Source organism: Fusarium phalaenopsidis, assembly GCF_050370095.1.
Source record: "Fusarium phalaenopsidis strain FUZ10S chromosome Unknown contig_32296, whole genome shotgun sequence".
Classification (NCBI taxonomy): Eukaryota; Fungi; Ascomycota; class Sordariomycetes; order Hypocreales; family Nectriaceae; genus Fusarium; species Fusarium phalaenopsidis.
In genome coordinates, this window is record NW_028145408.1 from 167,700 (window position 1) to 286,208 (window position 118,509).

The window sequence follows — 118,509 nt, forward strand, 5'->3', positions numbered from 1 at the left end:
TATAGGTACCTAAGTATAAGGTTATATTACTTATTTAATATAATATTAAATAAAATACCTTAGTTTTTTCCTTTAATAAAAACTTTAAGGTAATTAATCTTATTATTAATAATATTATTATTATAATTAAAAGGGGTTCCTTCTAGGTTAATAACTAAGTAAGGCATCTATTTATACCTCTATAGTAGCTTAAGTCTATTTATTATTATTAGGTTAAAGTAATTCTACTTAGCTCTGCTATTTATTAAAGCGTTTAACTATTCTCCTTTAACTTATACTTTTAGTTCTAGGCATTATTACCTATATACTCCGATAGTAAAGTAAAGGGCCTTCTAGGGTAATATATTCCCTTATTTATCCACTTATCGCCTTATATTAGATAAGGTATCTAGTTTTTTAATATTACTAAAGCGTAGTTTATATAATTAAATTTATACTCGCTATTTATATAGGCATTATAGTTATATATATTATCCTAGCTATATAGCTAGTCTTAGTATTACTATTCTTATTTAGCTCTAGGGTCTTTTTTATTTTCCTAGCTAATTATCTTTTATTAGTCCTCGATCTTATAAGTAATTTATTTCTTTTCCTAAGTAGCATAGTAGAGTTTTAAAAAATATTATATATTTATAATATTAATAGATTTATATTAATATATTACTTTATACCCTTTTATTTTATACTATAAGTAGGGTTTATTATTTAGTTAATATAGTAATAAGATAGGGAAGTAATCTTATTTTTATTTTTCCTCTTAGTAGGTTTTATACTAATAGTATTAGCATAATATCTAAGAGATATTAATATACTCTTAGTATATTAAGTATATCCTTATATTATCTTATAAATTAAAAGGTATTTTTAAATATTAAGGGTTTTTAGCTAATTCTTAATAATAAGCTTAAATATAAATTTCTTACTTATTTAATATTTTTATATATTCTTATATAATCTAGATATACCTTTCCCTTAGGCTATTTTAATATTTATTATTATTTTTATTATATAATTAGGGGTAGTCTTCTTCCTTTTATAGTTTTTTATTACTCTTCTAGGGCTTCTTAGAGCGCTCTTAGCATAGTTCTCTCTATAGTTTTTAGGCCTTATACTTAAACTTAGTTTAATTAATATTATTATTACTTATCTTAGTAATCTAATTATTATATAATAATCTACTATATTAGTCTATTTTTTATTATTTATAGATTTTATTATATTTTTATAATGCCTTAATCTAGTATTAAGGGCATAGGGTATAGTTATACCGCGCGGGGTTATCTTATTAGTAGTCCCTTTAGTAGACTATAGCGGGCACTAGTAGTTATTCCTTCTCTTTATATCCCATAATCCATTTCTTATAGTTAAATCCTTCTATAGCGGCTTCTTAGAAGTCAGTTTATCCATTTAAGGTTTATTATGCTAGGGGGGATATTATAGGTTCTTTGATTTTAGGCTCAGCGCGTCTAATCACGGCGATAATACGCTATAGCATTAGGTTACCTAGTTGCTATCTTTTCTTATTAGGCTCTAAGAGTAGTTTCTATCTTATATATTTTATAATATATAAGCGGTTAGTTTTTTAGGGTTTAATTAGTTTATAGAGTTATTCCTTTGTGATATTATTAATTATATAATTACCTTTTACTTATTTTTCTAAGAGGTATACTTAGCTATATAGCATATCTAGCTTATTTAGTTAGATGCCGGTTTTATTATATCCTTATTAAGCTATTCTAAGTATTTTAATAATATAGATAGCTATCTAGGGTTTAATATCTGCCTAGGTGGATCTTACTTATTTCTTACTTTCTAGGAGGGGCTATTATAGCTTTAGTTAATAGTGCCCTTTCTTTATATCTCGCTACTTCCTTCGGCATTTATTAGCCTTATGGCCCTTCTTATAGCAGTAATAATATTTAATATCCTTACTATCTCTCTAGGCTACTCTAAGTTCTATAGGTCCCACGTGGGTTTTATAAGAGGTATTACCCCTAGTTTATTCTCACTTTTAAGATTAATTAGCATTATTCTTATTACCTTAAATTTATCCTTTATTAGATTTCTTTATATATTATTTAAACTATTAGTTATTAATCTTAATAGTTATATTAATATAATCTTAGAGGTTATTAGGTTTTTTTATTTTATAAAGCTTATCCTTAATCTTATCCTTAAGTCCTTTATAGAAAGTAATCTAAAGGGCATTTATTCCCTAATTAAGAAATAAGGTAATTTATATAAACTCGGCTATATAGGTTAAGGCGGCCTTTATTTATTATAAGTTCTTAAGTTTCTATATAGCTTATTATTTTTTATTAATAATTTTAAAGTTATATTTAATTATTTCTTTAAAGTTTTTATATTTAGCGAAAAAGAGTTATATTTCCTTAGTGGGTTTATTTTTAAGAAAGTTATATAGCTTAGGTTTAAACTAAGTAAGTGTATTACCTATAAGGTATCTACTAGTATATAAGACCTTGCTTTTAGCGCTAGCTATCCTAGTAGGAAAGTACTATTAGTATGCTCTAAGGGATATAAAAAACATCTTAATATATATAGCCTATCTATTAAATAGTTCTAGGTCCTTGGGTTTAATAATCTTACTAATATCTTTATAGGTAATACTAGCGGCGGTATACTTAAATATTAGGTTACTAAGATTATAAACCTGCTATTATACTAGGTTATTTTACTGAGTTTAGAGCATAGTAAGTTAATTAATCTGGTTTTATTATTTATTAATTATCTACTAGTATTACTATTATTACTATTCCATAGCTTAGCAGAAACATTCTTATATATTATTTATTAATACCTTTATACTAGCTAATTATTTCTAAGTAATCCTAGCGTTATTATATGCGCTATCTAAGAGGTTATTATATTAGATACTTAGGTAGTTATACTTATTTCTAAGTTTATAAACCTTATCCTTATATAAGGCCAGGACAATATATTCTTTGCTATTATTATTAGTATCTATTAGGATATTAAGTTCCTCTAGTTTAATCGCGGGCTATCCCTATTAAGGGGTAATAAGTAGCTTACTACGAGGGGTAAAAGGAAATCTAATATTAAGTGCTATAGTAATAATATTACTTAGAGTATATAATATATTACTAAATAAGAGCTATTAATATATAATAATTATATATTTTCTAAGAGATAAGCTAGTTATACTAGGTTTATATTAGTAGGGAGTACTAGGCATAATCTAAGCAATAAGTTATAAGTTACATCTAATAATATACTTAAAGGTATTAAATATAACTAAGTTATATTAATAGCTAAGGTAGCTTATATATAAGAAAGTATAATAAGTATATTCTATATACTTAGTCTAGCTTATGATTTGTAAGTTAAGGCTCACAGTGAGTCGTAATCTAGATCGTGAGTCCTATCTCGAGGCTCACGGTATGTACCGTTGGCGGCGTGAGTCGCAGGGTAATCGGCGGTTATGGTGGGCCACACGTGACCCCGGCGGTTGTTATAACTGGTGCCGTGATACTTTAGTATTAATTACCTAGAGAATTATAACTTATTCTTAGTTCTTAGGCTAAATTAATTTTAAGTTTTTATATCTTTTTATACTTATAATAATTATTTTATTTATAATTATACTTATTATAAAGCTAATCTTATTAAAGTTATAAATATTAATAAAAGTAATATTATATTTTATAATTATATTTATTATAAATATAAACTAATTATAAATAATAATTAAATCTTTATATTTAATCTTTTAATAATTATATTTATAAAAGAAATATATCTTAAGGTTTAAATATTACTTAATAAAGTTAAAAGCCTATTACTTATTAATAAGTAATATATTATAATTAATAAGTAATTAATTTATTATTTCTTTAATACTATATAGTCACGAGGGAAAGCCTCGCGAATCTAGGTCAAAGATAAATTAAACTATAATCTCTTCCTCTAGATTAGATAGCTTATATAATTTAGGGATCTAATTAACTCGAGATTAAATGCTATTCCATCGGCGACGGAGCCTTTGCTCCTTGATCTTATAGATTATTGCAGCACGTCGAATACTTAGTTTCAGGTCATTTTAAAGGGCAAGAAGGGCAAGAAGCGTTCTTGCCTCTATATTTGATTGTGGCATCCTAAATGGTTGAGAATCAATTAATTAGATAAAAGGAGGAGAAGTTGAGGGATTTTTGCGCCGCATGCTTGTCTGCGCCGCATGCTTATCATATACGTTATACTTATTATATACGTTATGTTTGGGCATAGCTATTTAAGCTTATATTGTTAGGGTTAAAATCCTTAATATAATAAGCTAGATATAAAACCAGATGTATAGCCTTAAAGTATGGGCTACATTTTATATCTAGTCGTATGAACCTCGTGGTGATATGTGATACTTTGTTATTCAGAGTCGCAAGGTGGGAGATAAGAAGCTCGGCTCCGAGGCAAACAAGCTATGCCAGATTAGACAAGGCCAGGTCGGTCTTTCGGCCCCCAGTTGAATGCCGAGAGTTGTCCCTCAACTGGGCACCTCCGAATTCTCGGTCCTCCTCGATCCAGTGATGCTCTTGTGTCCGCAATAGCAATGAACCCAGAAAGCTCCACTTCGAAGAGACAGCAACGCAAAGCGTGCGACACGTGCCGTCGTCGAAAGGTTCGGTGCGACATACCTGCCAATGCCTCTGAGCCTTGTTCAGGGTGTGTCGCAAAGCGGGTATTGAATGCCGGTAAGTCTTGCGGGACCTTTGGACTTTGGACTTGAGTGCGAGCTCAGCTTCATGGCCAAGAGCAGACCCGAGATCAAAGCTGATCATTGACTGTAGCTACACCACAGAGTGGGCGAGGCCCCGGCGTCAGGCCGCTCGATTCAGACAGTCAGCTCGCATCGATCAACCACTGGACTGGAGCCTTCGGCCCTCCTCCACACAAGGTCCATCTGAGGGGACGTTTACGCAAGCTGTTCGCGGCGTGAAGAAGCCTCAGGATCGGTGCCGCTTAGAGACGGGACGGATCCTATCTGGAACTGGCACGAATCCGCGGTAAGGGCTGCTTGAGCGCTGTGGGCTGGGTGAACATAGGATAGCTGTGCAGTATCGTCATCCTCGGAGTGGCCTCGCCGATTTTTTCAAGCACGGGATCGACGCAGGCGTCTGGTCTATATTTGATTCCTATGACAGCTTCCGCATCGCCTATATCGGCACGAGCGTGTCAAACCTCCACCATCTTGTTGATCTTCACCGATCCTCTCGGACGCTTCCACTTTCGCCGGCAGTAGAATCAAGATCAGCATTTATCCAAGACCATGGAGATAGCACTGCTGGGGCAGCATCCACGGAGCTCGACCTTGACACACGCGCCAACACGCTGCTTCATTATCCTAACCCTCAAATCCGACCACTGAAGCCATGGAAACCGACGCCTGACATGTGGTGCTTCTCTTCCAGTCAAAATCTCGCCGACGAAGTCTCTTTGTTTCCCACCCCAGAAGTCAGAGATGCCCTTGTGGCCGCCTACTTTCAACACATTCATCCGCTTTTGCCAATAATCTCCATGCCAGAATTCTTAGCCACTTATCGTAACCCAGCAAAGCCTCCGCCTCTACTACTATTCCAAGCCCTACTCATGGCTGGAGCGCACGCCTGCGAACACCCATTGATCGTCAATGACAGGCATGCCATCAAGAGTATGCTGTTTCGCCGGGCTAGCCTCCTCTATCATGCACGTCATGAATCAAATCGACTTCATCTAATGCAAGCTGCTATCCTATTCACCTGGCATATCGGCGATGGAGATACCATATCAGGCGGGCCGTGGTATTGGTCCGGCCTTGCTGTACGTCTTGGCTGTGGGCTAGGAACTCATCGTCACAGTCCTGCTCTTCCGCCGCTGGAAAAGTCTCAATATAAAAGGTGCTGGTGGCCGGCCTTCATTCTAGAAGTACTGGCATCCCTCAAAAATAGACAGCCATGCACCATCCGGGCTAAGGATATTAACCAGAGAGCACTTAAAGAGGAAGACATGGTAGACACGCAGGGTGGCTCATCGGTACCATTGAGCACCCAGGAGAGAAGTCCTGCAAATCTTGATATACCTCTTGTTATGAGTCTGACGAACCCGGATTACCTCAACCAAATGGTTGAGCTCGCGTACATCGGGCTCCAAATCTTGGAAGCGAATGCACCAGCAACGAAATGGACCGTCGATCTCGATAGCATCAACAGGCAACTTGGACGCTGGGCTCTGCGCGTGGGCGTATCGCCAACTGGAAGAGCCGATGATGCTGCTGCAAAATGCCACCGTATCCACTACAACCTCATGTTGTTTCACCTATACCGTCAGTTCGACAATGCAGACAGCCGGACTGTGCGCTCTACTGCAGCCCAGGAAATTGTCAGTTCACTAGAAAGGCTTTCTGACCTCGGGAGCCTCTGCCAGTGTCAATTCACGGGGGTGAGCGCAGCGACAGCGGCGGGGATGCATCTCGTGAGTGAGGTTCGTACTGCTACAGAAGCAGGCAACTTCCTGGTTGTGGTGCACGCTCTTGATAAGCTTTCAAGACTGGTTGAGTGCGCCAAGCTCCTAGCCAAATATTGGCCCAACGCCGACGCGATATACAGCGTGTTCCATGACCTGCACCAAAAGTTTGAAGGTTATGCTAGAGACGGCGGCCAGGGTGACCAAGCCACTTTACCAGATTCCCAGCCCGACTGGAACCTTTTGCTAAGCGGAGCTCAAATTCCACCTCTTGACGAGGCATTAATGGGTCAGGACTGGTTGAACATGCCAACATGGTCAGGGTTGGCTTGACTCACCTGTCAACCCTCCAGAATGGCATACGGGTGTACGTGCAGAGGATGCAATGCAGAGCACAATTTGAACGAGGGTGCAGGTGAACAATCGAGCTGTTCTGTACACTACACATAAACATCTGGTACCATGTTATTCGGTTCCATAAGCCGAGTTTTGTCGCAAGTCTTGCTGCCGGGTTAAGCTCAAGCCGACTCTTTGATCCTCTTCGAGCAAACAGAGATTCTTTGTTCAAGTTCGGACTGCGCAACCAGAAGGAAGCTTGTCTTCTCGTTTTACCAGAAATGACATGAGCCAAATGCAAGACTATTCCTTTAACTTTATGTCACCCAAATGGGGATCAAGGTAACCCAGTATGTATTGCAGCAAAGAAGAAGAAAAAGCTACACTACATGCTCTTGATATTTCCATTTACTTTTATAGCCGGCTCTCTCTGTCTCGCTTCAAGTCGTGCAAAACCTCAGCTGCAGCCCGCTCACCACTCTGAATGGCACCCTCCATGTACCCTTTCCACTCAGACGCAGTTTCTGTCCCGGCAAAATGCAGATTGCCGCAAGGCTCCCGAAGTGCATTACCACCGAGAGTATCGAGAACGCCAGGCGTCAGGGAAGCACAAGGACAACCCCATCCTGAGTACTCATCCAGGGTCCATTCGTACGTTACCATTTCCACAAAATCGCGAGAGGCTTCTGTCTCGGAGCCATATAACTTCCCTATTTGCTGGATGAGGGCCTGTTCACGGTCCTTGGTCGGTAAAGCTGCCCAAACTCGGCCCTGTTCGGAACTCATGATACAGGTGAGGATGTACTTTTTGTCAGGAAGGCTAGACGAGTCACGAATGACTGACGCAGGTCCCGAAAAGGAGTGGGCCAGGCCGCAGAAGCCTTTATGGGCCCAGAATGGCTCGCGAAACACCATCATTGCCTTGGTGTAGTACCCGTACGTGCTGGAGTTTGCCCATGCTTGCTTAGAGGGAGGCAACTCGGGGCTGAAGTGGATGGTCTTGAGGATGGGGCTGGGAACCGTCGTGATGACCTTGCGTGCCTCGATTATCGTGTCATGGCTTGCAACGTTTACCCCATTCCCGTTGTTGGTCTGTGTTACATGAGTCACCGGACTGGGCAGACGAACAACACCTTGCGGGAGCGCATCTGCCAGCCCGTTGGCCATGAGTTGCATGCCCTGGCGAACGCGCAGATATTGGGCACCACCCTTGCGATCAGACCTTATCTGCAGGAGCCCACCGCCGGACTTGCAATAGCTAAGGAAGAATAGGGCCGAGATGTCGCTCGGATCCTGACCCAGCATTGCTCGAGTCCATACAGCAGCCGTAGCCAGACTGGCAGGGGTGGCACCGCGAGAAAGCAGGTACGCCTCAAACGTGAGTGAGTCCCAAATATCATTCCGTGGCCTAGCCTTGTCAAGAGTCTGGCAGTCTGCCTCGACCGTGTCGCGGATCCGAATGACATCGCGAGCACTCGCCTCGTCAAACTGTGTGTTGGGAGCACAAGTCAGTAAAACAGCTTTACAATCTCGTGTGAACGGCGCACCGCATCATCCAGAGCCATGATTGTAATCGACATACCTGAGGAATATCTCCGTAATCGAATGTCGAGCATTGTCCATCCTTGTCCTCCAAGACGCAATTCCCGTTGGTGTTCTGCTCTAGAATCTCAGCACCAAATCGCTTTGCCAGCGCATAGACCTTGCTTTGATTCGTATCGTTGATCCATGCAGCGCCCACATCAATGGTTCCCGAGCCGCACTTGTCCGACAGCGGTTGACTCCAGGTTTTGCCCCCGACGCGGTCTCGCGCTTCTAGAACAACGACAGTCAAGCCCGCACTATGGAGCTCCGAGGCTGCGGTTAGGCCGGCTAGCCCTGCTCCTATGATGACTACATCTACCCGCTGTTGTGGGGGCCCTGCCACGTGTTGTTGCTGGATCGAAGATTTTGGGTTACGGGCAACGACGGCGTCGATCTCGAAAAGCCATTCCGGGCTAGCCAGGGCGGGAACACGGATGAGAGTGATAGCTGGGCGATGGCCGCTTAGGAATCGCTTGATATGCTTGGTATGCTTGCGCTGAGAAGGGTCGTAATTGACGATGAGAACTGTGAGCTTGACAATATCGTGAACCTCAGCCCCCGCTGAGATCAAGATCTTACGCAGGTTGAAGAGGGCCAGGTGGATCTGAGACTCGTAGTCTTGCGGCACTCGACCGTCTTTGTTGCTGCCCACCTGACCTGACACGTGGATGATTTGCGCACCGTCTGGGGAGACTGTTGCTGGAGCATAGTATGCGTTTCCAGTACTGGCCAGGCCGACCGTCTCAATGCGGGCCATGTTGGTAGAGAGTATCGGTATTTGGTTCGAGACTTGGGTACCAAAGAGACGAGCGTGAATGAATGTTGTGCAGCTTGTCGATCAGGGTCGTGGAATACGAGCTGATACTTAATAAATTCTAAACAAGTACCGCCATGGGTGCTCGATATCTAGCCAGAGTCCCTCATGATTCTAATCATAGCAACCAGCAATTGCTTATCCACCCATACCTATGCCAGCTGTGCCGGGCCGTTGTGGATACTACTTCTCGGCACCGAAGGTGGGGCCCCTCAGAGCCCTCGGCAACTCCATTTGTTCGGGGTCGTGCGTCTCCGAAGGCGAGATTTGCCAAAGATGGGCATCGCTTCTGATACACTCGGGTAATCGAGCAGGTAAGCGGGAGTCTGGGCCTTCAGCTGCGGAGCAAATCGGCTCGGCAAGGCCCGATGTTTCGTAGTTTACGCAGTCGGTTGAGCTCTGTCTGAGTGGACTGGGTGTGCCATAATGATCAAGTCAGTGTGAGACTGAGCCTTCTGTTGCTTCGTTATCACGCATAAAAACCATGCATCTGGCTAAACACTCTAGCCCCTGGTGTCGCAATCGTTTATCTTGGCCGCCTTGCCAGTTTTGATCGGAGACGCATCCACGGCTGCTTTTGTTCTTTGTGCATCTTTACGAACACAAGATGGGAGAGAAGTCCTTCAACTAACGGCTTAACAATGCTCAGTTGTTGGTCGGGAGCAAATTTATTGACAATGAATGGCTTCCATCACTATCTCGCAACACTTTCGATGTTTTTGGTACAACCTCTGTCATCACCAGATGCTTCCTGAGCGTCGAGAATCTATCAAAAGTGCTAACCTTGGTTGATGATCATAGACCCTGCCACCGGTTTCAAGCTCGGCTCATGTCCCGAGTCTACCCCAGACGATGCCCTCAAAGCAATCGCCGCCGCCGCCGCCGCTTTTCCTGATTGGCGATCTCGTTCAGGACGCGAAAGATCACGGATTCTGCGCCGCTGGTATGAACTTATACTCGAAAATAAAGAGGATTTGGCAACTCTGATAATCTCCGAGAATGGGAAAGCTCGCCCTGATGCTCTCGGAGAGGTTTTGTTCGCCGCCGGATTTGTCGAGTGGTTCTCCGAAGAAGCTGCCCGCGTTTACGGAGACATAATCCCCCATAGCTCCAATACCTTCCAGGTATCTGTAACCAAGGAGCCGGTCGGCGTTTGCGGGCTGATGACTCCGTAGGTACTGCTTCTAAAGTATAGGAGCTGCCCCCTTTGGTGTTTTGCTACCGCTGCTTAGCAGACGCTTGACTGGTGATGTGGCTGACATTGTATTCAAGATGGAATTTCCCAGCCGGCATGGTCACTCGCAAGATAGCCCCTGCCCTAGCAGCTGGATTTACCGTCGTTCTCAAGTCCCCTGGAGAAACTCCCTTCTCGGCCAATGCCCTAGCAGTCTTGTCCCAGCAGGCTGGCGTTCCTAAAGGCGTGATCAATATTGTGACTGCGCTGGATAACACACCACAGGTGGGCCAGACACTCTGCTCTTCCGATGTCATTCGTAAAATATCCTTCACAGGATCGACGCGAGTTGGGAGACTTCTCATGTCACAATCTAGCAGCACGATCAAGAAGCTGAGTCTCGAACTTGGTGGAAATGCCCCCTTCATTATCTTCAAGGATGCAGATCTGGACCTGGCGCTGAGAGAGGCTCCCAATGCCAAGTTCAAAAGCAGTGGGCAGACTTGTGTTTGTGCAAACCGCATTTACGTGCAGACAGACATTGTTGAAAACTTCACGCATCGCTTTGTTGAGGCCGTCAAAACCTTCAAACTGGGATCTGGTCATCAAGATGACACCACACATGGGCCGCTCATATCATCCTCGGCTGTAGAAAAGGTGGCAGCGCTGGTCGACAATTCATTGACTCAAGGCGCAAAGGTCCTTATTGGTGGCAAGACACGCCCCGATCTCGGTAGGCTTGACAGTATCCCCTCCTAGAATGAGTGGTACTGACTAGGTATGCCCTCAGGGCCTAGCTACTATGAGCCCACCATCTTGACGGATGTGCGTACCGATATGAGAATCACCCAGGAAGAGATATTTGGTCCCGTGGCGACAATCATTCCTTTCGTAACCGAAAATGAGGTCATCAACAACGCCAACGCCTGTAACGTGGGCCTTGCTTCATACGTCTTCACGGAGAACTTGAATCGCGCACGTCGAGTATCCGGCTTGCTCGAAACCGGCATGGTTGCCATAAATTCAGGATCTGTATCGGATTCTGCAATCCCGTACGTATAGGCCTTTGCGTTTGACTTTCCCAAGTTGCTTCAAGTTAAGATGCTGATTCGGCATTGCAGGTTTGGAGGAATCAAGCAATCTGGGCTTGGTCGAGAAGGGAGTAAATATGGCCTCGATGATTATTTGCAGCTCAAGACAATCATCACAGGCAATACCCAGATCCAACATAGGGCTCATATTTGATCCTGTACCAAGTTTCTGTCTTGTAGAGCAGTGGAATCTCAGAACGCTTCTTAAATCATTCGACTTCCGTTTGGAGTTTGGATCATGTGCCTGAATCAATTTTGGGTGTGTCATCGGTGATGCGGTGCTAACGTCCTTCAGCACTCGCTCTAAGGCAGCTGCAGGCCTAGCCTCGCAGCAGGAAGATGATCAAGGTAACCATAGACTGGGTTAAATCATAGGCCAAAGATTGCTTGATGGTGTGGGCGAAAGTCAAATTTTTTACGTCAATGTTAGCACAATGATAGATGACAATTACGGGCTCTGTCCGGCTGCGAACCAAATAAATGCAACATGGTGAATCGTCTTTCGTGCACAGAACATACGAGATCATCGGTTCTAATGCAGCGAGTTTTTGTCTACTAAAACTACCTTCTGTCGAACACCCGTCAAAGATACTATATATAGGAAATATGTTACTCATAGATTACACGCAGGCGCATTACCGCTGACTGCAAGCGAGTATAGGTTCCGAGAGGCTTGATAGAGGAATGCGTTTCCGGCTGTACTGGCGGAGAGGATAATGGCGCCGGTAATGATGCTACCCAAGATAGGAATGCCGGCGTTCTTGACTGCAATAACGAATGGGGAGCTCGCGACCCCTGATTCTTGTAACATAGGATCATTGTAAGGACAGCTGATGCCAATGGTAACCATCAGAGGAATAAAAAGGAACACTAGACGCCAAAAGAACCGTCTTGAAGCTCTAGGAAGGTTGAACCGCGGAGATTGCATTTCGCCGGCCGTAACAATTAGATACTCAGGGTTCAGCACAAAGGCGAAGGACGCCAACGCGAGACAACGCAATAGTGCAAGAAAGAGACCCAAGTCTCCCTCCTTGATGTACGGTCGCGTTGCCCCCGGATTGTTCCAGTACTTGAATCCCAAGAGCTCATGGTTAGGGCCACCACCGAAACACAAAACAATGGACAGAATGACGAGTCCGACGATCAAAAGCAATTTAGTCCCTGCTGCCCAGAACTCGACTTCGCCAAACCACTGAACAGGCAGAAAGTTGAGTGAGACAATGATGACAAGCAGAATAGTCATCCAGACGGCCGGGTTGACACTGGGATCCCAATACTCGACAAGGAGAGCAACGGCAGTCAGCTCATACGGGACAAGAATCCCAAGAGAGTACCAATAAAGGTACCCCAATGCGAAGCCCAAGCTGCTGGAGATATATTTGTGGGCATAATAGCCCATTGTTCCTCCTGGAACCGGCAGATAGCTTGCTATTTCGGCTATGCCTGTCATGACCCCGTAGGTCACGAGACATAGGACTGAATATGCGACCAAGAGGAAGCAGGGTCCTCCAGTTCGAAGGACAAGTCCAGTTGCGATGAAAAGGGCTGTGCCGATTGAGCCTCCCAGAGCTATCATCTGAGAGTGGCACGGCTTGAATCCACGATGAGTCTGTTCGTTTCTAATCGGAAGGGTCGTTCCTATTTCGAGGCTTCTGCTGTCACTGGCTTGAGCGTGCGGTTCGCCGTCTTTATCTGACGTGATGGGAGCGACGTCCCGGTCGATGGTCCCAACGCCGGAAGGACTCATGTTGCTGTGTGCTTTGATCCCAAGAGACAGGTGACAAGAAATCCAGAGAAGGCAATGATGGAGGTAAAATGGCTAAATGAGGACTGGCTTGGATTGGTAAGAAGTGGACGTGTCACTCTGAGCCTTTATAAATACAACTACTTGCTGATACCTGTCCTGCCACTAAGTTCCTATCCCTGAATGACAGGGGCTACGAGATAAGACGACCCTGTGACCTGGAGATATCTCGATTTCCCCGCAAAAGATAAGTCTGGGGAAACGATGCTAGCTCGAGGAGATGCATGCGAGCTTCGGCTCCGAAACAGTCACCGACCGTTCCAGGCCGACGCGGTAGGCTCTGTACGGTGTTTCTTCACATTTACGATTGGCAGCCAATTGGTTTTTAGCGTAAGAAGCTCTGATAGTTGATATCGGTCGGCCACCCACCTCAGGTAGTCACTAAAAGCATCCTCGGGGCCAGAGTAGTCGGCTTTGGTGTCGGGCTCGGAGGTGGGTCTCGGTGGCTGGAGACGTGTGGTGATTCAACTTTGGTCATTGGGTCATGTCCTGTGCGGGTGGACTTCTCGGCACACTCCTCGGTGCCGAAGTTGATCGGCTCCAATCATGGAAGGCATACAACGTTACTACTGGATTTAGGAACTGTGAGTGTGGGGACCGCACAATTTGTCTTCGGGTTTGGATCCCTTTTGGCAATCATCAGAATAAATGCAGAGTCAATCGAATTGGTTCATCTAGATTGTATATGAATAGGCCAGCCTCCAGCACGTCCCACACGATTGGCACTCAAATAGCATCAGTCCTAAGGAATCTCGTTGCTATCCCACGATCTGAACTACTCGCACAAGTTACTCGGGCTTGTATTTTGAAATGGCTGATAAACTCAACCACACCGCTCTCGCGTCGCAGACGCTCTTCAACGTCAAAGGCTTGCTTGCCCTAGTGACAGGAGGTGGTTCTGGTATGGGGCATTCCCGAGCTTCCTCCCCTAGTACGTATGTTCTAATACACATAGGGCTTGGTTTGATGATGGCAAAAGGGCTTGCCAGAAACGGAGCTGCCAAAGTCTATATCGCAGGTAGACGCCTCGAAATCTTGCAGGAAGCTGCAGCTGTAATAGGTCCTCAAGCAGTACCCATTCAATGCGATGTCACGTCCAAGGAAAGCATACAGGGAATGGTCGAGTTGATCAAGAAGGATACCGGGTATCTCAATCTGCTGATATGCAACGCCGGGACACTAGGCCCTCAAGTCGCAACTCCTACGCCCGAAACAACACTAAAAAACTGGGCCGCGCAAAACCTCAGCCATGACGTTCAGTCCTACACAGATACATTTACGATCAATGTCACGGCTGTCTGGTACACGGCTATGGCCTGCCTAACGCTCTTAGATGCGGGCAATCGAAAAGGCAACTTGCAGCAATCATCGCAAATTATTACCACAACCTCAATTGCGGGCTTCAACAAGAAAGCACCGAGCGGATGGGCTTATGGCCAGTCTAAGGCAGCAGCAGTATTGGCCACTAAACAGCTGGCTGTGACACTCCCTCAATGGAACATCCGGTAGGTAATCTTTCAACCCTGGAGATTCAAGATATGCACTGACAAACTCTAAGGGCAAATGGAATCGCACCTGGTTGTAAGTTAACATTTTCATACTATTACGGCATCATTTCACAATTCCAGCTTTTCTCAGCACTCATTTTCTAATACATCGTTTAGTATTCCCAAGTGCTATGTCGGTTAACACTGTCAAACCGTACAAGAACGACGCAGATGACAGCCTGGCAATTCCTCAAAATATTGTACCCTTGCAACGGATGGGCGAAGAACAAGAAATCGCCGGTACAATTCTTTACCTAGCATCGCAAGCTGGTGCATATACAAATAGGGCAATCCTGGTAGTAGATGGAGGGCGACTTGGTAATTTCCCTAGTACTCTATAAGCTATAAGGAGAACAGGCGTTTATAAATTATAATTGTGCAGTAAGAGTGGAATTCTCTTTGCTGGTTTTTCTGCCATTGGCTTTGTCTTTTCCTAGATCGAGATTCCGGAGACCAAGGGCATTGCCCATGCACGGATCGATGCCTTGTTTCACCCTATAGCACTGGTCCGAAAGTTCAAGGTTATGTCACAGGAAAGACAAAATTATTTTAAACCCCCTCATACCTAGGTAGGTACCCGGGGTTTTCCCGCTGGGCGGTTACATACACGTGACCACCCCTAGACCTATGTGCAGGGTCCAATCCGACAACTTCATCCTTTTAACCTCAGACCCGAAATGCCATGAGCTCAACATCATTCCCAACCTCTCAGTACTTCCCCCCCCGCCGCCGCGTCTGGCAGGCCTGCACAAACTGCCGCGCCCGGAAGACGCGATGCGACGCCGCCAAGCCAAAGTGCAGCCTGTGCGTGACGCAGAACGTAGCCTGCGTGTACAGGGACTCGCAGCAGCCAAAGATCGAGGCCAACACGCTGATCCTCCTCGAGAGGATACAGCTGCTCGAGGATCGCATCTTTGCGACGCCAGGGTTTGGCGGCGGGCAAGATGATAATGTGACACATCAGCCGCCTGGAGCAGGGTGGCAGGGCGGTGGTGGGAATGATGCGCCAGAGATGGAGCCGCAGGATTTTCAGATCTTGATCCCGCTGTCACACACGGCTTGTGCGAATCACGTGTTTAATTGGCCTGTTGTACGGCAGCTGCTCTCGGATATCGCCCCGACGAGGACCTCTCACAGGAATGTTCTTTCGACTGAAGCGACTGACATCTTCTTCCAGCGGAAGCCTGACCAGGAACCGAAGCTGTTTCCTCCGGAGTCGTGGAGAATATCTGGGTTTGGGGATTCCTTCGAGACGTATCGACGCATGTTGGACTCGTACTTTGCAGAGGTCAATGTGTTCTTCCCGCTCTTGTCGCATGATGAAATGCTGGATGTGCTGCATCGGGTCTCTGGCTCTGAAGGACGTGATGAAGAAGGTGGTCATTCCGTGTCGTCTGCTGGTTACTGTCTTTTGCTGCTTGTGCTTTGCTTGGGTGATTTCGCTCCACGGAAACGACCGTTCCGATCACCTAAAACTAGGGAGGAAGGCCAAGATACTCCGGCAGAATTTCCCCATGTTCAGCTGTGGCAGAAGGCGCAGCTGTTAATGGGGCACATCTCCTCGGATCTGACGCTCGAGGCGACGCAGTGTGCCATGCTTGCTAGGTGAGAGGTTATTCATCTAGACATCAAGAGGTGCTGACATGTGTAGTATATACATGGGAGCAAGAGGTCAAGTGTCGGACTCGTTTCACTGGGCGCATGCTACGGCTGTGAAATGTGAGGCTTTGGCGAAGAGGTACGCTCGAACTGGTCGGCTTGATGATGTTACTCACCCCTCTAGGACTCTCATCGGCTCAAAGGAAAACGACGTCTTTTCCGAAGCATTCCGTCGGCTGTACTGGGTAGCCTTCATCTTCGAGGGTGACTTTGTCTCCGAAATATCCATCACTCTGCCCTCAGGTATTGCCCGCTACGAGGACCTCGTCCCGTACCCTATCCAAGGCGCTCCACGTGGTAAATCTGCCGAGACTGCCACCCCCAGACCGGAGTCCACGTCGCTAGATCCCGCAGAGGAGCTGGTCGCCTTTCAGATCAGCACTAACGCCGCCATCCGGCGGTTCCTCAACCACGTCAACAGCGTCGTCTACGACAGCAAGGACCACTTCCGCATGACGCGGACAAACTACGCCAACTGGCTCCTCCGCACGACCAACGACCTCTGGTCTTACCACAGCACCATCTACCGCAACCTCCCGGACGTTCTGCTTAGTCGCGCGGAGGAGCAGCAGCAGCCGGAGGAGGAGGCATCACCGGGGACGTCGAGGCGCCTGGGCAACCACGCGTGGAATATTGTCCGGCTTCAGGGGCGGTACTACGCCGGGCAGTACATTGTCCACAGGCCGTTTATCGAGTACGTCTTGCTCAATGTGGGTCACTTTCACACGCACCCGTGCAAGGAGGCCATACTGGAGAGGTGCAGGATGTGCCTTGAGGGGTGCAAGGGCTTTATCGGCGTGTTTGATGCGAATCCTGTTAATAGGATAACGTGTCTATTTGCAAGCGGCATGGTGTAAGTTGACACTCCCCTTGACGAAGTAGTTGTTGTTCTGAATGTTGTGTTAGTACCTTTACGATGGTCATGATACTGCGAATTGCGACATTTTGCGATGTGTTGAGGGAGATTTTGCCGGGGGATATCGAGGAGACAATTCAGGTGGGGAAGAGGAACCTCAGAAAGTTTGGGGTTAGCGTTGGGGAGTTTGGCTGGCATTTGGAGGTGCTGGAAAAGTTGGATGCAGCGTGCAGGGAGAGGATGGCTGCTCGATAGTGGGAAGAGCTCCGCTGAGAAGGATGTATTCCAAGTTGCACTGGTGGGACCGAGGTAACTGCTATCGACTTGTTGGCGATGCTATGATGGTGTTGAGCAGCATTCATGGAACATCAATAACAGACATATATGAAGATGGCTTCACTATCTCTGCTCACAAAGCTCAACTATAGAGTTGCTTGAGTCCATACTATCATATCTCTCGATATCTTGCATGGGACTGCATCACCTGCATTGCCACTAGACCTTGCGCTCGACATTCTCATCCTGCTCCACGACACCATCATTCTTTAGGTCAGTTACCCGGACATCCGCAACCTCACCATCAAAGATAACGGCAATTTCCTCAAGAGCCTTGCCCTTTGTCTCGAGGAACCACCCATAGGCGATGAAACTCTCCACGGCGAGGATGGCAACATAGACAAGGTAATACTTCCAGCCAATGTCGTCAAGGCCAATCGGCTACAAATGTCAACTTAACTCAACAATTAAAGATGCAAGACAATGGGACTCACGTTGACGTATTGGTTCACAAAGACAGCGCACTTTGTAGAAAACACATATGTAGCCATCCCCTTGGCGCGGATCGAATACGGCAGAACCTCAACAGAGTAGGCGACCGGCAGCGGCGAAAACGCAATGCAGTAGAACATCTGGAAGACAAAGATGAGAGCCATGACTGCTATGCCCGCCGCTTTGGCGCCCGTCTTGTCAAACTCGGCAGATGCGATTGTCCAGGCCGTAAAGACCGTGAGCATGCCGAGGGTTGACGCACGGAAGAGAGGGCGGCGGCCCACACGCTCGACGAAGAAGGCGGTTGTAAGGGCGAGGGCAAAGTTCCAGACGTTGATGAGGCCGTTGACGAGAGCCTGAATGTTTTTGTTTGTGATGCCAACCGTATCCATGACGCGGGAGAGGTCTGGTGCCATTAGACGGTGTTTGAGGGGGAGATACGCGGCACTTACAGTAGGCGATGAGGCCGTTGCCTGACCATTGGCTCATGAAGCCCATGCAGAGGACGAGGAACATGCGGTATCGGTTGCCGCTGGTGCTGACCATGGACTTCCAGGTTGTTGCACCGGAGACTAGGACAGTGTTAGTAGACAGCTATCCACGGCGCTTAGACAACTCACGCTTCTCGTTGTCAATTGCAGCGCGGATCTCTTCGTATTCACATCGGACAAGCTCGGTTTCGTTACCGTCTCCATGGTATTGCTTTAGGGCGGCGAGGGCTTCGTCATCGCGGTCCTTGGACATGAGCCATCGAGGGGATTCAGGCAGGAACCAGATGGTAGACAACTGGATCAAGCTAGGTGCCATCTGCAGGAGCGAAGGAAGTCTCCAAGACCAGGTGCTGGGGATTCGACGCGTGCCAAATGTGATCCAAGCTGCTGCGATGCTGCCGAGGAACCAACTGTAGGGATTAGCAATGTTACTTCCACAAATTGAGTGAGTCCTACCAAGTATTGCAGATGGCCGTTACAGTGACGCGATCCTTGGGGTGAGAAAGCTCAGAGACGAGACTGGGTGCAGAAGTAGTCGCAAAAGATAGCCCGAATCCTAGGATGAACCTGCTCACAACAAACATGGCAAAGTTGACGCTCTCGCACTGGAGGACCGCCCCGATGATCATGATGATGCTGCCGACGGTGATTCCCCAGCGGCGGCCAAACCTGTCGGCGACGTAGGGGGCGATGGGGGTGGAGCAGATGGATCCGAGGGACATGATGGAGCTCATGAGGCCGAGCTGGGCGCCTCGTGGGTTGTCGAAGAAGTCGTCCCAGTAGGAGACCGTCTGGAGAGAATTCATCATGCTACCATCGTATCTAATTGAAGTGGAATATTAGCAATCATGATGATGATGATGATGATGATGATGATGATGATGAGGTGATGTGTTGATATTGTGTTTTTTTTCTCTTTTCGATATAGTTGAAGCTCAGCCCTTGATGGGATAACTGAGCCACAAGACCGATGGTGATGAGGAGAACGTACCCGCTGGTTGCGTAGGAGACGACGGCTGCTGGAAAGAGGAGAAAGTAGAGCCGTCGACGGGCTGCGGAGTGATACCATGGTGGTGCATCCCCTGCGAGCTGGGCCATGCGAGAGGGCTCGTACGAGTCCTTGGCTGGGGCATCGCCGCCTTGCTTGCATGCTTTGCGGGCTGCTTGGTCCTGCCGGGGGGCTGGGAGGCGTTGACGGAGGGCATTCATGTTGGGGAGAGAAGAGGTGATGTCGAGTGCTTGAGGGATGTTGGTTCAAGTGGCATCTACAGCTTCTTTATATCAGGGCATCAAAGGACCCGACGCCACTAGACTCGCGCGGCTAATGTAATTGAGTTTCTTCTACCCAGAAAAAAGGATCAGAGACCACGAGATGGAGACGGCATTTAGGCGAGTTGGTGTTGAGAGACCGGGGTGATTTCCCCCACAGGCATCAACAAGAACGGAGAAGTCCTAGAGGGCTCCCCATGGGGATATGGCAAGGTTTTTCGTGTCAGGATACCTAGTTGAGTCAGTGGTCATGACTAGTGAAGCCGGTGGCATGGGTGGGAGTGGGAGTTTGACATGGAGATCCCCCCACAGGAGGAATCCTCGGGTCAGGCCAATGGCGTTGCTTCGGGGGAGCTAAATCGCAAGCCCGAAGGGTCTCCACTTTTGACCCTCCATTAGCTCCGCCGTAGCGTCGGGGATGGTTTTCTAGTTTCGGTGGGCAATGGCATCACTTGGGCCATTGGACGACGCGGCGGATGATGAGCAGGCCGAGGATGAGCTGAGTGGCGCTGGTCAGACGAGGTGTTTTTCTGCCGATGGCGAGGATTGGTGAGAGAACAGGTGGTTTCTTAGCGGGACTAATATGCAGGGGTGTTTGTAAGTTGGTCAGGAGATGTTATGTTATGCCGACGTACAGCCAAGATCCCAACATTTACACGTTCATCATGTCTCAACTCCCCATTCAGCGGGGACGCTAGAGAATGAACCATTTAGCCTATTATCGCATGGAGTATGTCATGGCAGTATAGGATGATCGACCGAATGTTCTCCGAACAGGGTCGGAGGATGCGCGATTCACATGGAGACGACCGAGATAACAGGTGGGTATTTAGGGGCTCTGCTCTCCCTGGGCACTCCTCTCTGGCCAAAACACTTTTTTGTAATTTCTCTTCATTATCTGTTGGAGTCAAAATGGCTACCGGAATGCTGAGAACGTCAGGCACCAGCATCGTCGATGCAGGTGGCAAGCCCGTCCTCCTCCGAGGCGTAAGTCCTACAGCACCATACATCAGCTCAAACTGACACTTTAAGACCACTCTCGGCGGCTGGATGATGATGGAGAACTTCATCAATGGCTTCCCCGGCCGTGAGTGCCAGATCCGCGCAGCCCTCCTCAAGGTACTCGGCCGCGAAAAGTACGACTTCTTCTTCGACAAGTTCCTCGAGTACTTCTTCACTGAAAAGGACGGCGAGTTCCTCTCGTCGCTGGGCTTCAACTGCCTTCGCCTATCGTTCAACTACCACCACTTTGAGGACGACATGAATCCCTTTGTCATCAAGGAGGAGGGTTTCAAGCATCTTGACAGGGCGATTGAGATTGTAAGTTTCCAAGGGTGTTTATTGACTGAGCTAACCCCTGCGACTTCTAGTGCACAAAGTACAAGATCTACGCCATATTAGACCTCCACTCAGCGCCCGGCGGCCAGAACCAGGACTGGCACTCTGACAACCCGACTGGCTACGCGGCATTCTGGGACCACAAACACTTCCAGGATAGGGTCGTCCACCTGTGGGAGGTTATTGCCAGTCGGTACAGGGGCAATCCCTGGATCGCAGGATACAACCTGTTGAATGAGCCGGCTGACGAGCAGTGGACGCGGCTGCTCTCGTTTTATGACAGGATAGTACCTGCTGTGAGGGCAGTTGACCCTGATCACATCCTGTTTCTGGAGGGAAACACTTTCAGCATGGACTTTTCGGGTTTCACAGACGTGTTTCCGAATTCCGTGTACGCGATCCACGATTACTGTGGTTTCGGGTTCCCCAATAGGATCGGTAGGTATCAGGGCCTGAAGGAGCAGGATGAGTACATCCGGAAGATGTACGATAGAAAGGCGGCCTTTATGAAGGAGCATGGAGTCCCAGTATGGAACGGTAAGATAGAGTTCCTGATTATGAGACTGCTGCTGATGAACCAGGCGAGTTTGGCCCCATCTACGAGCGGGAGGAGTACAATCCCGACTATAAAGTCCAGAACGACGAGCGGTTCAACATGTTAGACAAGCAGATGGCCATCTACACGGCCGAAAGCATCGGTAAGCCTCCATCAACTCTAATCCCACCAATGACTTACACATTTAGCATGGAGCATCTGGTGCTACAAGGACATCAACGTCATGGGCCTTGCATACGTCTCCCCCTCGTCCCCGTGGCTCAAGCTCCTCTCCCCCATCATCCGCAAGAAGCGCGACCTCGCCGTCGACTCGTGGGCCTACGACGACGCGCACCTCCAAGAGGGCCTCTTCGACCCCCTACACAAGTGGTTCGAGGACAATGTCTCCGCGAAGCATGGCAAGAAGTACCCCTGGCAGTGGCGCATGCACATGCACGTTTTCCGCGGCATCCGCGGCATCACCATGGCCGAGTACATGATCCCGGAGTGGGCAGAGTACTTTAGGGGCAAGACATTTGAGGAGCTGGATGAGCTGGCGGCCAGCTGGAAGATCGAGAACTGTGTGCAGAGGGCGAGGCTGAATGAGCTGCTGAGTCTGTATGCGCCGATGGAGGCAGGGGATCCTCGCCTGGAGGGAAAGGTCATACAACCCAAGGAGGTCAAGGAGGAGGCTGTTGAGGCGAAAGAGAGTGTTTCGGGGGTTGGGGTGTTTGAGCTGGCACCGGAGGAGAAGAGGCCTGCGGTCACGGTGCAGATGGTGAAGCAGGCTGCTTGAGGGAATATATCATGAATGGTCATTCAATTGATGGGAACGAGAGTTGACGAGAAGTGGATAAAGGGAATGCGATGAATAAGTTGTGTTTTTATCTCCTCCTGGTATTAGAGTAATGGTACCTTACGTTATTGGGCTTTGATACCGTCATGTATTAATGACTGTTGTGGCTGATGGCTTCTTGTCACCATTGCAGGTAGTAGGTAATATTACCTTGACCAGGTCCCGTATGATGGAAAAGCTGGAAAGTAATTTTCACTCTTGTGCTGAAAACCTTTGTTTCCGTTTCTGCATGTTGTCAATGAGGGGTTGAGAGAATCTTGTTTGCAAGTACGCCCCCAACCTAAATGCGCTCGGGTCAGTCCACGCGACCGGTTCCCACCCTCCGAATATTGAGTTTCCCTATCATCTTGTCGTTAAGCCCACTGAATACGTGAATGATGAAACGCGTGCATCATCGGACAGCAAGTTGAAGCTGTCGGTGTCGGTCTAGATCGATTCAGGCAGGATTCATGGCAGTATATCAGCACGTCGTTCCTCCCACGTGGTCGGAAAGATCATGCCAAGTATTCCTCACTGCCAGGTAGTTTTCATATCACATTTTACCTATCAGCTCAAACAGTGGAGCGACTTGCGCCCCGAGCCAGTGACAACATGACCAGCAGGGAGCTCTTAGTGGTGATTCTGAACCACACGAACGAGGAGCTCGATCTCGAACCAGACTCCCCAAGTCTCCAGCACGGTCATTGGATGGACACGCAGGATTCACGACCGCCAGCACAAATCTTAGCAGGCGAGAGTGGTATGTTGCGCTGCAAGTCCAGCCACGTGGGCGCCGGAGTCAGCGGCTCAGTCACGTACCGAGTCATCGGCTACGAAGAGAGCTACAAGGTGACGTTTCTCTGGAACGTGCCGTATGTTGGACAGAACAAGTTTGACTCCCTCTGCGCGGCCGAGGGCTTCGCGGTCAGGATGCTGGGCGGGCGGGGGAACCAGGCTGTTGCGGTCTTTGTGTTTGGTAAGTGTGCCGTCAGGGCGGAAACGTGATCTAACAGCCTCTACCTAGAACCAGCGCAGAGCCAGATATCAGATGATAATGTGACAGCCGCTGTCATCAAGGGTCCTGTCGAGTGTGCCGAGGCACCATTGGGTGGTTTCCATTAGGTCAATATCACAAGGTTCTCGGATCCCAGGATCAGGGAAATACTCTCCAAAGCAAAGCAAGTGTCAGTGATGAACGATCCTACATTACTGGGTCACAGTCGCAGTCAATTCTCTCCAAGCGCCAACCTTAAAAACACTTCTCTGCCTCCCCTAGTGGGGGACAAAATACACGAGACTGAATTGGCTGTGCCCTCACCTCTCTGAGTCTTATGTTTTATGTCCCCCGCTGGCTCCCATTTTGTGTTGTCCCTTGAGGGTGCACGAACCCACAAGAGCCACAAAAACTATAATGGGAACAGGCCTATTGGGATAGAGAGATGTTCCCTAGGTCAACCAGATTGAGAGCAAGCCGTTGTGGCTCAAGCCACCGCTGTGGAACTAGAAACCTTGACTCCAAGCGCGCACAAGCCGACGATGTCACCATGACCCAAGAGAGAGTGCGATGCAGTAAAGATCTCAAACTGACCTTCGTGTTATTGATACTTAAATCTGTCAATTCTCCCATTGTCGACAGCTTGAATTAAATAAAACGAAAAGCGCTGAACAAGACTGCATCGGACCTTGATCAACAACCCACAATGCTTGTGTACGGTGGGCCAATCTTCCTGGCGAGTCTGCTGGTCTGGTTTCCGGGTAGGTGAATGCTCCACAACAAACCGAGCCCCGGCTGAAGCTTTGGGACAGTGACACATGCCTACTTGCCATTTATTGAGCCAAGAGCTGTTCCAGACGCCCCAGACGGCTACGCACCTAGCCAAGTCTCATGCCCTTCGAGACGGCCAGTCATCCGCAATGCTACAGCACTGTCAGCCAACGAAACAGCATGGCTACAGCTCCGTGGTAACAACACTATTTCGGCGCTGAAAGATGTCCTTGATAGAGCCGAAATCGGTGGCATCGACATTGACGCCTATATAAACGGTCTCGTAGATGATGGCGATGACTTGCCGCGAATTGGCATCGCCATCTCCGGTGGTGGTTATCGGGCCATGATGAACGGGGCCGGTGCCATCGCCGCGTTCGACAACCGGTCCACAAGCTCCACGGACAAGGGACAACTCGGTGGAATTCTCCAAGCTGCCACCTACCTTAGTGGACTGTCCGGAGGTAGTTGGGTTGTTGGAAGCCTCTATGTGCAGAACTTCACCACGGTCGAGTCCATCATCTTTGCACAGAGCGGTTTTCTTGACAGCCTTTGGCAGTTTGATGAGTCCATCATTGAAGGTTTGTTGTCCACAAGTCAGCCTAGGTGGTGTTTACTCACATCGGTAAATCTAGGGCCAGCAAACATATCCGTAACGCGGTACTATCGCGAGCTGTATGATGATGTAAAGAGCAAGGAGGATGCAGGGTACAACATAACCATAACCGATTACTGGGGAAGAGCTTTGTCGTACCAACTCGTCAATGCCACTGATGGAGGGCCTGGTATGGTTGTCAGTCACCATCAGAACAGCAGCTAACAATGTCTAGCATACACTTTCTCGTCAATTGCAAATGACACCGAGTTCACTGAGGCGAAAGCGCCTATGCCACTCATTGTTGCAGTGGAGCGGACGTCAGGCCAGCTTCAAATAGCTGACAACTCTACCATCGTGGAGTTCAACCCATGGGAAATGGGGTCCTATGATCCATCACTTGGCGCTTTTGCCCCTCTCAAGTACATCGGATCTGACTTTGAGAACGGCACAATCAGACGTAATGGAGATTGCGTTGCCGGGGTGGATAACGCCGGGTTCGTCATGGGTACCTCCTCGTCACTGTTCAACCAGGCATTTCTGCAGATCGCCAAAGTCGAGAATGCTCCGGACTTCTTGATCAGGGCTCTCAACAATACGTTGGCAGATGTTGGAGAAGACAACCGGGACATTGCTAGCTGGCCCAACCCGTTCTACAAGTACAATCCCACAAACAACTCCAACGCCGATAGCACCGTCCTCACCCTCGTAGACGGTGGCGAGGACCTCCAAAACATTCCCTTGCATCCATTGCTCTTATCGGAGCGCCAAGTTGACGTCATATTCGCCGTCGATGGTTCAGCCGACACAACAACCCACTGGCCAAACGGCACGGCACTCGTGGCAACGTACCAGAGGTCATCAGGCGGCGTTTCGACTCAGAACGACGAGTTTCCCAAAGTCCCAGATCAGAACACTTTTATCAACCTCGGCTTGAACAAGCGCCCGACATTTTTCGGCTGCAATACAGGCACAGACTCGTCACCAGGGCCACTAATAGTCTATCTACCCAATGCGCCGTACACCTACCAATCCAACTTCTCTACCTTTGATCTTGAATACAGTGACACGGAGCGGAACGAGATTATACGGAACGGATATAACGTCGCGACCATGGGGAATAGTACAGTCGACTCGAACTGGCCCGCCTGCGTAGGCTGCGCGATATTGGCTCGCAGCCTGGCGCGCACCAAGACCGATATGCCCTCCAAGTGCGTCGATTGCTTTTCGCGGTATTGTTGGAACGGCACGATGAATTCGACCAGGCCGAGCACGTACGAGCCGGAGCAAATTGTCGAAAGCGGAGCGCGCCGCCTGGAGCCGTACTTGGCCATGATGGGAACTGCGGCCTTGATAATGTTTATGGCGTTTTGATTTGACCTGATTGAATGGTATATCAACGAAACAAGCACTGGCAACTAGCACAGCCGTTGCTTTATTGATGAAGACCGAAGTGATTCATATTGGACTATTCTGTTGGAAATCTCGTACCGATAGCTAATCTACAAGCTCTTCTTGCTCTTCCTTCTACCCTTAGTCCCTTGACTTACCCCATGCTTTACTGCTGAAGCGTGACGGATGGCTTCAAGGAGTGTGCTAGCCATGTCTTGTCCGCTCAGACCAGGAGACACGTTTTGTTGTATCTGAGCAGATTTAGTTCTCTCCAATGTTGGGGTTGAGGCACCTATGTGACTTTCAGTAACATCTCAGAGGCTGGGATGAGAACTTTTATCTACAAAACGTGAGCCAAGATTCTGAGTCACTACTACGTTTTATCAAGGTTCGAGACCATTATCTCAGCTTCTACCTAGCGCAACCTCACTAAAATTGTGCTTGAGGAAATTACCGCCTGTGATGGGAGCTTCGCTCGATGACAAGTCTTCCCACCAGCCCAACTCGCCCGACTCTCAGCTCCGTTACCTCTCAATCTCACTCAGAAAAACAGCTATAGCCATGCTGCACAAAGAACCCAGCTCTGCTCAAGCTAGGATTCCACAGACACTCGTCAAGTGTGGCTGAACAAACTTGGGCGTAACCAGTGAAAATGAGTGTCCAACGATGATCCCTATTGGATGTCTGGATGGGTAAGGCCGCACGCGCTCTTGGATCTAGCAGCGAAAGTGACTCAAGGACCGACTTGATGGGTGGGCAAGCAGGGAATGCCGAAAAACAATGGAAACCCCTTCAAGACATTTCAGCTGTCACTCTCTTCGCCTTAACCACTACCTTTGCAGCTCACCTCAAGTCATTGTGGATTGGAAATGTTCTATATAAAGCGAGTTTTGGATGTCATGGATTTTTTTTCTATTTTCTTTTGTACAATTTCTTTTACTCTCAGAGCTACTCATAGGTTAGGTCGCTCATCTCGTGATCACCCGCAAAGACCCCTTCATGGATGTCTTTATCTGGAAGGAGAAACACTGGGTCGAGAAAGTTAAAGATTCCCACAGCGATAATCATAAGACAAGCATCCAAGCCGATGAAATAACCTTCATGGGTAATCAAATATCCCTCCCAACCCTGCGCGAGCTCAACTGTACGGTAAATGCTTCTGATGAAAATCATGCCCAGGGAAACACAGACTGCCACCAGCAGCCAGGCATATGTCACTGGCAGACTGTTGGGTGGTTCTAGTCCAGCCTTACCATATGAAAGGTAGGTTTTCTTTATGAACACCCTTCTCATGAAGTCTAGAACCAAGCCGGTAAAGACAATCATGGCTGCCATCTGGAACACAATACCGGCAACCTATTGAACAACATATCTGTTAGCTTTGTAGCTCAACACCAGTCGAGCTAGATCTCATAGTGATAAAAACCACTCACCATTATGTTAGTTCCCGTTTCCGTGTCCCCGTTGATCTTGTCAGCTTCGGTAGAAGCTAACGCTCCACCGATAGCCTGGATAACAAGCGCGACGATGTCAGCTGTCAGAAAGACAATAGCATACATTTTCGGCCCCAGAAGCGAAGAGCTGCGGCCCAGTCTGTTTATAAGAGTGCCAAGGATGACATAGAGCCCTGCTGTGAAGAAGGTTGGCGCGATAATGAGCGTCGTAATCTGCATGAGAAATGCATCGCCGTTATATGGGCATTTGCTCGACCAAGTACGGCCAGCCCAGCCTATCAACTCAGCTGCAAGAGGTCGGTCAGCAAACGAACGGGCTGAGAATAATGTTGTGTTCTTCATACTCATAGCCCCAAGAGCGAAAGTCAGCGAGGTCCATCTTCGCACCCTTGCAAACTGAAAAACATGGGCGGAAGTGCTGAGCAGGAAGAGGATGCAGAATGCAATTCCGGCGCCAAAGGTGGGAACATAGCCGTAAGACGTGTCGTATCCCGCAATCAGATCATGGCAGCCTGTCTTGAGGACGTCCGCTTGTTGCTGGGTGAGCTGCATAGATCTTCCTGTTGTGGTGGCCATGTTTCAGAGGTGAGGTTCAAGCTCTAAGCTCAGCGCGTGTGATCAAAGTAGAGGAACAAGCTCAAAACTGAAGCAGGCGTTTGACAAAATATATGGAGCACATCTGTCAGGCGTTTAACAACTCGTCCGAATTTCCGGGTCAAGTTGTCCATGCCCGTGGGCCGCAGTGGAGCTAAAGTTGGAGTTGAGGCTCATGGCGGCTGACGATTGGAGGAAGCCACCGAAAAGTTAGTGCGGCTGGCTGGTTGCGACAACATTGCCGGAGTTGTTTCCACTTCCGAAAACGCCGCCTTGAGTTTTGACCTCGCAGGCTGACGCGTTCAAGTAAACGCATCATCCGGACATCCCGGTTCACGCCTCAACTTTTGATGCCCTGGAAAACCAGCGCACGCAAAACATTTAGTAAACATTGAGGGAAAGCATGGTTGTGATAAGACATCGAGTAGTGAACTGCTGAGTGGTACCATTGATTGCATCATATCTCGTAAATCTGACATGTGAGAAGCGAAGCGGCATTTCCAAGAGAGCGACATGATATTGCTTCTGGGTGATAAGATGCGATCTTCTGGCTCAGTTAACCCATCAAGGGCCGGGCTTCAACTATAACAAAGAACACATTGTCAACACATCATAGCATCATGGTGATAAGATGCATTCACGAAAAGATCAGGATCACGCGTACTTCTTGAACATTTCTAAATTTAGGCATAGCCTCGTGTGGCGGCGGCCCTGGCTTCCGGCTTTTTCGCATGAGTGCTTACATAGTAGCGGTGGATCTTGAAGGATCGCGAAGGTTGTTGGGTCTTGGCGATCTTAGATTACGGTTCAGGCGGCATCCCTCCGTGATTGGGGGAACTTGATCGGTGCAAGATTTCGTGACGAGACCGTGGTCATAATGCACGACTCATATATCCCGCTTACTCACGAACCGGGGTCCCGCGGACTGCCGAACTGACGTCCGCGGGTTACCGAACCGACGTCCGCGGGTTGCCGAACCGGGACTCGTATACAATGGTTTCAAAGTTGCGACAATCTGGTATAGACGCTGATCTTACTGATTGGGAGTACAAAGGGCATCTTCGTCAATTGATGCCGCATTTCCTAGGCCAGCTCAGTAAGAAAAAGTGACATTCTAGCAGTGATTCTGTAGACATAAGGCTGGCAACGGTTATTAAATGCTTTATTTTAGCTTATAGGAATCTAAAATCTAGAACTTGAATTAAAAGGAAGAGGGCGGGCCAACGTAGTAATCAAACAGACGAAGAAGTGCCTGGGTCAGGCTCCCCCTGCATTGGGATCAAGGGGGACTGTGACGTGCGCTGGCGGCGTCGAAAGCGGACCAGCCTCCAAAGCCGGGTTGTTTCGCCCTCAGCCCTCCGAACCAAGAACCACTGAGCGGTCATCATAACCACAGCGCTATTCCAGATGAAGACGACTATCATGCCCAGTGAGAATGACCATTGCATCGATAGCTGGACGGCGCAAAGGCCCATGAAGGCGAGATCGTCAAACCCATCAGATAAAGCAAATCCCGAAATGATGAGGATTATTTGACAGATAGCCATGTCGAAGTAATGGATGTTCTGACGCCACCAAGTTCCGCGTGCAGTCCGGCTCATCTGTGAGTTGAAGTAGAGTTGGATGTAATGTATGGTGATGATGAAAAATGCCAGCACGCTGGTAACAATGCCAATGATCTGTTTCGTGACGAGTTAGCTATTTGCCTTTGATTTGACAAGGGAAACAAGAAACACACGCCATGTTCAGTCCTAAAATGATCAGATGTGCCCATGGCTAATATTCCGGTGGTAAGGCCAGCAATCAGGAGCGGGCAAAAGCCAAATCCTTGCAGTATTGTTTCCCATCTCTTGACTTTATGCTTGGCGACTGGATTGTTGATGAGATCGCATAGAACGGTAACAGACTGGAGCAACAGGATAATTGGATACACTAGGAAAAAACCAGCGGCCATCGTAAAAACTGCCATACTTGTTAACTCTAGACAACTCAACTATTGATCCTTCTTTTCAAGACTCACTGTGCGCAAAAGTGAGCCACATGTACATCGACTTATGTATTCCATTAACGATGAAGTGCCGGGTTAAAAGCTCGATGGAGTAATCATTGCCGAAGCTGGATATGTTGTAAAGACCACTTTCAATCGTCGGGTTCCATCCTGGAGACTCTGAGATGTTGGCTCGAAGCATCTCGTACAAACCCTTGGTCCCAGCTTGGTGCCAGCAAGTTTCCCGATGGTGGAGGGCATCGATTTCATGCTTAAGAAAGCCTTCCACGTAATCCCTACTGAGGACATCACCCATATCCTGCAGCAGTGACTCCCATGATGAGTTCATTGATTGACTCATATCCAGGCGTGTTGGCAAAGCTTTTTCGTGTATGTTGATACAGGTGCTTGCTTCGGCGGAACTCGATGGGTGAAGTGTAGGTGGCAAGGTACAGGCTCTGCTTTCGCCTGTGATCCAAGGCGTCTGTGGCGCCAGGGGTCAGTGTATGGCGATATTGGTGGCGAGCAATGGTCTGCGAGATAGTACAAGAAAAAAAAAAGTGATGTCAACGAACTAACGAAAACGCATGATCTAGGTAAAAAGAGGATTTAAGGAGCTCTTTGGTTTTTGCACAGCCCTAAAATCTCTCGAATCTTTACCTTCACAGTGCGTCACACAGCTGAAACCGCCGAGACCCCGACCTGCAGAAGTTCCTGAAAGTTCACTACCGACAGGGGTGGGCGCAAGGCAGCCCCTGGCCATTTAAAGCCACGGAGTCGGCGTTTAAGCGTTTGCAACTGCCGAACTCACAAAACCACATTACGTACATCAGCGGTGGGGAAGCAGGATATTGGGTGTCCGCAGGACATCGGACGTCCGCAGGAGGCGATCTCATCCTGGCTGACGAATGCCATCGCGCGCAGAGCATGTTCACCATGCTGTATCAGCTACCAAATAAAAGACGTGTTCCTGGCATACCCCATAGCTGTTCAAACTTCTCATCTCTCTTCTTCTTCTTACCAGTCGAAGCACTAGCGACGAACTCATCCGGGGTAGCCTTCACCATGACAAGCGAATTCGGGCCAATCCCGCAGCCTCCCCGGCTCCCCTTGCTGGGAAATCTTAGCGATGTTAGCTGGGTTAAAGATCCCAATCTAGCCCTAAAGGATCTGAGGTTAACCACAGTAAAAGACTCCGGAGGCCTTCCCGGCGGCCACCAGGCTTTTGGCCTAGGGTGTGTTAGTCTGATGTAGTATCAGGTCCCATTTCTTGTCAGTACCGGGCTGTCTAACCACTAGCATCAAAGATGCGGAAGAATGCGAACCAGAAGGTCTCCGTTAAGGGATTGACCAGAATGAACTCCCGCGACCTTGTTCTCTTCCAATCAATCCTTGAAAACCATAGTTGGCCCCCTGGAAATAGCTCGCCCCTCGAGATTGTGGTATCGTCGATGGCAAAATCGCTGGGATAAAAACATCTCTGGCACAACTTTGTGACAATGACATTTAAGTGGCAGCCATGTCCCTCGTCTTCTAAATGTTGGCCATCATATAAAACTCCTTTATTAATAAGTTTAATGATTTCTATACTAAAATAATAATACTCGCTTAGTCTTAGACGCACTATGAGCTGATCAAGAATGGAATATTCCTATATGATATTGTAATTAAACGGGAAAACACTACTATTTACATAAACCCCTTGTAGATCATCTTGGCTTAATGTAAACGCATCTTCAAAGCTGCCTGCGTCACTATCCATCAGACTCTTTTGGATATTGTCATCGGCCAAGGGATGGAGAAGATGAGTGGTAACATATATGCTTGCCTCCGAGAGTGCTGGAGGCTGAGAGCCAGATAGGGTAGCATCACAGATACTAGGATCAAGGAGTTCCCAAAGCATGCCCGATGGAACCGTTATCTTGGTTGCCTTGCCTGGCACGTCTTTTTGTTTGTCTGCGACAAACAATTTCAGCTCTCTGAGGCCATCGAGCTATGATCACCATCAGCACCAATGTTGAATAGCAGGTTGGTCATGGGCCCTATCTGACACTGTCGATGAGACGAAAACGAGTCGTCCTCTTCAGAACATACCTTTCGAGAAATATATGGCCATGTAAATGATAACCGCTGGAGGAACATCTCGCATTTGTCCAAGTCCTCAACCGCTTTGCGGGAAACCTTGATATCTTTGGCGAACTGGTACAGTCACGGTATTGTGGCTATAGCTGCAACTATCGACCCGAGTAGGGGGTTGTAGATCTCAAAAGACGCATCTTTAAACATATCCACAAGCCAAACGACCCATCCTGTGTGTAGTAACGCTTGGTCGATCACCTGCTGAAGAAATAGCCGGGATTGGTAAACACCTTTCTTGCGCCGCAAGGCAACTAGGTGGATGAATGGGTGATTCATTAGTGCAAGCGAGGCATGCAGGGTCATATGCATTGTCAACCATGGATGCCAATACTCAAGATAGCTGCATATCTCGTCTGATGATCTCCTGGACGGGAAGAGGTTTCTTAGCAAATGCTTGTGATGCAGTTGGGCCTCGTACTCGTATAGTAAGACGTTCAGTCTTGAGAATGTCGAGCCCGGCAACCAGGGAGTTTCAACTTCACCCAGCCACGTTTTGTGCAACAGAGAGGCGACCTTTCCCCATACACTAATCATCTCGACACAGTACGTGTTGATGCCCAAATCTTCGGTCGTTCCATCTGAAATATCGAGGTCCGGTGCATCGAGTCGGTCGTTGTCGTGTGGGATCGGCAATGGCGGCTCGACACTTGGTGAGTGTTGGCTGGACTTGTCCATTTCCGGGGCCTTCGGTATATTTGGAAATAATATAGTCTCAAGCATGTAAACGCTCCAAAAACATCGGACATCGAGTTCGTTCGCCAACGAAGAACCGTGCCGCTGAGGTCTGCGGAGACTATCGAGCCTGGCAGCGGCACCGGTAGTCATGCAAGCTCGTGAAGTGTCACCAGCTCAAGGTTAGAGCGTGAATAACAGATCAAAAACGCCGAATTGAATTCACATACCTGCAATGTTCCTCAAAGTCAATAGACATAATGACTGGATCACCTCTAGTCTCGGGGCCCCGTCAAATGCGAGACGCATGGTAGCATCTGCTGCCAGCCGATTATAAAAGCTAGCAGCCTCTACCTCCTCGCCGTGGTAGAACTCGTGGCTGGATAACTTCAGCATAAGCGCCAAGAAACTATGCAGGAGGAACTGAGGAAGAATGGCCATTCTTTCCCGGAGGTCGTCGGGGTTGAATAGTGGCAAAGGTTGAAGGTGAAGAGTAGTTTTGGAAATTTGCACGAAATTATTTAGTGCCTCTGGCGGGGGATCATAGCTGGTGGAATTATTAGCATTGCCATTTTAACAAATATCGTGTTGTTTCTTGAATGACTTTACCTGGTTTGGTAAACTTGTCACAAGTCCGGGTGGCATCCGATACTTGGACCACTGCCTCTGGCGAGTCAGTGACGAGAGCAAGTTGGGAATTGCCAACAGCGAGTGCCTGGTCAGGTTCTCCGGGTGTATTGTTGTCAGACAATGGGCTCATAGAGATTAGGCGTTTTTTATGTAGAAGGCGACCCTGTTCCGAAATAGCTGCAACCTACCGCAACAGACCAAAGATATCACTAAGCTGATCTTCCAGCATTTGGATACGATCTTTGGTAGACAGCCTGGAAATTCCATCAGCTCACATTTTACATAGCTTGTTCATAGACCAACTGACTTTTTTGTTACACCGTTTGAAGTCCCTTGTCGCGTCGATCGTGCCCTCGAGAGATAGACACATGAAAGGCCAAGTCGTTGACAAAATGAGCAAGTTGGCTTTTCCCCTGTGCATTTCGACTTTTTACGGCTACATAGACAGATAGTATACATGTACATCCCTTTACTTTGAAACGAGGGGCGCGTGGTGACTTACCGACATGGCTCACAGGCTTCTCGAGTTCGTGTCATTCCGTGATCCATGGAACATGTGCAAGCAGGGATTCCGGGGAGAAACACTGAAAAAAAGCTCCGCATTTGGCTAGGTCAATCATCAACGAAAGGCTTATTTTGCCACAATGTGCAGACAAAACGCGGTCATAAGATCCACATCAGGCCAGGTTGAGTACCTGTTACCATTGCACTTTTACTTGACTACAGTATATATTACTGTAAAGGGATATATTAGTGATAGTAGTAAGTACTTAGGTAGCTATCGTTACCTATAGTAATCGTTAGGACCCTTTTTTTTTTTTTTTTTTTTTTTTTTTTTTTTTTTTGCTATTTTATCACCCAATTTCGTTTATATTTCATACCCATCCTTGAATTCCAAATCAGCACCTAGACGAAGATTATCAACATGCTTCTAAGAGAAGCTCGTACTAATGTAGCGGTTATACATTAGTTTGCACAACCAGTTACGTAGTCGAGTTTGATTTGACACCCATTTCCAAAATCCACAAAGCCACATGCTTTACATCCACGGTTGCGGATCTCGTCGTAGAATTGCTTCAGGACGCCTCCTTTGGCTGTACAGCCATTGCCCTTCACAAATATACCAGCAGCACCAACGCTGAGCGTCTTCGAAGCACAGACACCACTATCCTTACTAAAAATAGAAATATTAGTTTTCAACACCTAAACCAACTCATAAGGCTGGTATTTCAAGCTACTTACCCGCCAGCACGGTATGTGTACTCGTCACTGATTTTCTGCCAGGCCGACTGAAAAGCTGGTATCAAATCGTTGTGACACTGTGAGCTTCCTTTGCACGAATAAGTATCGGCGGCAGCGAAGCCCACTGTTGAAAGAGCGAGGACTAGCTTAGAAAGCTGCATGTCGAGATATTAAGTAGCCGAATTATTGAGTTTAATGGTATCGTAAGCTAAGATGATTTGTGTAATAAAGCTGGATGATCCGTCTTAACTCTGGCACAAGCGGGCATATTTATATATATTTATTATAGGCGCATCCTATCTAAAGAGATTTCATAAGCGTTCCACTATTCGGCGATTACCTTGGGTAATCATATAGTTCGGAGGTAAATACCCGAATAGAGTTCTGCGAAAGGCCATAATAAGCGGCGAAATAAAAAAAAATACGAGGTTAGCATGGATTCAGCATCTGAGTTCACTGCAACCTCGTAATTTATTTCAACTGTATGCACGCGTGGTGGGCACGTCCCGACACTGAATGGTTCGTAGTACGGCGCGTTAAATTCTGACCTCTTGCTCTGTCAGGCCACGTGCAGACAACCTAGGCTTATAAAAGATCCTAGATGCTTACGGCTATTCAAAGCACAGTAATCATACAAGTCTGCATCTACTATAAGCGAACCCGTAACCATACAGGGAGGCGCATCACACACACCATTCCGGATCTAGTTACAGAAGAGTATAGAAATATAAGCGGAGGTTCTAATCAGAGGTTCCAAGGTTACAGTGAATCCAAGTCAACCTCGTATTTTTTATTTCAGCGGTATGCACGCGTGGTGGGCACGTACAGATGAATGGTTCGTAGTACGGCGAGCTAAATTCTGACCTCTTGCTGTGTCAGGCCATGTGCAGACAACCTAGGCTTACAAAAGATCCTAGATGCTTACGGCTATTCAAAGCATAGTAACCACACAAGTCTATATCGACTAAAAGACTTCGAACACCCATTAAGTTGCCAAGGCAAGAGACTTAACGGCTGAATATCTAGCCCGAAGGGTATGTCGCAGGTACTGATGGGCCATGAGGATCAAATGAGCGCTTAGTTTTCTATCTAAAGGAGTGACGAGAGTCGGTCTCTTATACCTGCGTTCAGTCTGCCGATCTCATAGGCAGCAGGCTGTTGCCTGATGCTAGTTGTGGTGTAACGTTCACGCTGACCGTGAAGCTATTTACGATGGTAGTGATCCTTGCCCTTAATAGGGTAAATATCGTATATCTGCAATTCAACTCTCCTAGGAGGACCCCCTAGAACCCTCCTTCTCTTGCGGCGGGTGACCAGCTGTTAAACCGCTTCAAACCTGTCGCAAAGAAGTTGACTGATAGTCAGGGTTCACTCTCACGCTTCCTGACAGGCCCAATCTAACTATATGCCGTATATCGAGTTCCCCTTTCCCTGTAGCTTACATGAAAACGCCATTTAGTCCATGTACCGTGGTGGATACGGCGGATCGATCAGCTGTTGAGCCTGACGGCGCTGTTGGTCAGCAAGGCGCATCTTCATCCCTGCCTTATAGTCAGCCACAAACGCAGTACGTAGGAAACGCACGCGTATAAACCGTCCGGGGGCTTGTGGTTATAGAGGCTCTGACGATCGAAAGGCGCCTAAAGGAGTAGGCCTTGCACCGAGGTAACTCGTGGGACAGCAACATAACTAATACCGGCCTGGAAGTCGCGTGTAGCGAGGTCAGTAACTATCTGATCCTTCGTTAGGCTCTGGCATTTGTGAACAGTGATGGCAAATGCCACGATCAGGGTAAACTGCGTGCGAGCGCAGGTCTCGTTGCCTACTAGGAAATCACGCGTGACTGGAAGGATGGGTATGATTTTCCTGCCCTCGTTAGTTGTTAGATACGGCGGTCTGTCGTAGCTATCGAAATCCACCATAATAACGGCCGGAGGGTCTTCCCATGGTTTGGCGCCTTCATTCCAGGCGATATCGTATACAGTACCCTGGGCGCCATTCACTAGGCCAGCTGGCTGCCATAAATTAGTTGTGAGCATTACCCTGGCGCCCTTAGCAACAGGAAACTTGTTAGATAGGTTGCCAGCATGGTCGCTTGGCGCCTGCCCCGCGCCGTTGCCCTGGTTCTTTGCCTCCACCTGTATTGCCGGGGCGTTGAGGTGCATTATATGCTCGTAATTGTATTGGTTAACGCGGGCTTTCATAGAATACACCCGCATAGGGGCCCTGAATCTGTCAACCTCGCTCTGCGTTAGCTTGGCCTGTGCCCGATTATTAAGGAGGTCCCAGGACGGTATAGATAACTTAACTTCACGCAGTTCTTGCAGCGCCTAACGGAACCGGGCCTGATCAGCGCCAGTCTGTCGTTGTACCATGGCCAGAAAGAAGGTGCGGTCAAATAACCGGTAGGCCGCCTGTCCTCTCCTTTCCAGCGAAGACAGGCTGGTGCTAGTCGAATACAGGGGCTTTTACCGGACAGGTGGTAACTAGATGAAATCGCCCACAAGCAAGACGCTCACACCACCAAAGAACTCGAGGCTACGCTGTGGAAAGGCCTGCCGCAGGCGGGAATCGATCCGCGCCAGCTGCTTAAGCCCTAGCATGCTCTTTTCATCAATAACAAGGTATATGACGTGCCGTAGGCGGGACTAAAGGGCGGCTACGTCGGCTAGGGGAAGGTCAGTAAAGGCCCCACCTTTTGGGAGATATAGCAAGGAATGTATGGTGCTGCCTTATATTTGGTTACTCGCAATGCCTATTATCGCTACGCGGCAAATAGGGCTAGGATTCGGTAGGGCAGCCGCCTAAAGATGGGAGGAAAGCACCTTAATAAGGAAGTACTTACCTATGCCACTACTACCATCAACGTAGAGGAGGATTTAAGCAGCATTTTGCGCCTAGAAGTGGCCCATAAAGGTATTACATACGAGCCGTTATTATGGGTTAAGCTAGTCACGCTAGTGAGGGCCAAGAACCTCCATATCGTTGGCTATAGGGTAGCTAGCGATAATATCTTTCCAATAGCTATCTCTAAATTCCGGATGAGTACCCATATGCCGTGTCTAGTCGTAATTCACGTCGATATCGCGGCGGCTAAGTAGGTTAAGACCTTCCTAGGTAAGGGGGTTATTAGGAAAAAGGGCGGCGAGGTAGATCCAGTCTTCGTCATTAAATTCCTTATCCACAAGCAGAGTCTCATACGATCTTATAGCTTAATTAACCCATTAAGGGCCAGGCTTCAACTATAACTATAAAGATATTAGTACTATAGCTATAGCTATAGCTAAGATATGTCTAATAAAAAAAGAAAAAATAATATTAATAAAGTAAGGAAGTTAGTTATAAAAGATAGGGAGGGGATTAAAGCTTTTCAGATATTAAGTTATAGGGGTAACTTAAGCTATAAGAAAGAAAAGAGGTTTTAGTTATAAAAATAGAAAGGTTTAGGTTATAAAGGAAGAGTACAAGAAAAAATATACTAGTTAGAGCTTAAATATAATATCTCAGCAAATTACTAAACTTTAACTAAAATATATCATCTTTAAACATAATAGGCCGGTTTACTAAGCCCTTTTATCATAGGGTGTGAAGTTCAGACTTACCACAGGTGCTCTCTAACTTACGGAGTTATCATTGCATTTACTTCGGCAGGAATAAAATCTTTACCCTGCTTAGGTGCGAGAAAAGGGCAAGATCTTAAATTAGACAGGAAGCATAACATTTCATTGTGACGACCTTCGATCACTTCCAACCGTAACATGTCTCCGATCTTTCCTACTGCCAGGTGTCATACTCTACCGCACCGCCAAGTCGAGTGATACCACATTGAACTACAACTTCCACGAAATTTCCATACAAAAAGCCCACCAAAAGATGGGGATTAACCCACCCTATTCAGACTACCAATTTCATCCCTGAGTTCTCTCTGTAGCTTCATAACCATGTTTAAACAACTGGAACATGGCGCGCAAGTCTTGAATAATTGCATCCGGTCGCTCCCAGGCAGCAAAGTGGCCACCCCTTCCATGTTCGACTTCGTACACTATTGGACCAAGAGTCTGATTCCACAACTTGGGCAACAGCACCAGATCGTTTGAAAACCGAGAAATGCCCAGTGGTACATCTACGTACTCTGCGGCTGCGGCGAACGCTGGTGGTTTGCCATGTTCCATGGCGTAGTATACGTTGCTCGTTGCTTCTGGACCGGGCGTTGAGAAGTAATAAATGCTAACCCAGGTAAGAATCTCTTCATCGCTCCATGGGTATTCGTCACTCCACTCGCGAATCTTTTCATAGATCCATGCCAGGAGACCAACAGGACTGTCCCTCAGCGAGTAGCCGATGGTGAAGGGTTTTGTGGATTGCAGTTTATAGTATCCACTGTCCTCACAATAGAAGTCTCCAGTACGCTCCAGGCCCTTTTTCTCGGTCTCTGTGAGCTGGGTTGCCGAGGCCTTTGCATGCAGCTTCGGATGGGTGTCTTTTGTCGGCTCTCTGGGTACGGGCGTGTTTGTATGACAAGCCATGCATCGTGAAGGACCGTACAGTCTGGCCATGTATCTCATGACCAGACATCCAACATCTCCAGCTTGAATGACTAACGTAACGTTAACATAAGGTTATTGGTGCGTTTACCAAGCAGACTTACCATAACGATCGTACCCGAGCTTTTGCATAAGCTTGTCATAAACCTCTGCATGATGTTCAAACTCAAAACCCTTCTACAAACGTATCTTGTTAGTCCTATTCGACTGTCAAGACTCAGGTACGTACCTTGCTTGGCGAGGAGAACCCAAAGTCGATCAGACTTGGCGCAACAACATGAAATGCCTGATCGTCATGTGATTTGCCCTGCACCAGAAGATTAATGATCTTTGACACCTCGTAAAAGCTGCCGGGCCAGCCATGCAGGAAGAGGAGCGGGATGGCATGCGCCTGGCTACTCTCCTTGTGCACAAAGTGGACTTCAAACGTCCCAAGGTCAGCTGTTTCGATCGGGACGATAAACTGAGGCAATCGGTTGAGATGTGCTTCAACTTGGCGCCAGTCGAAGCCTGACTGCCACACCCTTGCCAGTCGCTCAATCTCGTTGACCGGAGGTCCGAGCTTCCACGAGGTAAATGTTGGATCATGGTTCTGACTGGGAAAGTCTGTCAAGGCAAGTTTCTGGTTGAGCCGATCAATCCTGAAGTCGGGCACATGAATCTTGTAAGGCTTGATGTCTGACATGGTGGGTGACGGTAGATCAAAGTGAAGATAAGTGAAGATATGTATCAAGATGATGCGTGGGCAAGTTGGAGATGAATGTAAGAGTAGACTGAACAAGAAGGAAGGGTAGTCTCAGCTTTATATATTCGTTCCAGACCTCCACATTACAGGTTTTCCTCGGCCTCGCCCTATGAACGTCAATATCACTTTGATGCCATGGCGATAACATGGTCAAAGTCCCATCCAATCAACAACATGGACGCCGACAGTCAGCTAGCCCAGATTCGGCATAGGATACGCTAGGGCCAATCATCTCGTCCGATTTGGGACCCACCGTGAGATCTCCCCTCCGTAAGCATCAACTTGGAGCCACGGGGATTTTGATCATGCATGCCCTGCCTCTTCCTACAATTTCTCAACGCGAATTAAACTGTTTGAGGTGCTTTTGGGTTTATTGAAAAACAGGTACTTTGACCAAAACCCCGCTTCTACGGATCAACCGAGGCATCCTGACATGCCCATGCAAGGGATGGTCATACATCCCAAGAGGCGGCAAGGCGCGCGAGGGGTCCCCAAAGTCAGGACTGGATGCAAAACGTGCAAGTATGTTCATCATGGGCATATCTCAGACCAATAAAAGAACAGGCGTTGACCATTTCACAGAATTAGGCATAAAAAGTGTGATGAAGCAAGGCCGGCTTGTTCCCCGTGCGTAAGCACTGGTCGGCGTTGCGACTTTTCCACGTCGTCACATCGACATCCTTCTCAACCAGCGTCCTTAGTCTTCATAGTCGAATCTATGGCTACTCCGCCTCCTTTGATTTCCCCTGTATACGGAAACCCCATCAGAGAAGAGTTACTCTCGGCGCAGCTCGGCGTGCCTGGTCACCTAAGGCACCTTGACAGAAACGAGGCGATCATATTTGACTACTTTCGCTCTATCTGCGCTCAAGAGTTCTCACTATACTTCCAGTCATCCATCTGGGAGAGATTCGTCCTTTACGCAGCCCACGCAGAAGCATGGGCGTTTCACGCTGCCTTAGCTATAAGCGTACTGAGCAGACAGAGTTACGCCCCATCGCACAACAACACTACTTTACAAGCCGATTTTCCTGTTCTTCACTACAACCAAGCTATACGGGCATTGAACCAGCGCTTGGATACAACAGTCGAAAGTGCTGAACTTGCAGTCTTGGGGAGTGTTTTGTTCATCAACCTAGAATTCCTACGAGCTCATACCCTAGAGCATGAATCAAGTAAAGTAAACTCGCCGAGTCTAGTAAGTATTCACCTCCATGGAGGGCTTGCAGTCTTGAGGAATCTCGGAGACATTCGAGGTGGCTGCCTGTCTCTAAACGCGCAGCATCTAAAAGTCGCCCTTGAGGAATTGCACTATCAAGTCGAACAGTTCAAGGTCTATCGACAACAATGACGAGGAACTAGTTTCATTATCAATAATTGAAACCATTTCATGGCGCGCATTTACTTTCACTGGGGGGTCTTTATCTCAATCCGCCTGGCTGTCATCATGTAGGACTTGGAACTGGCTCGCACCTCTCAGGAACTCCATTGCCGATTGTTGAACAACAATCCTTCTTAGCCTCCGTCGTTGGTAAAGAGACAGATAAGGCGCGTTTTTCAATCGACAAAGAAGAACAATGAAACAGAAGAAGTCACTTAGTTCTATTATATACCTACCCTCTTACTCTAAAGCTACTTCTTAATAACAAGGGAGCGAATTCCTACACAATCTCATGGTCACACTTAAACCCCTGTAACCCTTGACCATAGTATCACCATGAAAGATCCCCAATAGTTATTTTATCTAGTAAAGCTAGATTCTTGAGTGTCCCTAGAAGCATTTGCGGTGAACAATAGACGGGCCAGCTTCGTCGTATTCTTGCTTGGTAATCCACATCTGCTGAAAGGTTGAGAGAGAAGCAAGAATAGAGCCTCCAATCCACACCGAGTACTTCCTTTCAGGAGGCGCAACAATCTTGACTTTCATCGACGAAGGGGCAACACCAACGATCTCCTTGCTCATCCGGTCGGCAATACCTGGGTACATGGTTGTACCTCCAGACTAAATGATCGCACATGAGGTCAGAAAGCTGTGGCCGTACGGGGAATATTGGGATCAAACCATGATAATGTTCCCATAGAGGTCTTTCCGTATATCAACGTCGCTCTTCATTATGGCGTTGAAAACCGTCACATGAATGCCACCTGTTTCTAGGCCAATAACGCCAGGCTGGAAGAGGGCTTCAGGAGCACGGAAGCGCTCATTTCCGATTGTGAGTACCTGCCCATCTGGCAGCTCATAAGTCTTTTCTAGGGCCGAGCTTTGAGACGCCGCCTCGAGCTCTTGGTCAAAATTCAGGGCCACATAACAAAGCTTCTCCTTGATATCGCGAACAATCTCGCGCTCGGCAGTGGTGGAAAACGAATAGCCCCTCTCTGTTAGTAGCTTCATGAGATAATCGGTCAAGTCGCGTCCCGCCATATCGATACGGGAGATGGCATGCGGGATCGCGAACCCTTCGTATATTGGTACGACATGACTAACGCCGTCGCCGGAATCAAGAACAATGCCAGTTGTGCGGCCTGATGCGTATAGAGATAGGACGGCCTGAATAGAAACATAAAACGCTGGAGAATTGAATGTTTCAAAGAAGTGTCATCTTCTCTCTGTTTGACTTAGGGTTGATTGGGGCTTCAGTTAGGAGGGCAGGATGCTCCTCGGGAGCCACGCGAAGCTCATTATAAAAGGTATGATGCTAAACCTTTTCCATATCGTCCCAGTTGGTAACGATGCCGTGTTCAATTGGGTACTTAAGCGTAAGGATGCCTCGCTTTGACTCTGCTTCGTCGCCGACGTAGGAGTCTTTCTGACCCATCCCGATCATGATTCTAAACAAAGTTAGCCACGTTAACCCAAGAAACAAGACGCAGCAATCTCCAAGATCTGGTCATCTCGGTACGAGTTCACAGTCTCTGACCATGTGTCGGTGGGGCAGACTCGTCCTTACCCGTGGTGACGCGGGCGACCAACGATGGATGCTAGGCGGACGTTAACGGTATCTTTCAAGAAGGTAGCGGCTCAAGGATTCAACCTACGGAAAACAGCGCGAGGTGCATCATCACCCGCGAAGCCTGCTTTGCACATGCCTGACCTAAGAATCGATGTTTAGTTTCTGAGATTTAAGCCGCCCAGCTGTAACCCGCCAACGTACCCATTGTCGAGGACGAGAGCGGCGAGGTCTTCTGAAAGTCTGGTAAGTAAGGTTTATAGGAGGATAAACATGGTACAAGGCTATCACTTACCGTTCATTGCGGAAAAGCTTCGATGCAACCCAAGTTGGGGGAGTTGTGTGAGACAGGGCGTTATGGACAAAAAGTTCGGGGTTTGGAGTGGACTGGACTGGGTAATGAGAACACATCCTACAAACAGGCTACTCTTATGATACGGTCATTCTTTCCCAGCCCCTGCCCTTGCCGTATCACAGGAGGAAGGGATATGGGAAGCGAATGAATCCTCTCCACATCTCGGCACAACGGAGGCCGCGGATCCGTGACACCGCCCAAGCGCTGCAGACTAGGAGCCTCTGGACGCGCGTTGTTGGCACTATCGGCACTTGATTGTTGGTAATCTGTGGTCATAACGCATACAAAAGCAGCAGTACTAGTATAAATGAACCCATTTCCGAGACTGCCTAGACTAACGTGCTCATCAGAGCAAGTCGTGCCGGTGATTTGTCTCTAGAGTTGTAAGGCCACAGGTGTGTACAGGTTCATTTCAAGACCACATGATGTTTTCTACACCGGGCCCAGCTGGAGATCGATCGTTCTCGATTTCAATGCTGGGGTTGTTGAATGCCTGTATTAAGTGGTGGCTCAACTACTACTTCTGCGCTTCATCCACAACTCCCATGTCATCGTTGGTCCAGTTACCTAGGAGAGCCGAGAAGTTGTAAGACTCGTAGTTCGAAAGCTGTTCCAGCATGCCCTCTCCAAAAATCCCCTCAAAGGTCTCCAGTCTAGATTGAGGACCTGAGTTGGGGTCATTGGAGAGTTGCAGCCCTCCCTCTGGGTTTTCCAACCTTGTATCATTCATTACCAAGGCCCGGCCGAGGCGAGCGAACGTGGAACAGACCTTGAACAGGTCTTGGCAGCTGTTTGACACGATAGAAATCTTTTCCAAAACCGCCACAACGTCGTCTAGCAGGCAGAGATCCTCCAAGCTATCGGCCGCAATGGCGTGGAGGAAAACGCCAATGAACGGGTTTAACGATGACTGATGAAGAACCCTAACGAGCGTGTCAGAAAAGAGAATCAGAGAAGGTGAAACAAGGGAACCAACCAGCTTGCATATTCACCCTCTGATACCAGTCCAGGGCTGTCGGCTGTTTGATAACTAGAGAAGCATGCAAGGTGGCATCGCAAACCAGCTCGGGCTGCCTGAAGACACGCTTGACTAACGCCAGCTTCTTCCTCTGTAGTCGGTGCTTTAATCAGGATCAAGGTCATTGTGGAATAGTACATGATGTCCCAGCTCTTTTGTGAAAGCTCAAACACTTGAGGTTGTTTCATCTGAGTTGAGTCAATCTGCATCAGGTCAGCATAGCTTTACCACACCTGTTATGACTAGACATAGTTTGCAGCTCACCTCGCAGAGCTCGGCATACCAGGATTGCAACTCGGCCGAAAACAGCTTGATCGTTTCAGCTTGTTGAACCGGCTGAGCATTTCGTGCTGCGGCCGAGTAAAGCTGGTCATAAACTCGGCCCTGGAGCTTGGCAAATTTGATGGCCATGATCAAGAGTTGGTCCCAAGGTCTGACATCAGAGTCTGGAGAGCTTCTAGGGTTCCAAGCATCCACTTCGAAGTCTTGGAGATACGAGGGGCGGCCCTGGAGGAGGGAAATATTTTTGTCAACAGTGTAGATATACCAGAACACACGACGCATTTGATCGGCTCTACGAGATTGGTACTTCCCATATGTCGTTTCCTGGCAATAGCCGAGCATTCGACAATGGCTCGCTGCGGCTGCCAGGAGTGTACAGCATAAAAATGGCTTTCCTTCTTCTTGAGCTTTTGCAATCTAAGTGAAGTTTGGCGTGAGAACTTGACTGAGATGATCCGGTGCTCGCTACTCACCCCTAAGGCCAAGCTGAGTACATTGTCAAAGCAAGGGGTAGCCAGAGTTTGGTATGTCTGAATCCCTTGGTTGAAATTCTTCTCGCAGGTGGATACATGTGCTTTCAGGTCGTACTCTTGGCCAAGAGGGTTTTCTAGGAAAATGAATTCTTTGAGCAAACAATACAAAATCCCGTACATTGCCGTAGCTTGACCAAGGGAAAGAGGTGATGTAGCGTAATATGCTTGTCGACAGAGAGTCTCGAGTAAGGATGGATCACTTATGATGAATGAGCAAAGAAAAATCGGTCGGTTGACTGCAGTTGTTAGTAAAACAGGTGCGTCATGAGCCACGCATGATTCCCATGCCTTCCTGGCCCAGTGTGAATAGAGAGATAGTGTGCATCTTACCCCGTATTTGGTGAAGAATGGAGACGACCAGCCCTGATGGAAGAAGGTCCATTACTGGTTGGTTGTTAGATGTGGCACTTCCAGAAAATTGATAATCCTCTGCTGAAGCACGCAAGTCTGAGGGCTGCAGAAGATTGCTTAATTGCCTAGTTAGGCAATCCATGTTGTGTTGAGTGTGGACGCCACTAGCAACAACCTTTGACTGAGAGAGATCGCTAGCCTGGACAGCTTGATTGCGAAAGGATGAGCTGCCCTCATATACATGAGTGTCGTCTACCACGAATGGTCCGTGTTGGTCGTTTCTAGTGGGTGTATTGGAAGATGGATTCCCCAAGTCAGGCGTGGTGTTGGTATTGTTCAGCTGGGTTTGAGCTGTAAAGAGACGATCATGCAGGTACTTGACGCGCTCCTCCCTAGTGATCTGTCAGTCAGTAGGTTCATCCAGGTGATTAGTACGTCATACAACTGGGCTATTCTGTCCCGTTTAGGACCGCTGTCTGTTCTAGAATTGACAACTTGGCATGCAAGACCGGCGGTGCGGCAATTTGAACAAGGGTTTGAACGATCACAACGAATCTAAACCAGGTTCAGTCAAGGCCACGTGTGATGATAAGGACCATCATTATACCTTGCGTATCCTACATGCCTCGCACTGGGAGTTATTAGCTCTAATCCTTTCTTGGCACGTGGGTAACTTCCTACCGCTCGGGAAACCTGTGCGAGCCGCCTTCGGCGCTGCTGGAGCGTTTCTTCGGCATCCATCGTCAATTTCTGGGAGGCTCTCGCTGATCTCGTTCGATGCCGGTTGCAAGAATCGCAAATGTCTGAGGGGTTGCTAACAGACGCGTTCGGAATTTAGGTGACGCGGAGCCGCGAGCCCGCGGGCCCGAGGGTCCGCGCCCCCGGAAAAGCCGGTCTCTTGGCACGTATCAGTCTCACGCGTCGCGTCAAACGCCCGGGCTGATGGGTCCATTTTTCGGTGACACAGCACGGTCACCCAAGGACCCGCGGCAACGCGGAAGAGACGTGCTTGATGAGTGAAGAGGACCCATCAGGTTCCAGGGGGTCTCCTAGTCGCATGGAGCTACGGAAACTTTCAAAAGGTGGTATCGATTAAAAGAGATTGAGCCACATGAAGTGTTAAGCTGTGCCACAAGCTATTTATATAGTATCACCAATCGTTCTGTCGATATTCATCCTCTAATATTTTTCTGTGAGCGATAGCATTGAAAGTTTTCACGCGTTATAGCTTCTATCTGAACGATTCTAAAACGGATCTGGCTCGAGTATCTAACCTCGAGCAAACTCATTAAGGTCATTGATAGTCCCGAATCGAGCACAAAACTTCTAGAACAACAACAATTATTTTTATTTGTTTCCAAACGAAAAATCATGTCGGCAAGTACTACACTACCCCATTTCCAGCAGCGTTCCCTCTGACACGTAGATGGCAACAGATCCCTTCAGGGTAACTATTCCTTGTTTGGCCCACTCTTGTCCCCCACTCTTTTTGACAACCCCAGTGTAAAAATCCAGGACGAGTGTATCGCTGTGGTTAACGAACTCCGGTCCCGAAGAGACGCAGACAAGCCTCGCTTCGTCATCTTCAAAATTTCAGATGATGGACGCGATGTTGTCGTGGAGGAAGTCTCACCAGAGGTGGACTATGAGCTTTTTCTGACGAGACTATCATCTGCCGCGGATCGCAAGGGGAAGCCCGCCCCACGTTACGCTGCCTACGATGTCGAATATGACCTTGGTGACGAAGGCAAAAGGTGAGGAAAATTTGCCTATACGCATCCATCATGCTAATCGTTCAGAGTCTCAACTGTTTTCATCGCCTGGGTTCCTGCTGGCGCATCGATCAAGGTTGGTTCTCTACTTGGTATATTTACCACTCACCACTAATAGAACGTCAAGTCTCGCATGCTCTACGCAAGCACTCAGGAACAACTGCACAAAGCTCTCAACATCGGAGTATCAGTCCACGCTGACGATCTGGATGATATTGAATGGCATAGTGTCGTCAAGCGAGTTAGCCGAGGTAGGGCATAGCGTTGGAAGTTTCATTTCCCATCATAATACCAATGCTTGTATTACTTCTATGCTTACCATGTCTTCAACTTGCTTTTGGCGGAGGAACTAGAAAGTCCCATATTATGAAAAGCTCATTCGCGATCTTCTATACATAGTTGATTTATCGTTTGAATGAGGCTTTCTGAGTTTTGTAGCGTGCTCATGACAGCCAACTTCCTCATCATGCCTTATTCTACAATACAATGGAATACTTTTCTACCGGACCTCATGGCCCTGACATTGCCTTTCAGCTGCTTCATATTAAATTTGAATACTAACAACAAAAATTCTTAACATTCAATATTAAGGACTAGACCTTAAGGTCGGGCACAAAGAAAAGAGAACATTAAGCAGTTGTGAATCAAGCTAGGGCACCCCAGCGCCTCTTAATCTCCGAGCTGTCCTGCAAATAAATAAATCTTTCCCCTTTGACAAATACGCGACTCTGTTGTCACAGTTTCCGCAATATTGTTCGACATTAAAACACCATTTTGCAGTGTAGGGAACAGCAACCCCAGGGCCGGTAGCAACGAGTAGGAAGGCGGCCTGGATACTAATCATGCCATTTAGTCGGTGAACTCACCACCTGTAGAACTAGCTTACTGTGTTAGGTTTGAGGGCTTCTTTTTTATTGCAGTTCTTGCTCGGCTTTTGCAAAAGGGGCAATCAATCCAGTCAGGTTGGTCTCCAAGCAGATGCAACGGCGTCACAGCCCTGGTGGATGGTTCTAGTGATGTTGAAACCTCAAGGCCAGCACATGCTGCAACGGCCTGCTTTGGCAGCTCATGCGTGTATGTGCATGCCAGTTCCGGTAGGTTGAATCCAGTGACTGCATTCTCCAATACCGCCGGCTCTGGGTCATTTGATGGAACCACTTCAGGAAAGCACTCGTAATCGATTTTTCTCTCGCCTGGTTGATAAACAGGGGTCTCCGGTCGTGACAATGGGGTGTCGGTCGGCGTAGAAACCGCGGTCGTCGATACGGACATGGTGAGGCCCGAAGAGTCTGTCAACGGCGAAATAGCGTCGTCATGCCCAGACCTTGGCATGCAAGAGCTACAACGTTGAGGCAGCGTCAGTTGCCTCGAGGCAGTTACACAGTTGCATGACCGGGAGGTATTTCCAAACGTACCTATTGCCCATCTTGGACCACCGTTTCTTAGGTTGAGATGAGCGAAGAGGTCAAGATCACCAAGAGAACTTGAAGAAACTCATTTCTTGGGGTGGCTGAGCTACATTGACAATGCCCTCGTTCCCGTATTTATCAAAGCCAACAGCGGGCCACCAAGCCTATCCCACCCGATTTGCCAACTAAGCTCGGCCTCTAGGTGGTCAGTCTGGTCCGTTCGAGGTCTTTACCTCATTGAGGCGTGGCTTGTCATTGGGCGAAATCTCTCGAACCGATAACGAGAACGAGAACGAGACAGGGGGTTCTTGGTCCTTGCGTGCTCCTCAACGCTATGAGGAAGGCAGAACCCCAAGGTCCTGTCTGCACTTTGCCCCAAGGCTTTCAACAGTGCTGTCTTCTCACTCTTCTCCCACAGATTTACGCTTGGATCCTTACACCAAAGACTCAGAGGCATTGGGTTTCTGGCTCCGGCAGCAGTACATATGCGACTTCCGTGAATCGAACCAACGCTGTGGCCTGCCGTTCTAGTTCTGATACAGCAGTTAGGGGGAAATAGAGTGTCCCGAAATAGTATTGAATGAGAGGAGCAAAATTGGGAATAGAGGCCATGGGGAACGAGAACGACTGCGAGAACGAGAACCAGGGAAACTGGGACTTGGTTTCTCTCCAGTGCTCTACAAGGCGGTGTTGTGACAGGGTCAGAGGAGAGTTAGGCTTCCTCGGTAGTTCCCACCATGAATAGCTCTATCGAAAACTTTACTCGCGATGAAACCGAGAACGAACAGCTGGGGATCATTTTGAGGCTATGTCCTAAGCCGCCCTGAGTCAAGTCAAGCCAGCCCACGGCGTGGTCGCCAATGCTAGGGAGCCTGGACAAAACAGAGAGGCTGTGTTGGCCCAGATTTTGGTTCATAAGCTTCTGGGATTCTCTTTACAAGTTATCGAATTCCTCATTCAATACCAGCCTGTCACTTCCATCGAGTAAAATGCGTCAAACGTCTCTTCTTTGTGTTCTCTCTCTTGCTTCGGCAGCCTTGGCGGCTAGACCTTTCCTCAACGAACCCGACACGATGCATGTTGACTGGATATCTCCTCGTGTACGCCTATCGGGTTTCGAGCTAACAAAAGCAGGATTGACGAGTCCTTCGAGACCTTCCCCATCGCCAACGGGAGCCTGCCAGACCTCTCTCGAATCCTTGGCCTTCCGGACTTTGACTGGGCCGCGAGACAGTCGATGAACAACTCTGCATACACCCGATACCGCCACGGCTCGGGCGGTGAATGGTCTTACAGGAACAACCTGGAGGTGTTCGAGCGTTACCGATTCCGGCCTCGAGTCATGGTTGATGTGACTGACATCGAGTCTTCTATGGAGTTTGTCTTCTCTGTCCTAAAAAGAAGCCGAGGAAAGGATGCTAAATACAGCCCAGGACTACTATCCTTGGTCATAAGTTTTCTGCACCCTTCTTTATCAGCCCATGCGCCACTGCAGGTCTTGCTCATGCTGAGGGCGAGATCGGACTGCTCAAGGCGGCAGCGGAGCAGAATATTCTCTACATCGTGCGTTTCTGATAGCCTGCATCAATACAGGAGGGGGCACTGACCGAAAACAGCCCTCCTTTGCCGCGAGTGTACCTTTGGAGAAGATTGCTGCTGCCAGGCTCCGTAATGACCAGATTCTTTTTCAACAGGCATGCAACCCCAAGCTTCTTTGACAATCAGTGTGCTAATAACCCAAGAGATTTACATATCGAACAACAAAACCGCAAATATTCTTCTTTTCCGACGCGTCGAGAAAATGGGAGCGAAGGCCATGGTTCTGACTGTGGATTCGGCTGGGGATCGCACACGGCATCGTGCCCTTCGATTTGAGGAGAACGCGAACCAGACTCGCTCCGCAAGTTACATCCCAATGACTTGGACCATCTACAGAGACCTGAAGAAACTCACAAAGCTTCCTATTATCCCCAAAGGTATCCAGACGGTTGAAGATGCGGTACAGGCCGTTGAGGCTGATGCCCCAGCTATTTTCCTGTCTAACCATGGAGGTCGTGCTCTTGATGGCTCTCCTTCTGCTTTCGAGGTAGCATTAGAGATACATAAGAAAGCGCCCCAGGTTTTCAAGAATATCGAGGTTTATGCCGACGGCGGTGTTCGCTATGGGACCGATGTTCTTAAGCTTCTTGCACTTGGTGTTCGGGCTGTTGGCCTCGGCCGGCCATTTATGTACGCCAATCTTTACGGCACAGAAGGAGTTTCTCGTGCAGCCACGCTCCTGAAAAAGGAGATCACGGCTTCTGCTGCTTCTCTTGGAGTTGCAGACTTGAAGAAGATAAACTCGAGCTTTGTGAGTTGCGGCCCATGGGTTATAACGATTTCGATCTGCTAACAGGTTTGAAGTTGGAACTGTCGCCAAACGGATGGTACAGCTAGGCCGCTTACGAGAGGGATGACCTTAGGGGGAAGCGGGGAGTGATCATGCCCTTTGTTGGTCTCTTGAATCTGGGCCGGACTACGGGATTTTCTTTTTGTGTTCTCTCTTGGGTCATTTTGTTTCTCTACCATTTTTCTTTCACCACCATGTGTCTTCTTCACGGAGCACAATCATAGATTACAGTACCTTTTGAAGATGTCAATCAATCAACCTATCATCCTACAAATTGGCGTAATCAATATATTATGGTATCACTCTTTTAACTGGCACCACCGTTCTCATACTTGGAACCACGGTTCTGTCTGCTCAAAATTCTTCCATCTATACCAGTACCACAATTTTGCCCAAGGCCTTATTCTCTTCCAAAAACCTGTGTGCGTCTACGATATCATCCAAACTGAAAGTCTGGCCAATTCGCAACTCCAGCTTTCCATCTTTCATCTTCCGCGCCAGATCGCCCAAAGGTGTCTCCATGAACTCCTTTTGTCCACCACTGTAAGCAGTAAGATAGACTCCCGAGGGAATAGCTTCCATCGGGTTCCAGTTATTCAACGCCCACTTGTTGCCCACTATGCCAGACATGCAGACAATGCCACCTTCCTTCGCGCACTGCATCGAGTCGTCCAAGGTCAAAGTTCCAACTAGTTCCAACACCCTATCAGCTCCTCCAGGCCAGATCTTCAACACCTCTTCTGCAATTCTTCCTGTGTCGACCACCATCTCTCCTACACCATGCCGTTTCATGAGGTCAGCGACATCCCTGCTGGTCCTTCGCGTCGTAGCCATGACCGTTGCCCCGTGTTCGGCAGCGAGTGAAGCAGCGGCAAGACCCACGCTCGTTGTCCCTCCACGGATAAGGAGCTTATCGCTTTTGTTCAGCTTGAGTGCTTTAAATAGCGATCCCCACGCGGTTTGTAACATCTCTGGTAATGCACCGAGGGTGTTCCAGCCGAGCCCGTCAGCTACGTCCCGCGGGATGGCCTGCACGTTAGCCGCTGACACACAGGTATACTCTGCATATCCACCATCAAAAGCGCGGCCTAGACCTCCCATGGCGGTTGCAACAATCTCGCCCTCCTGAAACTCTCCACCTGGTGCTGCCGCGACTGTCCCGACAGCCTCAATTCCTAGGACACGGGGAAACTGTACGCTGGGAGAGTGGCCCTGGCGAGTAAAGAGCTCGGAGCGGTTGAGTCCAAAGGCCCGGACCCGGATCAGGACCTGGCCCGGGTTTGCCACCGGGGTTGGGATGTCTTCTAGCCGGAGGACTTCGGGGCCGCCGGGAGCGTGAATAACGGCTGCTTTCATGGTAGATGGAAAATTGAGGGGCGTTGCAGCTCGAATTGGCAGTCTCGTATTGTTAATACTTCTTTGACATGGGCTGTTGATAAAGAGTAACAGCAGCTCCTGGCAGGAGGTTGATGTGATAACGACCAAAACCCTCGGGCGGGGATTTTATGAAGCTTATTTGTAATCAATGCTCTTCATCATCGCTTACAAGCGTATATATAATCATTGGTAATCAGATGCCTCACGCATGTCACTGTACGTGAGTCCAATATTGGGTTTTAATGCCGTCATGGATAGATAATTGTGTCTTTCGCTGGTGTGGCTCATGACCTCTTTTAGAGTGATTGTTGATAATAACAATCAAGTACCTATCTAGTTACTATAGCTTACGTACCTACCTATTAGGGTAATGACAATCTGGGGAACGCGGTAATATCTCGCTTGATATGCGTGGTTTAACTGAGCCAGCCTTCAAAGGGAGTGGGCCTATCCTGATAGAGGGTGAGACCCCTTTTCCCTTAAACCAACAGCTTCTCACATTGTGGCCTGGATGGGGGACGAATTGGAGTATCTACGCGAGTTATACACGCGTAACTCCAGTTACCCAGTTTGCCATTCCAAGGCCATGCTGAGATTAAACCAAGCGCAAACTGTGCCGACGATATCTTAAGGAGCAAAGCCAAGCTTTCTACGTTTCACATTGCCAAGGCAGCTGCAGACCGAACCCGCTTCATTCGTAAGTTGGCCTGTCAAACCCTGAACTGCCGGCTGCGGGAAACTTGTCGATCTCTGAACCCCTTGTCAGTTGTTCGGCAAGAGCAGGGGGTGTATCTCATTCGGAGCAACATATCCGGGCGAGAAGGTTACAAGCTCGATGTGCCATTACGGCGTAGTCGAATCCTTCCAATGAAAGGAGGAATGATAACAGGCGGGGAAGCAACTGGATGGCCATCTGGCCAAACTGTCGGCGTGTAGAAACAATCCGGGTCCGGATCCGATGCGCTGGCCGGATGGACCAACAAACATGCATATCTGTGTCGTTTTGATGTTGAAAAGGGGAGTCTGGCCCAAACAAAAAGATGTAGGGATGTTAATGTGATTTTCTCAGTGCATCCGTTCAATCCCCCTGACTTCATCCTGCCACAGCTCGGCCAGAAGTAACAATGACGACGATCACCCCAGAGCCCCTGCTTAAGCAGCCCGCGTTCACTCCGACGCGCAAGATGCGCGTCGTGTGCATTGGCGCAGGCTTTGGCGGTCTGATGATAGCTCACAAGGTCCAACACGAACTAAAGCTCGAGGACGAGATCGACTTGACCATTTATGACAGGAACGCGGACATTGGCGGAACCTGGTTCGAAAACACGTATCCTGGTGCAGCATGATAAGCATTGCCTGCCTTAATAGCCGAAAGAGCTGCACTGACGAAGAATGTTGGCAGCGACGTTCCTTCTCGTATGAGATTAACAGAGCGGCCATTGACGAACCCAAGGCGAACTGACCTGTTTCAGATTCCTACATCTTTCCATTTGAAGGCAATCCAGACTGGTCCAAGTTCTACGTGGACCAGATGGAGATTCAAGCCTACATAAAGCATACTGCGGAGAAGTACGACCTGGATAAGCATGTCCAATTGAACACAACTATCCGGGAGACTATATGGGATGAGGGATCTGCCAAATGGAAGATCAAGCTCGAGCAGGCCGGGGAGCTGAAAGAGAACGAGGCCGATTTCCTTATCAACGCCTCAGGCTTTCTCAAGTACGCACTGCCTCTGTATCTGTCTGGGATCTGCTGACTGGGGGATAGCAAATGGAAATGGCCGGACATCAAGGGACTGCACAACTTCAAAGGCAAGCTTTTGCATAGCGCGCGATGGTATGTTGACAACCCGAGTCTGGAGAAGACGTGACTAACTCACTACCTCAGGGACAACTCTTACCAATGGGAAGGGAAGAAAGTGGTAGTGATAGGGAATGGAGCTTCTGGAATCCAGCTCGTCGCAACGATGCAACCCAAAGTCGAGAAGCTGGTCAACTACATGCGACAACCAACCTGGATCTCGGTCAACTTCCTAGGAGACAAGACCCCAGAAGGCGTCAACTTTACATACTCGGAGGAACAGAAGAGAACTTGGCGAGAAGACCCAAAGGCCCATTACCTCTACAGAAAGGATCTGGAGCAATCGTATGTGTCTTGACTCTATGTGTACCGCACGACGCTGACAAGACGATAGGCTGAATGGCTTCTTTTTCGCCATGTGTCTGGATCACCCCGCGCAGGCCATCTTTCGGGGCTACTGCAAAGACCATATGCACGCGTCATTAGTCAATGCACCAGACCTCGAGAAGCGAATTCTCCCAAGCTTCAAAGCGGGATGTCGCCGTATCACTCCAGGCGACGGTTACCTCGAAGCCCTTCAACAGCCAAACTGTCGCGACTGCTGGGACACCATTGAACGCATCACAGAGAAGGGTATCAAGACAGCTGCTGGCGAGGAGGAGTTCGACTTGATCGTCTGCGCCACGGGCTTTGATAGCTCTCGGCGGCCGCAGTGGGAGTTAGTTGGCCGTGACGGCGCGACCCTGGAGGAGATGTGGAAGGATGACCCAGAAGCCTTCTTTGCAACCCAGGTCGAGAACTTTCCCAACTACGGCATGATCAATGGACCAAATCCTGCCGTCTCGCATGGCTCGGTTCTCCAACAGATGTCCTGGGCCGGTGACTACCTACTCCGCTGGATCATGAGGATGAACCGATACGATATCAAGTAAGACACCTTCTTCTATGAGAGACTGTTCATTACTAACCAAGTGCACTTGTAGGACTCTTGCTGTCAAGAAGGAGGCCGTTGAGGACTACAACCAGTACGCACAAGAGTTCCTCAAGCTCACCGTGTGGTCTGGCGAGTGCCGCACACTATACAAGAATGGTCGCAGCGTGGGAAAGGTGACGGGTCTGTATCCTGGTTCACTGGTGCACTATCAGAGAGCCCTCGAGGAGATCGGCGGAGAGCATTTTGACATCACTTGGCGGTCCAAGAACCGCTTCCGGTGTCTCGGCAACGGGACAGCTGAGACTGATAAGGATGGTGTTGGGGATCTGGCACCGTATTTCAGCAAGTACTCGCCAGTCTCGAAGTAGGATGTTAGTAGTGGGTTCACTTGGGAGACATAACTGGAGATTATCTACCGTCTCTTCAAAGAATCATAGGTCCAGCATCCATTCAGTAGCACAGTCCCCTTAGTCCAGCTAAACACGCTTGCCCACCCCAATCATAGCTTCACTACCTCCAGCACTACCCGTAGCAAACTACCAAATCCTTCCCCGGAAGCAGCCCAGGGCGCTAACCTACTCAAAGAAGCCACACTCTTTCTTAAACTCCGAGAGCCAATTTGGATTATCAGCTGGAGTTTGATTCCACATATCGTCGCTATTGTTGGGATGTCAACAAGTGTCAAAATCGGTCCGAGTAGTATTGTCGGTTCACATACCTATCGTACATAATCCAGCGCGCTTGGAACTGAAGCTCTTCATCCGTTGGAATATGCTGATTCGGATTCAACGGAGACATGACGCTTGCGACAAAACGTGACAGATCCCTTGTCAAACCTCTATACATATTGCCGTCGTTGAGCGATATCACTCTTTGTTCTTGCGCTCTCACATTAGCCCTATCCGGAAGTTGGGTAGTTCTGATTGGGTTTGTAGTGGCGTCGTTCCCCGGTGTGTCTTGTGCCATGCCCAAGGTTCGAATATCCGTAAGATCTGGCAGGTGCCCAGAATTGATGCCGAGATCATTACTGGTGCTAGGGGAGCATAGGCTAGCTTTGACCATAGGCAGCCCCATGCGAAGGCGAAATGGGGTCAGCCAAGTCGTTGAGCGAAAGACCAGCCCAATCAATAAGTTTGTGAACATGGGTGAAGCACTGGGTATGTGATTGATGATGGAACACGCCTCTCGCTGAAGTTCATCATCACTTATCTCCAGGTTCAACATCTGTAACATATCGACGTATTGCTGTAGAGAACCCTCAAGTGTGCAGTCCTCAAATATATTACTTTTGCCATGAATTCTCAGGTCAGTAAATCGAGACCTAGCAGCACTTTTCATTGGCCTCATCTGTGCCTCCTTGGCGATGTCTTCGGTCCCCATCAAAACATCGCGTAACCAGGATGAGGCATTGGATTGGGCATGCTGATGCAGCATTTCAGCCCCGAAGATGATAGAGCAGGCTTCCAAATGTAGAAGCCTTTCGGGAGGCACGCATTGATTGATGTCGACATAGTTTGAGAAGAAATAATCCAGCTCCAACTGGAGTAAGTCAAACGCATTGGTAGAACTGTATGGTGCTCCCTGCTGTGTCGTAAATGGCAGTGGTGAGTTTCGCTCGTATTCTATGAGATCTTGCGTCTGCGTTAGCAACACCAGTCTCGGACATGAGTTAAAGGAAGAATATGACACACATGGAGGCATCGAGTTCTCCACCATCTCAAGGGTGGCTGAGTCAAATCCCCAATTCCCACTCCAATCGGCCATGGTCTTTCCTTCTCGAAAGTGTTCCGCTAAGTGGTCCACTCGTTCAGTCCACGTAGCCATGCTGATGTCACAGAATCCGCATCGTGATTGTACATTATCGCACTCTAGCTTCCACCCTTCCATGGGCCATTTCATGAACTGAGAGCCGTGGACGAGTCGCAGGTGCTGCCTCAAGTGATCCTTTCGATAGAACACTCGCTCTTCTCTATCTCGCTCACGGCAGAAATCGTAGTTGTGGGTCTCGGAATGAACACTCTCTGGGTTGAGAAGACAGCAGAATACACATGTAGCTTCTGACTGTTGGTTGAGAGTAGACGGTCCAGATGGCGAACACTCCCATTGTTCGAGGGATAGGTGCAATGACTTCTCATGTCGTTGCCAAGTATGTTTCGTCTTGAACGTTTCCGTGCAAAACGTACATTGGAAACGATGACAGACTTGGGACAGATTTCTCCCGCCGCTGTCCTTGGGAGCTCGCCTTCGTTTCTTGATCAATCTCCTGATCGGCCCAGGACGCCGGATTGATCCATCCGATGTTTGAGAATAGACAGATGCATGGGAGCTCTGACTGGATCCCGAAGTCTCTCCGCTATTAACAGAGGCAGCGATTGAGGATGACGCATGTCTAGACCTGAATGGAGAAGCGATCGATGTATCGGATATTGCGCGTGCGATATCGGCAAAGGTAGAAGGCTCCTCTTCAGGTGGCGAGTTCTCCCATCTCTCGAGCGGGGTTTGTTGCTCAACAAAAGGGGTAGATGGACGGCGAGGAGGTATATCTCGAGGACCAGTGCCTGAAGATTCTGACGCGAGATTCGATGTAGCTGCCCGGCCAAGCTTCTTCCTGCGGCGGGCATTGGAAAACCAGGTCAAGATCTGTTGCTTACTCAAGCCAGACTCTCTCTCGAGCATTTCGACATCCCTAACCGTAGGATAGGGGTGGTGAGTGTGAGCTGCTAGCCACTTGTTTAAAATGCGCCCTTGTGTTAGCGAAAATCTTTTTGCAGCCTGGAAAGTCGTTGGTTCATTGGGCTGCTGTTGTTGCCTTTGGGGCTTGGCAGAGGTTCCCATGGCGTAATTTCCTCGTGAGGTAATATCCGCAGGGCAACGGTCCTCGTCCGGATTCTGTTCAGGATAACTAGAGCGTCCAGCCTCGTCAAGCCACGTCGCAGAACTCAATGCCAAGGGGTCAATAGTGGCGCTTGGGAAATGTTGCAATAAACAAAAGTCGGGCTCGGCTTGACATGGAGGCGACAGGGATTGAGAGCATGGTTCAGTTGCTGGTTGATTGAGGTTGAGGTCGACATCTGTACGCGTTGGGTGAAGCTGGTGACCGGTTTTATCTGTAATATATGCCTCAGAGCTGTCAAACGGCGACATATCGGGTTCTTGCCAGCGATGTTCCAGATGGTTGTGTCAATACAGAGAAAGAGGAAGTGGAACGAAAGCGTGATGTGAGTTAAGAACTTGAATGCGTCACGTCCCACTTTTTTCTTGTCCAGTTCAGCCCTTCACAGGAGCTAGTCTAGTCTGACCACCAATTAGATAGTCTCATCTCATGCTCCGTAATCTGATGCACGTTAGTCCAACGAATTGGCAATAACTTGTGATTCACTTTGTTGGTCCAACATATCAGGCTAATTTCTTACTTGCTCTTTTGTTTCTTTTCTTGCTTATTCTGTTTTCAAGTAAATCCAGTCGAGATTCTTTAATGGCAGCTTCGTAGACGTCGCTCCGGTTGAGGGCTGGCTTTCACCAACGGGGCCACACTGAGAATGAGAAATCCTGGCTGGCGGAAGAGATGAGAGTCAAAATGTTCAGTATCACTATTTGTGTGCCAGATCCTCGTGTTAATGTTATCCTACCTATGGAAGATAGGAGTTCCTGCAATGAAACTGGTGTAGGTGGGTCTTGTCGCTCATAGGGTTCTCGTCATTTGTAGGGTGCGAGTTAGGTCCGTCTAGCCTGTTGCCCTGGGATGGCACTCGACCTCTTGTGACTTTTAAAGAGTTGGAAGGTCCTTAGATTTCTCCTGGGTCATTCCTAACAAGCTCAATATCTTGGCATTCATCAATTAGCCCGTCATGTCATATCACTTCATTCACGTCGACCGTTCCGCTACAGATCTTTCTTCTGTTGCCGACAAGTACAGGGCCTTGCGTCTTGAAGCACTCCAGCAATCACCAACATCCTTTTCTTCAACTTGGGACATCGAATCGCGCTTCTCCAATGATACTTGGGTTTCCCGGCTTCGGAACTCGGACAAGGAAACCTTTGCATGCGTTTATCAAGAGGGACAGACCTCAGTATGGGTCGCTCAAGTAAGCCTACGCGGGCCGCTCTCAGTCGAGGATTTTTCACTCTCACCTCAGTCTGGCCAACCACGGCCCTTAGATGACATGGAAGACGAGAAGTGGCAGATGCTCAGCCTGTACACCTCAATCAACCACAGGGGGAAAGGCCTCGGTGCTAAGCTCAGTCGAGAAGCCTTCCATTTCATTCAACATCGACTTGGAAACGAGTTGGGGAGTGCTACAGTACGCATCATGGTGAAGCCTGAGAACACCGTGACTGTTGGCTTGTATCAGCGACTGGGGTTTGCCAAGACGGGATTATGCACTTTGGAAGAGGCCTTGAGGGCAAATGGTGATGCTGCCTTGATCCCAGCAGGAGAGTTGGAGGAAAAGTACACCACAAGATCAGGAATCATCATGGTTTTACGACTGAGAAAAAACAAGGATATTAAGTCCAAGTCTTAGCTCTCTGCAGGCATGTATTTATAGGCTCTTTACGCTTCTCTAGTTCATGCAAAGATTCGTTTACCCAGTTTTATAGTTAGTAAGAATTAGAATGCATTACGAGGCATGTTGGGAACAGGTTAATAACCTTTTCTCGAGGCTGCCTAGGTACCTCGTCAATAGCTATGGAAATGAGACAGCACTTGAGGCTTAGTGAAGCACCATATCAAGTCAATCCAGGTGGATAATCAAAAGGTCCGCCCGACGATGAGTGTCTCGTATACCAAGCCCTCGAAGACAGACTGCTTCACGACCGCACCAAACCTAATGAATCGTCAATGATGCCAAATCCCGGATTCCACAAGGTCACTTACCCATGGCATTTCACAGCCTTCTTCAACCTCTCAGCAAGTATCCCCAAGCTTCGCGCATTAAGCCCGCCAAAGTTTGGCCGACACCGGATATTGTTCCATGCCTGAATTGGTGTCATCTCACCCTCATCAGACAGGTCTGGCGCGAGGCTCAACAGCCGTTCCAGCATGGTTGTCGGTGTATTTCCAAAATTCGGAGACGCGAGCGGAGTGCATCTATTTGTAGGCGATGGGTAGTCACAGGCTGCCATGAGCTGGGCAGAGGCTGTCAGAGCATGGTTCCCAGGCTCGTGCGGCTTCTTGACGTCGCCGTGGAGATGACCCAGACAGGGTTCCTCGATCCTTTTCCGAGCATTAGTACCACTCCTCCCACAAAATGTCAGACTTACTTTAGTACAAACTCCATGCCCACGATGATCTGGTCCACTTCACTCACGCAAGAGTTATTTGCAAGTCCCCCTCCAATATTAAACAGGATTGGGCCCCGTTGGCCTTCAGTTGGGTTGTAGAAGTCACCGAATGACTCCGGCGAGATGAGTTGCGGAGACGGAATGATATCCACCGCTTGGCTGCCGCAATCTCCCAGATAAATGGGAGAGACACTCGTTGACAATCCCGTCGCTGTGGATGGGCTTGCGTATTCGTCGAGGGCATTCCCGCTAGCCTTGGATTTCATCTCGGCAGGGACATTGACGCCCAGTTGAGATAGTTGATGAAGGGCATTTTGGAGATTTTCCCGCAGCTGCTCGCACTCGCGCATCAATTCCACCTCTTTCGACCGGGAGTTGGCAAGCTCCTCCTCAAGTGTTCTTGTGTACTTGTCCTTGCGGCTACGGTAGGATCTGGGGGTCGGGTCACTACACACGGTCTTCAACGGTCCATCGAGATGAGATTATCTTACTGTTGGGCCCGCCGCAGCTGGGCCCGTCTCTTCTCCACAGGATTCTCCTTTGGCTCTGCTCTCGTCAGCGGTTCACAACACGAACACGACTAGCAGGGGGGGCCAAGACTAACCCCCAGGATTGAACATGCGGAAGATGCTGTTACTCATCGTGACCTAACGCAGATGCACGGACAAAGGGATAAATGGCTGCACAAGAGCAAGAAAAGATGACCGATGAAGGTCAAGAAGTGCGAGTCTGGCTGCTTCACGGTTCACTTCTGGCCCATGATTAGTCAAGGTGTCATTGCAGCTTCAAATACGCGCGCATCGGCCAATGAAACAAAGATCCCCTGATTTCCCCACGCGACCTGACACGCCCTGGTGGAAACGGTGGTAATCAAAATTTCCATTTTGGGATGGCGCGTGTTTTGATCGAGGCGCTCTAGGGTAGATAGCCCCTTCACCTTTCTAAGCTGGGCGATGTCAGTGACACGGCAGGAATACCGTTGGCACTCCGCCAAGGGTTTATGCAAGGATTCTGGATGGGTAAATGACTGGTAATTAATGTATTTGGTTGAGAATCAGGCCTGAAGCAAAACCGCTAAAGCTTGCATTACATCTTGGCAATCTGCGAGTTCCACTTGCTCCCCATGCATTGTTGACCCTCCTGCAAACCAAGTGAGGCCATCTCGGGGATAGGTATTTTTAGCTCTACAACTTCAGCGCCTATCCTCGTTGCCCTCGCTGACCCGGCCTTCTGAAACCCTTACCACGTCCTCTTCCTTTCCCAAACCTCACTGGCTTAGAACTTGCCGCCGGGGCCTGGCTGGTTGGAGAGCCATTCTGCTGACCCTCAGAGGCAGATGCACCGCCACCGCCACCGCCACCGCCCTGACCATCTACAACCTCAAATTTGGTACAGTCATCCTGAGCGCCTCGCTGAGCAACTGGCATCGTCACGGGCTGGTGGTTCTGCGCTGCAATCATGGTGCACACGCGATACACACCTGCGGGCAACCCGCCCTCGACTACAGCCTGGAGCAGTCCCTGTCCGTTGCCATCATCGTCGATACCCTTGAAGAAGACGAAGCGACTTGGGTCGGGGGGCACAGTCGACTTGAGAGAGCCAATATCCTGAATAGTGACGTGACAGTGGCCGATGATGTCTCCATTTTGGTCGAGATCTTGCGGAGCGGTATAATAGTTGGTAGTGGGGTTGACAAAGTTACCCGCACGCAGATGCGACGTTTGCACTTGGACGTTGAATGTGGTGCCGGATGTAAGTGCTTCACCGGGCTGGGGGCTGGTGATCATGGCCGAGATCATGTTGGATGTTGCAGGGATCCGACCCATGGGAATGGGGTTGCATGAGCCGGACTTTACCTGCACGCCATTGGTGATTTGTTGGCCTTTACAGAAGTTGATAAAGTTGTTTGCATCTCTGGATTCGGAGGGTTAGAATCTTGCTCAAAGATATCTCATGGCCGTTGACTCACGTTGCGGAAGGCGCCTGGCCCGGCTTGATGCCCTCAGTCCCCGGCTCTTGTCCTGTCTTGGCGCTGGCGGACTGGATCAGATTAGGGTCTAAACAGCTTTGTTGTCCCTGTCTGGCGTGAAGCCTCGAGGCCTGCTCGAGTGTACTGTGGTAGCTGGCATGTGCCGTGGCCGCAACCAGTGAGGCAAAGGAGAGAAAGGTGAAGGCAAAATGGCAAAACATTGTGAGCAATTGGCTGAAAGAATGATAAGAAGAGAAAGTTAACCCCAGCTCAACTCGGGCAATGATGGTTCAGTGATGAAATCGTCTATCGCGAAGCTGGACAGTTTATATAGACACCAGCTCTGACCTGCAAGTCAACAGAATTTCCCTGTTGGTACTTCATTTCTCCAAGTTCAACTCAGTGTCTCATCAATCGCTAGCTGCCCCGAATGTCAAGTACGCCGTCTGGCTTGGTTATCCCAAAAGGATAGCTTGGCTGCCGCAGATGTGCCCCAAGACGAAAGTGAAACGAGCTTGTCTGCCGGTTTCCGGACGAGACGAGGTTCTTATATTCAGAGCTCGTTTGGGGGGTTTTCGCTACGTCACAGGATCTGCGACTGGCATGACCCCTGTCTAGGGGAGCGTCAGGCATTGACAGGTTGGGGCTTGCCGGATTGGGGAATTCTGATATTCTCATCGCTTTGGGGGCTGAAAATGGAGGGGTAGAGGGCTGATCTTCGAAACACCCCTGAAACTTGGCCTCAGCTAGCGCCGGCTGGGGCACCAAATAGGTATTCCAGTTGGCTCAGCGTGTCAGATTGCCCTGTCCTGTTTGCCCTGGGAGACTGGATGAACGGCACGCTCAAGCCGCTTCAGGTTAGAGGGAGGGTCGCATTACAGTCACCTGGCACGTTGGCAGCGTCTTTCTCTCTTCCGAAAGAGGCAATTTGGATTACCTCAACCTGAGGGTTTAGATCTTTGGTTGATGCACCAAGCCAGCGGCTCCAGATGCAGTCGTCTTCATGAAGGAAATAGTATATAAGATGAGTGTATTCAGCGTCTTCAGAGAGAGTCTGCAATACAACCGCCAAGTACTTCACAAGCTTTCATCCTTCGCAGCAGGCCTGCACTCGTCGGAACGACCTTTTTCTTGTCCACTGTCTCTCCCTGAACAACTTCAAAGCCACCATACAAAATGGTTCCGTCAATTCGACTTTATTCTTTGCTTTCAGCGTTCCTTTGGTTGGCACAAGAAACCAGCAGCCATCCAACCTGCAGCCCCGGCATGGGCCGTGCTGCCGCGATGGGCAAGGCCATATACTTGCTCACCAACGATGAGGCCAACGGGGTCGTTGCGCTCCCCATTGGGAATGATGGCACTCTTTCCAAGGGTAGAGTTACCATGACAGGAGGCGCTGGCTCTGTGGCTGTTGACGCTGACGGCAAGCCCGCAACTCCCGATGCACTGATTAGCCAGTCAGCCCTAACCATTGCTGGCAATGTAAGTCCAGGGGAACCCTCCAAAATGCATGCGTATGAACCTTGCTGATTTTGCTGCTGTAGCACATATTCGCCGTCAACGCTGGCTCAAACACGCTCACTATGCTAGCTATCTCGCGTTCCGATCCAACAAGACTCTCAGTAGTCGGCGAACCAGTCAAGGTCCCCGGCGAGTTCCCCAACACTGTTGCTGCTTCAGCCAAGAACAACATAGTGTGCGTGGGCTCAACTGGTGCCAAGGCTGGTGTTTCTTGCAGCAACTTCTCGAGGAAGGGCTTGACTGCCATGGACGAGCTACGACCGTTCGACCTTGGACAGACAACACCACCTGTTGGGCCTACAAACACGGTCTCCCAAGTTCTCTTCTCTGAAGACGAGTCCATGTTATTCACCATGGTCAAGGGTGACCCGGCTGTGAACAAGACGGGTTTCATGTCCGTATTTACCGTCCAGGAGTGCGATGGAGCCGCCGCAGTCGTCTCTAAAGACGAAACCCGCAGCTCACCCCAAGGGACAGCCGTACTGTTTGGCTCGCAGGTAATCCCAGGCACATCCAACGTGTTTGCCACAGACGCGGCGTTCGGGGCGGCGATCTTGAGCGTCGATCCTGCCAACTGCAAAGCAACAACTGTGGCCACTGGAGAGGTTGAAGGCCAGAAGGCGACTTGCTGGGTAGCCATCTCCCCTGCAACAAAGACAGCATTTGTGACAGATGTTGGTCGCAACCGGCTTGTTGAGATGAGCGTTGAGGACGCAAGCATCTTGTCTTCACTGGATTTATCCTGCAACGGCGACCCGGGACTCATCGACCTAGCGGCGGCCGGTAGCTTTATCTACGCCTTGTCACCCGGGAATGGCACCACTAAGGCGGCAGTTAGTGTGGTTGATGTGTCGAGCGGCTCAGGCTCAGCAAAGATGATCCAGCATTTTGAGCTGGCAGGAATGGCGGGTAAGACTGCAATGGGAATGAAGGTCCTGTCGTAATTAACGAGCCTCCGAGATAGCCACTCGAGTTGGGCACCGAATACGAACGGTTGAACGGCGCAGGGCCATGTCTCTAGTCTATGGATGGGGCTTTTGGGGTTGTAGATGTAGAAAATGTAGTAAAGAATCCGTCTTTGTCTTGACATTAGGCCAATCCCTTCCTGTGTTTGCCATCTTCGACCTTAACCTGAGCAATGCTAGGTTCCGGCGTGGTGTTGGATGCTTGGATGCTTTGCAAACCGTCTTTTGCCCATTATTCCCATCCGAGACTCAGGTCGCCAATAATCTTCTGGCTCGCCGTCGGCCACACTTTGCAAATGACAATGTAAGTCACGAAGGACGTACAGAAGGACATAATCCAGCCGAGATAATAAAGTCGATCGGCCCCAACGGGGACAGAGCCGCCACCCAGGGACGAGGAGAATCCGGGTAAAGGAAGGGCAATACTAGTAAGATAAGCGACCGCCACATTTCCCTTCGTCAACACGAAGTCAGTCATTGGGTCATCTAGAATAAGAGATACAAATACAGGTCGTCATCTCGTATAAGGAGTTCGTAATCTCTCTAGCATTGAGCCCGATAGACCAGCTTCAACCCTTAGCTGAGCTCTAGGGTATACTGGGCGCGTTCATGGGCCTAGGCCTCAAACTAGTCATGGTGTGGGGTACAGTGAAGCTATATTGGTTCCCCAACTCTAACCCTAGATTATTGGAGATATTTGTGCCTGGTGCTGGTGATAAAGTCCGATACGCATGCCAGCAGTGCTGATAAGGGAGATACTCGTCCCAGAGGTTCTGATAAGGGAGATACGTACCCCAGCAGCTCCGATAAGGCAGATACGCATCCCAGCTCAATCAGATACTGTCGATAGGAGTTACACGACACCTCAATTATCGCTGCCAAGGAGCCGATACAGCAAGACCAGCCGACATATCACTATCTGCGAGGTAACATCACTGCCGACTCGTTGTTCGTAGCAGCGCCATCATACGATGCACTGGAGAAGCGCCAGATTGTGACCAATAACTAAATCGGATTATGTATGATTAGTTGAACTTTTCCCATGATAAAGAGTCTGTAGGTCTTGGGCAGCACATGACCACCCCGCAAAAACACCTCTCCCCGCAAAAACATCGTCACTGTCGACCATCGAAGATCCTACACGCAGGACACCATGGTTGTAGGCTCACCGGCGAAGGTCAAGGCCATTCATCTGGGAGAGGATGAACGGATGGCCAAGAAGTTCAACCCGGAGACGCTTGCCAAGGCGCTCAGTGGCATGCACGAAGATGGCGTGGTTGTCTTGAAGAACGTCATCCCCGTGGAGGAGATCGACAAGATCAATGCTTGGATATGTGAGGACGCTGAGCGAAGGCTCAAAGACCCAAGCCAAAAATACAACCACGGAGTCAAGTGTACGTCAAGCGTCTTTGAACGTTTCCCCGCCAGTCTGAAAGTAGAGAGCTAACGCTGAGAACAGCCAACTTTCTCCAACGGCCTCCCATTACAGATGAGAAATACTTGACTGAGGACGTCTACTTTAACCCTTTCATCCTGCAGCTTGCTAATGCGTATGTGCCTCCGTAACAGAATTGTCCCCGTCCCTTTTGGGCGACCTGAAAAACTGACCAATCGATTCTACAGCCATCTTGGTCCTCGTCCAGTGTGGAACTGGCTCACATGCAACAACGCCCTCGCCGGCACAGGAGGCAAGCGGCAGCCGGTGCACAAGGACAGTTCATTTGAGCACCCGCTTTTCCCTTACTACTTCATTGCCAACATTCCGCTGTGTGACTTCAAGATTGAAAACGGCGCCACCGAAGTCTGGCCCGGATCACACCTGCATACCACCACTCGTGACCAGAAGCCGGCCCTGACGGAAGAAGATATCAAGACGTATCCTATGTCCCACATTGGCGGGTTCCTTCCTCCCGTCACAGATGAAGCCGTTGAGCAGCGCAGAAAGGTAAGCCCGCCGACTCAGGCAATTTGCTCGAAGGGCGATGTCATGATTCGGGATATCCGTCTCTGGCACGCCGGAATGCCTAACAACAGTGATGACCACCGCGCTATGATCGGATTGGGATACCAGGTTCGTTTCTCTTCCAGTGTCCTAAATCGGTACTTCCAGCCCTCCATAAGAGACTAATGAGACGTGAAATGCAGAGCCCCTACCACCCCAACTATACTCTTCAGACCCATCTGCCGCTCTCGCAGAGGAAGTTCTTTTTGGGAGGTGGCTCGGACAAACTGGAAGTCCGTGCTCAGTGGTATGCAGACGAAGATCTAATGGAGACTGAAGAAGACACCGTCTTCTACACGGAGGCTGACTACTGTGTGGGAAAGACAGACCTTTTTATCTAACTGGTGTACTGTTATCTGTCGGCTGGTGATAAATTAAAAGAATACTATATATTTATCTATGTAGAGACTGGCATTAATAGCTCCGGCTTGCCTGACAGTACTGGCACGTACGGCCATCTGGCAATGACCGTCTTCTGTTCCGTATAAAAGCTCACGCCCGGTCAACCATAGAACATATGACCGCCGCCACCGGCAACACTCTTATTTCCTATGAAGTAGAACATAGGCAGCGATACTAGGATTGGTGTATTAATGCCAACCTAACCAGCGTCGATATTGCGTCTAAAACGCTTTGCAGCACTGCCCGAACCAGTGAAGATTACCATACCATTGTTGTATTCATTCTTATTAATAAGGGCAATAGCGTCGTCCAAGTTATCAACACTAACCACCACCAACACTGGTCCAAAGATCTCTTCCTCATAACACTCCATCGAAGGATTCACTCCAGAAGTCACCGTCGGACCAACCCAGTTTCCATTAGGATATTTGGGAGGGACGTATCTGCGACCGTCAAGGACCACTTTGGCGCCATCCTTTTCGGCCCTATCGATCATGGCCAGTATGTGCTCCTTGCTCTAAGGTGCAATAACGGGACCTAAATCAGCGCCCGATTCAAATCCGCCGTCGGCGCGAATCTTTCGTGCTCTCTCGATCAAGTCGGGAATCCAGTCAATAGTCTCTCCAACAATAACCAAGACACTCAGGGCCATACAACGCTATCCAGCTACCCCAAAGGCTACGCCGATAACCAAATCGATAAAGAAGTCTTCAGAGGCATCCAGCAAGACCACTACGTGGTTCTTAGCGCCAAGATTTGCTGATAGCCTTAATCTCCGGCTTATTAAGTAAGAAGTTAACGGTATTATAAGCCCCAAGCACCATATTCACTACGCCGTCAGGAAACCCGGCCCTCTTAGTCAGTTCCATAAGGATTACGCAAGCTCCGGGATCTCTCCAAAGCCTTAGTAATCAGCGAGTTTCCAGTAATGACTACGATTGGGAGAGACCACAGGGGTATCATTACGGGAAAGTCTTTTCAGATCATCAGGAATAAGTAACATAAAATAGGAGAAATGTGCATGTGAACTTACTAAATGGGCAGATAGCAGTGACAACACCTAGAGGCTCCCGGTATGATCAGGTCTCCATACCCTTAGCAACCTCTAGCACCTCGCCTTTTATATACTCAAGTCCATCATAGGCAGCTTCAGCCACCTACAGACCACGCAGGATATCGCCTTTTGCATCCAAAAAGGTTTCCCCTTGCTCTAGAGTAATAATTAAGGCGAGGCAATCCATATTCTCCTTAATCAGACCAACAAATCAGATAAAACAATATGGGTGTTTTTCTAATCTCGGTGGTCTTTATCTCTAGTATCTCCACTCCAAGGTCTCTCTCTATCTTTCACGTTTGCTATCGCTGTCTTATCATATCATAGCCCAATTCTACCGGCACAAATGCAGCTATGTGAACAACATAGAAATCCTTCGTCGCTGTTAGACGCTTTACCTAATCGTTATCGCTTCTTCCCCGGTCCATCCGAATTTGCCATATTCACCAGACTTATCTCATCGCTATCACTATACTGCACCGTATAACTCTTCTGGAAGACAATTCCAGACCCCTCGGCCCCCTGCTCCGAGTTCGGACGGTCAGTAGTAACGGTACCGACAGTTCGTCCTTGCTGAGTTCCCGCCGTCTTGGAGCGAACACCGCTTCCGTACTGATAGTAATGATTGCCCTTGCTGCGTTGTGTCGTGCCAGCAAGGACAGGGAACAATTTGACGAGGACCATGCGGATTGTCGGGAGACAGGCGCACATGATACCAACGCAGATCTCGATGGTAGACCAGACGGAGACGTCATAGAATTCCCACGTCTTGTTGGGTGATGTGCCGAATACCACGAGCGACTGGAGTCGGAGAATACTAACGACCGTAACCCTAAGAACCTTTTAGCACCAGGAATCACGTTTTTCATGAGTCGGGCTTAATTACAGTGTACCAACACAAAACATGAGCGCAACGCCAGCCTTTTTCTTCCAGTGAAGCTTCAAACTGCGCAACTGCCACAGCGGAATAGCAAGAATCCATAAGTCTAGAGCAATGCTCATAGATGCATTCGACCACGAAATCGCATTCGCATCAGCGCAGCTGCCTTCATGCAGTCCATCCCACTGTTTCCAGAAGTACGGTATAGGTTTGCACTGGAAGATAGCCGTGAAGATAAACGCGACGCCCCATACGCTGGTGAAGATGAAAGTGGCCCAGAGCAGGCGCTGGACTTCGCGGGCGGGGAAGATGCGCATGTAGAAAGCGATGATGGATAGCTTGACGAGCGTTGTCTGCAGGAAGTATAGCCATGCCATGATGTAGAAGAACGAGAGGACTTGAGTGATCTCAGTGGCAGTGAGAGTCCAGATATCCTTTCCAAGACCATTGGCCGTGGTTCCGTATTTTGTGATGACACCGCTGGGAATGCAGGCAACCATGGTTGCTAGGACAAACCAATCGTCGATGCCGAGGTCGACGCTCGTGATGAAGATCTTGTAGCAGAACCGGATCACGACGAAGGCTCCGGCGAGAGCCGCCATGACGTTGGAGAGGACGACGTATTCTTGCGATCGGTCACGGACTGGGGCGCCGCAGTTGGTCAAGCTGGAGTTTCGTGTCGCTGACAAGGCTCATGTTAGCACCTGTTCGTCGACTGGCAGATAATATGACTGGCTGCACTTGAATAACATACTTAAAGACTCAGGTATCGTGCACTTCATCGTGACACAGGCTGTGACATTCTGCTGGAAGACTTCGTTCGTGCAAATGCATGTCTGATTCTTGGGGGCGCATAAGCCTCCTGCAAAAGCGCTGAAGATACATCCTGCCTGGATTCAAGCTGTCAATGACCTTTGTACGTCAAAAGCTGGCCCGATTACTACTCACTGCACAATGCGGATAACCAGGTAAGCTTGGAGATGATAAGCCCTCCGCCTGGACTGGTGACAATACCGCCAGGAGGAAGAAACCAAAAATCAAGATCAGACGACGCGAAGGATTCATGGCTGTGGTACCGACTTGGGCCTTGTTCTGGGCATGCGACGATCACCCATCAAGAACGAACCAACGCCGGGACGCACGGAGACTTTGTAAACCTTCCATTTCCCAGCAGACGTGGCTAAACTGCAACCTCAGTCGTTCTTGGCGTCTCGTCTCTTAAGGATGGGACTAAGAGGGTGGAAGCGCAAGCGGCCTAAGACATGCAGACTTGTCTGATGCTGCAACACTTTCCAGTCTCCACTGAGACACATAGCGTTTCATCCATTTGATGTAGCATCCGTCGGTAATCAAGAACGGTTCCTTTCCGCAGTCCGAGCACTCTCTCAGAGCACATGTTAGCTGCTCAGGCTAAACCAAGAATCGAGTCTTGCCCCTTGGCTTGGCAAGTCACCAGACCGATTGGTCACCACCTGCACCGCCATGAACGGTTCTTAGTGCCTTGGCAGGTATGTCACCGCTTCGGGAGGGAGCTGCTGGAGAACCGTTAGTCAAATGTCTCATAAGCTTAAAAGCTAATATTCAACGGTTCTTTATCCACCGACGGCCGAGTCATGAACACTGGGGCTCATGGCCGAAAAAAGACAAAGGCCCGATATCAGCTACTTTCACTCTAATGCTATTCGCTTGGCCTCCTGATGGTCCGTGAAGAAATCTGCCTTCTCCCAAGATCCCCTAAATCGAGACCAATCTGCTCCTTAAACCTGCAGGGAAAAAGTGCGCGGTTTGTGGATATGATTTGAGGGATTGCCACCGGGATGTAGTAGAATGGGTCTTTCAGGGGTAAAATACAACCCTGAAGCCCGCTATATCGGGAACAGTCCGGACTCCGAGCCCCGCATTAGGAAGCTCAAGCCCCAAATGCCTATAATTGACGGTGCGTAAGAGCTCGACGAGTAACCATTTATGGGAAGTTGTCCGTTGACTCTTAGACAACGGCCATGAACCAACAAAATGCACCCTTTCGGAGCATATGTTGCCTTCTGGAAGATCCTCCGAACACCAAGCTGCGCCACGAGCCTCGGCGTCATGAAAAGGAGCAGATGAAGGGCCACAGCAAAGCTAGGAGATTCTTAAATGTGGGTAAGAGCGCCGCCGATATTGACTTTCCTCAACCAAGCCGTCTTCATTTGTTCCAAAGGTTCCAGTCAACATGAAGGTTTCATTACTCTTGACGGCAGTCCTCACGGCTGCTCAATCGGCGTCGGCTACCTACAGCAAATGCCGCTGCTTGCCAGGAGACTCATGCTGGCCCTCTAAGAAGTCGTGGGATTCATTGAACTCTACGGTTGGTGGGCAATTGGTCGCAACTAAGCCCATTGGCTCACCATGCCATGATCCCACATACGATGAGGCGGCCTGCGCGAAGCTCCAAGCGCAATGGAAGAACCCCTTGACTCAGTACGGACTACCACCCCATTCCCCATACACACTGGCATTGTTCTAACCAGAACCAGTATTCCTTCTTCGTCTTCGATCATGCAGACATATTTCGCCAATCAGAGCTGCGACCCTTTCACGGACCGAGCGGTACCTTGCACACTCGGCAACTACGTCAGCTATGCTGTTGATGTTAAGAAGACCGCCGATGTTGCCGCTGCGTTGAGGTTCGCCAAGGACAACAACATCCGGGTCGTCGTTCGCAACACTGGCCATGAGTGAGCCACCCTACCTACTGTTGACGCTTCCTCGACATAATTACTGACTTGTCAACTCAGCTTCCTCGGACGTTCCACTGGCGCTGGCGCACTCGCTATCTGGACTCAATCTCTCAAGTCCATCGAGTTCAGCGAGTGGTCTGATGATTACTACAAAGGCCCCGCCGTTACTATCGGCGCCGGCGTCGTCGGGTACGAAGTTCTGGAGGCCGCCCACGCAAAGGGTTTTACCGTTGTAAGCGGTGAATGCGCAACGGTCGGCCTTGCTGGCGGCTTTACCCAAGGAGGTGGTCATTCCGCTTTGAGCACTGAGTTCGGTCTTGGTGCTGATCAGACTCTTTCTTTCACTGTCGTCACTGCCGATGGACGCACAGTCGTTGCATCGCCTAGCAAGAATGCTGATCTTTACTGGGCGCTCGCGGGAGGCGGCGGTGGTACCTTTGGAGTTGTTGTCAGTATGACTGTTCGTGCCCACAAGTCCCAGGACGTTGGCGGAGCGGCTTTCCAGCTTCTTGCACCGACGACTACGACTGAGAAGTTCCAGGCTGTGGTCAAGAAGTTCTACGAGCTGCTCCCGGAGATGACAGACAAGGGCGCCATGGTGGTCTTCTACAATAACCAGCAGATGCTAGTCGTGAAGCCTCTGACTGTGTGGAATTCGACTGCTGCTTACGTTCGGGACGTTGTCCTTGCACCCTTCACAGAGGCTGTCAAGGAGATCGGCGTCACCTTGCCCGTTGCTTATAGTGAGCTCGCATACCGGGATCACTATGACCGCTACATGGGTCCCCTTCCCCAAGGAGGCGTTGAAGTCGCCCGTTACCAGTTCGGCGGACGTCTCATCCCCCGCTCCGTCCTCGAAAACAACAATGAAGGATTCCAAGATGTCATCAACAAGCTCACCTCCAACGGCGTCCTCGCCGTCGGCAGTGTCGCCAAATACACCAAGGCTAAGGGCTCACCCGCCAACTCCGTACATCCCGCTTGGAGGAGTGCGGTGATGCAGCTCCAGCTTATCACGGATTGGGATTACACCAAGCCGTGGGAGGATATGGAGGCTGCTCAAAAGAGGATGACGGAGGAGTTCATGCCGCTGATTGAGGCTGTTACTCCTGGAAGTGGATCGTATATGAATGAGGCGGATTTCCGTCAGCCGAATTGGCAGAAGACGTTCTTTGGTGACAATTATGCCAAGCTGTTGAGTATCAAGAGGAAGTGGGACCCTAGTAACCTCTTCTACGTTCTTAAGGGTGTTGGTAGCGAGGCGTGGAACGTCGCCGAGAGTGGCAAGATGTGCCGGGCGTGAGCGGAGAGCAGTAAATGCATCATGAAAATACCTTACGTATAAATAATCTTAATTGGCGTACATGTATAGCGAGCTATGAAGGTCAAGGTTCCCAACGTAGTAAACTGTAACCTGATTGGTTTATGTTGGCAGTTGTAACCTGGCGTAGCGTACTGTGTTGAGATCCATTGTTTAACGGATCAATGGCTATTCCGATCCATTGGTGTGTGCCGAGGCCTGGATCGATACAAAGGTTTCTCCGTTGGAGAATCTCGAACTGGTCAGAGACTCAAAGCCATTCGGATTTCCGACTCTTTGATACCACAAGGATGCCCACATGTTAGTCATACAAAAAGGTCTACGAAGGCAGAACATGTGGTCTTACTTTGAGCTCACCAACATCACCAACTCCGGACAACTATTGCCTGTCTCCGGGTAATGTGGTTAGATCTTGAGTCGCATGGAGGCACAGCGGTAGGATGGCGATCCGGCAAGTAAGCGTAGTGACATTTTGATGGGTCTTTGAATTGATCGATTACTTTGGAACAAATGTTACTATGTCTAACTACCTTACAACACACATGGCAAGCATAGTTTAACGAAGCGCTTTATATCACATGGATCCATAACAATAGCATCTGCATAAATAGAATTGAGTTGATACTCTCACGAGTTTAGGATTCACTGCTTGCTTCGATAATCACCATGATCGACTCTGTCTGTGAGGACGGGCATGACATGGTTATCGCGGGGCTTATCGGGCTAGGAATTTATCTGAGCAAGGTGAGAGTCTTTGCCCCGTATCAAAATCGCCCTCCAAATGCTGGGTTATCGCTACCTCTGATTGGAGATAAGGGCCAGGCTGAACCCACGCCTGCCCAATACCTAGTAAAGATAAACCTTGTAGGACCCTTGTCTGCCTAATACGGTATTGGAGCTATGCCTTTATTGGCTATTGATCCAGCCAATGTTGGAACAGTTCATTTAGAAGCGACCTGGAAGCATACGAAACTCACCACTCCCTGAACCTAGACGGAGAAAAACGACAGACGACGACAAGGAAGAAGGAAGTGAAGATGACCATACTCAATGGCAACGATCCAAGCTCGCAGGGTAACTTGAAGTTACTCCCTCAGGGAAACAGTCTCCTGAGCTCTATGACTGCCATCCGAAGCTCTGAGACAGGCAACGCCCCATTCATCGACGCATTTGAGAAGGTCGCGAGGCAACTGATTGTATCAGGTATGAGACTACGTTCTTGAACCTCCAAACTTCGATAGCTTTGCTCACTGAAACGTCGTCACTATGCGCAGCTCTTGACTTCGTGCCGACAGAGCCCTTCAAAGTGGTCACTCCAACTGGACGGGCATACAATGGCCATGTGCAGAGAAGACTAGTTTGTGGCGTGAGCATTCTCAGGGCAGGAGCATCGTTCGAAGGTTCCTTGAGAGACACGTACCGGTGAGTTTCCTCACAGTCTTTGTGTTTGCAAATGTCGCAGATCGACCAACAAACAGGGATGAACAGGGGTCCTTTAAGCTTCGGTACAATCCTCATCCAACGAGATGAGACAACTTGTCTCCCCACACATATCTACTCCAAGCTTCCCCGGAGCATCGCATCCAGCAGTAAGCCACCATACCGCCACCAAGCTGCACGCAACCCTTATGATCTAACTAAAGCTTTTCCCCAGCCGTTTTAATATTGGAGCCGATGCTCGCGACGGGCGGTTCGGCTTCCAAAGCGATTGAAGTTCTCAAAGAGAACGGTGTCGCCGAGAAAGACATTGTGTTTGTTAATCTGATTGCCTCAAGAGCTGGCCTTGAGGCCGTCATGAATCGATTCCCTGAACTCTTGTTCGTGACGGCAGCTATAGATGAGGACATGACGCCCAGTCGGTACGTCAAGCTTCTTGCTCGACGAGTCACCCTTCGATTTCGACACTAACGGGTCTTTAGTCACATCGTCCCTGGTCTGGGCGACTTTGGAGACCGATACTATGGGACAACATAGAGGGGACTATGGCTTGTTGCTCAAGTGGAGTGGGGAGTGGCTGAGTTGCTTGACGCCGGCGGCGAGTCTTATCCGGAATGGGACCCTGAACCCGCAGACGAGGCCGAGAATAGCGAAGCGTGGCCACCATGGAGATAAGGAGGTCCCTGTTCAGATAAGAGATTTATTCGTGAGATAGATGTCTTATCTTTCGTTTTCCCATCTTTCCATTCAATTTAGTCCCTCAATTCTGGGCGCCGATCTTACTCCGGTCAAGTTGCACGTGAATCCTCCCCCATCTTGTCGGAATTTTTGCCCACTCCTCCCCAGACCCTCGTGAAAGAAACCCTAGATAGTGGAATCCCCAGAATATACACACATTCGATGCGGCAGCAATTCGATCCTCTATGATGGAAAACTACCAGCCATTATCGCCGTCAGCATCAGTTGATTTGACGAGACGGTCGTCTTCTACTGAAGGGAACCATGCTAGAAAGCGACCTAGGAATCATGTACGTAACCCACCAGTTCCTTTCGCAACCGCCTGCACTATGCTTGAGGGGGCAGGCGAAAGCTTTTGCTTCCTTCCCCCATGGCTGCCCTCAGAAGTCCCAAGAGGAGCAAGTCCTAGTTCAGCACTGCCAACCCCAGCCATTGTAAGGCTATGGGCCTGTCCGGGACCTGAGGCTAAGAAGTGCTGAACAGTCTCATACAATGGAGTCACGGTTTGAAGATCCTGGTCAATTTGATACAACACTAGTGCCAAGCGTCACATATAACTTTGTGGGGAATGAATTCGTTTTATCCAAAACTAAAACCTGGACTAAGGTCCATGATCCGGTATGCTTTTATATCCTCAGCTACTTCATAGGTAGCTTGATGCCATCGGCCTCGTCATTGACCTGTACTGATCAGTCGTCTCAAACCTTCATCACAAGGGTACCAGACTCTACCCCGGTCGAGGTCCAGCATGCTGTCGCCGAAGCCTCAAATGCGCAGCATGCATGGGCAGAAGTACCATTGGCGAAGCGACGCAGTCTAATGTTGAATCTCCTCACGGTGATCTATCAACACTCAGCAAAAATCGTATGTGCTACTTCTCCTGCCTTGCCCCTGCCGTGCAAGGGATAGTTCCTTTAATCTCAGAGTCAGCTAACACATCGGCACTTGAGAGGCACACGCTATGCGTCGAAGTTGGCAAGACCCTGGCCGATGCCGATGCCGAATTTAAACGAGGCGTCGATGCATTGGAGACGGCGTGCACGACTATCAATGATGGCGTTGGCATTCATTTTCAGCACAATGCAGCTGAGATACACACCATGACGCAGCCTCTGGTACGTCCCTGCTTCCGATAACTACTACGTCTCGTCTTCAGGTGTTGACCCTTTCACTTCAAGGGTGTTTGCGTCGCCATCTGCCCATTTAACTTTCCCTTCCTGATCCCCCTCTGGTCTGTGCCGTACGCCATCCTGGCCGGGAATACCGTGGTTCTCAAACCCTCGGAGCAGACACCTTCTGCGCCTCAAATCTTGGCAGAGTGCTTCCTCCGTGCGGGGTTCCCCCCGGGGGTGTTCAACATGGTCTACGGCGGAGCCGGTGTGGTGAACTCGCTGCTCTCCCAGCAGGCCGTTCGAGCCATCAACTTCGTTGGCTCAGAAGTCGCTGGAGAACGTATATATGAGCATGCCACTGCCACTAGGAAGCGCATACAGGCAGAGTGCAGCGCTAAAAACCACGGTGTCGTGCTGGGAGATGCATCAAAGACGAAGACCCTCTACGCCATCGCGGGGAGCGCTTTTGGAGCGGCCGGACAGCGATGTATGGCGTTGAGTGTTATCATTCTCGTGGGAGAAACGAGAGAATGGCTCGATGATCTAATCAGCCTGGCAGAATCGTTGGCCGTCGGATGTGGACTCGACCCTGTCGTGGACATGGGCCCGCTCATCTCGCCAGCATCGAAGAACAGGGTGAAGAAGGTGATTGCCAACGCCGAGAAAGAAGGGGCCAAGATTGCCCTTGATGGTAGAAAGCGAGTGGTTGCCGATTACCCCGACGGGAACTTTTTGGGCCCGACAATCTTGACCAACGTCAAACCGTACATGTCTTGCTACCAGGAGGAGATCTTTGGGCCAGTGCTGTGCTGCATTGAGATTGACACGCTGGAAGAAGCCATTGAGCTCATAAACGCAAACAGGTGTAAGTTTCTTCAGTCCTTGGTATGAACAACTCCAAAGCAAAGTGGACTGACGTGCCGGATGCAGACGGCAATGGTTGTACCATCTTTACGAACAGCCCGGCCAGCGCCCAAGTCTTCCAGCGGTCTGTAAATGTTGGTCAAGTCGGCGTTAATGTGCCGATCTTAGGTGAGCCTCTCTTCTCTGACCCTCAAGAAAGCAAATACTCACAATGTCTGGCATTCAGCTCCGTCCGGTCCTATACTGCGGACGGGAAATAAAGATTCTTTCTTAGGAGGTACGGACGGATGTCCAACATTGCCCGACATGCTCGATGTTTTTTGAAGACTAACCGTTGTCTCGTGCCAGACCAAAATCCACATGGGCGGACTCCGTGGCAGTTTTATACTACAACAAAAACAATCACATCTCTGTGGCATTAAGCATGGGCTATGGGTAAAGGAGCTAGTAAATGCAGCAGCATGAATAGTAGCGAATCAAACTTTCTGAAATGTCTTTGCTCACAACATACAAACACGCGTAATTTATTGAGATGGACTGTTCCCAGTTCCAAATAGACTGTCTCCAATATCTCCGAGTCCTGGCTTGACGTAGCCCTTGCTGTCCAACTCCTCGTCGACCGCACCCACAAAGAAGCGAGTGTTCTCGGGCCAGACATTGGCGGCCTTTTCGAGACCCGGCCTGCTAGCCAAAAGGGACAGGAAAGAAATGCTTTCGACACCCCATTCCCTACGTCTACAGTTAGATCATATTTCTTGTCGATCCCGAGAAGTTTGGGTTTCTCCCCCCTCATCAACATGGATCACTTGTGTATTCGGGAGAACACGCGGGGCAAACTTACCTGAGGATCGAGATGGCAGCCCCAGCCGTGCCACCGGTAGCCACCAAAGGATCCAGGACGTATGCGTGCTTGATGTTGGAATCTTTGAGCGGTAGCTTGTTGTAGTACTCAACAGGCTGTAGGGTGTGGCGCTCTCGGAACAAGCCGATATGATGGATCACCATGTCGGTGTCCTCGGGGAGACAGTCGACAAATGGCTCCATCATGGCAAGACCGGATCGTAAAATGACAATGACGGCGATTTTCTCATCTGGAGACGGTGCCTCTTTGACTGCATCCTTGGTCAGGATCCTGGTGAGCTCGCCCACTAGAGCTCGAACTGTCGCGGGCCGCTTCACGCCTTGCCGAAGCTTGCTCAAGACCGGGCCGTAAGCAGGGTCCGAGACGAGGAAGGAATTCGGTGCCATGGTGAGTGTACGTGGGTACGATCGGCTGCGAGTCGAATGGCAAGAAGATAAGTATTGTTGGTAAGGGAGAAAAAAAGAAGATATATGGTTGCTTTAGCGACCTGACGATGCGAGGAGGATCGAACTGGCGAGGTCATATGGGGGGGTCCCAAAGCCTCGAAGGATGCCTCCGTTTTCGCTCTGCGAGCGACCATTTACGGCACGAAGCATGGCTGCGATCATCGGTGCTGATGTTGAGTATCTGCCAGCGAAGTTTATCTAATCGGCTCTGGTCTCAGTCATTGAAGCTACCACGGGCGACTGAGATACGAAATCTTGGGGAATCTTGATAAGCATGGGAGCTCTTATTAGCGCCTGATGGCCGGCACTGAGAAGACGGAGAAGGGATAAGGATAAGGATAAGGCCTGATAACTTGACACCAGAGAAAAAAACTCCACAGGCCGCTATCGTCTCCACATTGATGTCCTACCCAGGGTACCTGAGCATGACGGGCCAACAGCCTTATCCATGGCTCCTTAGGGAAAAGCATCCTTCGCTGGAGTGGCCTTGTCTGAGGGCTTCCAGCGTTGCCGACTCAATCGTGAGCTACATGCTGCCCCACGCCCCGTTTGTATGATGAAAATGAAATTCATCATGATTTCCAACATCAAGACCAGTCTCGTCCCGCTCCATTTGTACCAACCCCCCAACTGCCTGCCCAAGATTGTAGAGTACTCGGTAGAACCAAGCCAGGACATCGACAACTTGGCCCATCATGACGTCTGCTGCTGTAGACCCTGCCATTCAGCATCTGCTCAGCCTTCAAGCGGTGCGGGAGCGATCGCAGCTCGTGTTTCGCGCGGCCCAGGAGGGGTTGCTGCGGAGCTTCCAGTATGATGCTCAACGCATGCCGCATGTCGCCGATTTCGTGATTGGAGTCATCAAGGTGAGCCTTCACTCCTCATCCCCGACTTGCCCATACCAGCGAAAACCAAACCAAGCATTACCTCCCACAAGCGCTGCTTTCGTTCCTGACTCTGTGACAGCGCGATTTCGGACCCGATCGATTTACTGAAATTCCTCCTCATGGCCGATGGCAACATTTAGAGGTTGGCGGTGTTCCGCGATTGGCTCAATGCCTGGATACCTGGACTTCTCAAGGTTGCGACAAGTTGGAGCTGACCCGGCGCTTGGTCGACCTATTCTTCGTGTCTGTATTGCTAGACGCCGGCGCGGGAGATGTCTGGAAGTTCAAGGAACCAGGTACCAACCAGGTTTACAACAGAAGTGAAGGCATTGGCGTCGCATCCCTGTACATGTTCAAGTCTGGTGTGTTTAGCAGCGACGGTACAGATTGTGTAGTTGATGGTAAGCACACCTCTTCTCCTCCTTGTTTGTTGGGTCCTGTGGAGTATCCTAACATCAAATATTTCATGTCGTTTAGGCAAAGGGCTAGTCGATCTGTCGGGGAAGGCGTTCGAAGAACATTTCCAGATCTCGGTCGAGAATCCTCTTATCGGCGTCTCATCACGTGTAGAGCTCATGCGCAGTGTCGGCCGATCACTGCTTGCACAGCCTGACATGGCTGGCTCAACTGGCAGACCTGGTAACATTGTTGGTGAGCACTGAACTCATTGCCAAGGAGCAAAGCTGGCAGGGTTTGTCACGGGCTAATTCTAGGACCCAGATTACTTGATAAAAGCTTCAAAGGCGCCCCATACTCTCGACTACGAGCTTCTTTGGTCTACTCTACAGCGCATTCTCCTGCCCGCGTGGCCGAAGAATCGCACCACTGTCGCTGGAACCTCCCTGGGTGATGCATGGCCACTTCGGGTCCTGTCTGACAGGTCCAAAGAGACAGGACTTGGCGCAGATATAGCCGCGATACAGCCATTCCATAAACTCACACAATGGCTTGGATATTCTCTCACGGTCCCCTTCACTCGTGTCTTGGGCTTCAAGATCCCCAACCTTCATCTCGGCACCGGACTTCCTGAATATCGAAACGGGGGTCTATTTGTCGACTTGGGTGTCCTGAAGTTGAAACCAGAGGCTCTTAGGGAAGGGAGAAAACTGTCTGGCCAGGAACTGCCCATGTTTAACGCCACCAGCGACACCATTGTCGAATGGCGAGCCATGACCGTGGCCCTCCTCGATGAACTTCACAAGTTGGTGGCGCTCGAGTTTGAGAAGAGCGGTTCTGCTCTGAACATGGCACAGATGTTGGAGGCAGGGACGTGGAAAGGGGGCCGGGAGATAGCTTCAAAACTCCGCCCTGCGACAAAGTCTAGCCCAATTCTCATAGACGGCGATGGGACCCTGTTCTAGGCGAACTAAAAAGGAAGTTTGCCTAGACCAGCAATGGTTCATTCATGTTTGTAAATATCTTTAAACAACGCTCACCGTCTACGAATTCTTGGTTACAGCATTGAACAATCAGATTACACTCGTTGTACATGTGTCTGCCTGGATGTACGCTTAATGGGAAGTCAGGGAGCGGAAGGCAAAGTCTGTGTTCAACCTAAAACTCACCTTGACACGCAGCTTTTCTGTACAGCAATCTCCTTCAAGATATGGTCATAATGGCTAGACATCCGTGCAAAGTTCATGTATCCAGCTGCAAGACATGAGTTCTAGATCGTACAGAGAAGCATTCGAAGTCACTTGAGTGCCATAGGGTTTCAAGCCCCACTACGTAAGATCCACCCCTTGCGGAGAGTTGCCTAGCGCTTGATGTTCCTGTTATCTTTCTCTGCATTCTTATCTCAAAATGCCATATCAGATAGAGTCAGCTGGGCCTTATCTCGCCACATTATCTCCCCACACATGGATATCTATCGTATAGAGTAGCATAGGTTATACTTTAGTGCCAATCGATCAGAGCAAAGCAATCACAGCGATCTCACCATGCCCACGTGATGCTTTCGCTACCTTTAGGCGATTGATTGCCCCCATAAGGTTTGGGGAGGGATCTTATCGTCGCGTTTTGGGACATCCTATCTGGACTCATTGCTTGATTATCCACGTGAAGATTACAGAAGCGGCACACGATAGCGGTGTTGACGAAGTCTCACTCACGGGAAGCATGCTTTCGGGAAACTAAGCAAGTAAATCTCTGTAGATGTCGAACTGCGAATTCCTATAAACAGAAATCCACTGAGCGACGACTTGCTTAAAACGTTGGCAACATGGGAAGCCTGAACACAACGTGCCTTGACGACTTTGTTAATCCTCGGCCAGCTAAACGTTTGCAGACCCTCAATATGTCAATCAACGGCGAGATGAAGAACGGTGCATCGACCAATGGCACTGCTGCGCAACACGATGGCAAGGGCTACTCGCAACGTATCATCGTATGTGCCTCCATTCCGTTCCCAAGCTCGCATCTCCCCTTGAGAAATCATCATTACAGGATAAAGTGACTGACGACCCCGCAAAGTTGACCACCTATCCTGGCCAAAGCGTTGTCGATCCGGTTGACCTCACCTGGGGCGATGCTGACCCCAAGAAGCGAGGGCCGGTGCTCGTCTCCCGGAGCGGCAAGACTCTGACGAGACGCAACGCCATCGGAGCCCACGGCGGCAGCTACAGCATCTACAATGCGCTCGCCATCGCCGCGGGCGATCTTCCCCGCGACTTCCGTCCGAGCTTCGAGAACACGCAGCCTACCTTCGATTTCCCGCAACAACCCGCGTGGTCCGATCCGACCAAGATCGTCTCCATGGATCCTTTCGGTCATGATATCGTCAAGAACTTCCAGGACCATCTGGCCGATGGACTGGACGTGCGACCCACGATTGCCATCACCCGCGCTCACATGCGAGTCGGAGAGATCACAGACGCTATCAAGGAGGGACGTCTTCCCGTGGACGGCAACATTGTCGTCAGCGAGGATGGTGACGTGCGCGTCACAAAGTGCGCCGTGGAGCCTGTGTGGTATCTTCCAGGTGTTGCATCTCGGTTCGGTATCGACGAGGGAACATTGCGCCGGGCGTTGTTCGAGCACACCGGCGGCAGTTATCCCGAGTTGGTGACGAGGCCAGACATCAAGGTATTCCTCCCGCCTATTGGAGGCCTCACAGTATACATCTTCGGTCCCCCAGAAAAGGTGTCAGATGTCAGCTGCAGACTAGCTCTTCGCATCCATGACGAATGCAACGGCTCGGACGTTTTCCAGTCGGATATCTGCACCTGTCGACCATATCTGACCTTCGGCATTGAGGAGGCCATCAAGGAGGCCCAGAATGGCGGCTCCGGTATTGTCATTTACTTCCGTAAAGAAGGTCGCGCTCTGGGTGAGGTTGTCAAGTACCTTGTTTACAACGCCCGGAAGCGAGGCGGAGATACGGCTGATAAGTATTTTGCCCGTACCGAGAACATTGCCGGTGTTCGCGATGTAAGAGCAACCAACCCCTTGGGCTAGTGTTACTGTTGAGCTGACATGATGGACGCTGTAGATGAGATTCCAAGCCCTGATGCCTGATATCCTGCATTGGCTTGGTGTGAAGAAGATCGACCGCATGCTCTCCATGTCCAACATGAAGCATGACGCGATCGTGGAGCAGGGCATTCCCATCCTCGAGAGAATCCCCATCCCAGACAGTGCGTTGCTCCCTAGCTGCCCTAACCCATCTCATCCCATTCACGCACTACATTGTGCCTCAGATCCCATGGCTAACATGAAAGCAGGCTTGATTCCAGCCGATTCCCGGGTAGAGATCGATGCCAAAATCAACGCTGGCTATTTTACAGCAGGGAAGAAGTACGATGAAGAGGAGCTGAAACAGGTCAAGGGTCGTGGATGGCAGGGCTGGGAAGATATCGCACACTAATAATCTGCGAGAAGAGGGTTCGAGAGGGGCGGGGGTTGCGATGAGCTCACCGAAGTGAGGGCTACTGGGGCCAATAGCTCTTTGATTTATCTGTTTGCATGGATTCCCACCTATTCTACATTCAGGAACAGGGGTAAAAAAAGGAAGAAAAAAAAAATTAAAAAATAAAAATAAAAATAAAAATTAATAAAAAACAACTTAATATTAAAATATAATATAAATTTTATATTATTTTAATTTATTATATACTATATAACGTACATAATAAGCATGCGTCGCATGCAAGTATATATCGCACTTTTCCCTCTTATACTTAACTTTTCATTTAATTAATTAATTCTTTAACTATTAAATATATTAGACCTAAACACTAAGGCTAAAACTCTTCTTGCTCTTTAAGCACTTCAGAATAACCTAAAACTAAGCATTTAATGCGCTATAAACCTCTATAGGATCTCCGAGCATAGGCTACATCGCCGGCAGAATGGCATTTAATCGCGATATGATTAGATCCCTTAATCGCGTCGACTATCTAATCTTAAGGAATAAATCATTATTTAGTTCATTCTCGACCTAGACTTACGAGGATTTCCCCCCTGACTGCGTGGTATAAAAGAAATAGCTAATTAATTACTTACTAACCGCGACGCGCTATTAATCGGCATGTATTAGGCTTTAAACTTTATCAAGTGATATCTAGACCTTAAGACGCGTTTTTTTTATAAATATAACTACTAGAGAGCTAAGTGCAAAGATCTAGCTATTATCTATAACTAGTTTATGCTTATAGCAAATATAATCGCGAAGTATAATATCTAATTAGATAATATCTATAATATTAATAAGACTAGCTTTATAATAGGTATAATTTAGAGCGGAATAGTTATTATAGGCATAGATAGGCATAGAAAGCTAAAATCGGTATAGCCTAGAAACCGAGAATAGATTATAGTTGTAACGGTGCACCTTAGCCGTCACGCCACAGGGCAAAAGATTGGGCTATAATCGCTATTGTAGCAATCATAGTGGTGCTTCAGCTGCCTATATAGAGGCTTACAGCGCCGTTACGGGTAACCAAGCCGTAACAATAGTTATCTAGGCAATTAATGCGGATGGCTAAGCGATCCCGCTGTTTATTATCAGTGTATGTCACGACCATGATATGGGCCAGGCGGGGAAGCATGGCAGAAAACACTCTGACTAAGCAGGACCGAGAAAGCCGAACATCGCTCCTATCGGTCCTGGGACCGAACGTCGAAAGCGTCGGTCCTACCGATGGACTAAACCTAGAGAACGCCGGTCTAAAAGATCAATCACAAGTATATAAAACACGCTCATTGCACTTTCTTATATACTAGCTACCCCAGCTATTAATATAACTTGGTTACACTTAATACCTTTAAGTATATTACTAGATATAACTTATAACCTATTGCTTAGACTACGCCTAGCACTCTCTGCTAATATAAACCCTACACGACTAGTTTATCCCTTGGGAAACATATAATCGTCACACGTTGATAGCTCTTATTTAGTAGTATACTACATACTTTGAGCAATATTATTACTATGGCACCTAATACTGGATCTCCTTCTACCCCTCGCAGTAAGCTGCCTATTACCCCCCAATAGGGATAGCCTGCGACCAAACCAGAGGAACCTAATATCCCAATGGATACTAATGACGACGGCGAAGAATATATCGTCCCAGCCTCATACGAGGACGAGGTCCGCAAACTCAGAAATAAGTATAACTACCTAAGCATCTAGTATAATAACCTCCTAGATGGCGCACGCAATAACGCCAGGATCACTTAAGAATAATTAGCCAGCATAGAGGCATCTATGAACGATATATAGGAATGCTTCCGCTAAGCCATGGAATAATAATAGCAGCAATACCAGCAGATAATTAACAAATAATAAAACCAGATCAACTAACTCACTACGCTCTAAGCTTAGTAAAATAACCTAGCATAATAGTAGGTCTATAATCTCGGTAACCTAATATTTAAATATACTACCGCTAATACTACCTATAAAGATATTAGCGAGATTATTAAACCCAAAGACCTAGAACCATTTAATAGATAGGCCACATATATTAGGACGTTCCTTATATCTCTTAGAGCGTATTAATAATACTTTCCTACTAGGATAGCTAGTGCTAAAAGTAAGGTCCTATATACTAGTAGATACCTCATAGGTAATATACTTACTTAGTTTAAGCCTAAGCTACGCGACTTTCTTAGGAATAAACCCACCGAAGAAATATAACTCTTTTTCGCTAAATATAAAAACTTTAAAAAAGTAATTAGATATAACTTTAGAACTATTAATAAAGAATAATAAGCTATATAGAAACTTAAGAACCTATAATAAATAAAGGCCGCCTTAACCTATATAGCCGAGTTTATATAAATTACCTTATTTCTTAATTAAGAAATAAATACCTTTTAGATTACTTTCTATAAAAGACTTAAGGATAAGGTCAAGGACGAGCTCTATAAAGTAGAAAAACCTAATAACCTCTAGGACTATATTAATATAACTATTAAGATTAATAACTAATAGTTTAAATGATAAATAGAGAAATCTAATAAAGGATAAATTTAGGGCAATAAGAATAATGCTAATTAATCTCAAAGGCGAGAATAAATTAGGGGCAATACCTCCTATAGAACCCACGCGGGACCTATGGAACTTAGAGCAGCCTAGAGAGATAGCAAGGACATTGAATGCTATTACTGCCATAAGAAGGGCCATAGGGCCAATGAATGCCAAAGGAAGCAGCGAGACATAGAGGAAGGGCGCTATTAACCAAAGCCATGACAGCCCCTCCCAGAAGGTAAGAAATAGGTAAGATCCACCCGGGCAGATACTAAACCCCAGATGGCCATCCGCACCATTAGAATACTCGAAATAGCTCGATAAGGATATAATAAAACCGGCATTTAACTAGATGAGCTAGATATGCTATATAGCTAAGTATACCTCTCAGAAGAATAAGCGGAAGGCAACTATATGATTAATAATATCACGAAGGAATAACTCTATAAACTAATTAAACCCTAAAAAACCAACCGCTTATATATTATAGAACACATGGGATAGAAACCACTCCTAGAGCCTAATAAGGAAAGATAATAACTAGGCAACCTAATGCCATAGCGTACTATCGCCGTGACTAGACGCGCCGAACCCTAAACCAAAGAACCCACGACATCCCCTTTAGCATAATAACCCTTAAACAAATAAGCTAACTTCTAAGAAGCCGCTATAAAGGGATTTAACTATAAGAAATAGATTATAAGATATAAAGAGAAGGAATAACTTCTAGTGCCCGCTATAGTCCACCGAAGGGACTACCGATAAGATGACCCCACGCGGTATAACTATACCCTATGCCCTTAATACTAGATTAAGGCATCACGGGAATATAATAAAATCCGCGAATAATAAAAAATAGATTAATATAATAAACTACCACGTAATAATTAGATTATTAAAACAAATAGTAATAATATTAATTAAACTAAGTTTAAGCATAAGGCTCGAAAACTATAAAAAGAACTATGCTAAGAGCGCTCTAGGAAGCCCTAGAAGAGTAATAAAAAACTTTAAGAGAAAGATTACCCCTAACTATATAATAAAAATAATAATAAGTACTAAAATAGCCTAAGGGAAAGGTATATCTAGACCGCATAAGAATATATAGAAATATTAAATAAGCGAGAAATCTATATTTAAGCCTACTATTAGGAATTAGCTAAAAACCCTTAATATCTAGAAATACCTTTTAATCCACGGGACGACATAAGGATATACCTAATATACTAAGAGCATACTAATATCTCTTAGATATTATGCTAATATTATTAGTATAAAACCTATTAAGAAGAGAAATAAGAATAAGATTACTTCCCTATCTTATTACTCTATTAACTAAATAATAAACCCTATCTATAATATAAAATAAAAAGGTATAAAATAATATATTAGTATAAATCTATTAGTATCGCAAATATATAATATTCTTTAAAACTCTATTACGCCACTCAGGAGAAGAAATAAATTACTTATAAGATTAAGGACTAGTAGAAGATAATTAGCTAAGAAAATAAAAAAGACCCTAGAGCTAAATAAGAATAGTAATACTAGGACTAGCTATATAGCCAGGACAACACATATAACTATGACGCCTATATAAATAGCGAGTATAAATTTAATTATATAAACTACGCTCTAGTAATATTAAAAAACTAGATACCCTATCTAATATAAGGCGACGGGTAAATAAATAAGGGAATATATTACCCCAGAAGGCCCTTTACTCTACTACTAGAATATATAGGCGATAATGCCTAGAATTAAAAGTATAAGTTAAAGGAAAATAATTAAATACTTTAATAAATAGTAAAGCTAAGCAGAATTACTTCAATCTAATAATAGCGAATAGGCTTAGGCTACTATAGAGATATAAATAGATGCCTTACTTAGTTATTAACCTAGAAAGAACCCCTTTTAACTATAATAATAGTATTATTAATAGCGAGATTAATTACCTTAAAGTTTTTATTAAAAGAAAAAACTAAGGCATTTTATTTAATATTATACTAAATAAGTAATATAATCTTATACTTAGGTACCTATAGTTATAATAATTTAACCTATATTTTAATTAGAAGACTAGCTAAGTGCTCTCTTTTAATAATAAGGCACCTTCTATAGTAAATAATAACTTAGAATACGACGCGAGATCTTAAACTTCTACTAAAGGAATTAAAGAAGTTAGGCAGAGGCAAATATAAGATACCTCTCTACCTATAGGGATAAGATATAAATATCAAAAGAGACAAAAATAATAGCAATAAAAGATAATTATATAAGTTATATAATAGTTTTATAAACTTAAAAAGGACCTAGCTCTATAAAAGAAACTATAGGATAACCTAGAAGAAAAAGAGCGACTTAAGAATATCTTATAGTAATATTATATCTATAAGAAACTCTTCGCGAAAGAACTTAAAATAGGCCTACCTAAGTATATATACTATAACCTAGAAATTAAGTTTATTAATAAAAAGCAACCCAGCTTTAATAAACTCTACCTACTTAATAAAGTATAACTATTAGTATTAAAGAAATATATTAAAGATATAATATAGAAAGGATATATTAGGGAAAGTAAGTTATTTATTAAATACCTTATTATATTTATTTTAAAGAAAAACAAAAAGCTCTAGCTTTATATTAACTTTAGGATGCTTAATGCTATTACGGTTAAGGATTATATACCACTACTTCTTATTAGTGAATTAAAGGATTAGCTTTTTAGTATAAAGTATTTTATAGCACTTAACCTCAAAGGAGCCTATAACCTTATTTAGATTAAGGAAGGATATAAATAGAAAACCGCTTTTTATACTAAGTATAGACTATTTAAGTACCTTGTTATGCCCTTTAGACTTATTAATATACCTACTATATTTTAATAAATAATTAATAATATACTATAAGAATATCTAGATATATTTATTATATATTACCTAGATAATATCCTTATCTTCTTTAAAATAAAGGAAGAATATATAAAATATATCCATAAGGTACTATAAATACTATAAGACGCTAAGTTATTAGTAAAACCCGAGAAAAGCAAATTCTATGCCTTAGAAATAAAATTCCTCGGGTATATTATCTCTTATAATAAGATATAAATAAACCCTAAGAAGGTCTTAGCAGTTAAGAAATAAAAAGAATTAATAAACGTTAAGGAAATATAGGCCTTTCTTAGATTCACTAATTACTACTATAAATTCCTTAAAGCCTTTAGATAGATAGCTATACTATTAATAGAACTTATAAAGAAGGATAAGACCTTTATATTTAGGAATAAAGCTAAGGATGCCTTCGATAAAATCAAGGAACTTATCCTAAGTGAATTAGTGCTTAAGATATTTAACCTATCTTAACTAATTAAACTTAAAACCGACGCCTTAGACTTCGCCCTAGGCGCATAGATTAGGCAACGGGACGACAAAGGACTCCTATACCTAATCACATTCTACTCCCATAAGCTATATAAAGCGGAACTAAACTACCCTATCTACGATAAAGAATTCCTCGTAATCATTAATGCCTTTAAAGAATTTAGGCACTATCTCCTAGGAAGCTAATACTAGATTAAGGTATATATAGACCATAAGAATATTACCTACTTCGCGAAAACATAAGAACTCAGCGGATAATAACTCTAATATATTAAATACCTCTTAGAATTTAATTATATTATTATCTATATTAAAGAAATAAAAAATAGCAAAGCTAATGCTATTAATTAATGCCCCGACCTAGATATAAGAAGAACTAAGATAAAAAAACAACTCTTATAATTTATATAGGAAAGATACCTTATATAATAAATTATTATAATAACCTATATAGTAAAATAAGGCAATTTATTACTTATAGAAATCCTAGAATATAATAAATACCTCTTAGATAATAAGAAAATAAATAAATAATAAGTACTATAAGAATTATAATATAACCTTATACGCGAAATATATAAATACCTACTATATAAATATTAAGGAATTAATAAAACCCTAAAATAAGTTAAAATAATATTTATTTTTCCTAATATAAAAAAAATTATTTTAACTATTACTAACTAATATAACCTCTACGCGAAAACTAAGGCATAACGCTATAAACTATATAAAAAACTATAACTACTCCTAGTTATATAATAACTATAAAACTTAATTACTATAGATTTTATTATTAAACTACCCCTATTAGAAGAACTAGCTACTAGAAACTTTTATAATAGCGTTCTTATTATTATAGATAGACTTATAAAATTCTCTTATTTTATACCTTATAGAGAAGTAATAATAGCTAAAGAATTCACCTATCTCTTCTATTTCTATATTACTAAAACACATAGACTGCCACTCGAGATCATCATAGATCAAGGACTACTATTTGCATCAAAATTCTAGCAGAGCCTCATAGGATACTTAGGAATTAATCATAAACTCTCCACTATATACCACAAGGAGATAGATAGATAAATAGAATATATAAATTAAATACTAGAATAATACCTCTAATGCTATATTAACTATAAATAAAATAACTAGGTTAAAAAGCTACTAGCCGCCTAGCTAGCCTATAATATAATAACTAATAAAAGCACTAAGGTTATATTAGTATATGCTAATTTTAGATTCATACTAGATATTTACTAATAATCCTAAGACGCTATTATTAACCCTAAGGCGATCCTTATTAGCGACTAACTATAAAACCTATATAAAGAAATAAAAATAAAACTTAAATTTATTAGAAATAAAATAATAATATATACTAATAAGAAAAGAATTAAGGGACTAATCCTCTTAGAGGGAGATATAATCTACCTCGTAATAAAAAATATTAAAATAAAATAATAAAATAAAAAACTTAATTATAAATATATTAGATTATATAAGATTAAGCAGAAAATTTTAAAATATAACTATAAACTAGATTTATTACCTAAGGTTAAGCTCTATTTAATCTTTTATATTTTATTACTTAAGTTAATATAAGATACTATCTAAGTAAAAATAAATAAAAAACCAGATATAAAAATTAATAGACTAAAAGAATATATTATAAAAGCTATCCTTAATATAAATAAAATTAATAGCAAAATAATATATTTTATTAAATAAAAAGACTACCCCGACTTAGAAAACACATAAGAACCCCTAGAATACCTTATTAGTATATAATGCCTTCTAAAAGACTTCTACTAATAATACTAAGCATAGGCTCATTAAGACTAATAGCGTTCTAATTAATTAAGTTAATGGCCCTAAAAGAATGCGCCTCTATAATAGCGGATGACTCCTCACGGAGCTTGCCTAATTCCTCTAAGGCACATAAGCCGCGCTTAAAAGCCTTATTACTACGCGCTTTAAGTAACCTCTTCTACTTCTAAATGCGGGTAAGCTTAGCCATCGCCTCCTCTAAAGCAGCCTCTGCTTTAGCCTCCTTACCTTCTAGGCATTTGCGCTCTTAGATATTTTTCGCAACTATAAAAAGATTAGCTAAACCGCTATAGAAAAGCACTAATACCCACTCACGGAAGGAAGCCATACTAGCCCCATTATATATAACCTTCGCATTAATATAATTAGAGCAATAATTAGAATAATTAAAAACTACCTTATAAGATAGGCCCTAGCAGAAATAATAAGTATAAGGTATAATTTTAGAACTAAAAGCCTTAATATAAGCAGAAAGACCTTACGCTTTAGAAAGCTTTCATAAAGAAGTACGCTTAGAAACCCGGCCTAATATCATATTAGTAAAAGGGAATTTTTATAAGTCAGAGTTACCCACCGATAATACTTAGCCACTAAAACTAGTCCTAAGGATAAGACCAATAGGGAGGGAACCTCATATCATGACTATGATATAGGCCAGGCGGGGAAGCATAGTAGAAAATACTCTAACTAAGTAAGACCGAGAAAGCTAAATATCACTCCTATTAGTCCTAGGACTAAACGTCGAAAGCATTGGTCCTACTAATAGACTAAACCCAGAGAACGCCAGTCTAAAAGATCAATCACAAGTATATAAAACACGCTTATTATACTTTCTTATATACTAGCTACCCCAGCTATTAATATAACTTAGTTACACTCAATACCTTTAAGCATATTACCAGACGTGACTTATAACCTATTGCTTAGACTACGCCTAGCACTCTCTGCCAACATAAACCCTGCACGACCGGTTTATCCCTTGGGAAACACACGATCGTCACAGTGTAGGCTAATATTACCTCGCTAACTAGTACCGAGAAAGTAACCTCCTAGGCGATTAGGCTATTGCGATGACCTAAAATGGCTAGACTGATAATAAGACCGGGCTTAAGTGGCTTAAGCACTTTGATCGGTGCATAGTTAAGCGATTAAATAGTTACTATCGTCTTTTAATCCTTAATAGCTATAAAAGTCACTACTCTATTAAATTTAAGAGATATTACGAGGAGAATAAGATTATTAGGCTTTATATACTACCTTATTTATCTTATCTACTTTAGCCACTTAATATTAGGTGCTTTAGCGTGCTTAAGAATGCTTATAGTTAAGAAATAGAGCTTCTAATTAGATGCTTTATAACCTATGTTTCGAAGACTGAGTTCTTTCTAGCCTTCTACGCCGCATTTTAGGCCACTATGATAGAAAAAAATATTAAGTTAGCCTTTAGAGAAGCCAGGCTTATTCCTCTTAACCCAGAAAGTATAGTCTCAAAGCTTAATATATAGCTATAGACTTTAATGCTGCCTAAGGAGGTAGCTAAACCGTTGACCCCTTAGGTTTTAAAGACCCTAAAGACTATGCTTAAGGCTTAATCTTAGTTAAAATATCTTAAGAGACGAGTTAGAAGGCATAAAAGTAGCTCCCTAGAGTTAATTCTAGAAGCTATATAGTCTTCTTTTAAAAGAATAAAAATAATTATGCATAAGGTTGCCTTATTAAAGGCTAGGGTTAAAGACCTAGAATAGGCAAATGAGATACTAAGCTGGCGCTAGAGGGCAAAAAGGACCTGACTATAGAAAAGAGGGGTAATAATAATAAAGGAAGGAAGGTAAGTAATTAATTAAATGGATATTAATGCGTAGGTAGTGGCTAAATCGTCGAGGAGTAATAGTTAAGGGAGGTTAGCGCGACCGGGAGTTTGGCATTATAGTATCTATAATAAGCCTAGTTATAATGCAAGAATATATTAGGTAGTAATTAAGATATCTAGGGAAGAGTATAGCGAGTAATTTTAATTAATAAAATAGTTTATGGTATTTTTATTGCGATTTCTATCTTAAAGGTATAAGAAAAGTGCGACGCATACTTGCATGCGACGCATACTTATCATGTACGTTACTATTTTTTAGGCTCTCCTTTTCTATACACTGCTTCTGTCGGAAAGTAGGGCTCTGCCTTGATTGTCTGTATTGTGTTGCCCCTGTAGCTAATTGACTCAGGGGCTGCCATAAGAGGCAATTCTAAGTTCCGAGGCTTCGCCGAGGTTTCGTCGACGATGTGCCGGATCTGACTAATCTCGTGTACACAGTCTTATCCAACAGCTTCCTTTTTAGATCTTATTAGCGTCTTAAACTAAGAAGACTACCGTAGGATCTCGAGAAATTCGGACACTCTAGCGTGCCTTGGCGAGCGGGACTGGGTGGCCGATCACGCCACCCGCGAAATTTAGCCGGCGGCTTGATTCAACTTCCACACATGAGCTTGAAGCCATCGCGAAGGCGTCAATGACCTATTCTATGACTTTCAATAGCGAAGATGGCTTCTTTTGATAAGCCGATGAAGCTATATAGACTTCTGAAGCTGCTAAATCTAGTCATCTAGCGGGATAACCTCTATGACGTCTTGAACCTGAGATATCTGCGAGTCATAACTTTCCTCTCGTCGAGCTGATCTTTCTGAATTATTATGATCTTGGAGTCGTTAGATAAGGTCAGCCTTCTTCCCCGAGACTTTGAGCCCTCTTTCCTTTAGTATTTCCCTCAACTTAGCCATAACCTCCTCATGATATCTTGTTATTATCATCAGCTCACTGTCGTCGGCGGAGATGAGTTCCTGATCGTCGAAGAAGGGGTCCACCGGGTCTTCGTCCTTGATGATGACTTCCTCCGTATTTTCCCAACCCGTGAAATCGATCTGATCTGGTGAGATATCTTTGATGCTGATGAAGCAGTCTTCGGATCTATCTGGCCGCACACTTATCCCGCAGTTTAGGAATGCCTTTTTCACTAAGTCCGGGTTGGAGTTAAGACGCTGAAGAGCAGCGGCGACGACGTGTGTAACTATAACCCTTTTATTACCCATAGTCCACTGATAATCCAGTCCATTCTCCCTCTCTATATGCTCTATATACTCGTCAGTTGCCTCCTGAAGCCACCGCTTAAAAGGACTGTCGATAGCCGTGTCAAGAGGTTGCAAAAGAGCTATATAACCTCCTGGGATAAGCGCCAAAGTGATATTATATGCCTTTAATTCCTCCTTAATAGAGGGCGTCTTATGGAATGCTGCGGCATCTATGACCAAGAGAAAGTCATCGCTATCCTTTGAGCAAAGTGGCGAGAGCTCTTCCTTAATCTAGCGTGAGAAAAGGTCCTCGCTATTATATGCCGTCTTATTATATTGCACGGTGGTATTAGGCGAGTATAAGTGCGCTTCCTTTTCGAAGAGTTGACCACCTTCCTTGGTCGGAACGCTATGGAAAATGAGTTTTGGCTTTAGTCTGTGGATGCTGTCTGCGAAGATATATAAAACTAATGTTGCTTGCCTCTTATTCCAGCCAGAACGGTCTGTTTTGCCGGCCATAGTTCTGGCACCTTGTATCTCCCACGTATATCCGTCAAGAAACTCAAAAGGAATTAGGGTCTCATCGAGGTTAAGTATTAGCTACTTCGGGAACCGGCGTTTTGGCGAGTTTAGAATCCTCGCGATGTTTCGAGATTGACCTCTTTTTTGAGAGACGCGTCTGATGAATCGTAAGAAGTTATTCACAACGTTGATATAGTCTTCTGGCCGCTTCGAAGACTGTTTTGTTACTCGACGCTTTATAATGTTGTGACGCCGTAGGAAACCCCGCCACCAACCGTAGGAGAATGAGAAGGGCCACGGCACATCCGGATATAGCTCCCTGAAGGCCAACCGTGCCTTGAGGCGAAACCAAGCGGTTGTGACGATCTGTTGCTTCTCTCGGCGCTCCAAGAAGAGGTTATATAACTTCTCTTCTAGGTCGGGCCACTGTGAAGCGTAGCGGCGCTGTTGATTTGATATATGAGACTCACGGAATTCGTTCTAGTCAGCAATCGTGCTCTTGGGGATCTTAAAGTGTTTCTCGGCATCGCGAAGAGATGGTGGCTTCCACTCGCCGAGGCGTTGAACACGATGGTGAATTAACTATATGATAACCTCCTCCTTCTTCTTATCTGAGTATAACCTCTCTTGACGATGAATTGCGGTGCTCGCAGTAAATTTCCGGTCTTTATATGGCTTCTTCCTCGGTCCCGGCTTCTTCTTTGGCGTTGCAGATGAAGCCCACGTACGGGGATTAGTCTTAATATCGCGAAGGGCAGGCATCGTACCAAAAAAAGCGTTGGCGATAACTTTACATAAGAATTCTTTAATTGATGATGAAAAAAGAGATATTCCCTTAACCTCGACATCTTGATCTTGTGATATTACCCCGCCCGGGATGACTTCCGCATACTAATTGTATGTGGAAGTGATCATCGGAAAAGTGGAACGCTAAGGGCCTTAGTCCGGCGCTAGAGTGTCCGAATTTCTCGAGATCCTACGGTATATCTTCTCTATACTTGAATCTGGCTGTGACGGTAGAAATAAGTAAATAATTGATATTTTGTATAAAGGGCGACCTCTGGAAAAAGATGTATTTCTTAATCACTTATATCGCTCCAAACTAAACTAGAAATATCAGTCACATACTGCTTTGCTGCCAGCGACTCGGTGACGACAAGCACCATCGCCTATAGCCTTGCAATCCGCCATTCTCTATAGCGCCACGACTCTACACATCGACCGAGAAGCTTTATACCGAATCCTGTATTCATCTGGCTTTAATGGTCTCCGAGGCTGGCTTGGGTCATTCTCCGGGATTGCAACTTCAATGTCGTATCTTTAGCTCACCAGGCTGTTGGGTAGTATGGACTACACTGAGACAGGTCCAGGAATAGGACGCATGCACTGTGCTGCCTCTGCGTGAAGATAAACCCACCGAGTTGAACGCAGGCCCCAACTAATAACTTCTTCCTCACACCAACCTCGTGTCTGAATGTCTTCCTCGGCCAAAACATCGTTCTACTCCGTTCACCACCTGCACAGTAGCGGTTACTACGACTCCCTTTCATTTCATCCTAAACAAGATGGAGTCTTTGGTGCCCAACGCTGAATATGGTCGCATCACCTTTGACGTCTTTGCCCTTGTGAGTTATTTTGGCAGTTCTTTCTTACCCCTACCCCTTACCTAACGTGAGTGATAAAGGAGGAATGGGACTATAACAAACCACGCGATGCAGATGCAGAACAATAGAGGATGTTGGTCAAGAAGTATCTCGCACTTCAGCCGCGTGAACGAACGGTTTGCACAGCCCCAGTTGCTTTCAAGCATGACCCGGCTGATTCAACTCCTAGCGCCATCACGAGGTGGCCGTAGAGAGCCGTGAGCGCGCCCGAAGACGAGGTCGAATTATTGGAGAGGATCACCCCCTGTCCACGCAGGACAACATTACAATGGTCCTTCAGCCTCACCAGACCATCCAGGAGCGCAACATATGCGCCAACAGATGGGGCCTTGCCACTCCAGTGTGGGCTCGAACCTGCTATGAACCTGCGTTGGAGGATGAGTGCCAAGAGCTGAAGGAAGATTGGGCTTGGGAGGAAGATGGATCATCGGGGGGCTGTCTGGAGGAATATTTCCTCCTCGAAGACGCGGCCCTGTATGACGCTGGCCCTGACTACGATAGGGACCACGTTCTCCGAACCATCGTAACCCGGCTGCCTTGTCTTGGCGATTTCTACCCCAATCCCCACAAAGTTGAGCGAGAGGAGAGAGAGTTAGAGGAGCTAAAGGGTGAGAAGGGGGAAGTACCAAATTACAGACTCGTAGCGGGAACGAGGAGGACGAACAATAGAAGCGGGTAGCATGTAGAACAGCCCTGCTCAGAGTGATATACTCGCTATAAGTGATATACTCGCTATAAGTGACAAAGCAACTCAATTTGGACATGTATGGTGAACAGATCCTACTCTTTGCGAAATGCGGCCCGAAACCTAACGTATCTAGTCCACTTAGGCTTACCAAGGAGAGCAGGTAACATTTTACCAGGCATATTGGCTCTTCGAACTACTCAACGGGCTTTCCTTGATAATCAGGGCATGACTTGATACGTCAACAGTTAAACCAAGAAAATTAATAGCTATCAGCAAACGATAGCATTGGAACTCTCCCATGAAACACCATCGTTCACCTTCCTGTGCGACCGGTTATCTGGGGTGTCTAGTGCACCCCTTCCTAATAGTTTGTAGGGCTGCCTGTTCGACCTGGCGTCTGCGAACTCTTTCCTGTGACAACTTGATAAGATGATGATGCCGACGCCGTCGAAGGAAGACATTTCGAAGGAAATGTCGAGCTCGGAAGTGGCTCACCGACTGCTTCTGGCTCACAACAAGGTTCGAGAATCTCCCGAAACTTCTCACCTAATTCCTCCACGACGAAAGCCTTCTCACGGGCCCCATTATCAAAAGGGCGCCATTTAACATACTTGCCATAGTCAATCATCGCTGCAGGGTTGCCTGTGGCCGTGACGGTTGGAATCCTGAAGGAGTTTGCGTCTGTTCTGTTGGGCACGACTGGCGGCACGGGTTTGTAGGTCATTCATGTAACCCGAGGAGGCCCTTTGTAAATGTTTTCGCTGGGAGGTCTGAAGTACCTAGGTTAGTTTTTCGTCCGATGCAGTTGGGCAGATGCTTATCCAACACAGATGGTTCTGCCCATTAGTGGCGCAATATTATTGCATGACGAGGGAATAACCTGATTCCAAGAGAGAAATTCTGTCGAGGAGAAGACGTATTTACGAGTCAAGTCCTTGCAAGTTTCGTTCGACTGAACCTAGGAGATCATTTCAAGTCTCTTCGGCATCGTCATGGTGTAGACAAATCTAGCGCAAATCGCAATTCAATCCGATGCAGACCTTACCATCTTCTTTCATAGACTGGTACTTCGTGTCAATGCCATTCTCAGTCTGGAAACGGTCTATTGCGACCCCAAAGGCGTTCGAAATCGAAGCGCAGTCATCGCCAGGCTTGACAGCGTGGCTAATGCCGCGGCATTTCCTCACCGGCTCTGTCGTCGATCTGGGAACTTTGCATTAACTTGAAAGTCCATACCAGTCACTCGCCAAGAGTAGGAAACTTACACGGCATCAGCGATTGTTTCTGTTGCTGTCGAATGTGGATACTTGATTGCATCTGCCGAGCATGAAGTGAGAAGCTTCGAGATTCCGGCATCTTCAATGACTTCGGGGGCGTAATAGTTAACGACAAAGGATGCGAGGTGCTTGAGTATACAATCACTGCACCTCTCCACTGTTAGATTGGCAATCTTGGGAATGTAAAATTCCCCGCCCTCCTTGTCTGTGATACAGGAGGCCTGATGGGCCCAGGATAATGGGTTTGCCACGTCGTTCCCGGATCTCGTAATGTTAAGTCCCCAGTCATGGTCTTTTGAGCCACAGCTTTTATGGAAATTTTCCATCCAGGTCTACTAATGTTTTGTATACATGGGCCGAGAGACTCGCAGACAGGACTACACCAACCTTCATTGACGTGGTACAGGTTGAATTGCAGTAATGAGTCAAAGGCGTCTCAGTGAGGGATCTGAGTGTCTCAAGCTCAGCTGGGCGGACCAACCGAGGTCCGCACTGAAGCTCCAAACTCAAAGCAGCTCGGCTTCGCGTAGGCGCTGTCGTGGCGATGCCTCCAGGAGTCTTCCAGAGTTTGAGGGATGAGGTCGGCAACTTGAAGGCGGACCAAGCCAGAAGCGTGAACAGCGGTACCATGACGGAAAATCAATAGGGTTGTTGAGAGTGAAAGTTTTTCGATGGTGTGATGAAGGAGCACACTTGACACTCTTCAACTGGAAAACTCTAAGCATCGTAACCCAGCCCCTTGCCTGGGAGGTTGCGAACCGACTAGTGAATGACTGCGTCTTATTTTGAAATGTAGGTAAATTAGGCAAGTTAGCTTCTACAAGGCACCGTTTTAAATGGGTTCTGATGCACAGGCCTTGGATGTGCATTGCATCTCGCTTCGCTGAAATGATCTAATGTTGAAGTGTTGGCTCAAAGAACGCAACAGACTAACACGGTCGACTAACAAAGTAATATTAGAATACTAAAAGCCGAATCAAGGCGTATATGCATGCCTTCTGTGTAAATATCGTGTTTTCGAGTGATAGTAAATGGACTTTTAGAGACGCGACGCACATATAGACGATCTAGCAACATGCAAAGACTAGTTCCTATGTAACTGGACGAACTACCAGCACCACTGCGTATCGTAGGGATCAAGATAGGATGAGTCTTGTGTGCCTAGGCTCTCTCACTTTACTATAGTCGCGGACCTGGAGTCGAATGGGCCGGTGCCACGGCGAACTTCTTCGGATCATAGTTCTTGGGCCAGATACCATTCTTCCCCGGGGCAATAATGCCCTTTGGATCCAGAGCATTCTTGATGAGGGTATTCAAGTGCATCTGTGCGTTGTTGTTGAAGTTGTATGTTCCCGCAATCTGATCCATCAGGGCTAAGTGTGTGCGGTATTCTCCCCAACCCTTCCTCGCTGCGTCGTCTATAAGCGTGCTGATAAGCTGGTGTGCGCGGCGACATGAATCCTCATCGGCCCTATCAAAAACAAGGCAAACAATATGATGCATTTCACGCATGCCAATGACGAAGGTACCAATGAAATCGAAGTTGGCTTCCTCACAACGGCTCCGAGTCAGCTGGTATTGCGCCATAGCATCGTCACCGGTGACTTTGGCGATAGGCGAGAAGAAGAGATGTGCGCCGTTAGGTAGCCAGTTCCTTATAATTTAGTTAACTGCGAAAAATATTGCTCTGGAGTTTAGAAGACTTACACCCATTCCAGCTCTGTGTAGGTGGGGATACCTTGAAGCGTAAGATGCCGAGTTTGTAGGACGACATTATCAGGCATATCCTCTGGGAAGTAAAACTTTACGCCAGGGATAGCTGAGAAGGCATTCTTGACAACCTCCCACATAACCTTCCTGACTGGCTCGGGGCCGTAAAGCGCTCCATAAAAGTTCCAGCGCCCAAGGTTTAATTTCTTTGCAATTTCATTAAGTTCCAAGTCATTGAGCGGCTTCTTTGAAGATGTGTATGATGCGCGATTACCCTTATGACAACTGTGAGTAACATATGTGAAGGATAATAGGGGTTTGCTTTACTTACCATGACAGCTGCGTCGAGTAGAATATGTCTAACGGTTGGGACGTTCTGGAGGACCATTGAAGTCCGAAGTGGTCTAATGATCTCGATGGCTTGGTGTAGATCCTTATCCTCAGGAATAGTAATTAGGTAGGATTGATAGCCACCCGGATTAACCATGAGCCAAATGCCCATCTTCACTACAATTCCGAGTGAGGATTGACTGAAGATTCCGTCATTATATGGACCGAATCCATAGTTAAAAAGCTGCCAGGCTGAATTAGGTTCTTGTTCGTGCGGCGGTGCGTTAGGATCTGCATTAGGGTTTGGGAGTGCACCCATTCCCGTGCGAACCAGCGTTCCATCTGGGAGGATAACTAGCAAGAGTATTAGCTATAAAGATCTATAAAGTCTGGTCAGTGTTAATGCCTACCTTCCATGCCGCAATGCATCATAAAGTGGTCCCCTGACTTTTTATCAGCTTGTCATTATAACTGGTTAAGAGCAGCAGTCTTCATACCATATGGCGTATAGCCTACGCCTCTTTCAATTGTGTTTCCCAGAACAGAGCCTCCTCCCAGGTCTGGCACATCAATCCAGAGCTTATCACGGAGATCATTGTCGACCAAGTACTGATGAAGATCCGCAAATGTCACTCCAGGTTCGACCAATGCGTATGCTCCCTCAACATCAACTTTCAAAACCTTATTCATGTGTTTTCCGAGGTCAAGAGCAATAGATCCAGGGACTCGGGGCGCTGCTCCCCCATACCCGATATTCCGGCCAATAGATAAGGGCCAAAGGGGAATCTCGAACTTGTTGCATAGCCTAACAATGGCTTGGACTTCGGCGACATCGCGCGGGGTAATAAGTGCCGAGGATATGAAATGCTCTGGACCAGTGAGGTGGAACATATCATGGATCTTGCTCTGGTCAAGGTAGTCCTGTTTGTTGCATTGCTCGCTGCTGCTGACGATTGTGACATTCTCGGATCCGCTAATCTCCTTGACCGCAACAATGAACTCCTGGAAGGTAGTGCTGGATGTTCCTGGGGGTAGGACCAAAGGGTTGACGGTGGCTTGGTCCGTCTGCCCATGCTGCGCGGTCGCAGGGGCCTGTTTCGAGTTGGATTCTGGACGGCCGGACATGTTCGGCAGGAAAGATTGATGCAAGTTTGTGAGGCAAGGACTAAACTGAAGTAGTTGGAAAAGAAAGGTGGTGAAGTATTGGATGTCTGTGGTCATCCGCCTCAAAATATATCTATCCAAGGTCGATGAGAGAGGAGTGAGTCGTCATATCCTGCAGATTCCCGACCCACCACGGGGCGGTCCTGTCCTGGGGTGGCAAAAGCCGCCGTGAGTGGCATTTTCCCGTCTCTGTAGCCAGCCATCCTCCCCCGCAGAGGGGGTGGGAAAATGCCGTGCTGTGGCCAGGGTCTGCAAAGCCGCGTGGTGGAGGTGGGAAATTATCCGACAGATGACGAACCCCGCCTGGGGAGCACGGAGCTGATCAACGCTAATCTAAGCCAGTTTGCGCGGGTCATGCATCGCAACAGGCTGAGAGCAGCAACGCCAGAATCCCAGGCACTCTAGTTAGCTAGAAGTGTTGTAACATGTCCACAAATGAGTAAGCCAGCGTCCTGTGGCAGAACATGAAGGAGGCCTTTGTACGGAGTATGGTCAAGGACGTGGTGAGATTGTCTATCGTGAGAGTATTTCTTTTTCCGCAAGAGAGCATAGGCAATATATATAAACAATAAAAAAAGAAAGCTCAACCTTCATAATTGCTTTCTGATGTCTAAACGACGCAAAATTGTGGCGTCCAGGACCAGTTCATTAACCTGGAGCTATCACAGAAGGAGTATCCATTTCTCCATGCTTTAGGGAGGCCATACGAGTCCTTTCAAACGCAGACTCCCATGCTGATGATGTTCTTTCCTTTTAAGAGTGCTAAAAGAAAATCACGTCGACAATCAAACCACTGTGCTTTGGTGTTCCAAGGCGTCGTCTCTTTGATCGCCTTGGCGTCTTGGTACCGGAAGAACTGAGAGTGTTAGGTGTGCCCAACCGTGGTCACGTTTGTTAATATTGCAGCTTCTTACTGAGGAATAGAAAGAAGCCCAGGCTTTCCCTCATTAGAAGAGACATCTGGAGCCTCATTGGTTCCTCTGCCCCTGGGTTATGCGCGATGCATCTGTCAGGGCAGAATTTGTCTGAATCGGAGCCAAAGGTTTCTCGCCATCGGTTCACCCTTCCTGGACTGACACTATAAACAGTGACTTTAGAGATAAAATATGGTGTGAGTTGATAGCCTTCAAGCCGTGCTTTTCAAGGGAATTGACTTGGTACTGGCTGGAATGGTGCAGCCGAGTGCGTTCGGAGACGACAGCAGACAGATATGGCAGCTTTTCTGCCTCTTTGAAGGAAATCTCACGCCCTTCTTCACATATATTCAGGGCTCGGTAAGTTTCATTAATTTCCTCCACCAGCCTTGTCCTCGTAACGGGTCTTTGACAAGATGTCCGGGACCAGCTACGATGGCGATGGCTTGCACCTAGGATATTCACGCCCAGGGTCGTGGTTTTTCTCTTCACTGGTAATCCCTGGGGTCTTTATCTTGGATTGAATGCTGGATATGGCCTCTCCTTTGGCTGTAGTGGAGGCTGTGTGTCATCCTTGACTCTGCTGTCCAGCCACTCTAGGAAAACATGGAAAGCATTCAGACGATGGTCATTTTTACATATAATGCAGGTGTTGAGCTACAGCGCGCTCTGATTGCCCCGCTTAAGGGGCTACGCGCAGTTATCTCACCACATTAGGCGATGCCCTCGTTTTCAGAAAACTATGGCTCTTTCAACTACCGTTTTTCGTGCTTCAAAGTGACTGAAGGCACTCTGTACGAGAGTAGGTATCTTATCATTTTTACTATGCACCGAAGCAGCGAGCGGCTTACTGATTATTCTCTTACCTTAGTCACCTGCTTGCCGTGGCCGTAGGTAGTCATGATTCCCTCTTCTCAGGTAAAGCTAACTTTGCCAGGAGATATTCAGATGACTTGTCCATACTGGCAGCGAATTTCTTTGACATCGTCGTGCTAGGTCTCTCAGGAATATCTGAGACCTTCAGAACTCGCTCGACCTAGCCAGGAACGAGACGAGAATCTATCGCGGGAGACCATCAGGCTGATGGCATTTACCTCGGGTCTCGGCGTCACGGCATGTTGTCAATACTTACACCTACTAAGACATTCAGGGTACAACATGATTCTCAAAAAGAGTTAGAAACAAAATTCATCTACGCAGATGCTCTTTTGGTTTGCAACATTGACAAGTTTTCTATCATGGAAAAGATGTATTTTAAAGTATATCTCTACTCGTGCAAACAGCAAATTGCCACTCGACCTTACCAAGCTTATTCATACGTAAAGGCGTGTTAAAACTTGAGCACAAGCTTGCCGGTGTTCTGCTAACGTTAGAAATAGTTGCAAATAGACGGCGTGTTACTCACAGCGGCAGACTTTTTGGCAGCCTTATCGAGTTCTGTGAAACCCAGCAAGTTCACTTTTGGTTTCAGAACCCCTCTCCTAACAAACTCGAGAGCCTCCAATGTTTCAGTTCGCGTGCCTACCAGTGTACCAACAACTGTGATACCCCTATCAATGACCATGAGGGGATGCAAGTTCATGGCTTGGTCTGGTGGAGGTATACCTACACAGACTAGCGTGCCAAAGACCGCGAGGATATCAAGCGCGCACTGATAAGCTTTTCCGGATCCTGCCGTGACGATAACTGCACTTACTCCGGCCTCATCTGGAGTCAGCTTCCTTAAAGTCGCTGCCATATCTGGATCAGATGCGTCGAAGTATGCTTCCGCTCCCATCGCAAGACAGAGCTCTTTGGCAGGCCCAATGTCAATAGCAGCCACGCGGTAGCCCATTGACTTGGCATACTGGACTGCCAGTCCACCGACACCACCGCCTGCACCTATAATCGCGACCCATTCCCCCGGCACAGCCCTACAGGTCTTCAAGGCCTTATACGCAGTGACTCCACCGCATAGGATAGGCGCAACTAACTCATCTGGCAGGTTAGGGTCGTTTGGGATCTTTAAGACATAGCGGCTAGGCACGACGCAGTACTCGGCAAAGGTCCCATCCCACTTGCGGCCCGAATTCTGCTGCTCTAGGCACCGAGTTTCACCCCCAGGATGGCGGCAAGAAGGGCATTGGCCACAAACGTCACGGACCCACGCAATACCGACTCGGTCGCCAGCTTTGATAGTAGTCGGGTCTACGCCGGGGCCGACCTGAACTACGTAGCCAACGCCTTCATGGCCGAGGATATCACGGCATGGGCCAAGATGACCGGCCGCGAGCGATAAGTCGGTGCCACACACGCCGGTGACGGAGACCTTCACGAGAACTTCCCAAGGGCGGAGTGATGGGATTGTCGTCGATCGGATTTCGAAAGTGAAGCCGGAGCCTGATCGCTGTTCTTGCGTGAGACCATTTTCAGGTAACTCAGGGTGGTTGGAGGACAAAAGTCAAGTATGGCACTGGACCTGACTCACCACTACAACCGCAACTCTGTGGCTGGACTCTTGCTTGTTTGCCATCACAGTTGCCAGGTACTCGATAGATGATGGTTGCATGTGTTGTTGGTCTCAGAAGGTGTAGTAGTAGTATTTTATGTCTGTGAGAGGACCAGAACTGACATCGCCTAAAATTTATATTTACCCAACGCAAGAAACTCATTACATGAAAAGCCAGAAGCGTCAATGAAATACCGAGGTGACAAGACGACCCGAGATCTAAGACCTCACTACCCCGGATTGCCCACTTCAACAGTCGGAGGTGGGGAAAATCCCGGTGGAGTATTGCCGAGACCGGTTAGTACCTTGGTTTCACTGGTCTTCTCAGGGGTGAGCATTTTGCAGCTTTATTGGCAGCTTTGCCCCCACCCGGAGGCCTCGCCTCGATCGATCACATGAGCGTCTCAACAGTTACACTTGCATCAATATTCCAGACGCCTTAACATGCTGCACACCCCCAACGTCGCAATTTCTACTGGCTTTCACGGTAACATGTCATCCCAGAGCATTGTTTGGACCAACCTTTTACTATAGAGGGCTAATTCACATCTCATCACTTGTGCCGTGGTCTATTGGTGGGCAATTCTGGCAGCTGAATAGAACCTGCTGCGCTACAACCCTTAACAGATTGCTCGAAATGCGGGTATGGTTCGGTGATACCAGGCCGAGGCCCGTTGTTGCAACAAGGGAGGAAACTGATCAAGGTGACAACCCAGCCAAATTAGTCTCCTGTTTTTCAGGAGATGGGCCCAGCAGAGGTTTTGACCGGAACATGGATGGCGGGCACGGATTCAGAGTGAGTGCCCAGTTAGTATTGTTCTCTATACCTGTTACTCTTGAAGTTTGTTGCAAGTGCTCCGTGTCGGAGGCTTGTAAGCCCTACAGCATCACTACACCTTTGACTTGTACAAATGAATCACCTTCGGCTTGCAATATGCAAGCAAACCCTTTCTGCCCCATTCTCCGCCTAATCCGCTCTCCTTGTAACCACTAAGATGGGCCTGTGGTAGAGGCCTCTCAAAGCCGTTGATCCAAACAGTTCCGGCTTCGATCTGATCTGCCAGTCGTCGAGCCCGGTCAACATCCCTTGACCAAACAGCTCCTCCAAGGCCAGAAGGATCACTGTTGGCTCGTCTGATGACGTCGTCTTCATTCCTCCATTTTAGTAGCGGAACAATTGGGCCTAACCGGACTTATTAGCATAGGAACAATGAGGTAGCCAAGGAGCGTACCGAATGCTTCGCCCGTGACGGCGAGGGCATTATCCGGGGGGTTGTCGATGATCGCAGGCTGAATTATAAAGTCTTGGTCCGAATCCTTAGGATTACAGCCAAGAGCAAACTTGTAACCGTTTCGACTTGAATCCTCAAAGAAGCGCTTGACGATGTTATACTGGATCTCGTTCTGAATGGGGCCGAGCATGATGCCTGACTCCAATGTGGAAGTTGGTGCCACCTTCCACTGCTTCACCGTTTCGACCATTACCTTCAGGAACTCATCATAGATGTCTTCATGCACAAAGATTCTTTTGCTCGCCACACAGAGCTGTCCCGAGTTCATGAAGGATCCAAGTGCCACCTGAGGTGCGACAACCCGGGGGTCGGTATCAGGACAGATGATGCTGGCGTTGTTCCCCCCGAGCTCTAAGGTGACTGGCTTCAGGAGCCTTCCTGCCACTTCTGCTATCTTCTTTCCCGATGCGGTCGAGCCGGTGAAACTGATCTTGTCGATTCCAGCATGACTACACAGCGTAGGTCCCAATTTCTCGTCGCCATTTAGAGCCTGAAGAACACCGGCGGGAAAGACGCTCTGGAACAGTTCGACAACTTTCAAGATAGAGTATGGCGTAAAAGGAGACGGCTTGACTATGACGCAATTTCCAGTAACCAAAGCCGCGGCGATCTTGCCGATCGCGAGGACCAAGGGGTAGTTCCAAGGGCAAATCGCCACCACTACGCCCAGGGGCTTCTCATGGATACTGAGTTTGAGCTCTTTGTCGTCCTGGATGATCACTTCCTCAATGGGCTCCTGAGAAGCTGGGCACTGTCAGCGTACTTCTTACATTGGGGTTAACTAGCTGGCTTACCATTATATTGCAAAAAGTGGGCCGAGTGGTCGATCTCGAGATGGGAGAACTCGATCTACAACTGATCATCAGAATTATACGTTGCAGCTTCAGCATGTATTCTAGTCACCGGCTTCCCTCCTTCTTTTGTAAGCAATGTTGCCAACTTCGACCTGTGGGCGACAAGGATATCGCGTGCGGCGACAAGGGAGTCTTGACGCCGAGACCATGACGACTGGGACCAATCCTTGAAGGCGATTCTGGCCGATGCTATGGCACGCTCGACATCTTCCAGCAATGCCACTGGCACATCCCAGAGTTTCTGTCTGGTTGATGGATTGGTACCATGGGTGGCTTGCAGCCCCGATGTCGGATTGCCACCCACAGTGTTGACAAAGGAGCTGAACTCGTCCATAGTGTGTTTGCGCAAGATATTCAACACAGTAAAATATCAACACTGAGTAAGTGCATTGGTTCTGCCATCCGAGACATCCCTAGGGCCTAGATTAAATAAACAGAACTCGCATCAACTGGTCCCCCCTCTTACTGCGTGGACAGCGTGAGGGGAAATTTCCGCTCATGGGTCGGTAGTTGTGTATCCAACCCCACTGGTTGAAGTCAACAGTCTACTCTACCGCGGACTGACAGACTTCTGCCGCCGGTGCTCGGACCCTCCCTTTACCGGTAATGGTACAACGAAGCACTGAAACGGAAAAAGGACCACTACGTGTCAATACCGGGGGAGAGGGGTGGACAAGGTTCCCGAAATTGGACGTGTGTACTCAAGAGTCACTATGTGCAAAGTGTTGACAAGGAGTTTCTTTTCAGGGTCATCTACAAAGACCACAGCTGGAAGAAAGGCAACGCCAACATGAACATGTCGATGACGACGCCGATGAGGGAGTTTGACCAACTATAGAACTTGGTGATATCGGTCATCGGAACGGACCAGATGTGCAACTGCAATATGCACTTGTGACATCGCATTGGTCGCCTGAGCTCAGCTTGTCAAGCTACAAACAGGTATCGATGTTGACCAATCAGGCTGCCGTGTCTTGATTCACGTTACTGGGCATTGTGCAAGACTATCGGCCAATGCTGATGAATTCTCTGGGGCGGTGGCCATGCTCGTAGTATGTGAGAGTAATGCCAACGGCATGGTGCGATAGCTACAGCGCAGTCTCAGGGCCAATTTTATATTTTTGGAGCTTCACTCCGGGGACCTTCGCTCTTTAGTCTTCTACGTGACCAGGAAAGTTTCTACTACGAGGCAAAAGGTACAACCCAATGGAGGATGGAAATTGTGGTCGTCTCCCTGCCTCAATTGCGACAAGGCATCAAGGGGTGGCCGAGGCGGTAGCGCTTCGAGCCTTGCCACTCCAGCCGAACGTGATGGAAGAACTGGCCCCCTTTCACAAAGAGCCAACTGCAAGTGACGAACAACCTTCACACCTGACCTGCGCCACTAGGCTAACAAACGAGCTAGAGGAAACATCCTTTGCAGGCTCATTTCCCATCGATGCCGAGCCCCGATCCGAACGCTCGGGAATTCCACCACCCCCGCATTCACCCCTGTTTCGTGTCTGTGCGTTTTTTTGCCCCAGGATTAAGTGTTGAATATGGGGAAGACGCACGATCGGAAACTTTTGTCAACGACGATCTCTGGGGAACGTCGATCGGTACCAAGCGTAAAGGATACCCCCGTAGCAGAACATTACTGTGGTAAAGTAGAGATGCCCTTGTGAGTAACTTTAAGCGGATATGTGTGTGGTAATTTCCGACGGGCGAAACAAGCCTCTCCTCCGTGAGTCTGGGGTCGGGAAATTCAAAGACCATGTTGAAAATCCCGATACCTTTCAGCCGGGTCAACGCAGTTGTACAACCTCGAGATTCGGGTCGCATATGTGACCACGCCTTATTTAAGTCCAAGCGTCTGTCTTGGACAATACTTGACAAACCTCCAGAACGAACACCAAGCCTTGACTTGCAATGATATTGCCAATTTCTGCCGAAATGTTTAAAGGCGTGTCCTTATCATTTCCTACTTTGCTCACAGCCGCTTATGTACTACCCGGGTTATTTATACTATATTGGTGTTTCTGGATCTCTTACACCAGATATCTTCATCCACTCGCTAAATATCCTGGACCCTTCTTGGCTTCAGTGTCGCGATCATGGCTCGTCATGCAAGTTGCCGGAGCCAGCGCCGACAAGACCCAGAGGAAGCTCCACAGTAGGCTAGGTAAGTCTCAAGGCTCAGTACATGGCAGCGCTAAATGGATTTCGGATAGGGCCCGTCGTGCGGATTGCTCCCAATGAAGTTGCGATTTCGGACCCAGATGCGATCAGAACAATTTACAGCGTTAATTCTGGCTTCACCAAGGTAGTTATCGGTAGTTCTCCTTGTACCTTCTGGACCTGCTAACTTCCCAAGACTGATTTCTATCTTCCGTGGCGGCCGTTATGGGGTACGTTTGCAACTAGCTGGAAACTCTGAACAAGCACTCATTCGACATAGCCAAGTACCCTGACCACTTCACATCTTTGGATGAACAACTTCATGCAAGCCGCAGAAGGATCGTCAACAGCTTGTATTCTATGACAAACATCTTACGAGCCGAGAGCGGCATCGATCTGTGCACAGACTTGTTAATGTCAAGAATGCGGGAGTATGCCGACACTGGTGAAGTTGTCGATATTTCGAGCTGGGTTCAGATGTATTTCCCCCTATGGCCCTCATGAGTGGGTAGCAAGTTACTGACAGGACCATGGACAGGTATGCTTTTGATGTGATAGGCCAGCTGTTCTTCAGCCGCATGTTCGGCTTCTTGAAGGAAGGTGGTGACCATCGAGGTTATATCAGGTCACTAGACACCCTATTGCCGATTTTGGCAGTGACTTCAGCCATGCCAACTTACATTCGCACTTTATTCTTGTTGGCAGGGACAATGTTTGGAAGTGTGCGGGGGGCTTTAACCGCCCTCAATGAGATTGAACAAGCAGCCGAATCATGCATCGCCGAGCGACAGGAAATTCTCAAAAACGGTGAAACTGTTGAAAGAAAGGATATTCTCTCAACTCTCTTCGACATAATCCAAGAAAAGGGTGACAAAGTCGACTTCGGATTGACAGAAGCAAAAGTTGAAGTCTACGTTGCTTTGTTTGTGCCCACTACCTTCTTGCTGCACAAACAGCTAACCGGGAAATAGGTTTGCAGGGTCCGATACTACCGCAGCGGCAATTTCATCCATCCTCTACCATCTTGTCAAGAACCCACAGGCTTATCGGAAGTTGACAGAGGAAATTCGCCAAGCTGCCGCATCTGGTGAGCTAAGTGTCCCGCATGTGCGACACAGCGAAGCCGTGAAGCTCCCGTACCTGGAGGCATGCTGCAAAGAAGGCATGAGGATGCATCCTAGTGTTGGATTGACCTTGTCGCGCAACGTGCCCAAAGGTGGAGGCATGATTTGCGGCGAGTGGTTTCCTGAAGGGACTAGAGTTGGAGTGAACGCAGCCGTCGTTCATCGTGACAAGACGATTTTTGGGGACGACGCAAATGAATTCAGGCCGGAAAGATGGTTTCGAGACAACGCGAAGAACATGGACCGGTATATGTTTCAGGTATGATAAAGCCCAGGTCTAGGTGCTTTTTGTCCACGTTCACTAACACCATTTGTAGTTCGGAGGCGGGTCGAGAACCTGTATCGGGAAGAACGTAAGTGCCCTCATATCAAAGAGTATGGTTAAAATTAACTAGTTGTTAGATATCCTTGTGTGAAATGTATAAGATGATTCCTCAACTGCTGCTCTCTTTTGATTTAGAGGATGCTTGTACGGAGTGGAATACTAGTAACTACTGGTTTAATAAGCCTAGCAATGTTAATATTATAGTTAAGCATAGATCTGGGTTTATTAAATAGACGGAAAGAATAAAATAGGCTTTTAAGATATAAATATTACTAAAATAATTAAAAAATTACCTTTAATATATTTTAAATATTAAACCTTAGTTATTAAATAACATACATGATAAGCGAGCGCCGCAGACAAGCGAGCGCCGCACTTTTCCCTCCTACACCTAACTTTTCATTTAATCAATTAATTATCAACCACCAAATATGTCAGACCCAAATACTGAGGCTAGAACGCTTCTTGCCCTTCAAGCCCTTCAAAATAACCCAAAACTAAGCATCCAAAGCGCTGCAGGGATGTATAAGATTGATGAGCGGCGGCTACGTCGCCGCCAGCAGGGCATTCAATCCCGACGCGATACTATCCCAAATTCACGCCGACTATTTGATCTAGAGGAACAAATCATAGTTTAATTTATTCTCGACCTAGATGCGCGAGGTTTTCCCCCGCGACTACGTGCTATTAAAGCAATGGCTAATCGACTACTTACCGACCGCGACGCGCCACCCATCGGCAAGCGCTAGGCTTCTAACTTCGTCAGGCGATAAGAAAAGCTAAAGACGCGTTTTTTTCGTAAATATGACTACTAGAGGGCTAAGTGCGAAGATCCAGAGGAAATCCGGAAGTGGTTTCGGCTCGTGGCGAATATAATCGCGAAGTATAGCATCCAATTAGATAATATCTAGAACTTTAATGAGACTAGCTTCCTTATGGGTATAATTATAAGCGAAATAGTTATTACTAGCGCAGAAAGGCGTGGTCGACCAAAATCAATACAGCCTAGAAGCCGGGAATAGATTACAGTGATTCAGGTGATTAATACGGAGGGCCAAGCGATTCAGCCGTTCATCATAGGTGCGGGCTAATATTACCTCGCCAACTAGTACAGAGAAAGCAACCTCCCGGGCGATTAGACTATTGTAACCTCCCAAAATGGCTGGACCGATAACGAGACTAGTCTCGAGTGGCTAAAGCACTTTGACCGGTATATAATTAAGCGATCAAATAGTCGCTATTATCTTTTAGTCCTTGATGGCCACGAAAGTCACCACTCCGTCGACTTCGAGAGATATTACGAGGAGAATAAGATTATTACGCTTTGTATGCCGCCTTATTTATCTCATCTACTTTAGCCTCTTAACGTCAGGTATTTTAGCCTACTTAAAAAGGCTTATAGTTAAGAAATAGAGTATCTAATCAGATGCTCTATTACCTATGTTTCTAAGACCGAGTTCTTCCTAGCCTTCTATGCCGCTTATTAAGCTACTATGACGGAATAAAATATTAGGTCTGCTTTTAGAGGGGCTAGACTTATCCCTCTTGACCCGGAAAGTGTGGTCTCAAAGCTTGATATGTAGCTATAGACTCCAACGCCGGTTGAGGAGGAGGCCGGGCCCTTAACCCCTTGGGCTTTAAAGACCCCAAGGATAGTGCTTAAGGCCGAATCTTAGTTTAAATACCTTAAAAGATAAATCAGAAGATATTAAAGTAGCTCCCTAGAGTTAATTCTTAAGGCATTAAAGTATCTTTTTAAGGGAATAAAGGCAATTATATATAAGATGGCATTATTAAGGGCTAAGGTATAGGATCTTCGATAGGCGAATAAGATACTAAGCCGGCGCTGGAGGGCAAAAAGAACCTAGCTATAGAAGAGAGGGGTAATAATAGTAGAGGAAGGAAGGTAAGTAATTAATTAGATAGATATTAATGCGTAGGTAGTAGCTGAATCGTTGAGAAGTAATAATTAAGGAAGGTCAGCGCGACCAGGAGTTCGGCACTATAGAGTATGCGGCAAGCCTGGTCATAATGCTAGAACGTATTAAGTAGTGATTAAGACCTCCGGGGAAGAGTATAGCGAGTAGTTTTAATTAATTAATTAATTTATTATGTTTTTATTGTGATCTTACTAAAGAGGGTTAAGAAAAGTGCGGCGCTCGCTTGTCTGCGGCGCTCGCTTATTATATACATTATTATATAATTTTAAATATTATATAACATACTTAATAGGTGTAAAATACCTTATCTTTAAGAAGGCCTTTTATAAAATAAAATTCTAGAAAAATAAGCTTATAAGATATAAGCCTAGGATTTTATTACCTTATATTATAGCCTATGCGCTTTTTTATAAAATGCTTATCTAAGTAATATCTACTTAGATAAGCAAGATATAAGGGAGTGTTAATACTGCCCCTTCTGGGCTTATTTCCCTTTTAGGAAGGTCACGTGACTTCGGACTTAGGGCTTTATTATAAACCCGATAACTCCATTAAAGCCGTTTCCTTCCAAAGGGTATTTCCTATCTGGTTTTAAATATCTTAGTTTAAAACCCTATAGGTTTTAACTTCTATTATGCCATAACTCGGCTTTTAGTTATTCGCAACTAGCAAAACTAATAGGGTTTTGAAGCCCGGAATTAGGGCTATCTGACGGTATAACTTTTATCCGAATCGGGCTAATAGATTCCAAGCAATTAGATATATAAGCTATAGATTCTCTCTTTAAGATAACTCCTTAGATCTTCAACCAATTCAGACAATAAGAACACTAATAAGAAGCTGGTCTTCTTTATTTTAACCCTACTATCTATTTGTTTTACTTTTATTACTCTATGATTCCTTACCTAGCTAATCAGCTTTTTATAAGGACTGACTCCACTGCTTATTTACCTCCTATCTCTATTACCTACCCTACACCTTATTCAGACCTTATAGTCTATATTTTTCAGTCTTTTATAATAAGCGAGTTAAACAGACAAGCGAATTAAACACTTGAATTTTATACTAGTTTACACTAAATAGAAAAGAATTCTTTAAAAATTCAAATTAAGATAAAAATAGCTTAAACTTTCAGATTAGGTGAATTAAGTGAAATCCTATATAGTAGAATTTTCTTAGTTTTTTAAAAGAAAATTATTTAACATACATGATAAGCAAGTTAGCCATATAAGCAAGTTGGCCACCTATACTGTTGTAAGAGTATCGGGCAGGTGCAAAACTAATCCAATAGACCAAAAGGTCCGCCAGTGTCAGCACAACGTGCTGGCACTGCCTGCCACATCAGTATATAAGGAGGCCCTCAGGCACTTCGCATCCTTACAACTGTGCATTAAAAAATCCTAAACCTTGAGTTTTTAAAAAATGCTGTAAAATAGCTAGAGACCTAAAAAGGCTATTTTAGCTATTTAACTCTTAAATACACTATTTATAATTTTTTTTAAATTTTTAAGAAAATTCCCTTATAGAGAAATACTATTTATACAGTGCGAATAAGAATATTTTATATATCTTACTAAGTATCTATCCTAGAGTCTATATAAAGTTTTTTAGAAACTAAGATAAGCTTATTAAGCTATTTTTAAGATTAGAGCTATTTATAGCTTAATTTAAATTTTCTAGAATTATTTTAAATACTTATTAAATAAAGTGCAAATACTAAGAAATTTCAAAGTGGCCAACTTGCTTGACTGGCCAACTTGCTATGCATAGTTATCTATTATTAAAAAAAAACCCATTCATATTGTTTTTTTTAGGTTTTTTTAAGATTAAATAGCTAAATAAATTTTTTTAAAATCTAGAAAAAAGCTTATCTTATGACTTTCTTAAATAGGGTTTAATAATTATTTTTTTAATATTTTTATAAATTATATAGCGCGTTTTAAAAAATTTAAAGTTTAGCCTTTTAGCTGTACAGTACAAGTGTTCAATTCACTTGTATGTTTAACTCGCTTATTAAGTACGTTATTACATATATTTTGTTGGAGAAACAGAACACACCAACCACAGCGAGGTTGAACGCTTCGTGACCTTCTTCGGGGGATTTTCAAAATAGGGATCTCACACGCTTCTTGGTGAGGTAAACACAATATAAAATAGTAAGGGCAATTGATCAATTGATAACAATGAAAATTTGGTCAGAGAAAGAGCCCAAAAGCTGCTCCTTTCTCGTTGACCATGACGACAGTGATGATGATGCTGATGGCCGAAGGCAACTGGCCTCTGACCTTTTTCTACGTACAGGAAATTGCCCAATGGCCCAAAATGGCTTAGCACCTTTTCCCCCCAACTCAATATTTTTTATTTTAAATAATATGAAACAATACTAACAGTTTTTATTATAATTGTTGGATAGCGTACGGCATATTCGATCAGAACGATATGAAACAACACGATGTGGAGCCAAAAGTGATGATGTTTTTGCTTCATCCTCCTCCCGGCCCCCTCTTTTCTCAAGAGGGGGTTTTCTAGTCATCTGACTAAGGCTAGGATATCTGTGTACTAGGGGTTTATGCAAATTCGGGGCAGATGCCGCCACATGAGGGGTCGATCCAACAATAATTTAAAAAGAAATATTATATTGAGTTGAGAAAAAAGGGTGCTAGGCTGTTTTGGGCCGTTGGGGAATTTCCTGTTACGTAGAAAAGGGTCAGAGGCGGGTTGCCTTTAATTATTATTATCTTCGTCACGGTCAACGAGAAAGGAGCAGCTTTTAGGCTCTTTCTCTAACCAAATCTTCATTACTCTCAATTGATTCCATGCTGCGGGTGTTATGTCTGTGGCAAATTAAGGTGTGCTTCTCCAACCCGATTGGACATATCCGGGACAGAGATTTCATAAGATCGCGGGGGTGGTGAATTTGCCGCTTTGGGGCGGAATGCCTCCACACTATGACGCAGATGTGCCAGCGCCCCCCCTTGAAATCCCCCGCCTCCGCCTGATGGCTATCCCTACGCGATTCGAACTGCCCTCTTGCCCTGTTTGGCGATTCCACCTTTCTTTCGCCGAACGTTCTCTCCTCTCTTCCAAGTCATTTTTCGCCTTGAGTCCTCGCTCTGTTTCCTCGTTGCTCAGGTACGAGATCGCCCAAGAAGCGATGGCCTTTCAGTGCCATTCTTGCCATGCCAAGTTCTCCAAGATGGGTAAGCGGCCCTCGCACATTGCTCAACGGGCGCTTGACGCTCCCGTGAGAACTTCACAATGCATCATCCTCATGCACCAGGCCATGCTAACCTTGCGGTATTATAAGATCATTTGAAACGTCATCAACTTTCTCGTGGGTCTTTCCTTACCATCATTCGCCTCCTGCGACCGCGCAACCGTGTTGACATTTCGCAACTCAAGACGGCAATACGCGTGCATACACTTGTCAATTCTGCTCCCTTGGCTTCAATCGCAGGTCGGCTATAACCCTTCTTACTGTCCTCTCTTGCTCTTTCTAATCTGTCGCTAGGGATGCGCTACTTCGACATTGGAGAACCTGTGAAGAACGTCTCAAGGCGGGCCAGCCTCCGCCAGTCCTGCCGCGACGGAAACGTGGCCGCAAGCAGAACGCATGCACAAGATGCGCGCAACTGAAGAAGAAATGTAGCCGCTCACTTCCATGCGAGACTTGCTTTAATCAAGGTCTATATTGCACTTACAGAAGATCTTCGCCATCCCCGTCGACAACTACCATCGACAAAGAGCACCCAACGCCGCCCTCACTACCACAGATGGATACAGAGCTGACCCAACTTCTGGATGACCAGCCACTGGAAATACTTTTACCGGACCTGGAGCTCTTCTGTCCAGAATCAACTGAACAAGGAGCCCCGAGTCTACCATCATCTCGCCCGACTCACCTGCTGTCTCCGAACCACGCTGGATCCAGTTTTTTCCAACCCGAGGAGTCTGCCTCGGTTTTCTCCGCTCATGGTAGATTCTCAGATATATTACGCGACTGCCCATCGACGATCGAGTTCAATTGGCATCCCCCGAACATAAACCCCATGTCGTTGTCATTAATTCCAAAGCCACCAACCCGGCCCATGAACCTTCGGTTCCTAGCCAAGCTTACGGCAACCCATGGCCTTGCAAACTCGTTCGAGTGCGGCAACATTTTTGCAAGACGGAAGATCATGTCCACCTTGGGACAAAATGGCAAGGCTCTACCGACAGTTAATATTCTCGCAGAAAGCCCAGCGTATCACAGACCCGCACTTGCACGTCTTTGGCCGGGATCGTACCAAGTGCCTGGGTGGCACCACCCTTTGCTCGACGCCAGTTTACATCACGACTGGAGCTCCCCCGACTTTCCCGGCCAGTCCGGACACCTAGACAACGCAGGCTTGATAGAAAGTCACCAAAGAGTTTACTCTCACCCATTGAAATCCAAGTCTCACGAGATTGTCCAAGGAATCCGAGGCGTAGTCTGTCACGACATGCGATGCCGAGGCAGAACAATCAACTGGTCCCCATCAACGGAGCGTTCATGTACTCGATTCTTCTCACCTCTGAATCTCGATAGATTCATGGGAGCCTTCTGGTATTTTTGGTACCCAAACTGGCCAGTATTCCACAAAGCGACCTTTATTGCAGCCCAAAAGCCTGCTCAACTGATCGCTGCCCTGTCATTAATCGGGGCATGCGTGAGCCCGGAGAAGACCGACCGGGATCAAGCGATGCTGTGGGTCGAGGCGGTAGGAGACTGGATTCATCATGATCCCGACTTCTCTGAAGATGCTGTCCCACAAACAGATGATGAAGCCCAGCTGTTGCAGCTTGAACTACGACTCGATATGGTACGTGCAGCCTATGCCATCATTCTCGTTATGACCTGGGAAGGGAGTGAAAAACAGATGACGGTGGCACGGAGGACCCGGTTCTCGCAGGTTGTATGCGTTGCCCGCAGCCTTTTCTTTTTCCCCGTCGCTCAGAAAAAGGTCTATGGCGGCCCAGATCCGAGCAATCACTTTAGGAGATGGATGCTCTTCGCGTTGAGAGAAGAGTGCATTCGCACACTGATCTATGTTTTCCTCCTCGACTGTGCTTTCGTCATGCTCCATAACTCTGCTCCGCGCATGGTAGTGAGTGAACTCCAGTTTAGTCTAGCCATGCCCGAAGCATGCTTCAACGCTCCGACTCCCGAGACGTGGTTGAATCGTCTTGAGGAATGCTCTGAATGCCAGCATGCCGATCACGAAACGACATTATCTGAGGCGATTCGGGTAATATTAAAAAGCGAACTCGAGCCAGAGGACTGGAGAATGCTTGAAAAGATGAGTTTATTGAACCTCTTTGCCAT

The 118,509-nt window shown here is 47.3% G+C and overlaps 29 protein-coding genes across 29 annotated transcripts; 15 read left to right on the forward strand and 14 right to left on the reverse strand.

The window, feature by feature from the left end:
• Positions 1–7,221: 7,221 nt before the first annotated feature.
• On the reverse strand, positions 7,222–9,148 carry LRP88_05647 (uncharacterized protein; the record flags this gene model as incomplete). Its single annotated transcript, XM_083242197.1, has 2 exons — positions 7,222–8,295; positions 8,390–9,148. 2 exons carry the CDS (start codon positions 9,146–9,148, stop codon positions 7,222–7,224), a joined length of 1,833 nt encoding a protein of 610 aa, XP_083101133.1.
• A 1,348-nt stretch (positions 9,149–10,496) lies between these two features.
• On the forward strand, positions 10,497–11,838 carry LRP88_05648 (uncharacterized protein; the record flags this gene model as incomplete). Its single annotated transcript, XM_083242198.1, has 3 exons — positions 10,497–11,112; positions 11,170–11,431; positions 11,766–11,838. The coding sequence occupies 3 exons, from the start codon at positions 10,497–10,499 to the stop codon at positions 11,836–11,838; spliced, it is 951 nt and encodes a 316-aa protein (XP_083101134.1).
• A 3,665-nt stretch (positions 11,839–15,503) lies between these two features.
• Positions 15,504–17,337, forward strand: LRP88_05649 (uncharacterized protein; the record flags this gene model as incomplete). Its single annotated transcript, XM_083242199.1, has 2 exons — positions 15,504–16,426; positions 16,605–17,337. 2 exons carry the CDS (start codon positions 15,504–15,506, stop codon positions 17,335–17,337), a joined length of 1,656 nt encoding a protein of 551 aa, XP_083101135.1.
• A 494-nt stretch (positions 17,338–17,831) lies between these two features.
• On the reverse strand, positions 17,832–19,804 carry LRP88_05650 (general substrate transporter; the record flags this gene model as incomplete). Its single annotated transcript, XM_083242200.1, has 6 exons — positions 17,832–18,053; positions 18,107–18,460; positions 18,546–18,676; positions 18,725–19,005; positions 19,178–19,417; positions 19,587–19,804. 6 exons carry the CDS (start codon positions 19,802–19,804, stop codon positions 17,832–17,834), a joined length of 1,446 nt encoding a protein of 481 aa, XP_083101136.1.
• A 972-nt stretch (positions 19,805–20,776) lies between these two features.
• LRP88_05651 (glycoside hydrolase superfamily) lies at positions 20,777–22,533 on the forward strand (the record flags this gene model as incomplete). Its single annotated transcript, XM_083242201.1, has 4 exons — positions 20,777–20,836; positions 20,897–21,184; positions 21,235–21,739; positions 21,947–22,533. 4 exons carry the CDS (start codon positions 20,777–20,779, stop codon positions 22,531–22,533), a joined length of 1,440 nt encoding a protein of 479 aa, XP_083101137.1.
• Positions 22,534–23,184: 651 nt separating this feature from the next.
• On the forward strand, positions 23,185–23,694 carry LRP88_05652 (uncharacterized protein; the record flags this gene model as incomplete). The annotated part of the gene is made up of 2 exons (XM_083242202.1): positions 23,185–23,548; positions 23,597–23,694. 2 exons carry the CDS (start codon positions 23,185–23,187, stop codon positions 23,692–23,694), a joined length of 462 nt encoding a protein of 153 aa, XP_083101138.1.
• A 578-nt stretch (positions 23,695–24,272) lies between these two features.
• Positions 24,273–26,306, forward strand: LRP88_05653 (lysophospholipase catalytic domain-containing protein; the record flags this gene model as incomplete). The annotated part of the gene is made up of 4 exons (XM_083242203.1): positions 24,273–24,331; positions 24,413–24,918; positions 25,079–25,117; positions 25,168–26,306. The coding sequence occupies 4 exons, from the start codon at positions 24,273–24,275 to the stop codon at positions 26,304–26,306; spliced, it is 1,743 nt and encodes a 580-aa protein (XP_083101139.1).
• A 966-nt stretch (positions 26,307–27,272) lies between these two features.
• LRP88_05654 (RTA1 like protein-domain-containing protein) lies at positions 27,273–28,354 on the reverse strand (the record flags this gene model as incomplete). Its single annotated transcript, XM_083242204.1, has 3 exons — positions 27,273–27,680; positions 27,758–28,065; positions 28,123–28,354. 3 exons carry the CDS (start codon positions 28,352–28,354, stop codon positions 27,273–27,275), a joined length of 948 nt encoding a protein of 315 aa, XP_083101140.1.
• An 8,328-nt stretch (positions 28,355–36,682) lies between these two features.
• Positions 36,683–37,207, reverse strand: LRP88_05655 (uncharacterized protein; the record flags this gene model as incomplete). Its single annotated transcript, XM_083242205.1, has 1 exon — positions 36,683–37,207. One exon carries the CDS (start codon positions 37,205–37,207, stop codon positions 36,683–36,685), a length of 525 nt encoding a protein of 174 aa, XP_083101141.1.
• Positions 37,208–38,950: 1,743 nt separating this feature from the next.
• On the reverse strand, positions 38,951–40,271 carry LRP88_05656 (Alpha/Beta hydrolase protein; the record flags this gene model as incomplete). Its single annotated transcript, XM_083242206.1, has 4 exons — positions 38,951–39,536; positions 39,588–39,639; positions 39,691–39,763; positions 39,816–40,271. 4 exons carry the CDS (start codon positions 40,269–40,271, stop codon positions 38,951–38,953), a joined length of 1,167 nt encoding a protein of 388 aa, XP_083101142.1.
• Positions 40,272–42,102: 1,831 nt separating this feature from the next.
• On the reverse strand, positions 42,103–42,753 carry LRP88_05657 (uncharacterized protein; the record flags this gene model as incomplete). Its single annotated transcript, XM_083242207.1, has 2 exons — positions 42,103–42,333; positions 42,394–42,753. The coding sequence occupies 2 exons, from the start codon at positions 42,751–42,753 to the stop codon at positions 42,103–42,105; spliced, it is 591 nt and encodes a 196-aa protein (XP_083101143.1).
• Positions 42,754–44,151: 1,398 nt separating this feature from the next.
• LRP88_05658 (fungal specific transcription factor domain-containing protein) lies at positions 44,152–45,063 on the reverse strand (the record flags this gene model as incomplete). Its single annotated transcript, XM_083242208.1, has 3 exons — positions 44,152–44,557; positions 44,611–44,855; positions 44,917–45,063. The coding sequence occupies 3 exons, from the start codon at positions 45,061–45,063 to the stop codon at positions 44,152–44,154; spliced, it is 798 nt and encodes a 265-aa protein (XP_083101144.1).
• Positions 45,064–50,800: 5,737 nt separating this feature from the next.
• LRP88_05659 (uncharacterized protein) lies at positions 50,801–51,435 on the forward strand (the record flags this gene model as incomplete). Its single annotated transcript, XM_083242209.1, has 2 exons — positions 50,801–51,349; positions 51,403–51,435. 2 exons carry the CDS (start codon positions 50,801–50,803, stop codon positions 51,433–51,435), a joined length of 582 nt encoding a protein of 193 aa, XP_083101145.1.
• A 322-nt stretch (positions 51,436–51,757) lies between these two features.
• LRP88_05660 (zinc-binding alcohol dehydrogenase family protein) lies at positions 51,758–52,744 on the reverse strand (the record flags this gene model as incomplete). Its single annotated transcript, XM_083242210.1, has 1 exon — positions 51,758–52,744. One exon carries the CDS (start codon positions 52,742–52,744, stop codon positions 51,758–51,760), a length of 987 nt encoding a protein of 328 aa, XP_083101146.1.
• A 1,145-nt stretch (positions 52,745–53,889) lies between these two features.
• On the forward strand, positions 53,890–55,870 carry LRP88_05661 (flavin-containing monooxygenase; the record flags this gene model as incomplete). The annotated part of the gene is made up of 6 exons (XM_083242211.1): positions 53,890–54,100; positions 54,238–54,487; positions 54,536–54,604; positions 54,656–54,913; positions 54,963–55,496; positions 55,552–55,870. 6 exons carry the CDS (start codon positions 53,890–53,892, stop codon positions 55,868–55,870), a joined length of 1,641 nt encoding a protein of 546 aa, XP_083101147.1.
• A 4,382-nt stretch (positions 55,871–60,252) lies between these two features.
• LRP88_05662 (bZIP transcription factor) lies at positions 60,253–62,975 on the reverse strand (the record flags this gene model as incomplete). The annotated part of the gene is made up of 5 exons (XM_083242212.1): positions 60,253–60,328; positions 60,379–60,717; positions 60,765–61,217; positions 62,052–62,699; positions 62,755–62,975. 5 exons carry the CDS (start codon positions 62,973–62,975, stop codon positions 60,253–60,255), a joined length of 1,737 nt encoding a protein of 578 aa, XP_083101148.1.
• A 955-nt stretch (positions 62,976–63,930) lies between these two features.
• LRP88_05663 (uncharacterized protein) lies at positions 63,931–65,219 on the forward strand (the record flags this gene model as incomplete). Its single annotated transcript, XM_083242213.1, has 2 exons — positions 63,931–64,236; positions 64,299–65,219. The coding sequence occupies 2 exons, from the start codon at positions 63,931–63,933 to the stop codon at positions 65,217–65,219; spliced, it is 1,227 nt and encodes a 408-aa protein (XP_083101149.1).
• A 1,174-nt stretch (positions 65,220–66,393) lies between these two features.
• LRP88_05664 (phytanoyl-CoA dioxygenase family protein) lies at positions 66,394–67,583 on the forward strand (the record flags this gene model as incomplete). The annotated part of the gene is made up of 4 exons (XM_083242214.1): positions 66,394–66,634; positions 66,700–66,790; positions 66,864–67,311; positions 67,386–67,583. The coding sequence occupies 4 exons, from the start codon at positions 66,394–66,396 to the stop codon at positions 67,581–67,583; spliced, it is 978 nt and encodes a 325-aa protein (XP_083101150.1).
• A 1,520-nt stretch (positions 67,584–69,103) lies between these two features.
• LRP88_05665 (uncharacterized protein) lies at positions 69,104–70,360 on the reverse strand (the record flags this gene model as incomplete). Its single annotated transcript, XM_083242215.1, has 3 exons — positions 69,104–69,530; positions 69,585–70,260; positions 70,333–70,360. 3 exons carry the CDS (start codon positions 70,358–70,360, stop codon positions 69,104–69,106), a joined length of 1,131 nt encoding a protein of 376 aa, XP_083101151.1.
• A 1,430-nt stretch (positions 70,361–71,790) lies between these two features.
• On the forward strand, positions 71,791–73,601 carry LRP88_05666 (FAD-dependent oxidoreductase; the record flags this gene model as incomplete). Its single annotated transcript, XM_083242216.1, has 3 exons — positions 71,791–72,038; positions 72,095–72,295; positions 72,356–73,601. The coding sequence occupies 3 exons, from the start codon at positions 71,791–71,793 to the stop codon at positions 73,599–73,601; spliced, it is 1,695 nt and encodes a 564-aa protein (XP_083101152.1).
• A 1,692-nt stretch (positions 73,602–75,293) lies between these two features.
• On the forward strand, positions 75,294–75,593 carry LRP88_05667 (uncharacterized protein; the record flags this gene model as incomplete). Its single annotated transcript, XM_083242217.1, has 2 exons — positions 75,294–75,478; positions 75,539–75,593. The coding sequence occupies 2 exons, from the start codon at positions 75,294–75,296 to the stop codon at positions 75,591–75,593; spliced, it is 240 nt and encodes a 79-aa protein (XP_083101153.1).
• A 1,301-nt stretch (positions 75,594–76,894) lies between these two features.
• Positions 76,895–78,101, forward strand: LRP88_05668 (uncharacterized protein; the record flags this gene model as incomplete). Its single annotated transcript, XM_083242218.1, has 4 exons — positions 76,895–76,909; positions 76,973–77,771; positions 77,837–77,938; positions 78,097–78,101. 4 exons carry the CDS (start codon positions 76,895–76,897, stop codon positions 78,099–78,101), a joined length of 921 nt encoding a protein of 306 aa, XP_083101154.1.
• Positions 78,102–78,294: 193 nt separating this feature from the next.
• LRP88_05669 (uracil phosphoribosyltransferase) lies at positions 78,295–79,018 on the reverse strand (the record flags this gene model as incomplete). The annotated part of the gene is made up of 2 exons (XM_083242219.1): positions 78,295–78,499; positions 78,612–79,018. The coding sequence occupies 2 exons, from the start codon at positions 79,016–79,018 to the stop codon at positions 78,295–78,297; spliced, it is 612 nt and encodes a 203-aa protein (XP_083101155.1).
• Positions 79,019–79,773: 755 nt separating this feature from the next.
• On the forward strand, positions 79,774–81,326 carry LRP88_05670 (URC4/urg3 family protein; the record flags this gene model as incomplete). Its single annotated transcript, XM_083242220.1, has 4 exons — positions 79,774–79,944; positions 80,045–80,366; positions 80,443–80,616; positions 80,686–81,326. 4 exons carry the CDS (start codon positions 79,774–79,776, stop codon positions 81,324–81,326), a joined length of 1,308 nt encoding a protein of 435 aa, XP_083101156.1.
• Positions 81,327–82,261: 935 nt separating this feature from the next.
• On the forward strand, positions 82,262–83,830 carry LRP88_05671 (uncharacterized protein; the record flags this gene model as incomplete). The annotated part of the gene is made up of 3 exons (XM_083242221.1): positions 82,262–82,351; positions 82,438–83,394; positions 83,456–83,830. 3 exons carry the CDS (start codon positions 82,262–82,264, stop codon positions 83,828–83,830), a joined length of 1,422 nt encoding a protein of 473 aa, XP_083101157.1.
• Positions 83,831–96,803: 12,973 nt separating this feature from the next.
• On the forward strand, positions 96,804–97,732 carry LRP88_05672 (uncharacterized protein; the record flags this gene model as incomplete). The annotated part of the gene is made up of 3 exons (XM_083242222.1): positions 96,804–96,863; positions 97,072–97,425; positions 97,724–97,732. The coding sequence occupies 3 exons, from the start codon at positions 96,804–96,806 to the stop codon at positions 97,730–97,732; spliced, it is 423 nt and encodes a 140-aa protein (XP_083101158.1).
• A 2,314-nt stretch (positions 97,733–100,046) lies between these two features.
• LRP88_05673 (FAD-binding oxidoreductase) lies at positions 100,047–102,032 on the reverse strand (the record flags this gene model as incomplete). Its single annotated transcript, XM_083242223.1, has 5 exons — positions 100,047–100,521; positions 100,575–100,852; positions 100,909–101,261; positions 101,318–101,350; positions 101,405–102,032. The coding sequence occupies 5 exons, from the start codon at positions 102,030–102,032 to the stop codon at positions 100,047–100,049; spliced, it is 1,767 nt and encodes a 588-aa protein (XP_083101159.1).
• A 2,283-nt stretch (positions 102,033–104,315) lies between these two features.
• On the reverse strand, positions 104,316–105,811 carry LRP88_05674 (uncharacterized protein; the record flags this gene model as incomplete). The annotated part of the gene is made up of 3 exons (XM_083242224.1): positions 104,316–104,345; positions 104,682–105,371; positions 105,779–105,811. 3 exons carry the CDS (start codon positions 105,809–105,811, stop codon positions 104,316–104,318), a joined length of 753 nt encoding a protein of 250 aa, XP_083101160.1.
• Positions 105,812–106,363: 552 nt separating this feature from the next.
• On the reverse strand, positions 106,364–107,953 carry LRP88_05675 (aldehyde dehydrogenase domain-containing protein; the record flags this gene model as incomplete). Its single annotated transcript, XM_083242225.1, has 4 exons — positions 106,364–106,656; positions 106,706–107,509; positions 107,560–107,614; positions 107,924–107,953. 4 exons carry the CDS (start codon positions 107,951–107,953, stop codon positions 106,364–106,366), a joined length of 1,182 nt encoding a protein of 393 aa, XP_083101161.1.
• Between the last annotated feature and the right edge of the window lie 10,556 nt (positions 107,954–118,509).